This window comes from Pelophylax lessonae (genome assembly GCF_965119305.1).
Source record: "Pelophylax lessonae genome assembly, chromosome: 1".
Classification (NCBI taxonomy): domain Eukaryota; kingdom Metazoa; phylum Chordata; class Amphibia; order Anura; family Ranidae; genus Pelophylax; species Pelophylax lessonae.
In genome coordinates this window covers 368,463,952-368,569,208 of record NC_138768.1, presented here as the reverse complement: position 1 = coordinate 368,569,208, position 105,257 = coordinate 368,463,952, and the positions used below count along the sequence as shown (strand labels likewise).

Below are 105,257 nucleotides of genomic sequence, written 5' to 3'. Positions count from 1 at the left end.
CCCCCCCCCCCCAAAAAAAAATGTAAAAATCAAAATTTTTTTACATTTTTGGCCAATTTGTTTTCTGCTACCTATGTTTGGTAAAAAAAAAAAAATCGCAATAAGCGTATTTTGATTGGTTTGCGCAAAAGTTATTGTGTTTACTAACTAAGGGAAAGATTTTTTTAATTTTTGTTGTTTTTTTTTTTTTTAACGAGTAATGGCGGCGATCTGCGATTTTTTTTGCAGGACTGCGACATTGCGGAGGACAGATCGGACCCTTGACTGACATTTTTAACACTTTTGGGGGTAGCAGTGACATTACTACAGTAATCAGTGCTATAAATATGCACTGTTACTGTAAAAATGACACTGGCAGGGAAGGGGTTAACTTTATTGGGGAAGGAGGGGTTAAGTATGTCCCTAGGGGCGTGTTTCTAACTGTGATTGGACATGGCTACTGGTGTAAGAACAGAGATCAACAGTCCTACATAGTAGAACCGAGTGATCTCCATTTTTACACAGGGGAGAATGACAGGCGGCTTTGTTTACATTAGCCGCCTGCCTTTCTCCCTTCACGGTGAACGATCGCGAGTGACCGGCGGACATCGGGTTTGTGTCGCAATTGATCGCTCAGTTCTCAGTCTTAGAGCCAGAGGGGGACAGATGTTGAATCCATTCTTAAAATGTTTTTTTCCCCCTAAACTTCTCTTTTGAGCAAGATACTACACATAACCCTTATCCGACACCTGCAAGTATTTTGGCTCTCAAACAAAGGGATCCTGTCATTTACCTTTTCCTTCTTTCATCAATTCACAAAATGCCTTGTATTCTTTTCTCAGAGTGGATTGGAACAGGATCTCTCATTGTCAGTTTACAGAATGTCTTGAAATCACTGAACCAAACACACCAATCACAAGTGTAAACACATCATGTAAAACAAAGCCTTTGGCAAACACAGCCAGTGATCCAATGAGAAAAGAGTGGGGGTAGGGCCACGCTCTGTGTCTGAATGGACACAAACCGTGGCAACTGGGAAGCTTGCTATGGGGGTACTTGGGAGGGAGCAGCTAGGGGTGCCATCGGAGGACCCAAGAAGAGGAGGATTGAAGCTGCTCTATGGTGTACTTCCGCAAGCAGGAGATTCCTTCTACGGCTCCCCAATCGCACCGGCGGGCAAGTAGAAGCACTGGAGGGCGATGAAAGGGGGGGGGGGGGTGTCTCCTTCCGCCTGTAAGGACAATCGAGCAGCTGAACAGCCACTGATTGTTCTTCTGGTGAAGGGAATTGCCAGCTGAAGAAAATTATATCTGAATGATGCCTGAAGCTGCAGGCATCATTCAGATATCCCCACTTAAAGCGGAGTTCCACCCTGGGAATACTTTTTTTAATAAAAATACGCCCGGGACAGTCAGGGCTAGTGCATTCCACAATGGATAGCCTCTGATCTGTCCTGGGTTGCACTTACCTGCAAGAAGAAATACTTACCTTTAAAAAGTATTGTCCAGCGCTGCCATCTCAGGTGTGGGCAGCTTGAAGCCAGCGCGATCCTCTTCTGCGTCCTCTTCCGTCTTCTTCGGACCCACGATGCACTGCGCTGGCCCCGCTGTCACTTCTGGTGCCGCAGCGTCATCCCTGCACAGCTTCTGGGCATGCCCAGAAGCGGTTTAGCAAGGTATGATGGCACCTGCACCGGAACTGACGTCGGGGCTGGTGCAGGCGCATGGATTCCTGGGAGCGATGATGTTCAGCTCCCAGGAATCATTGCAAAGCCAGGAAGTGATGAAACGCCGTGGCCGCCAAGGGGAGGAAGAGGAAGTAAGGCAAGTATATTTTCTTCTAAACCAGGTAAGTAAAAAAAAAAAAAAATTGCGATTATCCATTTGTTTTTCAGGTGACCACGGGCATGAAGATGGAGGCAAGTTTTATTTTAGGGTGGAACTCTGCTTTAAAGCCCTGAACCTCAAAGGACGTCCAGCGGTAAGGAAGTGGTTAATTGTGGGATGACTGTGGGCATTTCTGTGGCAGGGGAGAATGTAGTGGGTCTATGGAGTGTCCACGTTCCAATAAAAGGGTCATTGGAGACTTTACATGCCCCCTACTCAATCTGGGTTAGGGACTGAGCAAGTACTAAGCTACAGGCAGCCAGACAACTAGCATTTTCAGAAGTAGGTTACAGATGGCAGACTATTTTACACATCAACAACTGGCTTCCTTAAACAATTAGATTAACACATTTTTTTAAAATATACTTCCATTTTCCCAAAGTCTTCAGGTTGGTCACACAACATGCAGATTTCACAAATCCAACATTAAGTCACTTGCAGCTTAAAAAGCTTCATAAAGACAGAGGATGTCCACCCAATCAGATTGGCGAGTGTTGATAGGTTTTTAGGCCAATCAATGAATCCCAGCTGAATTTGCTCAGGAAGAAGTCGATCGGCCAGGATCGATTTTCCAGGCCAAAAGCTATAGATTCTGTGAAGGCAGACAATGCCTAGAGCAATTCTCCACCCCCTCTCTGTAAGCACAAACACATAATTGTGCTTGATGCACACTTGTATGTATGTAGAACAACCTCTCATTAGAAAAGAGCAGCCCGCCATCATCTAAAGTCTGCATGTAGCCTAATCTGTACCTGTGCTTTGCATATTCACTTTAATCCCCCCCCCCCCCCCTCAGCAGCACACACCCATACTTACAAGGGCCAATAACTCTTTAAATGCAACAGCATGGGTGTTTGTCCTATGTGCTCCTCCATACCTAGGTGTACCAGGTTATTCCTTTACTTCCCAGCAGCAAAACAGTAGTGGAGGAGCAAAGGAAAGGTGCAATTGAAAGCGATTATAAAGGCAGAAGTTTTATCTTAATGCATTCTATGCATTAAGATACAAAAACCTGTGTGCAGCAACCCCCCTAATACTTACCTGAGCCACATCTCCATCTAAGGATATCCAGGAGTGCCTCGGCCGTCTGGGGCTCTCATTCCTGACTGGCTGAGACACAGCAGTGGCGCCACTGGCTCCCGCTGCTGTCAAAGCCAGTTAGCCAATCAGGAGAGAGGGGCGCCCCCCCCTGTCTGAATGGGCACAGGAAGCTGCGACTTGCCTCAGGTGACCCCATAGTAAGCGGTTTGCTGTGGGGGCACTCGATAGGAGCAAGGGGCCAGGAGAGCTGAAGAGCAAACTGAGAAGAGGAGAATTGAGGCTGCTCTGTGCAAAACCAACTGCACAGAGGAGGAAAGTATAACATTTGTAATTTCTATTGAAAAACAAAACAAACAAAAAACAGACTTTACAATCACTTGAAGCAAACTGGTCATGTGACCTTACAAACAAGCACAGGATTTGCTATAAAGCTGAATTCTAGACAGCTACAACTTGCACAATTAACTGTAGCTCTGTAATCATTCACACATCGTTACATTTATTTTAATGCAAGCATTGTAGGTACTTTATTTTGGGGGTGGGTGGGAGAGAACAAGGAGCCAATCAGGCATGTTGCAGTGCAAGTCGCATGCAGATAGAAGGAGAGAGTGGTGATGGAGAGATGCTCTTAGCAGTGTGCCGATTCTCATATCACTGTCTAGGGGCAGGCTGGGGTTGAGGTGGAGACCTGGAAGTTAAAATGAAACTTTTAGCAAACAAAAGGTCAGGACCGCTTCCCTGCCAGACAGAACTACGTATGTCCCAGAATTTAACAATTACAAATCTTTTGAAAGCTAAAACAGCTCTCATATGCATTCCATTTGTGAACTTAGCTGTTTGTTCAACTTTAAAAGCTGAACTGCAGGAAACCTAAAAAGTCTCTGCATTGGGGCTGCACTGACACTACATGTCCTTCTGTCTAGAATCAAAGCTGGAAAAGCAGTTTTACTTACCCGATTCCTCCTCTCCTGCAGGCTCATCTGTGCTACTAGGCTGCGAAGCCTCTTCTCTCCCATGCTCTGGCAGTCTTAGGTCCCCTGATGTCACTGAGACTGATGCAGGGTCAAAAGCACCATACACACGGCAGAACAGACAGTATTGGCCGGTTCAATAGAAACCGGCCAATACTGCCTGTGTGTACGACAGCTGGTCCGGTGGAAGCTGACCAATCATCCGGCTTCTGTCGATAGGGTATGACCGAAAAAGGTCAGCCAGTGGCTGAGAGCGTTGACAAGAGCGCTCTGGTGGGAGGGGGGTTCTGTCCCCCTGTCAGAACACAAAAGCTCAGCAGGGGAGATTGGTGTAATAATATCCTAATTAGTACAGTGGCTCCTCCTGAGCGGTCAGTTTTTTTCCCCTTCAGCCCCTTTGAACGAAAAAAATAAAAATAGTAGTGTGTACTAGGCTTAAAGCAGAGTTCCACCTAAAACAAAAAAAATACATAAAAAACACCCCTGGGACAGTCAGGGCTAGTACATTCCACAATGGCTAGCCTCTGATCTGTCCCGGGTTGCACTTACCTTGAAAACGTATTGTCCAGCGCTGCCATCTCAGGTGTGGGCAGCTGAAGCAAGCGCGATCCTCTTCTGCGTCCTCTTCTGTCCCAAGATGCACTGCACCGGCCCCGCCATCACTTCCGGGGCTGCAGCGTCATCCCTGCACAGCTTCTAGGCATGCCCAGAAGCTGTTTAGCAAGGTATGACGGCGCCTGCACTGGAACGGACGTCATGGCCGGTGCAGGCGCATTGATTCCTGGGAGCGATTACTTTCAGCTCCCAGGAATCATTGCAAGCCAGGAAGTGACGACGGGCCATGGCCGCAGAGGGAGGAAGAGGAAGTAAGGGGAGTATATTTTCTTCTAACAAGGCAAGTACAAAAAAAAATTGCGATTATCCATTTGTTTTTCAGGTGACCCGGAGCGAGAAGATGGACCGAAGTTACATTTTAGGGTGGAACTCCACTTTAAGGCACTGCACTGTGAGGATGCAGGACAGTCCACCAATGCAGCAAGGGGATTGAAGGATTAGGGGACAGTAAAAGCACCTTTGCTTACCCAGACTAAATGTGCAGATAACTCTTGCAGTGCGGCAATAGCCCTACTGCAGGGGAGAATTTTTGGTTTCTTTTAAAAGGTGGTTTGAGAGTGGGAGGGGAGGCATTTGCACCATGCTACACCCCAAATTGGACTAGCCTTTGCTAATTGCCCTCTGCCAACACACTACATCAAGGGAGGAATATCACAAGCTTAAAGACAGCTGCAGATTGGCCCTGCCCCATAAAGTGGTTGTAAACCTTTACCTATACCCAGTGAAGTAAATAACCTTAGTTGATATACAGAGCTGAAACAAGTCATCCTACTCAAGATGTACCTATTTATCTGCAGTCTTCTTCCCTCTACATCTGTTCAAAGTCCAGAACTTGTAAAGCTTGTGTGAGCATTCATAAAAAAAGGGGGGGGGGGAGAGCTGAAGTTACTCTGCAGAGCTCAGTGAGGAGAGCTCTGCGAGCTGATTGGAGGGAAGGCACACTCTTCACAAGGCACACAGGAACAGAGCTGAGGCTGTCAATCAGCCGGAGCTCCCTCCCCTGTCAATTTTCTCTTGGTGTCAGGAAAACTTGTCAGAAGGGATTCATGCAGATAGCAGAGGAATGAAGCAGCAGACAGAAATTACACTTAGTGCTCTTAATTGAGACAAGTACACACACTATGGAGGGATAGGCTTTGTTCATATTTCATGCCTGAGATTTACTATCACTTTAAATGCAACCAAGGATGATGGAAAAGCATAGCCACCAATATAAAAAGGAACACAATTACATATGCTGGAATTCGAGTCGAGAATTAGCACAGAATAATAATTCCAAATATTATAGCTTTATGCCAAGTCATTTCATTTATTTTGGTTTTCCAAGACCTAACATTTAAGCCCCCATTGACACGGCTGCAAATTGTCTTGCAATTCGTCAATTCCAAATTGCATTACAAGGCATGGGAACTGTTCATGTCACAGGGATTATAAAATCGGTTCCTGCACTACTTTTTACCGATTTCATTGCGACTTGCAAAGATTTCTGTTAAATGAAATCGGCAGTGCAAATCACGCTAATTTGCGGCTTTGAAGTAGTGCAATTTCAAAGCCGCACCGGTGTGAAAAGGGGCCAAGATATAACTAAGGTTGTCCGGGTTTTTCAGTTATTTAAAGCTTGCGCAACAACAAAGTTGGTAAAGTTCAATAAAGAGACGGGTCCATCCAGTTCAACCTCTGAGCATTGCTCTTTTAAAGGAAACGAAAGTAGCGAACATGTTTTTAAAGGCTACTTAGTGGTTTATTTGATGTTGAGAAACTGCACTAGAATTTGTCTTTCTTCTATCAGTGTACAGAGGGAAGTAAAGTCGGTGAGTTATACAACCATTAAACTTATATACAAAGGAAAAAGCCCCAAATGATCAGTTTAGAACACTTTTGATGTCAAAGATACTCATGGCTGTGCAGAGGAAGCTGTCATTTGTTACTACCTTTCTGGCAGGATGGATTCACACCATCTGTCTGCATACTATAAATTACTGAATGGCTTAGGTTTTACCAAATCTAAAGCCCAATTCAGTAGGGCTACAATACACCAATGTTTACTGCCCCTTCAAAGAGCTTTTGTTTCCATGTTCTTATTGTAATGGTTAGCTCAACTCAACAGGGCAATATTCTAATGAAGGAGTAAAATTAAGTAGGGACGCAACTACGATTACTTTTATAAATCAATTAGTTGGCCGATTAATTTTTTGAATAATCGGATAATAACCTTAAAATAAATAAATAAATAAATATGGTGTATAAATTTAGTTAATATGTAAAGTTTAAAAAAAGGCAAATTCATTCTTAAATATCTAAATGCAGTGGTAAATACTGTATAAATAACCAACTATGTGGTTAGCGAGCAAAATCTTTTATCCACTCTGAGATTAACAGACAGAAGAGATACACTGTATATACTATTAGGTTGAATTTGGTGATTATCACCAGATTTTTTATTTAAAAAAGAAAAAAAAAAAAAAATTTGACTTTTTTGTCAATTTTCGGACAGAACTGTGATATATTATGTATGACAGACTCCCTGGTCAGGCAGGTGGCTTGATAAAAATGGATTTTTGTAAGATCTTACCGTAAAATCCTTTTCTCTTAAGCTCATTGACAGACGTAGTCCTCCTTGATTAATATCAACTCGGGTTATACTGCCCTCTACAGGAGTAGGACTAGACAGGAAAGAAAACGTTCTGGCAACACCTTAGGGGCAGTCCCAGAGGGTATATCCTCTCACTTCCTGCTACAGGATATCAGTTATGTCACAAAAGCAGTGTCAGAGAATTTAACCCAACCCAACTCAAAAACAGAGGGGCGGGTACTACGTCTGTCAATGAGCTTAAGAGAAAAGGATTTTACGGTAAGATCTTACAAAAATCCATTTTTCTCTGTTGCTCATTGACAGACGTAGTCCTCCTTGATAAATATCAACTCGGGACGTCCCAAAGCAGTGCCACAAATGAGGGGTGGGAAAATGGAAATCAAAATCCAATCTAGAAGGCCCGGCCAGGGCCAACTAGAAGTTTTAAAGGCTCATCACACGATGAGACTCAACTGAAATTCCAACGGAAAAAAACCCTCGAGGTAGACCACCGGTCTCCTCAAATTGCGGCCTGCAAAACCTTGCGGCCAAAAGAGGCATCCGACGATGCCATCACATCAACTTTATAAAATTTTGTAAAGGTATGCACCGACGACCAGGTAGCCGCCTTGCAAACCTGGACCACTGACGCCTGATGGCGGTAGGCCCAGGAAGTACTGAGCGCTCGAGTGGAGTGCGCCTTAACAGGGAACGGAGGATTCCGACCCTTAATAGAATAAGCCTGTACCACCGTCTGTCTAATCCATTTGGAGATAGTCGCGGCAGATGCAGGCAACCCCTTTCTGGGGCCATCCGTGATCACAAAAAGTGAATCCGTTTTACAGAACGATTCCGTAGTCTTCAGGTATACCCTGATTGCCCGAACTACATCCAAGGAATGCAATGCACATTCCCGAGGATGATTGGGCTTAGGACACAAGGAAGGTAGCACAATATCTTCATTCAGATGAAAATCTGAAACCACCTTAGGAAGAAAGGATGGCTTCGGATGAAGAACTACCTTATCCCTATGAACCACTAGATATGGGGAATGGCATGATAATGCAGCCAGTTCTGACACCCTGCGTGCAGAAGTGATAGCCACCAAGGCGGCCACCTTCTGGGATAATGTAAGCAAGGGAATCTCCCTGATATTTTCAAAGGGAGGTTTCTGCAGAACCGACAAAACCAAATTAAGATCCCAGGACGGTAAGGGCGCGCGCACTGGCGGAGCCAAGTGCCGCACCCCCTGGATGAAATTCTGCACCAAGGAATGAGTAGCCAGCGGCTTCTGAAAGAAGATTGCTAACGCTGAAACCTGACCCTTGATGGTGCTCAAGGATAATTTCTGCTCAACCCCCTTTTGCAGAAAAAACAAAATTCGGGTCACCAAATAGGTACGTGGGGGAAATCCCAAAGATTCACACCACGCAATATAAGTCTTCCATGTGCGATAGACTTGCTGGAAGTCGCTTTCCTTGCTTTAATTAGAGTAGGAATAACTGAAGCTGACAATCCTCTGTCCTTCAGTACCTGGGTCTCAATGGCCAGGCCATTAAAAACCAGCGACTGTAAAGCACGATGGAAGATCGGTCCTTGAGACCACAGATCCTCCCTGAGAGGGAGTCTCCAAGGAGCGTCCGCGACTAGCCTGCCCAAGTCGGTGTACCCGGCTTGACGAGGCCAGCCTGGAATTTCCAGGATAACTGGAGTTCCCTCCACCTCTATCCTGCGGAGAAATCTCAGCAGCAACTTGAGAGGGGGGGGGGGGGGAAGACCTATAATAGCTGATACTGCCCCTACGGGGCGCTCAGCGCGTCTGCTGCGTCCGCTAGAGGATCGCGGGCGCGAGCCCTGTTGAGCAGACATGCCAACAGATCCATATCCGGGGTGCCCCAATGAAGGGACAGCTGGTGAAATACCTCTGGATGAAGAGACTATTCCTCTTGATCCAGAATCTGACGGCTGAGATAATCTGCCTGTCCACACCCGGGATGAATATCGCGGAGAGAGCTGGAACAACTGTTCCGCCCAATAAAGAATGTTGGCCACTTCTATGGCCGCCAGGGCACTCTTGGTGCCCCTTGGTGATTGACATAAGTCATGACCGTGGCATAGTCCGATTGGATCCGAACCGGGCTGCCCTGGAGCTGCTCGGTCCAGTAAATCGGACAAAGTCTGATCGCTCTCAGTTCCAACACATTTATCGGTAACCTGAAATTTATCAGAAGAAAATGACTTCCCCTGGCTGAGCATCGGAGACCGAAGCCACCAGACCAGAGCCTCCCCTGGTCCGCTCGCTCAATCGGATCCGATTGTCCAGGGAATCGGGATTCCGATTCCATTTGAGAAGAATCTCCTCTTGGAGAATTCGGGTATGAGACTGGGCAAACGGTACTGCCTCTAAGGAGGCGACCATCAGTCCCAGCCAGTTGACGGACAGCAACATCCGAATCATTGACTGAATCTTCTGGAGTTTCTCCGCATGGAGAAACACTCTTGCCAAGGATGTATCCAAAATTAGGCCCAGATAGGTCAGTGTCCTGGTGGGAACCAGCCTGTGAAGATGGGGATATGAAGATAGGCATCCTAAATGTCTATGGACGCCAGGAGATCCCCCTGATGCAGGGAGGCCACCACTGTTCGGATGGACTCCATCTCTCCCAAGACCAGAATTGGACGCACCTAGCCCTTTTCCCTGGGCATTGTGAACAGGTTCGACTAGAACCCCTGAAACTGTCCAAGGAATGGGAACTACCACTCCCTGTTGCATCAAGCTGTCCCCCGCAAAGCTTTTTAAGCGACCCGGGGATGTCGAATATTGGAAGGGAAGAATCGCACCGGTGGAAGTGATCGAAACTCGATCTTGTATCCCGACCGTATGACCTCGCGAACCCCTTTATCCGGGATTCTGGAAAGCCATGGATCCGGAAACCAGTGAAGACGTCCCCCCTCCCTGGAGATGGGTGGGGGCCCATTCTGTCAATCCAACGGGATAACAGTGGCTTTATTTAGTCTGGAAATCGGTGAGTCCACTATTGGTGGTACCGTCCATCTTATAATGAGGGATACCTCAAACTGATAGCGCCTAGCAATGCGTTTGGAAATAGCAGGGGTTCGTTTTCGGACGACCCCATTTGGGCAAGGGAAACCCTTCGCCATTTTGGTAGGCTTGCTAGTACCAAAAAAGGAATATCAGTCTCAGCTACCTCTGCCAGGGTAATCTCAAGATTTAAGGCTTCCCGGACAGACACAACTAGTGCCTCCACCAACGCTTCTTGTGCTATGGCGGAGGCAGAAGCGTCCTCCTTACTGTCTGAGGAGACCGTACCTGAGACAACAACCCGCTCAGAATCTGTATCTGAAGTATCAGATGAAATAGGGGTAGGCGGGGGTCGCTTTTCTTGACCCCCGTCCGTGACAGGCTACCTCCACCCGGGATACCAAAGACTCCAAACTGCTGATAATGCATCATCACAAGTGGGGTACTGGAGGGTCCTGCGGCCACCTCGAGGGGATCAGGTGGGGATACATGTGTGGCAGGGTTCATGATAAACAAGACACTTGCCAGCAAACACAAAAAATTGCAAGAAGAGAGAGAAGAGAGAGAGAAGAGAGAGAAGAGAGAGAAGAGAGAGAAGAGAGAGAGAAGAGAGAGAAGAGAGAGAAGAGAGAGAAGAGAGAGAAGAGAGAGAAGAGAAGAGAAAAGAGAGAAGAGAGAAGAGAGAAAGAGAGAAGAGAGAAAGAGAGACCCCACCTGATGCACAGAAGTTTCTTATCAACCTGCTTCCAGCACTGTCTGTTACAGACAGGAAGTCTTTGGCTTGCTTTCCCGAGCCAAGGAGGCGGCTCCGCCCCTTTACACGCCTTCCGGCGCCTCCCAATTTCTCCTCGAGGTGTTTGGTCACCTCAAACATGGCCGCCCCCATGCTGGAGACACGAGGCTACGCCAATATAGTGGCCTCGTGCGATCTGCAGGAAAATGGCGGCGGCCTGTGGAGGATAGCTGCGGCTTGAGCAAAGTGGCGGCGGCCTGTGGAGGATAGCTGCGGCTTGAGCAAAGTAGCAGCGGCCTGTGGAGGATAGCGGCGGCTTGAGCAAAGTAGCAGCGGCCTGCGGGAGGTAATCCTCGGCCTGTGCGGCCTGCGGGAGGTAGTCCTCGGCCTGTGCGGCCTGCGGGAGGTAGTCCTCGGCCTGCGGGAGGTAGTCCTCGGCCTGTGCGGCCTGCGGGAGGTAGTCCTCGGCCTGTGCGGCCTGCGGGAGGTAGTCCTCGGCCTGTGCGGCCTGCGGGAGGTAGTCCTCGGCCTGTGTGACCACTGGATCTCAACATCCAGCCCGTCGCCCAGTTTCAGCGTACTTGCTTGAAGATCTCACAGGAACACTGGAGAAGAAAAGCTGCCTAAAAAAGTATTTCTAAAAAAATCTTGCCAGGACCAAAGATCCCAGCAAGGAACTTAGGTCCTTACTCCTAACTAGACAGAAAAAAACAGATATCCTGTAGCAGGAAGTGAGAGGATATACCCTCTGGGACTGCCCCTAAGGTGTGGCCAGAACGTTTTCTTTCCTGTCTAGTCCTACTCCTGTAGAGGGCAGTATAACCCGAGTTGATATTAATCAAGGAGGACTACGTCTGTCAATGAGCGACAGAGAAAAGCTACCTGTGCCTGCTGTCACATACGTTGGCCATACAAAAATAATGTCTTTCACAAAAAAAAAAAAATTTAATTTTAGGGTCATTTGTTGAATTTTCTAATCGTTAGTGGGGTCAAATCAAAGTTTGTTTTCAACCACAGTGACGGGACAATACAAAGGCGCAGAATAGAAAACTTCTTGGTCAAAGGAATTTTCAGACAGTGTATGTGGCTTTCATTTAAAAATTACATTCATTTTAAAACCTCATTCTCATATTCAGGAAATGTACAAAGATTTTTTGTATGAATATTCTCACCTAAAAATCAATACCTCTATGGCCAGCATAGGGTTTGGTTCACACCTATGCAGTTTGCTTTTGATCTGTTTCTGCAGTGCTTTTTGCACACGCGATTTTTAATTTGCATTTATGTTTTTTTTGGCCAATTTGTTGTTGGGCAGAATAAAAAACAAATGCACTACATGCTTTTCTGCAGCTTCTCCATTGAAGTCAACTGAACCAAAAAAAAAAAGCATCGTTTTGCATTGAAAAGAGTCCTTGACCCTTTCCAAATATGCAGCAACTGGAAAAAAGCACAGACATGAATTTGTCCCATAGGAAACCACGTTAAATGAGCTGTAGTGCATTTCTGCAAAAAGCACCAAAAAAATAAAAAAAATGCATAGGTGTGAACCAGGCTTAAGATTTTTAGTAGCAACAGCATGCTTTTTTTTTTTAAATCACCTGTAATAATGGGGGGGGGGGGGGGTACAAAAAGAGCAGATAATCACTACTATAAAAGGGGTTCATTTATACTGTGAAACCAATATAAATTACTTATATCATATATATATATATATATATTAAATACACACAGAAGTAGGATATATGGGCATTTTAACTAGGAGTCAGACATGAAGCTATATGAAGGGTGGAAGGGAGATCTAAATCTTTTATATTAAAGTGGAACCCCACCCAAAAGGGAAGTTCCACTTTAAGGACTCGTCCCCCGCTCCTCTTGCACAATTGGAACTGTTGAGGAGCAGGTACTCAATTTTGACAGCACTCGGCAACAGAAGAACTCCTTCCTTTCACCCCCCTGCAATCTTCTGGGACACACCGACAGGTCCCAGAAAACCACCTGACATTTGACACTTGGGGGAGGGGGCAGTGACATTACAACAGTGCTAAAAATATGTACTGTTACTGTACTGACACTGGCAGGGAAGGGGTTAACACCAGGGGGCGATCAAAGGGTTAAATGTGTCCCTGTGTTTTCTGACATGTATGGACGGTGTACTGAGCTGTATGTGTGCTGCACTGTGTTTTCTAACATGTATGGACGGTGTACTGAGCTGTATGTGTGCTGCACTGTGTTTTCTGACATGTATGGACGGTGTACTGAGCTGTAGGTGTGCTGCACTGTGTTTTCTGACATGTATGGACGGTGTACTGAGCTGTATGTGTGCTGCACTGCGTTTTCTAACATGTATGGACGGTGTACTGAGCTGTATGTGTGCTGCACTGTGTTTTCTGACATGTATGGACGGTGTACTGAGCTGTAGGTGTGCTGCACTGTGTTTTCTGACATGTATGGACGGTGTACTGAGCTGTATGTGTGCTGCACTGTGTTTTCTGACATGTATGGACGGTGTACTGAGCTGTATGTGTGCTGCACTGTGTTTTCTAACATGTATGGACGGTGTACTGAGCTGTATGTGTGCTGCACTGTGTTTTCTAACATGTATAGACAGTGTACTGAGCTGTATGTGTGCTGCACTGTGTTTTCTAACATGTATGGACGGTGTACTGAGCTGTATGTGTGCTGCACTGTGTTTTCTGACATGTATGGACGGTGTACTGAGCTGTATGTGTGCTGCACTGTGTTTTCTAACATGTATAGACAGTGTACTGAGCTGTATGTGTGCTGCACTGTGTTTTCTAACATGTATGGACGGTGTACTGAGCTGTATGTGTGCTGCACTGTGTTTTCTGACATGTATGGACGGTGTACTGAGCTGTATGTGTGCTGCACTGTGTTTTCTGACATGTATGGACGGTGTACTGAGCTGTATGTGTGCTGCACTGTGTTTTCTGACATGTATGGACGGTGTACTGAGCTGTATGTGTGCTGCACTGTGTTTTCTGACATGTATGGACGGTGTACTGAGCTGTATGTGTGCTGCACTGTGTTTTCTGACATGTATGGACGGTGTACTGAGCTGTAGGTGTGCTGCACTGTGTTTTCTGACATGTATGGACGGTGTACTGAGCTGTATGTGTGCTGCACTGTGTTTTCTAACATGTATAGACAGTGTACTGAGCTGTATGTGTGCTGCACTGTGTTTTCTAACATGTATGGACGGTGTACTGAGCTGTATGTGTGCTGGACTGGGTTTCCTGATATGTAAACAAATAATGCATTTGGTATGCAGGTAAACTAATCGATTATAAAAATAGTTGACAACCATTTTCATTATTGATGAATCTATTAGTTGTGTCAGCCCTACAATTAAGCAAACCTGTATAAATGACATTTTGTGTATGGAATCAATGCGCTTAAACAGTTTGTGATTACTTCTATCTTCTGGTGTAAAAAGAAATATATTGATATGTACATTATGTATGGAGGGCATCTCAGGATCCTATTTGAATGCCTGCACTGCATATGATCCAGACATAAGAGGAGAGGGTGGATCAGTCTGTGCCTACCACCTACACTACATCCACCCCCTCATCCCAATCCTTGGATACTAATACCAGACACAGCAGCAGCACCATGGGGGGAGGAGGAACAAGGATACTTTTGTCAGAGCTATTGATGAATGCAAAAACAGCTTGCTAAATCCAAACATTCTAAATTTCACTGCAGTATGATCACAAGGTATTTTTTTTTTATATATAAATCTGTTAATCACTCAGATGGCCCAGAAGTTAAACAATACTTATTGTTAGATGCCAGTCGTTTGTAATCACTGTGTGGAGAACAAGTTGGCGTGACCTGAAGCAACCTCAAAAGGCAAATGCAGAGCTATATTGGACATGTGCCATTGGTCACATGGAGGTAACCCAATTTCAGCATTGCGTTCTACACCATGTGACATTTGTAGATCCTAGAGTACACAGTGTTGGACTTATACTAGGGTACTGTTTAGTTTGTTGAGGGGGAAAGAATTTTTTTTTTTTTTGCACATGACAAAGGCCAGTCGTGAGATCCTGCTATAGCCATCATTCCCAGGATTACTACCGATGGGCAAGGCGGGGGATGGGTGCCAAACAAAGACGAAAAACAGGGATATTAAGATATAGACTGACACAGAAAAGACGACATTTCATGCTTCCTGGCCTAAAGGCACAGTCTTCTCTTTCTATTGCCTGAAGTTATAATGAACCCGATTGTATTTTAGGAAAATGCATAATCAAATGATGTTAAATTTGCTAAAGCACCATCTATCAAAACCGCAATTTTTTTTTTTACATAAAAATAAGGTTTTCCTCATTTACCATGTATTTTACATCTCCAGGCCGCTGATCTCCTGTCTACATGCACTCACTGTGCATCACTGCTCAGAACTGACTTCCCAACAGTGACATTGGATCGTGTCTGAGAAATGGGTCAGCTTAGTCATTTGCACTCTTCATCATTGCCTCTTAGGACAGCATAGGAGAACTCCTGAGGGACCATTGTCACCCAAACCCAGGAAATGTCTGAGCAAAAACCTTTGTGGCAGGATCACCAGATTTTTAATAGAAACTGAAGACTAAAAGGCTCGTACACACTAAGAAAATTGGGTGAACATTTTCGTCCAAAGAATTTTTGTTCGATATTCGTATTCAGAAGGGACAAACTCAAAAATTGAAAACGATTTTCATTGAATGTATCGTTTTCATATGATTTTTGTACAAGGAAAATCAGAAAAAGAAAGACTGCACATAATCAGAAAAACAAACAAAAAAGCCTTGGTGGTACGAGAATTTTCATTCATCGGTTCCGATTTGCTGTGAAACAAGGAAAATCTGATGAAATCTTATAGGGTTGTACCCCACTTTAGGCTCCATTCACACTTAGCATGATAAAATCACATGATTCCCTGTGTGACTTTGGACTCTCTGGATCAAAGTCACATCAAAGTAGTGCAGGCACCTTGACTAACTCGCACCAATTTGAACAGGTGCTATTAAAAAGAACAGGCTGCAACCTGTCATGCGACTGATGCCCAAAGTCACGTGAAAAGTCGCACAAGGTGGAGCCTTAAGGCCAGTACACACGATAAGAAACGACCGCTCTGACAATTTTCAGATCATTAATCGCGTTTGACAGCCAATTACGAATTTTCGGATGACAAACTAAAGGTGCAGGCTATAAAATGTTTATCATACATGAACACAACGTCTGATTTTCGTTTAATTCATACAGTTTGTAAAATAAATAAAAAAAAAAATCAAAGAGCAAGACTACGCATGCATAGAAATGAAAGAATACATACAAATCAATTCAACACATCACTTCTGAAATTGAATTCTGTCGTACGAGCATCTTCATATGAAAGTAACCTCTTTTGATAGGAGACTAGCATGCAACAAAAAAACAGATGAAAATCCATCAGATAATCTGATCATGTGTACAAGGCTTAAGGGTCTATATGCATGGGCAATTAGCATCCTCTGCTTATTCCAACTGCAAGAATCTGCAATTTCTTAAGCCCCGTACACACGTACTGATCGTCGGCCGAACGATCGGCCGTCTTTTGTCCAGGGCTGTCGGTGTCTGTTGAAAAGTGCAAAAGACTGCACAAGAATTTTGTCCGCCGACTGCAGAAGTGATGTCATGTGATGGTTAACTTTCCCTGTGTTTTTTCTTTTCTGAGCATGCCCAGTCTTGCAAATCTGCGGTCTGTCGGCCGAAATCTGTACTGACTGGCGAACAATCGGCCGCTCTGGTGTCGGCATACAAAATTTTTAATGCTTGCATGACAGATTCTTTTCGGCCGAATGTGCGCTGTCGGCTGTCGGAGGCATCATACTAACAAGCCTACAATCGGCAGATTGCTGATAACATCGAGGGCGGTGTGTCTGGTACGACCCAGACCTCTTACCATCATAACAAGCTGTTCAGCCTTAATTTGGGATCCAGTTGATCTGACTTGGTATCCTTCAAATACCATCCACCAAGGAATGGCATACTCCTCTTCTCTTTAATACATTTGTATGGGGTCTCAGCACCTCAACCATACCTTGAACACGGCCACAGTATAAGTTCGGCAGAGCATATACAGCACCTGATTTTAATACATCTTGGCAGGTACATAGTGCCATTCATCACTGCATAGAATACCACCATCCAGGGTTACTCTCCCCCCTGAAGAAGGAGTAATTGTATAACTCCGAAACTAGTCGGGATCTGAGTCTCCTCCCTGAATTGGTGTGGTTATTTCTAATTGCACATGTGATGTATATTACTTTACTTGCCTTTTATATTTTATTGTTATATTGTTTTTTCTAATAAAATATTATATTTTTCAAAATTTGTGTATTTATGAGTGCCTTAAAAGTCCCACCAATAGGGGATTTCTTTTTTTGAGATTACAATCGGCAGATCGGTCGTCGGCCGAAGCTTTTTGGCCGACGATCGGTACGTGTGTACGGGGCTTAACAGGTGGTTCCGAAGAGCTGTATCCATTCAATGCAATGACAGAACAGTCGTGGATAGCTGCAGCCACTGTCATTCTAACAATCAGTAATTATCTGCAGTGATTGTGGCTGGATACAGACTTAAGCCTCGTACACACGATCAGATTATCGGACATATTTTCTTTAGTTTTTTGTTGCATGCTAGTCTCATACGGAAAGTGAAGAGGTTACTTTCATACGAAAATTCTCGTACGACAGAATTCAACTTCAGAAGGGATGTCATGTGTTGAATTGTTTTGTATGTATTTTCGTTTCTGAGCATGCCTAGTCTTGCTCTTATGATTTTTTTCGGACGAAAACTGTACCGATTTAAAAATTGGACGTTGTGATCACGTACGAGAAAAATTTTATAGCCTGCACATCCAGTTTTTGTTAAATCACTATACTTATCTGAAAATCGGCAGATAGCTCGTTGGAGGAAATTTTACTTCCGATTTTCTTATTGTGCCTTTAAATGCAGGTAATGACTGGCTGTGTGAACAGTCAAGGGATAGCTGCAGCCACTGTCAGCCTGTCATTGTACTGTATGGGCTGGTCAGGTGCACACAACCTGTTATTTCAGACAACGGAATTTACAAAGTGCTAATTGCCCTCATAAAAAGGGACTTTTAGCCCATGCTCACATTGGTCCGATTGGACATGCCAAATCGGAGCTAATTGCCGGCAATGGCACCATCTGAATAGGTGCAATGCTGACTTTGCAGCGCCGTACTGATTCCCAAAAAGAGTTACTACTTTAGGCGATTTCCAAAGACATCTGTGCAGGAACCCGCACAGATGTCTGAAATCGCCCCCGAAGTCGGACTGAAATGCCGGTGTAACGTTAAAAAACCATACCCCGTGGAGAAACCATACCCTCGTCACTTCCGGGCTGAAACAGCTGAGCAGCGCAGCAGTGCGCATGCTCAGAGCCCCGGATACGTGATTGAACATTAAAGAATTAGACAAGTGCGCATGCTCGGTGGGCATGAAATTCTCACGGCACTGTGTCTAATGTTATACTTGCGGCGCTTACATTAAAACAGCTCATCTGAAACGTAAATCATCTCCGCTCTTCGCCCTGTCACTGCCCTCATCTCCGGTAATAAATATGAAAGCGGCTCCGTAAATGTGACGGCGATCGCGGCTCCGTGATCCGCTTTTATATTTATTACCGGAGATGAGGGCAGTGACAGGGCGAAGAGCGGAGATGATTTACGTTGCAGATAAGCTGTTTTAATGTAAGCGCCGCAAGTGTAACTACCGTGAGAAATCCATACCCTCCGTAGCGGAACCGGAAGTGACGAGGGTATGGTTTTCTCACGGGTATGGATTTTTCACGGAACACCGGCTTAAAACCGTGCGATTTCAGCTGAACTCGCATGATTTAAAAAAAAAAAAAAAATGAACCTAGGCCTAGAGCCATTTATCACTGATGTGCAGCTTAGAGCCCTTTTACTCCGATGCACTCCCATTGACTTACAATGGAAAGTGCCTTTTTGGTGCCCTTGTGAAAGTGCACCAAAAAGGCTCCTCCCATTGGTCAATGGAGCATGCAGGACTTTTCAAAGCACAGCGCACCTGCACTGTCAGTTACATAGGATTTAATAGGGAATGGTTTCCATGTTGCCTGGGAGAAGCACAAAAGTGTGAAATGGGTCTTAGACATTGAAAATCTTATGAAGCTTACATGAGATTGAAATGACTTAGTTTAGATCTGCTTTCTATTTAGTAGCTGGAAGGGTGCTCCAGATGTTGCTGAAGAAAATACAGAAGACAAAGTTCTTAGTAGCATTTATAAAAAGTCTGTTCTCATTTCCCAGAGTTGTGTAATAAAACCCTTGTGACTCGGCCGATAGAGAAGTCTCACATGACTGTAATCTAGGTGCTACAGACAATCCAAGGCTCTGTATATCTGCTGACAAGATCTACTAGGGTTCACCAGAAACCAGGAGAAGGAATATGTCACGGGATAGCGCACACTGATTCTATTCCATAGGTCATGCCCTATGATCAGGATCCAAACTATCCTAAAGTAGTATTAGGCCCTCACGGTCATTCACACTACTTGGAAACTAAAATGCTCTGTTTTAGCATGCTGACTGGTGCCAATATTGCCCATTACAGTTTTTCTGTAACTTGGAGCATGTACAAAATGAACATTTCATTTGAATCTCCACACAGCAGCATTGTATAATGTGCTGCAGAGACCTACAATGCCATCCGATTTGCTGATGGAAAATGCCCATCCCAGCAGCGTTCTAGTGTGAACAAGGCTTCTAGAGAACTTTGTTTTCCGCTGTTCTGTGCAGAAAAATGTAGATCACTATATAAGTGTGCTATACAACTAGAAGTTATAGCTTAATCTACCTTAGGCAAAAAAACATATTGCCAGCACTATGAGTGGCTAGCAGGTGCAATGCATAGGCTCCTGTAGACTATTCCTCCAGCTCTGTCTGTCCAGAGGTATGGATTTTAGCTACAGAGAAAGTATCAATGGACTGAGTGTGATGATCACTGGACTTGGGTTTCACCGAGAACTACAGGGCAAGTCTGCTGTGGTGGAAGATGTGACTTGTAGTTCATTCATTCACAGATCCCCATGAATGTATTGGCTGTGCAGGAGGAGCCACACACAGCTCCACAAATTTAAAAACGGACAACTGCCGCAGGCGGGAGAGAAGGTTTATCAGCTTGGTGCCATGTTAAGCCCTGAATATGGATGGAGTTCCTCCTTATCGACCGGTTCACAACAGAAAAATGCACTCCAGATCCATTCTAGATGCGCCTACATGCATGTTTTTAATGCGTTCCAGATGCTTTTTTTTCACTGTGCTGGGGCCTGGTTCCTGGAACTGACTGCACTGGTGCCAACTATGCCGTTGGAGGCCATACAACCTACTTTCCAGGTGTTTTTTTTTCTTTCTGCTTAAAAACAAAGGCACTGGATTGCATGTTGTGTGAAATGGCCTTTATACAGCATATTTGCAATTAATGTGCCCTAAAGTCTAACTGTATCTGTAATAATTTCTGTTTTCTCTTCCTCTGCTGGGCTTATCAGAGATCAAATATTAGCCCTACATGCTTCGATAAACTATCAATTTTCCAAACAATCTCATCTCTCCCAATAGGAATGATTGTTCTATAGTTCAGTGGTCCTCAACCCTGGCCCTCAGGGCCCACTAACAGGGCAGGTTTGCAAGATAACTGAAATACATCCCAGGTGATATAATTTGCTGCTCAGTGATTGCAGTACTCTAGTCTGGATCTCTCCAAGGTAATACCTAAAATCTGGCCTGTTAGTGGGCCCTGAGGACCGGAGTTGAGGACCACTGCTATAGTTGACAACCCAGTCAGTATTCCACTTACAGGAAAGTGCAGGATAGAGTCTAAAGCTGGCTATACACTAGTAGATTTTCAAACAAACATTCGTACGAAAATTCACTGAACATTCAATGACTTCATGAATGATGATTGAGAGTGCTTCACAATGTTAACATTTTTTGATTTCGTTATAATGGACTTTCCCAAACGAAAACTGTATTTGCTATCAGAAATTTGTTCATTTGTGAAAAAATTTCCCAAACCTGCTTCTTTGAAGCTTCTCATCACCAAGGTCGAAAGCGATCATCAAACTGGCCCTACTAAGGATTATAAAATCAAAACATTCTTAAAGAGGAGCTCAAAATTGTGCAACCCCCCCCAAGAAAAAAAAATTAAAATTCAGCAGCTGACTTTTAATATTAAGCCATTTACCTGTCCATGAATCCAGTGGTGCCCTCAACCGAGCCTATTTTTTCAATCAGCTATCAGGTGCTGCAATCTCCACTAAGGGAAACTGGCAGTTTAGTCTTGTGGCTTCACAGCTGGTTTCCTAGTGCACATGCGCGAAGCACGCAGCGCTTTGTAAATAGACTGGTTGCAGGGGAAGGGAGGGGCTGAACTGCCGGCTCAATTCGCTGCAGTGAAGTTAGCCGGAAGTCGGAGCGGGTACCTGACAAAACCAGGTACTAGCTCCACTCCAAAAAGGTGCCAAAATGTGGCAGCAGAGCTTCCTCCTTTGGGCGGAGCTCCGCTTTAAAACCAAATTCCACTGGCCAGTGTAAAATGATTGGAAGTGAAGTTTTCCCAATTCAATCAAATAATTAAAATTGAAGCCTGTATAGCCACCATCATCAGGACTACATGTCCTGTGACCCCTTGTTAAAACCGGGAGCACTCAGAATCTGGTGCAGTTGTACATAGTAACCAATCAGCTTCTAACTTCAGCTTGGACAATAAAACCTAGAAGCTGATTGGGCTCTTTGCACAGCTGCACCAGTTTTATTAAATCTCTCCTCTTATGAGCTGCTCATAACGGGGATGCGCCCTTAAGTGAAGCTTGGACAATGAAATCTGGTAGCTAATTGGTTTCTATCCCCAGCTGCACCAGTCTTAGTAAATCTCCCCTTGTGTGCTGCCCAGAACGTGGAGGTGTCCTTCAGTGACGCTTTGACAATAAAACCTAGAAGCTGATTGGTTTCTATCCCCAGCTGCACCAGTCTTATGGCACTTTTCCACTGCAAGTACCGGCTCGGCTCCACTCGGCCCTGCTTGGCCCGGTTTGCTTTTCCACTGCTGGTACCGCATGGTACGGTACGGTTTGATTTTCCACTAAAAAGTTAAGTGGGTGGGATAACAACGGGGTGGGTGGGATTCTCTGACCAATCAGTGGCTAGTAGTGACTGCATACAAAGGATTGTGGGATATGGTACCGGGTATGGCACCTCTTGGAACCACAATCGAGGTAGTATTGTTTTTGAGAGCCGTACCGTTTGGTTCCATGCAGTGGAAAAGCGCCGCCGTACCGTACCTACACCGTACCATGCGGTACCAGCAGTGGAAAAGCACAAAAGCGAGCCGAACCGTTTGGTTCCATGCAGTGGAAAAGCGCCATTAGTAAATCTGCCCTCGTGTGCTGCCCATAACGCGGAGACGTCCTTATGTAAACCTTTGACAATAAAACCTAGAAGCTGTTTGGTTTCTATCCTGTATGCTGCCCATAACGCGGAGGCGCCCTTATGTGAAGCTTTGACAATAAAACCTAAAAGCTGATTGGTTTCTATCCCGTGTGCTGCCCCTAACGCGGAGGCGCCCTTATGTGAAGCTTTGACAATAAAACCTAGAAGCGGATTGGTTTCTATCCCGTATGCTGCCCCTAACGCGGAGGCGCCCTTATGTGAAGCTTTGACAATAAAACCTAGAAGCTGATTGGTTTCTATCCCGTGTGCTGCCCCTAACGCGGAGGCGCCCTTCTGTAAAGCTTTGACAATAAAACCTAGAAGCTGATTGGTTTCTATCCCGTGTGCTGCCCCTAACGCGGAGGCGCCCTTCTGTAAATCTTTGACAATAAAACCTAGAAGCTGATTGGTTTCTATCCCGTATGCTGCCCCTAACGTGGAGGCACCCTTATGTGAAGCTTTGACAATAAAACCTAGAAGCGGATTGGTTTCTATCCCGTATGCTGCCCCTAACGCAGAGACGTCCTTCTGTAAAGCTTTGACAATAAAACCTAAAAGCTGATTGGTTTCTATCCCGTGTGCTGCCCCTAACGCGGAGGCGCCCCCATAGTGTTGCCTCCCAGGAGCACAGTCCTAAGCGCTAGGCAGATTTAGCTGTGACCGGTGAGGGTGGCTCCTGGGAGACCCTACAAGGAGAAGGAGCCACCCTATAGATGGAAAGTCCACACAAGAAAACTTTAAGAGGCTACTAATGCAGCACTCCATGGGGGAGGGAAGTAAGGCTTCCAATCAGTGCCTATAGAGTAGACTGTGAGCACACTGACCTGTAAAGTGCGGTGTCAGATCTGGACGTCTCGGCCTCTGGGATCCAGCAGCAAGGAGAGGAGGGGGGCTTCACGTGACGTCACTCCTTTCACACTCGATGACGTCACTCCCGTGTTCCTTCCAGCCCTCCTCTAGGCGTCATACGCCGGACACCCGTCGCTCCGACATGAACAAAACACAATTCCTACACCCGTCCACAAGGCACTTGGCTGTGTAGTGACGTCACGGCTTATGAGGTGCACCGGCTGCCTTGCGGTGGGTAGGAGAGGTGAGTGAGGCGCTGCGACGCTACACACCGGAGCACCACACAAACACCACCGAGACTCACCGCCGAGTAACCCGGTGGGGGAGGGGGGAGTACGAGGAGGAGGAGTTCCCAGGCACTGCTGTTTGTAGTGGGCGGAACACTAGCGTCTAGGCTGTCCAATCGAAGCGTGAGAAGATAAGTGACATCAAAGAGTTACTGTTAGCGAATGCTAGGCGGAGCGATAGAAAATGCACCAATCGTATCGATGTATTGTTTCATGCGTTCCAATCAGATTAAGCCCTGGCTGAAAGGTCTTGTGTGGGTCGGCGTGCGTAAAGAGGGAACGGAGTCCCGCCTTCTGTTTGATAGGCAGATGTGTTGTCCAATGAGAGAGAGAAAGCGAGTGAGGAAGTTGCTCCCTGATAGGTGAGGAGGTCTTCGGTAAGGGTGCCTCAGTGAATCAAATATAGCAGCATGAGTTCTCAGAGGGGAAACGTACAGCGGTGCAGGCCGCAGAAATATAAAAACGCGACTGTCTATAAGAATGATAAATATGACTGCAGCTCCCGGACTAAGGTGAGAGGGAAATACAATAGTATGCTTATTGTCCGTGACACATGGCTCTCTATACACAGTCTTCCACTATAGCTGAAGTCATTCACGAGGTCCTGGGAAAATAGTAATGGAGGTACATCATTGCAGTACCTCTGGGGTCTCACCTGTGGAGGTGTCTATCTGGCAGAATAATTTAACCACTTCAGCTCCAGAAGGTTTTACCCCCTTAATGACCAGGCCATTTTTTGCAATTCGGCACTACGTTACTTTAACTTAAAATTGTGTGGTCGTGCAACGCTGTACCCAAATAAAATTGATGTCCCTTTTCCCCACATATAGAGCTTTCTTTTGGTGGTATTTGATCACCTCTGCGGTTTTTAGATTTTGCGCTATAAACAAAAAAAGTGACAATTTTGAAAAAAAACACTATTTTTTTCATTTTCTGCTATAAAACATTCCCAATAAAAAAATCAATTTTTATCATTTTAGGCCAATTTGTATTCTGTTACATATTTTTAGTAAAAAAATGATTGGCTCCACCTGTGGTGAAGGGGTGTGCGTACTCCCACTCGCTGTCCCGTGAAGCGACGTACAGTTACGTTGTTTCGCGGGCCAAAGCCAACCTGCCGCAGTATATGTACTGCTAGCGGTCGGCAAGTGGCTAAGGACATAATCAGAGTGCACCTAAAGCGTGTCCAGGGGGTGCATTTCTGGGAGGACATCAGTAGACGACTCCCCATCATTTGGCTATAACGCAGTCAGCAAGTGGTTAACCCATTGACCCCAGACGTAACGCAAATATATGGCCTTCAACTTGAAGGGGTTGTGCCAGGGTGATGCTTGCAGCTGCAGGCACACCCCGGTATTGTTTTTTAGAGCATACGGTCAGCTCTCTTGTAATAACCGATACGGCTAATCAGCCGCTCAGCTGTTATTACAAGCGGGTGGATGGAAGTCCCCTCCCATCGCCATCTGTGGCTCGCCTGGGCTCTCCTGTCCCACCGGGAGGCCAGAAGGACCAGCCGGAATGTCCGCCGGCTGGCCGGAGACCTGAACAAAGCTGGAATCGCCTTTGGTCTGGTCTGCGATCTAGTAACCTGGAAGCGACCTAATGACATCACTTCCAGTTTACTGAAGATTTAAAAGCGCCAGATTTGAAAAAACTGACAGTGATCAAAACAGTCAAGTTTAGCATTTTTTAAAGCTTTTAAGTGCAAAGGAGGAGGGGTTTGGGGTCTTATAGACCCCAGATCCCTCCATAAAGAGTACCTGTCACTGCCTATTAATGTCACAAGGGACGTTTACATTCTTTGTGACAGCAATAAAAGTGATCAAAAAGGTAAAGGGACAGTATAAGGCCTCTTTCACATGGCCGCTCCGTATGTCCGTAAATCACCCCATCCGTTTGCGGATGATATACGGAAATAAGGCATGTCAGAGGGATTGCGGATGTCAGCGGATGACCATCCGCTGACATCCGATTTGCATCCTTTCAGTTCTGTTCCGTTTTTTGGAACGGAACAGAACCCTATTTTTCTTCCATTTAAAGAACGGAAAGGACGCAAAATCGGATGTCAGCGGTGTCATCCGCTGACATCCGCAATCCCCATAGACGTACATTATGTCCGCATATCATCCGCAAACGGATGGGATGATATGCGGACATACGGACCGGATGACACAAGTGTCCAAAAAAAAAGTGCCGGAGCGGATCAAAATACGGTCCGCTCCGTGTGAAAGAGGCCTTAAAAAAAATATAAGAAAAAAAATTGCCCCATCCCTCCATGCTCAATCGCATAAGCGAACATATACAAATGTAAACCGTGTTCAAACCAAACATTTGAGGTATCGACATGATCATTAGAGTGAGAGCAAAGATTCTAGCGCAAACCTCCTCTGTAACTTCAAACAGGCAACCTGTAGAAATTCTAAAACCGTTGCCTATGGGGAGTTGTAGGTACCATAGTTTGCTGCCACTCCACGAGTGTATGCAATTTTAAAGCATGACATGTTGGGTATCTATTTAAGCAGTGTAACATTGTGTAACATTATACAAAAAAATCGGGTTGACTTTACTGTTTTTTTTTTTTTTTTAACTTCATGAAAATGATTTTCTTCACAAAAAATTGCATTTGAAAGACTGCCACGCAAATACAGCGTGACATAAAAAATTGCAACGATCGCCATTTTATTCTCTAGGGCGGGGGTCTCCAAACTACAGCCTAGGCATGATGGGAATTGTCTGCACTAAGATCCAAGTTACATTGTAGGCATGTTTTTTTGGTGTAGTGGCTTCACCCATGTGTCATCACCCACGTGTCATCTATACAGCTTCCCAGATCACCTTTACAAGTGCTGAGCCAGCTTCACTACTGGTGGCTAAATAGAGAAGCTGGGAGAGAAAGAAGGATTAGAATAAAGCTGGGTACACACGGAAGGCATTTGCCGGTTCAAAAAAAATTAAAAACGCCCGACAATCGACCTGTGTGTATGTCGGCCAGCTTCTGTCGGACATGCATGCTGGAAAACCAGCTGCAGATGATTCCGATCAGCGCTTTCAGCCAATGGACAACGTTGAACAGCACGTTATGGTGGTGGGGCCGTCCCCCTGTCAGAACTCAATAGCTCAGTGGGGGAGATCGCTATACTAACTTTGCATAGTTAGTATAGCGGTTCTGACCGGAACGGACAGGTTTTTTTTTTTTTTCCGTTCAAACCAAAACTAATCGTGTGTACCAAGCCTGAAGTGGATGTAAACCCCATTCATGAAATTTTGATCTGGGCACATTTATCTGTAGTGTTTACTTATCTCTCTTCAAAGCCCTAAGTCCGTGTCTTTCTCCTGCTCCATTCCTCTGTTATCAGCATGATAACTTCTGACAAGTTCTCCGTCAACTGAGATAAAACCAGGCTGAATTTTGTGTTGGGGTGGGCGCTATAAATAGATTAGCAGAGAGCTGGTCTATTCACAGCACAGCTCTTCATGTTTCTGTCTATGTGGAGAGGGGGGTGTGTGCCTTTCCTCCAATCAGCTGTCAAACAGTGTATGGCCAAATTTCCCTTTCACAGGGGAATTGGAAAGAGTAAATTCGAACAAGAAGAGCACATTCTAAACCGTGTAGAAAGCTGAAGACAGCACATATACAAAACGTATGTAGGGAGATTTGTCTCATTTCTGTGTACCATCTGAGGCTGTTCACTTCATTGGGTATATGTGAGGGTTTACAAAATTGACATCCACTTTAGGTATGTGTTCTTGGGGAGAGGGTGCATTAAAACACATCTCTTGCTTTGCCCTCCAAGGGAAAAACACATATTTGCTTTATTCTGCAGTTATATTTATTTTAGGATGAACGAGTAAGTATTTGAAGTAGAGATGTCAATAAAACATTAGACATATCTGATATATAGTTGTTAGTTTCTTCATTCTGAATAGTGTGTTACTGGAAATCCTTAACAGCAATTTACATGGTGGAGATCTGAATTAACAGGGACCTGGAACTCCATATCATAGGTATGCATTTAAAAATGTAAATGTATTATTTATTGACTAGTCAGTTAATAACTGAATTAAAATTTCTAGTGGAGAACAAGTTGTAGTAAAGAGTAAAGTGATGATAAAGGATTTTTTTTTTTCATAGGAAACATGTTATACTTATCTGCTCTGTACAATGGTTTTGCTCAGAGCAGCCCCAATCCTCCTCTTGTTGGGTCCCCCGCCAGCGCTCAGGGCCCCTCTTCCTTGCTGAATGCCCCCATAGCCAGCCGCTTTCTATGCGCATTTCTATGGGCACTCATGCATGCTCACTCTCAAGCCCCACTCTGTGTGCCAATGTGCAATGGCTCAGCCCTGCCCCCTGCTCCCTCCTCACTGGCTATGATTGACTGCTGATTGCTGCTGTGTCTAAACCAATGAGGAGGGAGACACCCGGGAGAGCAGTTGCTTTCATAAACATCATTGGATCGAGATCGGCCTCAGGTAAGTATTGGGGCGGGGGGGGGGAGGTTGCTGCACTTCCAAACTGTGTGCACAAAGCCTTATAGTTAGTTTTCTTTTTAAAGCAGACACATCAGGGTTAATTTACTAAAAGTGGAGAGTGCAAAATATGGTGCAGCTGTACATGGCAGCCAATCAGCTTCTAACTTCAGCTGGTTCAATTACGCTTTGAAAAAAAAAAACTGAAAGCTGATTGGTTTCTATGCAGAGCTGCACCAGCTTTTGTGCATGCCAGTTTTCGTAAATCAATCCCATCGTTTTATCAAATATTTGATTTAGTTAGTAAAAGGGCAGTTCCATGTCAACGTAACAATACATACGTTAATCAGTATATCCTAAAACGGTGTACAAAAACTCCCTCATAAGAAGAATTAGGGGTCAACTGATGTAAGGCACTCCATTACCAGTAAGCGATTTACACATGACCAAAGATAACATAGGTCTGACCACAAGGAAACAAACCTCCTATTCTGTCATTTATTATTTTTGCAGAAGAAAATAAAGGAAGAGGAAGAAGGAAGGAAAAGGTAGTAAGAGTGGAGCGAAAGGTAGGGGAGGAAGGGGCGTGGTAGGGAAAAAAAAAGTGTGGGTGGGGGGGTTGAGTACAGAACAACACAAATAAGCTGTTACCGTCCTCCGGTTCGGGTTATTAGACTTATGAAATTCTTGGGATAGTGGAAACGTGTAGGAGAAAAAAGGCCGGGTCCATCGGAACCTCGTAATCTAATTTTCTGGACAATCCTCCAGACTTTTTTCCGGTAATGATCAAGTTTGCAGCAAGACCAGAGGATGTGTAGCATCGTTCCCTATTCCCCCTGGCACCACCAGCAACAATCAGTAGCGTGTGGGAAGAATTTATGCAGAAGAGTAAGTGTATATAATACTTCTGCTTCCCATTTTATTATACAGGGTAGTCTAAAGTCTTCTGGGGGTGTTATCAATAGACTATAGACTTTGTAAGGTACACGGGGTAGTACCCCTTGGTCAAAGCAGTATTACCATAGGGTGGTAAGACGGCGGTTGGAGGAATGGGGGGTTGGCAAGGAATGTAAGTAATGATGAAGCAGGAGGGCTTTCCAGAAGTCCAGGCGGAAAGGGCTGGTAGTACTGCTTAATAAGGACAAAGAAGGCCAGGTGCCGTTGGGGAAATATGTGAGGCTTGGAAGTGCCCAGAGACTCGCAAGGTCTGGTGGAAGGTGTTAAAGGGTGATTTTATTTTTTTTTTTTTCAGGGAGTGCGGTAGTGCTTTGTAGCAACACGGTGCTCCAGATAGTTTCCCAGTGGTGGCACCAATCAATAAGCCTACCCAAGTGAGTCTGGAAAAGATATAACGTAAACATTTCGATATGACATTCATTATTATAATATTACATCGTCCAAACCATGAATGAAGTTCACTTTGCCATGTCTCTAGCCAGGTACGCGTCTTACTTAAAAGAGGGGAAAAATTAAGATCAAAAACACGGGACGTTCGATACGAAGTGTATGTGCCCAGGTATTTCAGTGCCGAGTCTGTCTATTTGACCTTGAAGTTAAGTTGTAGGGTTTGGAGAAGAGGTTGTGGAACTCCCACTCCCATCGCCTCTGATTTTGTTAAGTTTATATTCATGTTAGAGAGTGCTCCGTAGAGATCAAGAAGGAGGTTAGGGAAAGATACCAACATATTAGTCAGGGAGAAGAGCATGTCATCGGAGTATGCGGATACCTTGTGTTGAACCCCTCCCACCTCAAGGCCCCTGATATCTGGATTTAGGCGGATCCTACTGAGAGAGGGTTCAAGTGAAAGTGCAAAGAGGAGAGGGGACAGGGGGCATCCCTGTCTTGTCCCATTGGTGATTGGAAAGGGTTCGGAGAGGACTCCAATGGCCTTGGCCTTTACCTGTGCTGCCGTGTTAGAGTAAATTTTGGAGTTTCAACTGAGCATAATAGTCCCAGGACCTATATGTCTTAAGACCAAAATCATAAACTGACAGTTCACCCGGTCGAACGCTTTCTCTGCATCTGTGCCGAGGAACACACACGGATGTTGTTCTGGGTGGCTACATGGAGTAAGTTTAAAACCTTAGTGGTATTGTCTCTAACCTCGCGTGTCTAAACAAATCCGACTTGGTCTAAGTGGATCAATTGTGGCAGATGTTGTTGAAGTCTGGAGGCCAATATCTTAGTGAACAGCTTGAGATAAACATTCAATAGAGATATCGGTCTATAGCTGCCACAGGCCAGGGGGTCCTTGCCATCTTTAGGGAATACTGTTGTGGGCTTTTAAGGTTTCTGAAGGAAAGGCTATGTCCTCACCCAGGGCATTGAACATTTTAGTCATATATGAGTCAAGGGAGGGCAGAAGAAGTTTGTAACATTGAATTGTGAGCCCCCGGGCTCACCGCTTGTTGGAGTTTCTCAAAGGGGAATGGGACCTTCCAGTTCCTCCAGTATTGTGAGAGGCAATGTAGATAAGCTGGAGAAAGTTAAATAGCCCTCTAGCTGACTCTGCGAGGGGGATGTAACCGGTAAGTTTTGAAGGGATGAATAAAAAGCTCTGTAATCTCTTTAGGAAGATTGACTTTCTGGCCTAGCCACGTGGTAATGTGAGGGATGTAAGTCGCTAATTTTTGCTCCTGAATAGACTTGGCTTGCAGATGACCGCATTGGTCTTCCGACTCGTATGATCGCTTCTGACTTGTTTGTATCACTGCTTTAGCTTTAAAGCACATTAAAGTGACACGCTTATTTAAAGCTAATGGATCCTTTTCTAGCGTCGGAGACGGTGCATGCTTATGGCGGGACTCCAGAGTATGGATGTCTGTCAAGAAGGGCTGTAGTTTATCTTCATACTCCTGCTTGACCCTTGAGCCGTGCCTGAAAAGTATGCCTTGTATAATTGCTTTATGCGCTTTCCACACAATCCCCGGATTGCAGTCAGGTGTATCATTGGTTTGAATGTAAAAGCTTTTTTCCCTGACCACATTGGTCAGTATCTCCAGGTTCTGAAGAAGGCTCTCCTTTAGCTTCCAAGACCTAGTGGGAGAGGAGGACACTGCAAAAATAGCGTATGTCAAGATTACGAGTGCATGATCCGACCATTTAATCGACCCGATGAAGGAGTCTATAACTGCATGAAGTTGGCAATGTGGGATCAAAAAATAATCTTTACGTGTATACAGTTTGTGAGGAGAGGAATAAAAACTATAGTCTCATTCCCCTAAATGAAGTAAACGCCACACGTCTGTCAGTTGTGCCCTATGCATGGCTTGAGGGACCCAGTAGGTACAGAGAACGACCCGAGGAGGTATCTACTGAGGGGTTCGGGGGGAAAATTGAAGTCCCCACCCAATATCACCCACCCTCCGCAAATTCGAGGAGTTTGTCCTGACAACGACTAAGAAAGAAGTCATGTTGGGACAATATTCTCTAGCCACGTGAACGCTGCCAATTGTGCCCTTCACAAACACAAAACGCCTGTCAGGATCAACTAGGGTAATCAGACACGTCAATGGTAATTTACCAGAGAGTACAATGGAAACTCTCTTCGATTTTAGAAACCCTATTAGAGGATTAATATGTCATAGGATAGAACCTGTTTTTAAATGGAGGCAGTTTGTAATCTCTGAAGTAGGTTTTCTGTATAAATGCAATATCTGCATGCAGACGTTTCAAATCATCGAGTAACATATGTCTCTTTTCGAGATATTAAGTCACTTGGCATCTTGGGATACGACACGGATAGCATCCAGTCAACCCCATCTTGAGTAGATATGCCTGTCTGCTGCCAATAATGCAGCAGAGAAGGACCCTTGACCATGGTATGCTCCTCACAATGTTAGATCTAGAGCTCATCAAGCAGCAGGGAGCATAAGCTGTGCTCATTGCAGGTCACAAATGAGTTCCTGTTTTGTTATCCTATGACTGTTCTTATACACCTTAGAAATTTCCAGCTGTGCTTTGGATTGTATGGCTGTACTTGTGACAGTGTGGGGTTGTTGTTCTTTAGTGCAATTTGCTAAAACTTTAGTGTTGATAAATAATCTTCTGATGAGTTGAAATTCATCCGCCTACCATGTCTTATTATACCGTGATTCTTCCCTAACATAATTTTGCTTTTAATGAGCACAACAGTGGGATGTCACTTGCGTAATAGCTTTTGATAATAGAGTAAATTGATCTTTTTTTTTTTTTTTCCTGTAATTTCCTCTCTAGCAGGATCATTAGTCACAACTTTTCTTCTCCAACTTATTGTTTTGCTCTCACCCTCACAACGCCAGGTACTTGAAGGCAACAAACTTTATTGAAGATTGGTTCTAGTGCTTAAAAAACCTCAGTACAAATATTCTTATGTTATAAACCTTTGAATGATGTGCAGATGTACATAGTAAAAAGTCCTGCAATATTTACAAGTAGATTTAAACCCAAACTTCAGGGTATTTAGTTTGCAGGAGCACTGTGTATCATAAACCATTGCCATATGTGGTAAACAAAATACTTACTTCAGTCTTTCTTCATCCTTTGTTGCATTTCAGTGATGCTGATCTTCTACAGCCACTTCTGGCTGCATGGCGTTTCTTACCATTCCCAAATCGCAGCGGGAATCCTGCTGTGAAGTTGCAAGGCTTAAAGCGGTTCTAAAGTCAGATGGTTTTTTATCTTAGCTGCATTCACATGTCAGCGTATTGATCGCGGGCAGAATCGCCACGATTCCACCCGCAATTCGGAAATCATTGCAAATCGCGGGACGCATGTGGGTTTCCCGTGATTTGCAATAGCACCCCAAACGCTGTGCGATGTTGCCGCAATTTCCGCCTGCCGAATCGCGGCAACATCGCGCAAAAAAATCGCGGGACGCATTACGCTCCAAAGAAGCTCTTGTACTTTTTTGGGCGTAATGCGTAGCGCAATTTTTTTGCGCGATGTTGCCGTGATTCGGCAGGCGGAAATTGGAGCAAATGCACCCACCATCTACACGTGATAGCGGGTTCCATTTTAAAGACTACCTTCGTGAACATTCTGGTGGCGCAGACGGCTACTGAATGGGTGAAGTTACTTAAAAGTTGAAGCTGAACTGCTCCCCCATGCGGTGCTGGAACTAATGGACCAGTTGGCTCAAGCCCTGATGTTTATGTGTAATATGTCCCTGGATTCAGCTCCGTTAGTGGCCAGGGTGTCGGCAGTGGGAATTGCTATTAGGCGCATGGTGTGGCTAAAAGGCTGGCCAGACCTCCAAAAAAGGCCTTGGCTGATCTTCCCTTCACAGGAGAGAGGCTGTTTGGATCCTCTCTGGATGAGCTGTTTAAAGGTATCACAGGGGATTAGAGTACAGGCCCTGGGTCTGATGGTATCAACCTTCGAGGTGGTTTAGTTTGCTCAGTTCCATATCAGACCTTTGCAAAGGGAGATTCTTATGAAATGGAACAAGGATCCAAAGTCCTTGGACTCGTTGATTCGGTTGAGCCATAACACAGTCTGCTCTGTTGTGGTGGATTTAGTCTCCAGTACTATGCCGGGGCAAGTCCTTTCTCCCCTTAATTTGGAAGGTGGTAACCACGGACGCCAGCCTGTTGGGCTGGGGCGGGGTGCTGGGGAAGCTCTGTGCCCAGGATACCTGGACAGGGGAAGAGCCAAATCTACCGATAAACGTTTTGGAGCTCAGAACAATAAAGCTTTGCCTGAGCCATTGGACGACTCGTCCTACAAGATTGCCCGGTTTGGATTCAATCGGACAATGCCACAGCTGTGGCTTACATCAATCAGAAGGGGGGCACCAGGAGTGTCTTGACGGTCAAGGAAGTGGCCGAGATTCTGGCCTGGGCGGAAAGGGTTTGTTCCAGCTCTCTCTGCTGTACACATTCCAGGTGTTGAGAACTTTGAGGTGGGTTACCTGAGTCAGGTGTTGGATCAAGGTGAGTGGTCCCTACACCTAGGTGTTTCATCTCTTGTGTTCGGTGGGGGACACCTGAGGTCAATTTGTTTGCTTGTCGCCTCAACAAGAAGGTTCAGCGGTTTGTAGCCAGGTCTCCTAATCCTCTGGCTGATGCCACAGACGCACTGTTGGCTCCTTGAGGTCGGTACCGACTGATTTCTGCCTTCCCTCCATTGAAACTCTAGCCAAGGCTTCTATGCAGGATAGAGGTGGAAGGCATTCTGGTGGCTCCAGACTGGCCTCGTCCATACGCAGACCTGGTAAGGTTGGTCGCCGATGCTTCTTGAAGACTTCCTCTCAGGGAAGATCTGCTGTCTCAGGCCCGATCTTCCATCCTGTTTTACAGTCGCTGGCTTTAACGGCATACCTGTTGAAAGCCAGGTGTTGAGGGATAGAGGTCTTTCTGACTCGGTTTCTTACGCTATTGAAGGCTAGGAAGTCGACCACCAGGAAGATTTATCATCGTATGTGGAAATTGTACATTTCTTGGTGTGAATCGTTGAAGGTGCACCCTCGTTTGTTTTCGATCGCTAAGGTTTTGGCCTTTCTGCAGAATGGAGTTGGACAGCGGTTGGCTTTGGGCACTATCAAAGGCCAAGTGTCGGCTTTGGCTATATATTTCCAACGCCTGTTAGCTACGCATGCCTTTATTTATACCTCCATACAGGGAGTGCTCCATATGGCTCCTCCGAGGCGGTCCCTTCTACCGCCGTGGGACCTTAGTCTGGTATTATCTGTTCTTCTTCAAAAGCCTCCTTTTGAGAACTTTCGAGAGGTTTCTTTGCTTTCATTGTCTCAGAAGGTTGCCTTTTTGGTGGCTATCACTTCTGCCCGCAGAGTATCTAAATTGGCGGCATTGTCATGCTGCTCGCCTTATCTGGTGGTACACAGAGATAAAGTGGTACTTCGACCTAATCCGTTGTTTCTTCCTAAGGTAGTTTCTGACTTTCATCTGAATGAAGACATTGTGCTGCCTTCACTGTATCCTAAACCCAAGCATTCCAAGGAAATTGCCTTGCATTCTTTGGATGTGGTTTGGGCGATCAGGGTTTACCTGGAGGCCACTGAGTCTTTTAAAAAGTCGGACGCTCTTTTTGTCCTTACTGAAGGACCCTGTAAAGGACTGGCTGCGTCTGCTGGGACCATATCCAGTTGGATCAGGCAGATGGTGGTTCGGGCTTATTCACTGAAGGGTCAGGTTCCTCCTTTCCCAGTGAAGGCTCATTCTTCTAGAGCGCTAAATGCTTCTTGGTGCGTTTCGCCATCGGGCGTCAGTGCTGCATACGTTCTCAAAATTCTACATTAGATTTGTTGGCATCTTCGGGTGCTTCCTTTTGCCTGCAAGGTTTTGCAGGCTGCTGTTTAAAGAGAATCCTTTTTTGTTTTCTCTTTTGAGGGTGTATGTTTTTTCAAGGTGAGCTCCAGTTGTTCCTGATTGAGCTCCATGTTACCTGGTTGGCTAGGTTTAGCCTTTGGGGAATTATGTATTTTTGCATTGTCTTCCCACACCTCATGTTCGTACTGCTTTGGGATATCCCATTGGTCTAAAAATGATGGAGCTGCGTCTGTTGATGAACGATAGAGAAAACTGTATTTTTATAAGAACTTACTGTAAAATCCTTTTCTCTGAAGTTAATCGATAGACGCAGCACCCGCCCCTCTACTTCTGAGTGAATAGTTTTTTTTTTTTTTTTTTTGTCTTCTTCTAAACACTGCTTGCAGCGAAACTGATTGCTGATAGCAGTGTGTATGGGATTCCACAGTGATCTGTATATGTATGTAGCACCCCCCAACATCCAGAGACCTGGTGGTGACCCCCAGAGACAGGAAGGGCTAACATTCCTCCTCGGGGTGCTGGTTACTAGGCATGGTGGGTGGTGTAGGTAGAAAGATGGGCGCCAATTACTTTTATGCTTGAACAAAGGGAAGTTTATTTCTCAAAACAGAACAAATGTGGGGGGTAGGGCACAGGACACCTTTAGTCAAAAAACGGCAGCAGATCAGCAGACTCCTTAGACATAAATGTAGAATAGGTAGGCAGCAGTACAGAAAAAGAGCCTTTAAGCTGCAGCATGAGCTGCCTCCTGTAGCAACAATATTCAATTCACAGAAGGTGCAGGAACTCTCTGGATTATTCCATCTTGATGCTTTTCCAGGCTCCCCATGGTTCCACGGCTATGGCAGAGTCACCTCTGGTATTTCATCTCAGGTCTCCATCCTTTCTTTCATGCATCCAGGTAGTGAGCAGGCTCTCCCTTACAGAGCCCTGAGCACATGGCTAGGCCTTAGGCTTTAGGCCTACCCAGCAGCAGCTGTTCCTCCCACAGCCACCTCCTGTCTGGGTGGAAAGGACACAGGTCACCTGACTTCCCCCAAATAAATACCTTCTCCCAGCATGCTCAGCGACCAGTATGATTGGCTGAGAGAAGTATACATATTCATAACCTAGACTTACTGTAATTCATCACACTAATTCCAAAGGTAACAGTGCCACCTAATGACAGAAGGGAGAAACCACTGCTAAACCAGGCTTAGGAGGAAAATCCAATGATCAAAAAGACTACAAATTAGCCAGGCTAGCTACCACCTAGCACAGCTAAATTTATTAGCAACCCTGTTTCGGTAAAGGGTGCTACATGTATATACAGACTGAGTTTACTGTTGTGGGTTTAGTAACACTTTAACCACTTAAGCCCCGGAAGATTTTACCCCCTTCCTTACCAGGGCCTAGTTTGCGATTCAGGACTGCGTGACTTTAACGGACAATTGCGCGGTCGTGCGACGCTGTACCCAAATTAAATTGACGTCCTTTTTTTTCCCCCCACAAACAGAGCTCTCTTTTGGTGGTATTTGATCACCAGTGCGATTTTTTTTTTTTTTTTTTTTGGAATTTCCCCCCGCCCCTCCCCCCCCCCAAAAAAATGTAAAAATCTAAATTTTTTTTACACATTAGGCCAATTTGTTTTCTGCTACATATGTTTGGTAAAAAAAAATCGCAAAAAGCGCATTTGATTTACTAACTAAGGGAAAGATTTTTGTCATTTTTATTGTTGTTTGTTTTGTTTTTTTTTTTTTACACGAGTAATGGCCGCGATCTGCGATTTTTTTTTTTTTTTTTTTTTTTTTATTTGCGGGACTGTGACATTGCGGCGGACAGATCGGACCCTTGACTGACATTTTTGACACTTTTGGGGGTACAAGTGACATTACTACAGTAATCAGTGCTATACATATGCACTGTTACTGTAAAAATGACACTGGGAGGGAAGGGGTTAACTTTATTGGAGCGGGAGGGGTTAAGTGTGTCCCTAGGGGCGTGCTTCTAACTGTGATTGGATGTGGCTGTGTGTGTAACAGCAGAGATCAACAGTCCTACATAGCAGGACCGTATGATCTGTGCTGTTACACAGGGGAGAAAAACAGACGGCTTTGTTTACATTAGCCGCCTGCCTTTCTCCCGCTGTATCCAACGATTGCAAGTGACCGGCGGACATCGGGTCCGCCGGTCACACGCGCGGGCTGCTTAGTGAACGAGCGGGGGCGGGAGCACGCCTCCTGCTGCTCGCGCTCTCCCCCTATTGGCTCACAGGCTAGTGACGTACCTGTATGTCACTTTGCCTGTGAGGGGCTGACCGCCGCCGTATATAGTCGGGCAGCGGTCGGCAAGTGGTTAAAGTACTCTAGTATTGTAAGAACACTCAGAAATCTCTGCTACTGGCCATCAAAAATCCTCAGCCCTTTGTTAGCCTAGCAGCTGTTTTACAGTGCCTGTGCTCAGTAACATGGGCTTCAGGGTGAGAAGAGCTGATCTTTCAGTTCTAGTAGGGCTCTCTGAACCCTATATATGTATGTGGTTTTTAACTATAGATCCCTCACTACTGGGACATTGTATTCCGACAGTGGGTATCTTCGCTTTCAGAATACACTAGTGTCTGCAGCCGATTGGATGCAGTTGGCTAATAAAGAAAAAATTTCCAACAGGCCCTTTCCAATAATCGATTTCTGTTTAACAGGCATAGTCGCGTATGGATCCAAATTTGGCCTATTCCTGCTAAACCAGCCACATTTTGATCACTCTATGGCCAGCTTTAGCCTCAATGCAAGGAAACAGGATCCTTCCTTTTCGACAGTAAAAAAATAACTAAAAAATATATATATTAAAATTAGAGGCTGAACCTGGGACATACAGTGACAAATCGAATTTTGATCCCCTACAGATTTTGTAGGTTTACCCACTTACAAAGAAATGATGGGTCTATAATTATCATAGGTGTATTTTAAATGATAGAGACAAAATATCAACCACAAATCCAGAAAAAACACATGATACAAATGTGACCAATTGAGTTGTAGTTCAGTGAGTAAAATGAGTATTTGATCCCCTACCAACCAACAATAATTCTGGCTCTCACAGACTGGCTACAGTATGTGCTCATGTGGTACACTGATTTACTCCTGTCAATGTAAGAAGGTGCTCCTAATGACAACTCCTTATGTGTATAAAAGACATTTGTCCACAGAATCTCTCTTCCATTAAATCTCACCATCATGGGCAAGAGCAATGCTGTCAAAGGACGTCTGGGACAAAATTGTAGACCTGCACAAGGCTAGAATGGGCTACAAGACGATCAGCAAGAAGCTTGGTGAGAAGGAGACAACTGTTGGAGGGGATTTTTGACAAGTGGAGCAAAAATAACTATCAGTCGCCCTTGGTCTAGAGCTCCATGCAAGATTTCGTCTCCTGGGGTAAGGATGATCATGAGAAAAGTGAGGGATCAGCCCAGAGCTACACAGTAGAATGTCTTTCTTTTGCAGTGTGAAAAAAAAAAAAAAAAAACCAATCAAACGAGTTTACAACCTCTTTAAGCTTTAGAGAAGATCTGTAAAGAAGAGTAGACTAAATTCCATCCTGAGATGCGTGCAAACCTGGTAACCAACTACAAGAAATGTCTTGCCTCTGTGCTTGCCAACAAGGGATTTTTCTTCTGGCACCCTGTTTATGAAGCCGAGAACTTCACTTCTCACAGGGAGAACCGAGGAGACGTTTTTCCTCTGAAAACGGCCGAGATCCATGTAAAACTGGGTGGACTGCCTGTAATCTCACGAGATATTATGAGATTACAGTGGTCCAGTTTAAAAAGTGGAAACCAAAGTTTAAAAAAACATGTAATGACGCACACGATAACTATGTATGTATTTGTGTGTGTGTGTGTGTATATAATATATATATATATATATATATATATATATATAATACACTGTCCCCTCAAAATAACTCCACACACAGCGATTAATGTCTAAACTGAGTGAGTACACCCTTAAATGAACATGCCCAAATTGGGCCCAAAGTGTTAATATTTTGTGTGGCCACCATTATTTTCCAGCACTGCCGTAACCCTCTTGGGCATGGAGTTCACCAGAGCTTCAAAGGGTTGCCATTGGAGTCCTCTTCCCCTCCTCCATGATGACATCACAGAGCTGGTGGATGCTAGAGACCTTGCGCTCCTCCACCTCTTGTTTGAGGGTGCCCCATAGATGCTCAGTAGGGTTTAGGTCTGGAGACATGCTTGGCCAGTCTATCACCTTTCCCCTCTGCTTTAGCAAGGCAGTGGTCGTCTTGGAGGTGTGTTTTGGGGTCATTATCATGTTGGAATACAGCCCTGTGGTCCAGTCTCCGAAGGGAGGGGATCATACTCTGCTTCAGTATGTCACATTACATTTTGGCATTTATCTTGGTCTCATCAGACCACAGAACATGGTTTCAATAATCCATGTCCTTAGTCTGCTTGTCTTCAGCAAACTGTTTGCGGGCTTTCTTGTGCATCTTCTTCATCTTTGGAAGAGGCTTCCTTCTGTGAGAACAGCCATGCAGATCAATTTGATGCAGTGTGCGGCAATGGTCTAAACCCTGACAGGCTGACCCCCCACCCCTTCAACCTCTGCAGCAATGCTGGCAGCACTCATACGTCTATTTCCCAAAGACCACCTCTGGATATGATGCTGAGCATGTGCAGTCAACTTCTTTGGTCAACCATGGCGAAGCCTGTTCTGAGTTGAACCTGTCCTGTTAAACTGGTGTATGGTCTTGGCCACCATGCTACAGCTCAGTTTCAGAGTCTTGGCAATCTTCTTATAGCCTAGGCCTAGGCCATCTTTATGTAGAGCAACAATTGTTTTTTCAAATCCTTTAGAGAGTTCTTTGCCATGAGGGGCTATGTTGAAGTTCCAATGACCAGTATGAGAGAGTGAGAGCAATAACACCAAATTTAACACACCTGCTCCCCATTCACACCCATTTACACCTGAGACCTTGTAACACTAACAAGTCACATGACATTGGGGAGGGAAAAGGGCTAATCAGGCCCAATTTGGACATTTTTACTTAGAGGTGTACTTACTTTTGTTGCCAGCAGTTTAGACATTAATGTCTATGTGTTGAGTTATTTTGAGGGGACAGCAAACTTACACTGTTATACAAGCTGTACACTCACTAATTTACATTGTATTAAAGTGTAATTTCTTGTCACATGAAAAGATATAAAAAAAAATATTTACAAAAATGTGAAGGATGTACTCACTTTTGTAAGATACTGTATTGGGGGCAGGATCTCTGGTGGCTGTAGTTCAAATACATTTCCTTTTTGTTTGCAAATTAATTTTTTATGTGAAATTCGCTATCTGTGACACTGCATTTGATAAACTATTTCTCCATCTATGCGTTGTTTCTAATAGGCCCTCTTTTAGAATCATTTTTTTTTTCTGGAAGTTTCCGTATGATGGTACATTATACAGAACACTTTATCCTTATGTGTTTTATATAGAGACATGGGGGTTCAGTTGTTTCTACTGCATCTCTTTGAATATATTTAGATGGTAATTACATATAAAGAGCCCAAGAGTCTTGGCTGTTGAGACTTCTCTGATGGTTCTGCAGTATACTATGTCTCAATATGTTATTTTGTCTACATTTATGATATTGTTTGGACATTAACTTGGGCATGAACTGAAGTAGACTATTAGGTACTGGACATCTAGTTGCGAATGTTCAACTAGGTTCTCCTTGTTGTAGCTCGGTGCTTCCATGACCAGTGGGGGAGAAGAGAAGTAAAAGCAGCGGGAAATCAGCTGAGCGGCGCTGTACTGAAGGTATTTCACACAATTATAATATAATGCTGGGCACTATTGTGACCCACTCTGCTCACTGCAGAGGGGAGGGGCTGAGATCCCCTGCTGACAGCTATGAGATGAGAAGGAGAGCTTGAGATTAGCTGAGTGCTGCTGTACAGGAGGTATTTCACGCTATTAGATTAACCAGTTCCCGCCCGCGCTATAGCCGAAAGACGGCTACAGCGCGGGCTCTAATTTCCGGGAGGCCGTCTTTAAACGGCCTCCCAGTAACAGGCTCCCCGCGTGCATCGGGGAAAATCTGTGTCGGCTGTGTCCCTTGGACACAGCCAATCACAGATCGTGGTGAATGGCCAATCACAGCGGCCATTTACCACGTGATCGGAACATCCAATGAGAGATGATCTCAAATGTAAACATATGAGATCATCGCTCATTGCCAGCTCTCCTTCCTCTCACAGAGACTGCGTGTGAGGAAGAGGAGAGCCGATCAGCGGTAAGGGGACACAGTGGTCACCAGTGCCCTGATTACACAAGAGAGAAATAAAATGCCATAACTGCCCACAGTGCCCGCCAGCAGTGCCCATAGTGCTGCCAGTCAGTGCCTGCTCATCTAGGCACTGATAGGCACTGACTAGCAGCACTATGGGCACTGAGTTTGTGCACTGATGGTGCCCAGCAGTGTCGCCTCTCAGTGCCCAGCAGTGTCGCCTCTCAGTGCCCAGCAGTGCCACCTATCAGTGCTCATCAGTGCGGCATATTAGTACCTCCTAATCAGTGCCACCTGATCAGTGCCCATCAGTGCCGCCTTATCAGCGCACATCAGTGAAGGAGAAAAATTTATTTTCAAAATTTACTCACAGAAAATAAAACTTTTTTTTTTCAAAATTTTCTGTCTTTTTTTTCTTTTTTTTTTGTAAGAAATAAATAACCCAGATGTGATTAAATACCACCAAAAGAAATCTTTATTTGTGTGAAAAAAATGATAAAAATGTCATATGGGTGCAGTGTAGCATGACCGCGCAATTGTCATTCAAAGCGTGAGAGCGCTGAAAGCTGAAAATTGGCCTAGGCCTGGAAGGGGATGAAAGTGCACTGTAGGCAAGTGGTTGAAAAAACCCACTGGACATGATATTAAACCGTAATAGTGGATTCTAGGATTTTACAAACACTTTTACTAGGTTCACACAGGGGATTCCTGACAGGCAGGGAGGGCGAGAAGACAGCACATTACACATAAGACCTACCCCGAAAATAAGCCCTACTGTATCTTTTGGTGCCAAAATTAATATAAGACCCGGACTTATTTTCAGGGAAACGCGGTAGTATGTCCCGATCCTGGGCTGCAGAGGCAGCCAGGTCATTCACATGATAATCTGCAGCACCTTTTATGTGCAGTGTTTATGGGTGTTTCAGCCTATCATTATTTGCTATCACTTGGACCTTATACCTGACTTGGATTTTTATGGCACTATATTCAAATATAGTCAATATGTATCTTTTTATATGGCCCCTTTCACACTTGTGTGACTTGTCCTGCGACTTGGGACTGCAAGTCATATGACAAGTTGTACTTGATGATTTACAAGGAGTACCGGACATATTTCTGCGACTTCAAAGTAGTCCCTGCACCACTTTGGTCCAACTTTAATGCATTTTTTTTTAAGTCTATAGACCTCAAGATTAGACAGGCATTGCTTCAGTCCAGTCAAAATTGCGGTACTTTTAGGCTGCACAAGTGCTAATGGGGCCTAATGCAGAACAAATCCCATCGATTTGTGGTCTCTAAAAAGTTACATTCCTGGAATTCCTGGATTGCTAACTGTCCAAACTGTTAAACTATCAAATGGCTGGTGTCATAACTCGCATTGTATGTGCAGCACCCTGATGGTTACAGATCTGACAGAAGCAGCTTCCTTGGCGGTAAAGGATAGTAGGGTTTAATTCTACTTTTAAGGCTGTCAGCAGATCGGTCTACAATCTCGGCAGTGCCTAAAAATGCCTGAAATGGGGAGCAACTGAGCATGTTCAAAGCAGGATGAGTCAGTGTATTACTGAATTTTACACAGTAGAGACTCTTATTTTTAGCGTTTTACATAGCTATACCTGCAGAAAGGGCCAGCTTGAGGTGATATAGCAGGACTTAGTTTTCTGACAGTCCTCCTTAACAGAACGTGGTGTAACAATCAACATGAACGGGTTATCCTGTTACTGCTACAGTCTCTTCAAACCGGGATCTACCCAACTCTACTCATAGCAGTATCACAACTAGCGCCAGAGTCCTTGGGGGGACTCAGAATTATAACCCAGGAAAAACACCTGACATTTGCATTCAGATAAGGGGACCGTTATATTGCGTATGCAAGAATGTACTGTTTGATTGTTCTTACATTTTGCTCATATGAGTAGTAACTGATTGGCAGTCTAGCAGTTTCTGTGTATTCCTTTTTGTGGTCCGAGCGCTTTTCTTGTCACCCCTTTCTACACTGATTGTCAAGTGCGTTGTTTGTTAGTCCCATGCTTTAAGTAGCTATTTGGACAAATCAGGAGTTTCAGTGGTAATTATGGGCTAGGTATCGTGGAATTCTGCTATACTGTTTTATGCTCCAGTCTCTATAGTCTTTACAGTAGTTCACGCCGATTCCGGTATGGGTGATCTCTTCGCTTTTTTCAGACCCGACCAGGGATGGAAAGCAGTGTCTCCATGTTTACAGTGCCTGATTGGCTACTCATTGGATGGTGACTGGGGGGTCCCGGGGCCAATGACACTTGGCAAACCAAATGGCATCATAGCAATGGTTTTTTGTGGCCATCTTTTAGGGTGGCATTCTGATCACTGTTGGGGGTTTTTGGTCCCTATTGTCCCCAGTGGGTGGAGCATTATTCCAATGGCCCACAGAGTAATCAATTTCATTATGAATCCTAAAACTGATTTAATTAGGGGTTCCCTGCTACTCTTCATAGTAATCGGTAGAACTTCTCGGTGGAGTCAGCAGTCATTTCCCAAATCTTTTACATCACAATGGACAGAAAGGAGAAAGGAAAAGAGTTTGCCTCAATAGTTCCACAGAGCTGGCAGTTACATCAGGCTAGCAACTCTTACATCTACCAATCTCAACTAGTTACCACCCAAGGGGATCACAGCCCATTCTGCCAGGGCCTGACCATCTTTATATGTGGCGAAAGCTGGGGTTACGCCAGACAAGATCTACCATGTGGCAACCTGGTTGAACTTCAGTACCTTTACAAAATATTGCAGGATAGATTTCCTGTCCAGCCAAGTCCAATCTTTCAGTGGAAAGGTCCTTCAGGCTGTAGTATTTGCTAAATCCTCTCAGTTGCTGCCCTGGAAGACGACTTGAGAAAAACAGAGTTGGGTACCTGGTAACTCCTTTTCAAGGAAGTCTTCTAGGGCAGGACTCGTACCCGTTCCTATATATTTAGGCCAAAGTTTTATGGAAGGGTAGTCTATATTTTCCTGTTGTTCCTCCGGTACTTGTATATTAGCGAGGCACTGAGGTATGTGACAGCCTTTTAAAATGGTGGATGATGTGTTTCCTGTTTTAGGTGGGAAGAGACCTATGTCTCAGATGCTTCCCTGGAAGACTTCCTAGAAAAGGAGTTACCAGGTACCTAACTCTGTGTGTTTTTCTGGATTTTTGGTTGATATTCTGTCTCGATCATTTAAAAAAAAAAACCTATGATAAAAATTAAAGACCCTTCATTTCTTTGTAAGTGGGCAAACTTAAATCTGCAATCTGCAGGGGATCAATGTTTCATAATGCGTTCAAAGGAGCTGTGCATGCAAGTGAAACAGGGAATTGTAAGGCTTCAAAAATAAACCAATCCATCAGAGAGATTGCAGCAACATTAGGAGTGGCCAAATCAACAGTTTGGTACATTCTGAAGAAATAAGATCGCACTGGTGAGCTCAGCAAAGTAAAAAGCCCTGGACGTCCAGGGAAGACCACAGTGGTGGAAGATCGCATGATCCTCTCTGGTAAAGGAAAAAAAAAAACAATTCACAGCATCCAGACAAGTGAAGGACACTCTCCAGAAGGTGGGCGTATCATTGTCGAAGACTTCACAAGAGCAAATACAGAGGGTTCACCACAAGGTACAAACCATTTATAAGCCTGAACAATAGAAAAGCCAGAATAGACTTTGCCAAAAATCATCTAAAAAAGCCAGACCTGTTCTGGAAAAGCATTCTTTGGATGGATGAAAGTAAGATTAATCTGTACCAAAATGACAGAAATAAAAAAGTGTGAAGAAGGCTAGGAACAGCTCATGATTCAAAGCACACAACGTCATCTGTAAAACATGGTGGAGGCAGTGTGATGGCATGGGCATTGCATGGCTTCCAGTGGCACTGGGTTATTGATGTTTATCAATGATGTGACTGATGACAGAAGCAGCCGGATGAATTCTGTAGTGTTTAGAAAGATACTGTCAGCCCATGTTCAGCCAAATGCAGCAAAGTTAGTATGACGGCGCTTCACAGTACAGATGGACAATGATCCAAAACACACTGCAAAAGCAACCTGGGAGCTTTTGAAGGAAAAGAAGTGTAATATTCTGCAATGGCCGTGTCCGTCACCTGATCTCAACCCAATTGAGTTTACGTTTCACTTGCTGAAGGCAAAGCTAAAGGCAGAAAGACCCACAAACAAACAACTAAAGACAGCTGCCGTTAGAGCCTGGCAATTATCAGAAAGGAGGAAAGCCAGTCTTTGGTAATGTCCATGGGTTCCAGACTTCAGGCAGTCATTGCCAGTAAGGGATTATCAACAAAATATTAAAAATGAACATTTTAATATATGATTATATATATTCGTCCAATTACATTTGAGCCTCTGAAAATGGGGGTGGGGGCTGTGTATATAAATGGTTGCAGTTCCTAAAACTTGTGTTTTGATAGTTATGTTCAACCCCTTCAATTAAAGTTGTAAGTGTGCACTTCAAATTCATTTGGATGGTTTCATTTAAATTTTTTTCATCTGATGGCATACAGAGCCAAAAGTATAAAAATGGGGCCTGCGTCCAAATATATTATTTGGAAGTTAGACATAAGGCTACATAAAGGGTGGATGGGGGGGGGGGGGGGTGATATAAACAATTTATATTAAAGTAATACTAAAGGCTGAGACTTTTTTGTATGGATATAATCATTTTAAATATAATGCACAATACTAGTAAACTTTTTCCTTTTATATGTAATTGTAATGCCTTAACCGCTTGCCGACTGTGCATAGTATATTTACTGCGGCAGTCAGCCCCTGCCAGGCAGAGTGACGTAGATCTACGTCGCTAGCCTGGGACCGGCTTTTGAGCCAATAGCGGGCGAGTGTGCGCCCGCCCCGGCTCGTTCACAGAGGAGTCAGCGCGTGTGACCGGCGGACCCGATGTCTGCCGGTCACACTACGATCGTCGGTAGAGCGGGAGAAAGGCGGGTGGCTTATGTAAACAAGCCGCCTGTCATTCTCCCCTGTGTAAAAATGGAGATCAGACGGTTCTACTATGTAGAACCGTTGATCTGTTTTTACAATAGGAGACCTGTCCCATCACAGTTAGAAACTCACCCCTAGGACACACTTAACCCCTCCCTCTCCAATACAGTTAACCCCTTCCCTGCCAGTGTCATTTTTACAGTAACAGTGCATATGTATAGCACTGATTACTGCAGTAATGTCACTGGTAACCCCAAAAGTGTCAAAAATGTCAGTCAAGGGTCCGATCTGTCCGCCGCAATGTCGCAGTACTGCAAAAAAAATCGCAGATCGCCGCCATTACTCGTTAAAATAAACAAACACCAAAAATGACAAAAATCTTTCCCTTTGTTAGTAAACGCGATAACTTTTGCGCAAACCAATCAAAATACGCTTTTTTTTTTTTTTTTCTTTTACCAAACATATGTAGCATAAAACAAATTGGCCGAAAATGTTAAAAAATTTTGATTTTTACATTTTTTTTTGGGGGGGGGGGGATTTCATATAAAAAAAAAAAGTGAAAAATATTGTTATTTTTGCAAAATTTACGCTCTTTTTTTTGTTTATAGCGCATGATCAAAAAATCGCACAGGTGATCAAATACCACCAAAAGAAAGCTCTGTTTGTGGGAAAAAAAGGACGTGAAATTCGTTTAGGTACAGCGTCACAGGACTGCGCAATTGTCCGTTAAAGTCACACAGTAAAAAATCGCAAAAAACCCCCTGGTCAGGAAGGGGGTAAAATCTTCTGGGACTTAAGTGGTTAAATTACCTCCAGTCTATCAACCTCTAGCTTCTCTGGGTTCAGATGCTGAACTTCTCTGCAAAGAGCTCTTAAAGTGATTTGTAAATGTGAACTTTTTTCTTTTAAACAACAAACCTGTGAGACTTACCTGCTCTGTGGAATAGGTTTGCACAGGGCAGCCCCTATCCTCCTCTCCTGGGATCCCCCATTGGTGCTTCTGGCTCCTCCTACCTTCAGAGTGCCCCTATAGCAAGCCGCTTGCTATGGGGGTACTTGTGCAGGCTTACTCCCTAGCAGCACTGTGTGCTTTTGTTGACACAAACAGTGCGTCTCGGCTCTGCCCCTGCTCCCTCCTCACAGGCCACGATTGACAGCTGCAGGGGCCAATAACTTCACCGGTTCATCTGAGTCCTGTGAGTAGGGGTTGAGAGAGCTGTGCTGCTGCTCTTAGGTACAGTGGTAGATCAAGATCGGGATCAGTCAAGTATACAGCAAAGAGGGAGGGATTGGGTGGGCACAGAACGTCTGGAGCTGGTCATAGAATGCATTAACATAAAAAAAACTTCTGCCTTTACAATCGCTTTAAATCACTTCCTTCTCCTGCCCAGGACTACATATCCCATGAGGCATTGCTGCTCACACATTCACAGTCTCTCAAACACTTACTGACGTGTGGATGGTGTACTGAGGTGTATGTGTGCTGCACTGTATTTTCTGATATGTAAACAAATTATGCAGGCTAACTAATTGGCTGACCAACTAATAGACTATGAAAATAGTTGCCAACTATTTTTATAATCAATTATGTTGATTCCTTGTTTCAGCCCCAATCATGCTAGAAAATCCCATTAAACCATAGAAAAATACATGTGCTATACTATTTTGTCAGTTGCCTGATTTTTTTTTTAGAGTAGGTTTCATAGTTGTCTGTATTTTTTACTGCGTTTCCTTGGCATCATAGTAACTATAGTGTGTCTGTTTTTACCATACATGATTATACCAGGAACATTTTGCTTTTTCAGAAGCTTTGAAGGCTTAGTACACAGTATACATTTTTGATGTGTTTTTATTGAGCCTCAGATGTGTGATTAAGTAGCTTCAAAGTCATTTAGGTGTGTTAAAGTTAGGATGCCATCCTTGTTAATCCATGCATTGTTTTGTTTTTATTGAAGTAATGCTTAAAATATGAAATTATCTATTATTTTCCAGTGATAGTTAAAATATTGTGCAAAAAATACACCTTTTTTAAAATTCTTTATTAATTTTGAAATTGGCAATACAAAGGAAAACAAAAAGATCCGGTATGGAAGATACCAGTAAAGACAAACTTTACATCATCTGTAAATAAAGAATAATAGCCTTTAAAAAAAAAAAAACATAATCCAGCTTTTTTCAACCAGGGTGCTTTCAGGTTTCTTGTATGCAAGCCAGTGGGTGGACCAAGCCTGCCATTTAGTTACTCACTTGGGTGTATTTACTAAAGGCAAATAGACGATGCACTTTCCAAGTGCATTTGCATTTTTCTCTGAGCTTTGTAAATGCGGTAAAGCTTTGCTGGTTTCCATCATCCAATCGGGTGCAAGCAGAATTGCTATTTTTTTTTTTTTTTCTTTTCCTTGCACCCAAGTAAAGCTTTACCACATTGGTGCACATTTTCTTTGTGCACTAATTTAACCTGCCAGCGTGGTAACACGCAATGACATCATTGATTGCTAAGGAGGATGTAGGGCCCCTGCACAGCATTCTTGTTTGCCCCTCCCCTGCTTCTGTCAGAACTGGGGTCACATTAGTGGAGTGAGGGAGAGAAAGTGAGGGAGAAGAGGAACATTGGAATACGCGAACATGGATGTTGCTGGGTTATGTAAAACTATTTAGTTTTTAGAATGGGGTGCCTCAACATTGTGCAGAATTTTAAAGGGTGCCTTGGCTGAAAAAAGGTTGAGAAACACTGCAATAATCCATTTTTGTCAGTGGGCTATGAGAGCAAACCAAGCTCGTGGTTGTTCAAGTTTAGGGCTATCTTCGATGGCGAAAGTTTGGCTAGAGCTCACCCTCCTTAGACTAACTTGTTTATTATTTTGAGCTGCATGGATTAGATCCTGGATGAATAGGTCAAGAAGAAAATAGGAAATGTGAAACAGCAACACCTGGCTAATTTATGATTTACTAAGCCTACAGTAAAATGACTGGTTTTACACTTAGAAGTGTTATATAACATTAAAGCTTTAGGTTACCCAGGGAAATGGTCAAATTGGCTTTTGCATACCACTCTACATTGAAATGAGGTCATCAGAGAAGTTCTTTCCAAAGCAGATAATATATGTTCCATGGGGGATTGCCATCTAGTGAAAAACGCTTGGTAGGCCCATAACTCTATACTACGTTGTCTAATTGTTCATTATAAATCAGATTTCAGCTCTAGTTGATGTCCAGGATTTAAGGATTGTTCTGCGGGCAGTCAGAAGGCAAAGATGAATACACCTAAAAAACTGACAGGCGGACCTGATCGGAATAAGGTCCTAGGCGAAAACATTTTGGCTATTCTTTAACTGGCATACATGATCATGCAGATTACTCCGAAAGCATTCATCATTGTGTTTACTATAATCTGTGTGTCATAACTGCAGATGTTAATAAGAGAAAATTTCGGACGTAAATTCTCCTTCCCCCTGACCTTGGATCAGTAGTGTTTTAACACTGGTAGAGTGACACTTCAGCATGGTACTAATAGCCTTGAGCACAGTAGTTTCAAGTACTGGATAATGTATATTTCAGGGATTAGTTTAGTGTCATGGATTAGATTAGGAGTAAGATTAGTTTATACTGAAGGTGAAGTGTTAAATCGTCAATATAGCGGTTAAGCATTAGGATTTGCTTGACAGCTAGGGATAGGTCATAGGCTAGGAACAGTTGAGGGAAGTTTGTTTTTATTTTTTGTACCAAATACAAACACTAGATCACACAGTTCTTCTGTAACCAGTTTAAGTGCCGGTTCACATTTGTGCGATCACAAAGATCGCATGTAATTCGGAGCGCACTGCTCCTAAAATTACATGCGATCTCTGTGCGGTGCAAATTCAGCCATACAGTTTGTATGGTTGAATTTGCACCGCAATCACACTAAAACACGCACAGGACCCTTTTTTTGGTCCACAGCAGAATCGGATCGCATGGTGGTTCACAGTAGTGCGATCCGATTCTGTGCGAACTTTCAGATCGCACTGCGATATGCGATCTGATCTGGGGGTGTCATTAATTATTAATTGACACCCCCAGCGTATCGCATATGGCAGTGTGAACTGCCAGGGGTGCGGATGCGATGCGGGAACACGCTGTATATTCGCAGCGTTCCCGCATCACACAAATGTGAACCGGCACTAAGATTCTATATTTATTTTCTGTTTATTACCAGACAATAATTGGAATATAAGAAAAAAAAAAATTGATTTGCAGTCTGCATAATTAGACATGACCTTTTACAGATTAAGCACATGCTTCTGAATTATTACCACACGATGATGGTGCTTATGAAGTAACCAGCCCTAGCACAACAACTAGAAGTGACTCATTTTATTAAGTTCTAATGAACTAAGTGCTTTGTCGCATTTGCTTTTTAATACGACCAAATCCCTGGCATAAATATAGATTCACGAAAGCTCCTAAAACAAGGATTCTTGGCAGAGATTTGAAAGTCTTCTATTTGTCATCGATGTGCTAATCCTTAACATTTGCATCTCTGAATTAATAACCAGTCTGTCAGCTCACCGACATTTTAAAGCTGTACTCACTTTTCTTGTACCTAAGCATTTTATTGTTTGAATGTAGTAACACACCCTGCCTGTTTTGAGCAAAATAAGGTGGCTGGCTACCTTTGCTGATTTTCTTTTTAAAATGTTATATGCTTGAATATTATGTTTACTCTCCTGCTTCTTCTTTGATAATTTTATTTCAACTTTTTCAAAATTGCTGGCCATACATTATACAATTTTCCTTTTAGATTTACCAAAACTATATAATATGAGGTCAAACCCAAACCCTTTCAATTTGTATGCAATCAGGTAGGCCTTGCACTACAAAGCTGAAGGTAAATCTAAAGGAAATTCAATAAGAATTGTGTAATGTATAGCCAGCTTAACCACTTAAGCCCCGGAGGATTTGGCTGCTAAACGACCAGGGGGTATTTTGCGATTCGGCACTGCGTGACTTTAACGGACAATTGCGCGGTCGTGCGACGCTGTACCTAAACGAATTTGGCGTCCTTTTTTTCCCACAAACAGAGCTTTCCTTTGGCGGTATTTGATCACCTGTGCGATTTTTGATCACGCGCTATAAACAAAAAAAGAGCGTAAATTTTGCAAAAATAGCAATATTTTCCCCTTTTTTTTTATATGAAATTCCCCCCCAAAAAAATGTAAAAATCAAAATTTTTTAACATTTTCGGCCAATTTGTTTTATGCTACCTATGTTTGGTAAAAAAAATCGCAAAAAGCGTATTTTGATTGGTTTGCGCAAAAGTTATTGCGTTTACTAACTAAGGGAAAGATTTTTGTCATTTTTGTTGTTTTTTTTTTTTTTAACGTGTAATGGCGGTGATCTGCGATTTTTTTTTTTTTTTTTTTTTTTTTTTTTTGCGGTACTGCGACATTGCGGCGGACAGATCGGACCCTTGACTGACATTTTTGACACTTTTGGGGTTACCAGTGACATTTCTACAGTAATCAGTGCTATACATATGCACTGTTACTGTAAAAATACACTGGTAGTGAAGGGGTTAACTTTATTTGAGAGGGAGGGGCTGTGTGTGTCCCTAGGGGCGTGATTCTAACTGTGATTGGCTGTGGCTTCAGCTGTATGCAGAGTGATCAACGGATCTACATAGTAGATCCATATGATCATCTCTCATACAGAGGGGAGAATGACAGGCAGCTTGTTTACACAAGCTGCCTGACTTTCTCCCTCTCCCCCGCCGATCGCAGAGTGGCCGGCGGACATCGGGTCCGCCGGTCACACGCGCGGGGGGGTCCGTGACCACGCGGGAGCGGGAGCGCCGCGCGCGCTCGCTCCCTAGACCCTCACAAGCTAGTGACGTAGCCCTACGTCACTTTGCCTGTGAGGGGCTGACCGCCGACGTAGATAGTCGTGCGGCGGTCGGCAAGTGGTTAAGTATAAGCATACAGGTCAGAGGGCACTCCCTGAGCCTGATCTACACAGTGCGTTTTTTTGTGTTCAACCCAAAACTTAGGCGCTCGTGAGGAGCTCGCTGTACTAACTATGCGGCATTCCCCCAACTGAGCTACTGTGTTCTGACAGGACGACTGCCCCCTGCCAGATCACACCAATTGGATGCTGGTTTTCCAGCGTTCCCGTTCCACTGGCATTTGTCAGATTGGCTGATGTACATACAGGCTGAATGTTGGACAGTTTCTATTGAACCGTCCGATATTCGGCCCGTGTGTACTAGGTTTTATCTCCACACTTAGCAGGAATTCAAAGGAGGGGAGATTTACTAAAACTGGTGCACACAGAATCTGGTACAACTGTACACAGTAACCAATTAACTTCTAACTTCAGCTTGTTCACTTAAAGTGGTACTAAAGCCTTAAGGTTTTTCACCTTAATGCATTCTATGCATTAAATCGGTGTTCGGCCTCCCCCTCAAAGCATTAAAAGTCAGCAGCTACACATACTGTAGCTGCTGACTTTTAATATTAGGACACTTACCTGTCCTGGAATACAGCGATGTCAGCAACGCAGCTGATGTTTTCATCGGCTGCTGCTGCCGCCATTCCCGTTAAGGGAACCTGGCAATAAAGCCTTGCGGCTTCACGGCCGGGCCTCTACTGCGCATGCGCGAAGCGCTCGGTTACTGGCCTGGAAGCAGAGGGAGGAGGAAGGAGCCCGAACTTGTGAGGTACCTCGCCGTGGACCCCAAGAGGGTTTTTGAAGCACCTTTCCACTGTGTGGAGCACCCCAAGCACCTTCCTTTTGATTACAGCACCTTTTTATTGAAGTTGTATTTTGAGTGGACTGTTAACCCAATCTTGGACATTTTTTGCACCTTAGCACTGGTTATTTTGTATCCAGCACTTTTGCACTTTATGTACAAAATTATAGTTTTGGCACTATTGCACTTTAATTATTCTGTTAATTAATGGTAGTTGTCATTATTGACGTAGCACAATTGCACCTTACATGATTTAATTAATTGTTGTTTCTCTAGCGCTCATCGACAGACGTAGTCCTCGGTGATACACCACCTTCGGGTTATGTTACCTCCGCAGGAGCAGGACTAGACAGGAAATTAAAAGCTCTGGCCACACCCTAGGGGCAGTCCCAGAGGGTATATCCTCTCTCTCTCTGCCTCAGCAAATCAGTTATTTTCTGTCTAGTTAGGAGTAAGGACCTAGACACCTTGCTGGGATCTTAGGTCCTGGCAAGAATTTTTTCTTAAAGGATTTTTTTTGACAGCTTTTTTCTCCAGTGTTCCTGTGAGATCTTCAAGCAAGAAAGCTGAACTGGGCGACGGGCTGGATGTTGAGATACGGTGGTCACCCCAGTTCAGCCTACGAGCGCGTGCAGGCCATAGCTCCGCGCTGGGTCGGCCGCGACAAAGTCCCATTAAAGGACTGTCCACGCGAGTTAAACGTCTCGCCGAAACGCCAAAGACCATGAGTCACGGCGTCCGTATCGGTCGACAGCCCTCCCGCCCCGGTGGAGAGGGGTACTGTCAGGAGTTGGTGCCCGCCTGGTTCCGGTATGGTGAGTAGTATGTTCCCCCTTTCCCCCTGACGGGTTTTGTGGTGAACGCGGGCCCCTCTCTGTATGGTAAGATAGAGTCCCTTTCTATCCTACAACATGACACAGATCCTCCTACTTTGAGTGTGATTTTATGTGTGCAAAAAGCCAGGAGGCTTGGTTTGGGAGCTAACAATCTAATTGTATACATGTTTTAAAGATGTAATCTGTGGCATTCTGGGAATCTTATGGGTTAAGAATAAGCTACCTACCAGTCAGAAGCCACGGACATGTAGACTGCCTTCCTAATCAGATCTCCAGCTATTAGCAGGCCTCCCGAACGGCCATGCGGTCCGCCAGGGCCGGTACCGCCAACCACGCCATATCCCCATGCAGTGAGAGTGTTGTGTGCCCTGCAGCACACCGCTATTCAGTACGGGCCGCCGCCATTTTTTTTTGCTGGATCGCACGAGCCGCCATTTTGGCGTAGCCTCGTGTCTCCAGCATGGGGGCGGCCATGTTTGAGGTGATCCAAACACCTCGTGGAGCTTGGGGGAGGCGCCGGAAGGCGTACAGAGGGGCGGAGCCGCCTCCTTTCTTCCTGGGCAGCCAGCCAAAAGACTTCCTGTTTGTTAAGACAGCGCTGTAACCTGTTGCAGTTAAACTCTGAGCATCAAGTGGTGAGCCTGGGGGTCTATCTCTCTCTCTCTCTCGATCGATAGGGATCCCTAGCAGGTAACACTAAGGGGCTTTTGTGGCGCTGGGGGTCGAAAAAAAAAAAAAAAAAAAAAAAGTTTTATTTTTGAATTATATTATCCAGGAAGTAACTGGAGTTATCATGGACCCTGCCACACATATTCCCCCACCTGTTTCCCTCGAGGGGGCCACGGGACCCGCCGGTGCACAGAGTATAGAGTCATTTACAGCAATTTTGGAGTCTATGGTGGCTCGGGTGGAGGCGGCCTGTCAGGGACGGGGGTCAAGGAAGCGACCCCCGCCTACCCCTATACCATCTGACACCTCTGACTCAGATTCAGAGGTGGTCACGGCAGTTGCAGGTTCCTCTGCAAGGGCTGTTATCCCAGGTAAAGCCCCCTCAGACAGTGAGGAGGACGCTTCTTCTCCTGCTATTATTCAGGAAGAAGCATTGGTGGACGCACTAGTTGTGGCAGTGCAGGAAACCTTAAAACTTGAGGCTTTACCGGCAGAGGCAACTGAAACAGAGATTCCTTTTGGTACTAATAAGCCCATCAAGACGATGAAGGCTTTTCCTGTACCTAAATGTTTCGGTAATCAGATTAAAGGAGAATGGGAGCATTCTAAACGTACCTTTACTATTTCCAAGCGTATTGCTAGACGCTATCCGTTTGAGGAATCCATCATTAAGAAATGGACGGTACCACCAGTCGTGGATCCGCCTATTTCCAGGCTGAATAAAGCCACGGTTATTCCAGTGGAGGACACTTCGTCCTTTAAGGATCCGGTGGATCGAAAGATGGAAGCAGAGTCCCGCACCATCTTCTCTCTGATAGGGTCAGCATTTAGACCAGTAATTGTTATTGGTCTAGTTTCCCAGACACTTACGGAATGGGCGAAGATGGTACGCCAAGATCTTAGGGGAAAAGATATTCCCCAGGAGACATCTGATTTGATGGAACAGATTATACAAGGGCTACAGTTTATCTGTGACGCAGCCTTGGACACTACTCCCTTATTAGGGCATGCATCCAAGACAGCGGTGATCCTCAGACGTGTGCTGTGGTTAAAATGCTGGTCAGCTGACCTAGGTTCCAAGAAGACCTTGACAAATCTCCCCTTTCAGGGGAATCGTCTATTTGGGGCCAACCTAGATGAAATCATTAAGGATGCCACTGGGGGCAAGAGCACTTTTTTGCCACAGGCTGCTAAAGCTAAGGGACCTCGCAACAAGCGAGGACCTTTCTTTACCGCCCATAAAGGGCGCCCGGCTGGTACTAGCGGGAAAGGCAAGATTCCTCCAGGAGGGTTCAAGAAGGGTTGGTCGGACAAGCAAAGGACCAACCCAGCCAAACCCGAAGCAAAGGAGTACACAGCCTGAAGGTGCGCCCCCACCCGGTTTCAGGGTGGGGGGACGTTTTCACCGGTATTCAGGACATTAGATCGAGCATCAACCACTACTACCGGTGCGATTCTTCCCTTCCAACATTTAAGTACTACAGGAAGCGGTAATTACCGTTCCCTGAATAGATCCTTTCCTTTACCTTTTCCTAAGATTAGTCCCGATACCTCACAGGAATCGGATCTGGTTGACCAGATAGGCCAAGTAGCCTCTAGTCGGGTGACTTCGGTCCCTGAGGTTCAACCAGAAAAGATCACCTTTCCTGATAACTATCAGGTATCTGATAAATGTGTGGGAACAGAAAACGACCAGACTTTCTCGGATGGTCGGGGCCAGATACCTCTAGGGACGCCTGGTTCAGATCCAATCAGCGCCAGTGGTCCTAGAAATTCTAGGCTGGCCTCCTCAAGCTGGCCTGGCCGACTTGGACATGTTAGTTGTAGACGTTCCGTGGGAACTTCGTCTCAGGGAGTGTCTGTGGTCTCAAGGACCAATTTACCATCATGCTTTACAGTCGCTGGGTTTAATGGCCTGGCCATTGAGACCCAAGTACTGAAGGACAGAGGTTTGTCAGCTTCAGTCATTCCTACCCTTATTAAAGCAAGGAAAGCGACTTCCAGCAAAGTCTATTATCACACATGGAAGACTTATATTGCGTGGTGCGAATCTTTAGGATTTCCTCCACGTACCTATTCGGTGACTCGAATATTGGCCTTTTTGCAACAAGGGGTTGAGCAGAAGCTAGCCTTGAGCACCATCAAGGGTCAAGTTTCAGCATTAGCAATCTTCTTTCAGAAGCCTTTAGCTACCAAGTCCTTGGTGCGGAATTTCATCCAGGGCGTGCGGCACCTGGCTCCTCCAGTCCGCGCGCCCTTACCGCCCTGGGATCTTAATTTGGTTTTGTCGGTTCTACAGAAACCTCCCTTTGAAAACATCAGGGAGATTCCCTTGCTTACTTTATCCCAGAAGGTGGCCTTCTTGGTGGCTATTACTTCTGCTCGCAGGGTGTCAGAACTGGCTGCATTATCATGCCAGTCACCATACCTAGTGATTCATAGGGATAAGGTAGTACTTCATCCTAAGCCATCTTTTCTTCCCAAGGTGGTTTCAGATTTTCATCTGAATGAAGATATTGTACTACCTTCCTTGTGTCCTCAGCCCAAGCATCATCGGGAACATGCGTTGCATTCCTTAGATGTGGTTCGGGCAATCAGGGTATACCTGAAAGCTACGGAATCATTCCGTAAGACGGATTCACTTTTTGTGATCACGGATGGCCCCAGAAAGGGTTTGCCTGCATCTGCCGCGACCATTGCCAAATGGATTAGACAAACGGTGGTACAGGCTTATTCTATTAAGGGTCAGAGTCCTCCGTTCCCTGTTAGGGCGCACTCCACTCGAGCGCTCAGTACTTCCTGGGCCTTTCGCCATCAGGCGTCAGTGGTCCAGGTATGTAAGGCGGGCCACCTGGTCGTCGGTACATACCTTTACAAAATTCTATAAAATTGATGTGACGGCATCGGCGGATGCCTCATTTGGCCGCAAGGTTTTGCAGGCCGCAATTTGAGGAGACCGGTGGTCTACCTCGAGGGTTTTTTTCTGTTTGAAAAAAAAAAAAAAAAAATTGTTTTCTCTTTTTTTGTTGAGTCTCATCAGTAAGGATGAGCATTGTAAACTTCTAGTTGGCACCGGTTGGGCCTTCTAGATTGGGATTTGATTTCCATTTTCCCACCCCTCAGTTGTGATACTGCTCTGGGACGTCCCGAAGGTGGTGTATCACCGAGGACTACGTCTGTCGATGAGCGCTAGAGAAAAATGGATTTTTGTAAAATCTTACCGTAAAATCCTTTTCTCTTAGCTCATCGACAGACGTAGTCCCCGCCCCTCTGTTTTGGAGTTGGGTTGGGTTAAATTCTCTAAGCACTGCTTTTTCACATAACTGATTTGCTGAGGCAGAGAGAGAGAGGATATACCCTCTGGGACTGCCCCTAGGGTGTGGCCAGAGCTTTTAATTTCCTGTCTAGTCCTGCTCCTGCGGAGGTAACATAACCCGAAGGTGGTGTATCACCGAGGACTACGTCTGTCGATGAGCTAAGAGAAAAGGATTTTACGGTAAGATTTTACAAAAATCCATTTTTCCTATATTTATTTATCATTTTTTTTGGATATGCACATTTTTGCAAGCGCTGTCTTTCTGGCACTTTATTGATTATCTTGGTTTTTACCTAGTGAACAGCAGCTGCAATAGCACTTTTCATTGATAGTTCTAAGCGCGGGTTATAATTTAAATTTTTTTACAAATATCTAAGAGCAGCTAACATATCAGATAGATAGATAGATAGATAGATATATCTATCTAACTGATAAAATAAACTCTTCAGTCTTACTGTAAGGGCTCATGCAGACCGGACGTTTAAAAAATGCTAGCGCTGCTGCCAGGAAAAAAGTTACACGCTTAGCCACGTTTTTGAATAGCGTTTATAGGCAGTATTAGGCGTTTTTTCCGTGTTTTTTGGCATTAGCATTTTTCAGTATAAATTTTTTTCAGTATAATGTAAAAACACCAAATGCGGCTAAAAACTTGTTGCAGTGTTTTTTTTTTGCCATTTTGCATTTTTATAGCTGAACAGCCTCTTCTCTTCCTCTTCTCTTAGTTGAGCAGACTGTTCCTTTTTTCTACTGCCCCTAAATGCTTATGCCCCTGAAAGTTTGTGTGCATGGACACATAGGATAACATGAAAGGGCATTTAGAGGCAGTAAAAAAAATGTCAGATGCCCCTAACAGCAGCTGTAAAAACATTCTGTGTGCATGAGGCCTAACAACCCCTGGACATTATATAGATAAGATTGAGGTCTCATAGAAAATTCATATTTTAATATAGCTGCAGGGTAGTCCTGAGTAATACCAATCCCAGATGACAAGACCTGGCATGTTCACAACATATGAGGAGCCAGTGTGAAGTGAAGGGAGCATGTGGAATAAGCTTAAAGTGGAACGTTACTCCCCCAATCAGCATTGATTTCTTTTTAATCCCCTTCCTTTTTTTTTTTTTTTTTTTACATTTCTTGTTACTTTTTTGTTTCCAGGCCTAGGCAAATAATGCTAATGCCCTGGAGTCTTCAGGAGGGGGAAGAGAGGTTTTCTCAGCTGAGCATATTCTCCTGCATGCATGCTTGAACTAAGGGCAGATGGATTCCAGAAAGTAAGAGCTACATGAATGATTTGCCCTTACTCCAGCTGGCAACGGCTAGAAATACTGGGTGTGTTTTTCAAAGTTTGGAGTCATGGATGGATGGGGGAGTTTACTTTGAATATTAAAAAGGATTGAAATAGTGTTTTCGATTTGTGGTGCTCAGATGCAATTAGGATCCGCTTTAATTTGACAGGATCATTGAGGAATATTGTGAGAGAAGGAAGGGGAGTGTGTTGACTGGTGAAAACCACTCTTAGCATGTTTGTAACATTACAAGATCAGGATTCTCGGATGTTGTATATGGCTGATCTATAGGCATCTGTGTTGCTGTGGAATCCTAGCAGTCTAGAAACCATCTTTGTTCAACAAGTTGCAGATTTTTTAACAAATGATAACAATGCAAATTTTTTTTTTTTTCTTTTGTTTTATCCAAGGGGGTCCATGGAACACCCGCTCCCTGTAAGTTATTGACACCCGCATCCTGACAGATCAACCGTTTCATAACCACTATGTAGTGTTAGAGCTCACAGTACACTGTTGATGGGAAAAGTATGTTGTTTTTGTTAATCTAATCTCAAACTGAACAACTAAAAGTTTAGAATTTAGTAGTGTAGACTTGTAAACATGTTGTTTCATGTCTCCATGTTGAATATAGAACACATCTGAAAGTTTGTATATGCATGTACTCTCTCTCTATCTCTCGCTCTATAGATATATAATTTTTATTTATTTTTTTAAAATTTCAGAAGATAAATTCCAAGTTGCATGATGGAGTTTGCCAGCGCTGCAAGGATGTACTGGAGTGGAAGGTGAAGTTCAGCAAGTATAAGCCACTGTCTCAGCCTAAAAAATGGTAAGTGACAGCAGTGTTGTAATTAGCAACCAGCCCTACGGAGTTGGATCATTTACTCAAGGTTTCGCCAAGCTTCCAGTTAATGCCTTTGGGAAAAACATGAATGAGTTGGGAAAACAATAAAGCTTTTATCTGAAATCTGAAACCTCTTCCATAAAGCGCGTGGCTGGATCAGTAACTGTGTATTTAAAGTCTCTCTTGAAAGAGATCCATTATTAAAGCAGATTACATGGTAACTTTAAACATAACCTAAAATGGAAATACACCTGACAGACACATTAGGGTAACCTTGGAGCAGCAATACAGATCAGATATTGTAATTATACAGTATATGCTATACAGAATATTTGTTTTATGAAGGTTTCCAGTGTTTTACTATTAGAATAAATGTAAATTAAATGACAGCACACTAATATATTATCTAGATTGTTCACTTCACTAGAAAGGGCATTCATAACTTGTTACATTTAGCCTTTCCGCTGTCATTGTTCATAGAGGCGGTCCTTCATAATATACTGCGCGCATTTCATTAAAAAAGATTTGATCGTGTTTATATCTACAAAGATGAGCTTTTACTGCTCATGTAAGAAATAAAGTGCTCCTGTGGCCCATATTCCTCACCAGGACTCCCCAGCTCCCATAGCCAAATTTCTGTTCACATATTGCATGGAGATTAGAGGGAATAATCACCCATTACTGTACTACTAAATGACGAATTTAAAAAATTTCCAAGTGTATCGTTCCCAGGTTAAAGTGTTTGTAAAGTCCTTTTTATTTTTATTTTAAAACTTACCTGCTCTGTTCAGTGCCCCTGCTGGCGCTCCTGATCCTCCTCTTTACGGTGTGCAACCATAGGAAGCCACTTTCTATCATGGCACATCTGCGGGCTTGAGCCCAAGCCTTGCTGCCTGTGTCTATAGACAGACAGCCTGGCTCAGCCCCCCCCCCCCCCCCCCCCATTCTCTCGTAACAGGATTTGACTGACAGCATGGCTATTGGCTCCCTCTGCTCTAAGCAAAGCCTAGTAGAGCAGGGAGAAAAGGAGAGAGCTGCTACAGGGTATGCATTAAGGTAACAAATGTATAGGCTTTACAACCACTTAAAATTGAAGGCAAAATTTTTTTTTTTTTTTTCAATTTTGGGTAACGTACGTGAGCGTTATAACCTCTTAATCTTGATTTTTTTTTTTTTTCTGCCACTTGTATCCCATTGCTGGGATTTTCCTTTCATTTCTGCTCCAACAGGAACTTAGAGTAAATGCCTCCAAAGTGGGTGAAATTCACCAGGACCCCACTAATTCTGGATTTCCTCCTATTCTTTTTCTGATAATCACTGAAAATTTGAGGGGGGTTCTTTCATTTTCAGTGATAATGGTAACCAGGACAAATCAAGAACGTTAATCTTCCTAATGTGAGCATAGACCACAAAAAAGCAGGAAAAAAAGGTGTTCTAATCACTCACTGCTTCATCCAAAATAAAATAAAAAAGTTTTGCCTTTAATTATACTTTAAAGCTAAATTCTATGCGGATATTAAGGTTGGCATTTAATCCAGTTATGTATTTAACTATAGTTAGTATAGGTACCTGAATCTGCCGTTTATATTAGGTTGATGTAATCCTAATGCAGTATAAGCTAGTTGGCCTCCACCAGAGCTTGACAAAATCCAGGCGCCGGGTTGCAATGATGACTGGAAGTTGCGTCCTGGCGCCTAGGCTACACCACAGCAGTGGTTTTGGATTCCTCCCATGTGCCCACCCCCCCCCCCCTCGCAGGTGCGCAGATTAAGATTTGGCTGGCCAATAATTGAGGCTGCAGCTTTGTAGCCTGCTAGAGCGGGTTACACGCTCCTTTGTGTGAACCAGCGCCCTCCTTTGGTGTGTAGTGCTGTGATGAGCGTGGCTTGCTCCCACTGCCTGCCCACCTCTTACATCATCTTCCCAGTTTGACAGCTGGGGTTGAGGTTGCGGGCTTCATTGGTCGCCCTTTTCTTAGCGCCGCTGAGTAAACAGGGCATGCCACCTCTTTAGGGCTGCCCATCAATGGGCTGCCCATAATGGAATTTTAAAATGGCAATTTCCAGGCCTGTGCCACTGGACAGGGACTGGCCCCGCGAGTTAAATGTTTTGCCAGTATGCACACGACAGGGTCTAGGCTTATGTCGCAGCGTTCCTATTTGGCCGACAGCCCACCTATTCCTGTGGCGTGGAGTCCTGTCATGAGATGGCATCCGCCTGTGTTCCCAGTATGGTGAGTAATCCTTCCCCCCCCCCCCCCCCTGGCAGATTTTCGGGTGGACGCAGGCCCTCACACTCCTTCGTTTCCCTCTGTCCTGTTGTGACCCCCTCCTCTGGGGGTTCTTTTTGGCATGCTTGCTGCTCGGGCTGCCATTTTGTTGTAGCCTTGCCTGCAGTTATGGCGGTGGCAATCTTGGGGGGGGGGTTGAAGGCACTGAATGTGTTAGTGCGCGCTCAAAAGTTCAAGATGGAAACTATTCGGATGGTGGTGGCCTCCCTACATCAAGGGGACTTCCTGGCTTCCATGGACATCAAGGATGCCTACCTTCACATTCCAATCTGTGCCGCTCACCAACGTTTCCTCCATTTTGCCGTGGGAGTGGATCACTATCAGTTTGTGCCGTTACCCTTTGGTCTCGCCTCCGTTCCTCGGGTCTTCAAAAAGGTGTTGGCCCCGGTCCTGGCACTGGTACTGGTGCTGGGGATATCCGTCCTGGGTTACCTGGATAATCTGATTCTCCATGCGGAGTCCCCAGCATTACTGACGGAATACTTGGGGGTCACCATGAGAACTCTGGAGGAGTTTGGTTGGATTGTGAATCTTCAGAAGTAGTCTCTGACCCCTTCCATGAGACTGGTCTATCTGGGCCTGACTTTGGACTCCTTCTCAGCCAGGGTGTTTCTTTCTCCGGAAAAACTCCAGAAGCTCCAGTCAGCGGTTCATTTGTTGATGTCCAACGAACGGCCGTCCCTTCGGACCTGTATGAGAGTGCTGGGACTGTTGGTTTCCTCCTTCGAGGCAGTCCCATTTGCTCAGTTTCACATGAGGGTTCTTCAAAAGGAAAATTCTTCTCAAGTGGAGCAAACACCCGAATTCTCTGAATTCTTGGATTCGGTTGAGCCACAGTACCAGGGAGTCCCTGGTCTGGTGGCTTCAGTCCCCAATGCTTCAGTCGGGGAAGTCCTTTCTCCCCATATACTGGACATTTGTCACCACGGATGCGAGTCTATCCGGGTGGGGGGGGGGGGGGGGGGGAGTCCTCAATCAGGACTCGGTGCAGGGAGTCTGGTCCCTGGAGGAATCTTGATTGCCGATCAATGTCTTGGAGCTGAGTGTGATCCGGCTTTGCCTGGCACACTGGACCGTCCGTCTGGAGGGTTGTCCAGTGCGCATTCATTTGGACAATGCTACGGCCGTGGCCTAGGTGGATCATCGAGGGGGCACCAAGAGTGTCCTTGCAGCCCTGGAAGTGGCAGGCATTCTACGTTGGACGGAGTGCCATGTTCCAGCTCTCTCCGCTGTCCACATTCTGGAAGTGGAAAATTGGCAGACGGCTTACCTCTGCCGTCAGGCCTTAGACACAGGGGAGTGGTCTCTGCTCCTGGAGATGTTTCAGCAGTTGTGCCTTCGCTGGGGCACTCCGGACGGGGATCTGTTGGCATCTCGCATCAACAGGAAGGTGCAGAGTTTGTGGCCCGCTCTTGGGAACCTCTGGCAGACACAGCGAATGCTCTGGTGGCCACCTGGGGCCAGTACCGGCTGCTGTATGCCTTTTCTCCTCTCACGTTTCTGACAAGACTTCTTCGCAGGATAGAGGTGGAAGGGATTCCGGTCATTCTTGTGGCCCTGGACTGGCCTAGTCGCGCTTGGTACGCCGACCTGGTCAGGCTTGTCGCAGATGCCCGTGGAGACTTTCTCTCAGGGAGGATCTACTGTCTCAGGGGCCAATCTTCCATCCTGCTTTACAGTCGCTGGCTTTGACGGCTTGGCTGTTGAATGCCAGGTGCTGAAGGACAGGGGTTTGTCTGCTTCAGTGATTCCCACTCTGCTAAAAGCGAGGAAGGCGACTTCCAGGAAGATTTATCATCGTATGTAGAAGTCGTACATTGCGTGGTGTGAGTCCCTTGGGACCCACCCTTGCTCCTATTCGGTGGCTCGGATCTCGGCTTTCCTTCAACGTTGAGTTGATCAAAAGTTGGCCTTAAGTACGATCAAGGGTCAGGTCTCGGCTATTTTCTTCCAAAGGCCGTTAGCCGCCCGTTCCCTGGTGCGTAACTTCTTCCAGGGGGTGTGACATTTAGTTCTTCCGGTGCGACCTTTCGTTACCAACTGGGGTCCTTGATTTGGTGCAGTCGTTTCTTCAAGGCCCTCCTTTTGCGATTATCGAGGGTATCCCCTGCCTACCTTATTACAGAAGGTGGCCTTCTTGGTTGCTGTCACTCTGCATGCAGGGTGTCTGCACTGGCAACATTATCCTGTCGTTCTCCCTATATGTTGGTTCTTGGGGCCAGGTGGTACTTCGTCCTGATCTGTCCTTCCCTCCGAAAGTGGTTTCTAGTGTTCACTTGCATGAGGACATTGTATTGCCATCTTGTGTACTAATCCCCCTCATCCTAGAGAATGTGTGCTGCATACTTTGGATAGAGTTCGGGCACTCGAGGTGTACTTGGCGACTGAGTCTTCCCGTGAGTCAGGTTCGCTCTCTGTGCTCATGGATGGCCCAAGAACAGGGCTGCCGGCGTCTGCTGCGACTATTTCCAGGTGGATCGGACAGTCGTGGTGCAGGCTTCTTCAATTAAGGGTCAGGTCCTACCTTTCTCTGTTTTGGTGCTTTCTACTTGGGCGCCTAGTGCTTCCTGGGCTCTTCGCCATACAGGCATCTGTGTTTCAGGCTGCAAGTTGACTACCTGGTTGTTTGTGCATACCTTTACCACGTTTTAGAAGGTGGATGTGCTAGCATCTGCAGGTGCCTCTTTTTGGCTCAAGGTTTTTTGCTGGCTGTGTGTTTGGATGGCTTTTGGCCTTCCTTGAGGGTGTTTACTGTTTGTTTCAGGTGGGCCTCCTACTTTGTTGTGATGAGTCCTATGTTGCCTGGTTGCTATGTTTTAGCTTTGGGGACTTGTTCTTTTCTGCTGTTCCCTCCCCTCATTTTATGGCACTGCTTTGGGACGTCCCTAAAGATATGAATCAGAGAGAACTGCGTCTGTCAATGAACGATAGAGCACTGGATTTTTGACTTACCGTGAAATCCTTTTCTCTTAAGCTCATTGACGGATGCAGTACCCGCCCCTCTATTTTGAGTTGGTTTGGTGTTACTTTCTGACACTGCTTTGATACAAAACTGACATCCTATGCAGGAAGAGAGAGGGTGTACCCTCCGGGACTGCCCATAGGCGTAGCCAGAACTTTTTTCTGCCTAGTGTCCTACTCCTGTAGGGGGCAGTATAACCTTACTGATATGAATCAGAGAGAACTGCGTCCGTCAATGAACTTAAGAGAAAATCATTTTATGGTAAGTCAAAAATCCAGTTTTTTTCTTTGTTTCTGTTAAAAAAATTAGCAAATAAGAAATGTTTCTTTTTCAATGATGTGCACTGATGAGGGCTGCGCTGATGATGACTGCACTGATTATCAGTGTAAAAGTGTGCTGTCACAGGATAGCAGGTTATCGGCTTTAATTTTTTCACACCGTAATCGTGCTGAGTAAAGGAATGCCGATAACTGCCATTTTTTTTACATGGGACCAGCTATGGTTGGACACAGTTGAACACATAGTGATTGGCCCTTTTACCTCCATCACAGAGTGCATCCCGAGGGCGCGCAGCGGGCCGTGGATATGGGAGGACGTCAATAGACCTCCTCCCAGAACTTGACGACCACACTATAGCTGTCTTTTGGCTATAGCACGGTGAGCAAGAGGTTAAAGAAGTATATGTAAAAGTACATTTTAAGTTATTGGTTAATACACTATAAAACAGAAAAGTCCTCCTTTTTGTAACAAATACATTGTGGGGTTTAAACAACAACTAAATGAGGCACTGAATATGCTCTCTCAAAGTTATGCTTTGATCACTGTATAATCAAACTAGTAAAAACCAGCAGTACCTATCAGAAACAGTAGATTTTATGAATGCAAGGCTGTCAAAAACTGTATAAAATTGGAATTTGAATAAAGAACCACAAAAAATAGAGTGCAAATGTTCTTCACGTTTATGTTACTAAAAAAGGAGAAAACAAAATCTCAATTTATAACTAGCCCACAGTGGGATTTGAATCGGCAGTAAGACCACAAGAAAGATGTTCTGCCAGGCAGAACATCACGTGTGTGCGAATCATAGGCCTCCAAAAAGACATCAAGCATCAAAACATAGAATATTACTTTAACTAGGATTTGGAGTAGAAATGTTTCCTTTAGAACCTTTTTTTTTATATTTTTTATTCTTTTGCCATTTTGTATGTACGTGGTAAGTTTTCCTCTGCAGTAGGCTGTTGGACAGTAAAATCTCAGAAATACAATACAAAATGGAGCGCCAGACCAAAATCGAATAAGAGTCTAAGATCATTTTAATTTTTGATTAAAAAAAAAAAAAGTTGTCTAGAAACAGCTAATGCATTTCAGGGGCAACATCTCTCCTAGTTCATCAGGACTCAACACAGAATAAAACTTAGATGGATTTAGAGGAAACTGACTACACAGATCTATATTAGATCAGTATTGGACTCTCATCACAGAGAAGCAAACCTGACAGCAGTTGCTGAGCAACTCCATTTCTGTCTTTCCACGTTTTATTCTGTGTTGAGCCCTGATAAACTAGGAGTGGTGTTGCACCTGAAATGCATTGGCTGTTTTTATTACTTTGGACTTATGTTGGACTACACTGCTCAAAAATATTAAAGGAACACTTTGAAAACACATCAGATCTCGATGGGGAAAAATCTCATCCTGGATATCTATACTGATATGGACTCAGTAATGTGTTAGGAACAAAAAGATGCCACATCGTTTGCTGGAAATGAAAATTATCAACCTACAGAGGGCTGAATTCAAAGACACCCCGAAAATCAAAGTGAAAAAATGATGCAGCAGGCTAGTCCATTTTGCTGAACTTCCATTGCATCTCAAAATGGTACTCAGTCGTTTGTATGCCCCCCATGTGCTTGTATGCATGCCCAAAAATGTCGGGGCATGCTCCTGATGAGATGATGGATTGTGTCCTGGGGTATTTCCTCCCAGATCTGGACTAGGGCATCACTGAGCTCCTAAACAGACTGAGGTGCAACCTGGCGGTGTCGGACGGACTGAAACATAATGTCCTTGAGGTGTTCTATTGGATTTAGGTCAGGAGAGCAGGGAGGGCATTCAATGGTATACTTTTCTTCATCCTCCAGGAACTGGCTGCATACTCTCACCAAATGAGGCCGGCATTGTCATGCACCTGGAGGAACCCAGGACCCACTGCACCAGAGTAGGATCTGACAAAGGGTCCAAGGATTTCATCCCATTACCTAATGGCAGTCAGAGTGCCATTGTCTAGCCTGTAGAGGTCTATGTGTTCCTCCATGGATATGGCTCCCCAGACCAAACCGGTCATGCTGAAGGATGTTACAGGCAGCATAACGTTCTCCACATCTTCTCCAGACCCTTTCACTTCTGTCACATGTGCTCAGGAGGAATCTGCTCTCATCTGTGAAAAGTACAGGATGCCAGTGGCAGACCTGCCAATTCTGGTGTTCAGTGCCAAATGCCAATCAAGCTCCACGGTGCCAGGCAGTGAGCACAAGGCCCACTAGAGGACGTTGGGTCCTCAGTCTGTTTCTGATTGTTTGGTCAGAGACATTCACACCAGTGGCCTGCTAGAGGTCATTTTGTAGGGCTCTGGCAGTGCTCATCCTGTTCCTCCTTGCACAAAGGAGCAGATTCCGGTCCTACTGATGGGTTAAGGACCTTGTATGGCCCTGTCCAGCATGGCCCTCTCAAGCTCTCCTAGAACAAATGCCTGTCTCCTGGAATCTCCTCAGTGCTCTTGAGACTGTGCTGGGGAACACAGCAACCTTCTGGCAATGGCACATATTGATGTACCATCCTAGAGGAGTTCAACTGCGTGTGCAACCTCTACAAGGTCCAGGTATCGCCTCATGCTACCATTAGTGACACTGACCCTAGCCAAATGCAAAACTAGTGAAAATCAGTCAGAAAAGATGAGTAAGAAAAAAAAACGACAATGGCCTCTATCTGTAAAACCATTCCTGTTTTGAAGGTTGTCTTATTGTTGCCCATCTAGTGCACCTGTTGTTAATTTCTTTAAAACCAAAGCAGCTGAAACTGATTAACAGTCCCCTCTGCTACTTAACTGACCAGATCAATATACCAGGAGTTTTATTGACTTGGTGCCATACTCTGATTAAAAAGTGTTCCTTTAATTTTTTAGCAGTGTATTTTATACAATATTTGGTCTGGCACGCCTTTCTGTAAATTTATGGATTGAGCTACTGTTGGGTACATATCGAGGGAAGCCCTGCCTCACCAGAGCTACCTAGCTTGTTTGAAGTTTTCCTTTATCTGACTACACTTGTAAATCTAAGTTTCCAGCACCTCTTTGAGTATGTTGTTCTGCGACACCTACATCCTGGGTTTCTCCAGACTTTCCAGCTTGTATCTACATAAGAAAGAAGAATGATTTATTGTGCATTCAAAAAAAAAATCCATCTTTGAAAATCCAGTATATCTATGGTGGCTGTTTCAAAAACTAGTACAAAACTGGAGTTGAACAGAAAATGTGTTTTTTATGCTAGGTTTATTCTACTTGCCTTCTTCAGTTTCCACAATACTATTTCCTAACAACTGTAGTCGAGCTCCACTTTTTGGACAGCTTCACTATGCTGCATAATAGACTTTTATAAAGAAGCAAGACAGTATAGATTTTGTAGCACCTGGTTTTCATACATTCATCTGTCTTTTTTAGCTGCTGGTTATAGAAGTAGGCAGTTTTAAGAGTGCTTGTTCTTTTATCCACCTTTGTTTTGGTACTACATATACTGTAATTTATTGTAAGCCTAGAGTTTTTATCCTTAGCAGTATTGAAGATGTTCCTTTTAAAGGCACTTCCCACTACTACCTCACTTTTGTCTGAAATACTTATAATGCTGTTGCATTATCTTGTCACCAGAAGCTGCTATTTCATGGATTCACATGGTGTACTCCATGTCTTTTTGTTTACTTGAGAGTAAATTAAAACATTACTGTACGCAAGTACAAAAAAAGTAGAAAAAGGTATAGAGCCAATTGAAAAGGCTCTCTACTATGTGATTGCTGTGACTAATCACTAGTCGGTGAACAAGTAGTGATGGATCACAAGTAGAAAGTACCTAGCTAATCAAAGTTGCTCAGTACCTTGTGACTGGTCAAACACTGTTAAGGGGCATTGTGACCAGGCAAAAAGTGTCCTGTCCGCAAGCCAGTTTGTGTACAAGCTAAGGGCAAGCCTGTGGTGATGTTATCAAAATATTAAAAAGGTAAAGTCATGTTTTTTACATAACTTTTCACAAAAAGTGCTGCATTTATGTTATGTGGGTCAATAGGGGAACACAACAATACAAATACTTGTATCTGGAGTTCATCTTTAAAATCCTCATTCACTTTCCTGCAACCAGCAATAAAAAGTTTATAACCTCATTTACGCAGGCATTTCTTGGCCCCCATGAATATGCCTAGATTAACCTGTTTTTAAATAAATTCCATAGTCTCGTCTGTGGTCTGAAACCATTCAGTCAACAGAGCAGAAACCTCCTGCCCCAGAGTTACCCGATTTCTAATTTATTTGTTACCATATCAACTGATAGTAAAGAAAAGATTAGGTCTTCAAGAAACCACATTTTTTTTTCTTCTTCATTTGTGTAATGTGATTACAAATTTTAATCTCCATCTAATTTCAGTGCTATTTTTGTGATGTTTAACTGCATATGTAGTTTAGTTAATCTGTCTTCTGGCACTGTGAGATTGTGCATCAAAGCATTATTCAAAACCTTTTGCTTTGTCATATTTTTTGAAAAATTCTCTCAGCTTCCAATTTAGTCATACTATTGCATTATTCCAATTTTAAAGATAAATGCAATTGTCTTTGCAAGTTCACATATTTTATAAGCTCCACATAACATATCTTAGAATTGGGTTGAGGATTGATGTAGATGTGTGTGTATGTGTATATGTATATGTGTGTGTGTGTGTATATATATATATATATATATATATATATATATATATATATATATATATATATATATATATATAAAGTCCTGTGTCTAAATTTAGAAATAATACAATTTTAATTGAGCATTGTTCACAGGCTTTTCTGTCTTCAACGCTCCATTCTTGCTTTGGTTCTGCATGTCTTTAACTACCTTTGCCATACATGCTATACATTTCAGATATCGAAGTATTCCAATGTGTATAGATTTGTCTTATGTTTGTTATCAAGATTAAATAAGTGCAAGTTCTTTTAACCAACGTTTTTTTTCTTATTTACATACAAACTGTACATACAGTATCTCACAAAAGTGAGTACACCCCTCACATTTTTGTAAACATTTTATTAGGTATATCTTTTCATGTGACAACACTGAAGAAATGACACTTTGCTGCAATGTAAAGTAGTGAGTGTACAGCTTGAATAACAGTGTAAATTTGCTGTCCCCCCCAAAATAACTCAACACACAGCCATTAATGTCTAAACCGCTAGCAACAAAAGTTGAGTGCACCCGTAAGTGAAAATGTCCCAATTGGTCCCAATTGGCCATTTTTACTCCCCGGTGTCATGTGACTCGTTAGTGGTACAAGGTCTTAGGTGTGAATGGGGAGCAGGTCTATTAAATGTGGTGTTATTGCTCTCACTCTCATACTGGTCACTGGAAGTTCAACATGGCACCTCATGGCAAAGAACTCTCTGAGGATCTGAAAAAAAGAATTGTTGCTCTACATAAAGATGGCCTAGGCTATAAGATTGCCAAGACCCTGAAACTGAGCTGCAGCACAGTGGCCAAGACCATACAGCGGTTTAACAGGACAGGTTCCACTCAGAACAGGCCTCGCCATGGTGGACCAATGAAAATGAGTGCACGAGCTTAGCGTCATATCCAGAGGTTGTCTTTAGGAAATAGACATATGAGTGCTGCTAGCATTGCTGCAGAGGTTGAAGGGTTGGGTGGTCAGCCTGTCCGTGCTCAGACCCTGCACACTGCATCAAATTGGTCCGCATGGCTGTCGTCCCAGAAGGAAGCCTCTTCTAAAGATGTAGCACAAGAAAGCCTGCAAACAGTTTGCTGAAGACAAGCAGACTAAGCACATGGTTATGTGGAACCATGTCCTGTGGTCTGATGAGACCAAGATACATTTATTTGGTTCAGATGGTGTCAAGCCTGTGTGGTGGCAACCAGGTGAGGAGTACAAAGACGAGTGTGTCTTGCCTACAGTCAAGTATGGTGGTGGGACTGTCATGGTCTTGTGCTGCATGAGTGCTGCCGGAACTGGGGAGCTACAGTTCACCGAGGGAACCATGAATGCCAACATGTACTGTGACATACTGAAGCAGAGCATGATCCCCTCTCTTCGGAGACTGGGCCGCAGGGCAGTTTTCCAACATAACAACCCCAAACTCACCTCCAAGACGACCAATGCTTTGCTAAAGAAGCTGAGGGTAAAGGTGATGGGACTGGCCAAGCATGTCTCCAGACCTAAACCCTATTGAGCATCTTGGGGGCATCCTCAAACAGAAGGTGGAGGAGCGCAAGGTCTCTAACATCCACCAGCTCAGTGATGTCATCATGGAGGAGTGGAAGAGGACTCCAGTGGCAACCTGTGAAGCTCTGGTGAACTCCATGCCCAAGAGGGTTAAGGTAGTGCTGGAAAATAATGGTGGCCACACAAAATACTGACACTTTGGGCCCAATTTGGACATCTTCTTTTAGGGGTGTATTCACTTTTATTGCTAGCGCTTTAGACATTAAGAGTTATTTTGTGGGTACAGCAAATTTACAGTTATACAAGCTGTACACTCACTACTTTACATTGTAGCAAAGTGTCATTTCTTCAGTGTTGTCACATTAAAAGATATAATAAAATATTTACGAAAATGTAAGGGGTGTACACACTTTTGAGATACTGTACATATGATGTTACATTTGCATTTTTAAAGTAAATCTAAACCCAGTCACAAAACTTTCAAGCATGTGGATGTCATTTTTAAAGTTGTTTTCTGAAGTCCTCTTCAAGGGCAGCATTGAGAGAAGGCTCCTCCCACCTAGAAACAGGAAACGCAACATCAATTGTAATAAAAACAAAAAAGCAATTTAACCCCGAGCCATCACTAGTTTATTTTATCTATGTTTTAGGCCGGCGTGCTAGTTGCAAGAGCCTCCCAGTATGTGCTCACCTGTGATTCCAGGGACAATGGGCTTGAAGGGGTTGCATTCTGCTGTTTTTTTTTTTTTTCTAGGCTACTTTTTTTTTTTTTTCCCTATAAAGCTTTGTTTGAAAGAGTACATGTACAATTATAGCTTAAAAAAAGAACCACTCAAGGTTATAGAAATACAAGTAAAGACAGGTGAGGCACCACAAAATATCCAAACATCCATCAGTAACTAGGTGGATATCAAGAGTATCACCAACAAGCTAACTTAATAAAGGTGTTTCCATGATATAAAAAATGAAGATTATCATAAAGTAGGACTTAAGTTAAGCTCTGTGCATGGTTAGGATGAACCTCTGGTTGTAGGCGTGTGCTGGTTGTCTCTTTGGGTGGTTGAGAAGAGAGCCTAACGTTGATATATGTTAAAAGGCTTTCTATTGTTCCAAGCTAATTTTGTTTTGGGCCTCCATTCGACTACTCTGATGAGCAATATCGGAGGGAGTATTATATGGCCTTCTATTATGTGGGTGGGAGGTATGTATTTTAAGGGTATATCTGGGGCAAATACTAGTGTTTGGGTTAAGAGACAAGAATCATATGTTGTATAGTACCAATTCTGATTCAGGTAAGGATGTGAGAAATAGATAGATAAATGTAGGAGGGTTTAATATATGGAAGGCGGATTGGAAGGGGTGAGGCTCTTTAGCGTAGTAATATGCAAGAAGGATGAAGAAGGGAAGAGGGAAAGGAATCGAGCACAGAATTATTCCTCTCTCCCGCCAGGGGTCAGAAAAACGTGAAATTGATTAAGATCCGTAAAAAATCTGGTTGTCGTGAAGTGCTGCTTGGCGCTCCAAGTCTTCCTGAACTTGACAGGGGTATTTCTCGCTTGATGAACAGTGTCTGCAGTTTTTTTAATTCATTTAAACCAATCCGATATTGTCTGTGCAGTTGTGGAGCGCCATTTGCAAGGAATGCATAACTTGGCTGCATTCGTGAGGTGCATTGCCAGCGAGTGTAAGAATATGGCTTTTGGGAATTTGTTATGATGTAGCAAGAATTGTGCTGGTTTGTAGTCTAGGGTGGAGGTAGCGATTTGATTTATGAGTCGGTGGACCTCTGTCCAGAATTGTTGGATTGTGGGGCAGGACCACCAAATGTGTAGAAGCGATCCCGTCTCTTCCTTGCAACGCTAAGGGGAAATCTTGTGTAAATTGTCAGGGGTTTTGTACCATCTTGAAAAGATTTTAAATCCATTTTCCTGTGTATTAACATTGACTGAACCTTTGAGGCAGCGTTAATTTCGTCGACTAAAACGTTTTCATCGACTAACACAATTCAGATGACTAAAATACGACTAAAACTAAAATGGCATTTTAGTCTTAAAACTAAAATGGCATTTTAGTCTTAAGACTAAAATACGACTAAAACTAAAATGGCATTTTAGTCAAAAGACTATAACTAAAACTAAATCGAAATTTGCTGCCAAAAATTAACACTGGTGCATGCTCAAAGCATAAATAATAACATATTAGATTTTTCACTCCAGGACCAGCAGTAGTATATAATGAGTTTGGAAATTGTAGAGAAATGCTTAAATAATGCATTACAAATTACAATTGAACTACACCCATTTCATTATAGATGACTAAAATTAGTTTTAGTCGACTAAAATGTAGGGAGTTTTAGTCGACTAAAATATACTGGAGTTTTAGTCGACTAAATACGACTAAAACTAAAACACTTGCAGAAGACTAAAATGGGACTAAAAAACTAAAATGCCATTTTAGTCCTAAGACTAAGACTAAAACTAAATTGAACTTTGCTGCCAAAATTAACACTGCTTTGAGGATATATGTGAGGATGTTTTCCCACTCTTTTTCTGAAAATTCGATATTAAGGTCGTGTTCCCATTTACGGCAGGCTAGATTGGACTTACGTTTATAATCAGTAAATGGTATTGAGTAGGTCGCAGAGATGAGGTGTCTCTGAGGTTCAATCTTAAGACAAAGGAGCTCAAAGGGTGTTTGGTTGTGGGGACCAGTTTGGAAGGTCATGATTTTTGCCTAGAAAGTGGCGGATATGGGCATAGGACCAGAATGGGAATGTTTGTTGATTTGTTGTTTTGGATGCAATGGAAGACCATGAAAGGAAACGGCTGTTTTCAAAGAACTGACCTGCTCGAACAATTGTGTGCTTCCATCCTTCTGGGCGGAAGGACTCTATCAAGCCTGGAGGGAAGTCTGGATTTAGACAGAAGGGAGTGAGGGGTCCTGGGGAGGACGATATTTTAGGTTTACAACATGTCTTGTGAAACTAAGCTAATGTGCTGCTCATTAGAGGGTGGATTTTGCATGGTAGGGGGGAATTTTGAGGGGGTGAGCCAGGGAGATTGGTGGAGAGGTAAAGGGGACATAAAGTGTTCTAAATGGACCCATGCTTTGACTTGGGCGAGGACATTCCAGACTATAATTCTTATTTGGCATGCTTGGTAATATTTGTAGACATCTGGTAAGCCTAAGCCCCCAGTTAGTTTAGGGGATGTGAGTGTGCTGAAGCTCAATCTTGGGCAAGAGCAGCCCCATAGGAAAGTTGTGCCACGAAACCACGAAAAGAGACCCTCCCCCCCCCCCCCAGACCATGTCTTTAGGTCTCCCTGTATATTGCGGAGTAGGGGGACATAGTTTGTGGCCATTAGGTCAGATAATTTGGATGCTCATTGAATTTCGATGTATGTGATTGAGTCTTGGGTCCATTTGAAGGGGAAGTTGGCTTTGAATTGTTGCAGTGAGTCTTGGGCCATGGTGATATTGAGTGCATGGGACTTGCTTGGCTTTAATCCATCTGTAGATTGGATAAGCGTTTAAAGTGAGAAAAGTCTTTAAGCAAGTTTGGCAGTGTAGTAATCCGGCTCTGATAAAAGTAAGAAGATATCATCCGCAAATGCTGCTAGTTTGTAAGTTTGATTTGCAATCGTGATACCTTTTGATGTCTGGGTTGGAATTGAGGCATTGAAGTATTGGTTCTAGAGTAAGTATAAAGATTAGGGGGGGGGGGGGGAAGAGGGCATCCCTGGCGGGTTCCATTCTAAATTGAGAAGGCGCTCGATAGGTGACCGTTCACTCGGACTCTTGCCGTGGGATTATTGTTATGGTGCGAATATGAAGTGCAACATTAGTTCTTGGATTCCCACCGCTTTGAGAACTTTAGCTTTGTAGTTCCAGGCCACTCTATCGAAAGCTTTCTCAGCATCGAGCTCAAGAGATCGTGATCAAGGGAAATTAGTTTGGGCAGTATCGGAGAAGGCGGTTAGCTATGATTTTTGCATTTAATTTGAGGTCTATGTTTAGAAGGGAAATTGGGCCATAGTTGGTAACTAGAGCTTGGTCTTTTCCTGGTTTGGGGATCACTGTTGTGTGCTTCCTGGAGGTTTCTGGAAGGTGACAGGCCTTCAGCAAAGGAATTGAAGGCAAGCAGGAAATGAGGCAGGAGTTCATCTGTGAAGGTTTTATAATATCCTGTGGTTAATCCATCTGGTCCAGGGCTTTTGCCCGGGTTCACAGGTTTAAGAGCCAGTTTGGCTTCCATCTCGGACAATGGACTTTCTAGAATTTTGTGCATCTGCATTCAATATTGGTTTAGAGCTATGTGATTTTAGAAAGTCTTTGATTAATGTAAGTCTAGCGGGGTCTTTTCCGCACGGCTCAGAGGAGGAAAGGTTATATAGTTTAGAATAATAGTGGACAAACTGATTAGCAATATCATTGTTCGGGAACAAGGTTGCGGCCTAGGGGGTCGTTTATCGAGTGCATGCTAGAGGCTGCTTTTTTAGATTGTAACGCTCTAGCTAAGAGTTTGCCCGATTTTTATTTCCATATTCATTGAATAGTTTTTGGGCAAGGATGTAGTTCTGTTTTCGTTTTTTTTACCTAATTCCGCAAGAAGATCTGATCTAGCTTGTGTGAGGTTTGCTAGGGTAGTCGTAGCTAGCGAGTGTTTGTGTGATCGTTCAAGTGGTTGGATTCAAGAAGTCAGGTCTGATATGCGCCGTTGTCTTTCCCAGTTGCGTTTAGCGGTCGCTGCTATAAAAATCCCCCGTATCAAACATTTGTGTGCTTCCCATCTGGTCGTCGGAAGAATCTCAGGAGAAGCATTGTCAATAAAATATTGTTTGAGCTTTTTTGTATTGTCTGCGGTGAGTACTGGTTTCTGTGAGTAAGGATGGGTTGAGCCGCCAAGTGCGATGTGGTGTGGCCGTAGGTGAGAAGGTGCAAAATTCAGCATACCAGTTAGGTACTTCCACAAAAGGTATGCCCAGCTTCTCAAAGAATAGATGGAGGTCTTCTGGGACTCTTAAACTGGCCGTGCGGCCTTTAGATGTTGCAGATAAACAAAATGGGAACTTTCACTTGCAGTCTATCCCTCTTGTACATAGAACCTCCAGTAGGGGCCGGAGGTCCTTGCGATGTTGTAGCATGGTAGCCGGCAGATCTTGGAAGATTTGAATGTTATGACCTCTATGCGTAATTTGTATCCTGTTGCGGGCCTTGGGAAGGATTACTTCCTTTAACTTGAAGTCCGACAGGCAACAGATTATATCCCGCGGTGGATCTGTATCCCTTCCTCATGGTCGAAGGGCCCTGTGGATGCGTTCCATCTTGATCTGTGTAGTCGGAGGTCTGTCCAGGAGGTCATTGAACAGTCCTATCACTGTCGGTGACAATTGATCCTTTTCAATAGATTCGGGGAGGCTTCGGACCCTCAGGTTGTGCCTTCTCCCCTTGTTGTCCCGTTCTTCCATGTGGAGGTGCATGTCACGGAGTTGGAGGGTATGGCTGTCCACCGTCTGGTGTATGCAGCATATGGTGTTGTGTTGTACTGCGGCTCGCTCCACGTCCTGCACCCTGTCCGACAGGGACTGGATATCAAGGCGGAGATCGGAAATTGCCACTGTTAATGTGTCCTTAATGTCTGATGCTATATTGCGGAGATCATTCAGGCTGGGCTGTTGTAGGAGTGGAGGTTCTTCTCCGTCAGATGGCGGCATGCACACTGGAGGCAGGACGATGGAGTTGGGGTCTGCTGTAGGAGGCTGTCTCTGTGAGAACACCGCCACATTGCTTGCCTGTGTCCTGAAGATGTCTGGGATATTTTGGCTCAGCCGCCCGCTCGTGTCTCGGGCAGAGCGTGATCTTGTAGCTGAATTGCCCTGGGAATAGGTCCCCATGGTGGGTTTCATCAACGCTCGTCTGGGGTCTCCTAAAGATAAAGTCAGCAGGAGCTCGGAAGCTAAGCCGCCATCTTCTTCAACGGCCAAGCCAAGCTACGCCCCCTCTAGGCTACTTTTTTAGTATGCTGGTTGTGAGACCTTCCCTCCCAATCACCTTTTTGGTGGTCCCCAAAGTTCATTCTCCGCTGGTGGAGAAGCAGCAAGCCCTGTGGTCGTAGAGGCTACCACATTTGGTCAGGCTCAGAGTCCTCCTCTGCGTTGCCTCAGGTGGAATGCAGTCTGCTTCGCTGCTAGTATAAGGAGGCACAGTGTGGGGTACCCTTGGGAGAAGGTCCTCTCTTTGGGTGTTGGTTGCTATGGGTGTTTCCATGCCTCTTACAAGCACAGGATGAATGTGCTTTCTGTTCCTGTCCACCATTGGTGTGGCGAGTTGGAGGCAGAAGCTGCAAAGAAGAATGCCAGCAGCTGAGAGTTAAGCAGAGCCTGCACCCTGTTACCTGTTTCTTACATTTATGTTGCACTTGTGCAGTCGCAAGGCTACTGGGGTCTGCTTACTGGATTTTTATCATTGATTACACCCTCCCCTTTTTTTTTTTTTTCTTTTTTGCAGCAAGGCAAGGTGACGCTCTAGAGGGGGCTACTGGGATTTAATCAGTTTTCTATGCTTGATTTTGGGCAATAGCCCACCCCTAGGCTAAACTAGAAACCTAAAATGTGGGTCCTGCAACATTTAATTGACAGGCTCCTGGTCTAAAACCATTTGCAAGGGCTGCATAGACAAACCTGTATTTAATGATTGCTCCTTACTGCAAAGGAAACCTTTTGGAGGCGTAACGCATATAGGAATGGAGTCAAGTCAGCACATTTAATGCCACCACTAAGCGGTGTTGATGCCTGTGTTGAGAAGGCGGTTTACTTTTATACTATGCGCAGAACATGGAACGGAGAGTGAATTTGTTTGTAAAAGACCCAGTTCAGATTTTAGGAAATTGCTTTTTAGACGTATGGAGAGCACTAATGTTTTTATTTCTTTTGCATGAGTACATTTTGCACGGAGAGGAGGAGGCTGAACATAAGCTCCAGTCCATATGTCAGTGCCTTATGATTGCTACTGGGAACCAGGAGCTAGCTGGAGTATAGCCCAAGCGGGGTAAAAGTGCCATTGACCTTGATTTTCGATTAAGGTCCAATCCATGTGGTGCGTGCATATGGTACACTGGGTGTTATGTATGCAAAACGTGGGTAATTCTTTTAAGTTAAGATTTTGACATTTGGATTTTACTGGCGATTGGCCACATATACATATCTATGGACTTTTTTTGTTTTATCATTTGGGTCTTCTCTAATAAGGAGACACTGTTTAGTTGCGCTGCATCATTATTTATATTCTATCTCTAAAGCGTTGAGTGAAAACTCCTAACGATGCTGAGCAGCAACTAAGAATTTACAGATTGTGAGCACTTTTATTTTCTAGTAAATTAATGTGTATTAGGTTTCATATGTTATAGCTTATGATATTTTAAATTTCTACTGACTGCGCCGATTGTCTTTCACCTTTTTATAGTTTAGGGATAAAACCTCTGGGCAGAGGCCCAACCAGGGTATCTTTATAAGATGTCTCAAGCCTTATATAGGAAAGTCACAACCTATTACTCTATACATGTGATACTTACAATAGCCTTCTTTAAGAAATAGGCTTTGTTCCAGAAGGTTCTACATAATTTTGTGCATTATACAGAACACCTTAATTTTATTTATTTTATATCAATGACCTTGTAGTCAGTTCTTTATACATGTATCAATTTGAATATATTTAGGTTGCATTTGTATTTGTACCTAGATGGCCCAGGATGCCTGGCTGCTGAGGCTTCTCTGATGCTTCTGCAGTATGCTAGTGTGCTATGTCATAATACATTTGTTTGTCTATATTTAATATTGCATTGTTTGATCGTGAATATAACACATCAAGTAGATAAATTGGAAACAGGAAATCTAGTTGCTGAAGTTCAACTAGGTTTTCTGTTTGTTGCAAATCAATGGGATTCAGACTTCATACACTGGGCAGGGTACATACAAGCATACAAAGGGCTGTGGACGTGTGGATCCGGCCAATTCAAATAACGCCTGGGATCATGTATGCCGAACAAATCTCTTTATATACTACAATGTCCCCTGATCCATATGGTTCTCAACCAGTTGAGAGACTAGGCTGAAGACTTGAGCCTACGAGGGCTGGCCTGGTGCACTGAGATAGTCCACCGATAGAAATGATGGGAATATATCCCAGTATAAAGTGGAACGACTACCATGGCCTTGGAATAGAGATGGTCTGGTGGATCCAAGGCAGAGGTGCATAGGAGACAACCAAAGGGATTGAAGGCAAAGGGATTATTTGCCCTACGTTTAAAAAATAGAAGAGGGGACATTGACACGGTGCTCTTAGAGAAGGAAAAATGTTGGACTTTTAGGCTGGGTACTTTAGCACCTAGGGGACTCAATAACCAAATGAGTTAAAAAGTGTTTTTGGAACCCTAATTGAGAGCTACCGGGCCATAGGATTGACCTAAAATAACCTGCATGTAAGGGTGAGTGGAAACCTATGAGTTTTCATCTGTGTAATAATCTCTTTCTTTATCAAGCTTAGCTATGTAGTGTTGACAATGTACCACTAGATGGCCTTAAATGGATGTACTGATTGATAGCACTTTATCCCCTTTAAATAGCTGGAAATTTGGAACGTCCATACGTACGTATGTGAGACGCATTAACTTAGGCAGTGTAGCTGGGCCTAGCATCTCACGATGCATTCCTCTTACTCCATGGCAGAAGTTCAGATGTGCTCATGAACCAGCACGGACACACGCCTAGGTCTCTGAGAGAGCCCCGCTGCAGCAGGCAGTAAACTACCAGTGGTCTACTGATTTCTAACCCTGAATAGCTGTATACAGGTTGCTGGCTTAGTGGAGGCATCCACACGTCGGTACGTAGAGGGAGGAACAAGGAAGAGTTTGGTGCTACGGAGTGATGAGAGCCTCCGGTCACCCTTTCATCTCCAGTGTTGCATTTAGACACGTACAGTATATCTATGTGACTGTGACTCCAAGTAGGAACCTAAACCCACTGTTTTCTCTTGCTGTTGTGGATGGAACTTTACAAATGACCACCCTAGTCACCTATTTGGAGTAAGCATACGATTACTACAGTGGGGTTACAACGGAGCCGCCAGACCAAGGCTGAAACTACCCATGGTAGTCGTTCCACTTTATATGATGATATATTCCCGTAAATTCGATCAGTGCAGCAGGCCAGCCTTCAGAGGCTCGTCTTCAGCCTAGTCTCTCAATTGATTAATGACCATATGGATCAGGGGACATTATAATATATAAAGAGATTTGTTCTCCATACATGATTCCTGCGTTAGTCATTAATAGATAAAAACACCGGTCCTCCTGCAGGTTTAACCAATTAATGACTTTACTATTGCTTTAGGCCTGGTTCACATGTATGCGGGTTGGGGGCCCACATTTGCACAGGCATAGCAGCCCATTGATGTGAATGGGCTTGAGCTGCTATGCCTGCGTTTTCAGCTGAAAAAAGGTGCATGCTGAATTTAAAAAAAATGCAGTGGCCATGAAATCCATCCTTCTTTTGTACCATGCGACTTACCTGCCGTTGCTGCACACACAAACTGTTTTTAAATGCCGTGCCCACGTATACAAAAAAATGCAGAAAGCTTGCCAGAGCAGGAACTGCAGGTTAGTCGCATGGTGCAAAAGCAGGATGGATTTCAAGGCCACTGAATTTTAAAAAAATGCTGCATGCACCTTTTTTCTGCGGAAAATGAGGGCATAGCAGCCCGTTCAAATCAATGGGCTGCTATGCCTGTGCAAATGTGGGCCGCCAACCCGCATACATGTGAACCACCAACCCGTATACATGTGAACCAGGCCTAAAGCAATAGTAAAGTAATTTATAAACAACATCTCCTTCAGGTTTAACCACTTCTTGACCACAAGGATTTGCCCTCTTAATGACCAGGCCATCGGATCGGAGCCGAGCGCCAGGACCAGTTATCACCAGTTAGGCCAGACACTGCTTGATGACCAATTTTAGGCCTGGTTCACAGAGTCTGTACTGACTGACTATATAATAATGTGCATAAGTGAACCAAAGCCCCTAAATTCAGCAATTAAATTCAAGTGAGGTAGAAATGTAATAATTTAAATTTAATAATAGAATACCGTGATAATACCGTATACCGTGGCAAAACCTTAATCAATTAATCGCAGCATGAAAATCTGATACCGTCACAAGCCTAGTTACATAGTGTTTTTATTAAGACGTATACCTGACCTTTGCCTTCAGAAGAAGCTAGCATTTCCTTACAGTAATTTATATTCACGAGCCCTTTGGGATTGTCATGCTGCACAGACAGTGCAAGACTCCTCGTGGGATACTTCCAGTCCACAGGGATCTATTATACCAGGACCCAATCCTACACCCCCAAGAACCATTGCATGGGTTAGTGAATGATTAGCAGTCTAGCCATTTCTCAGTATTTTTTTTTTCTATAGTGACCAGAGGTCTCATCTTTTCACCCGTTTGTACACTGATGAACAGAGTTATTGTTTTAGACCATGCACCAAGTAGCTATTTGGGCACATCAGGAGTTGCAGTAGAAGTCATGGTTTAGCTATCGTGGAATCCTATGATGCTGTCTTTTCCTGGTCTCGTAGCTCTTACAGTAGTTCACCTCAAGTCAAGGCTTAGGAATTGGTGAATTCTTCCCTATTCTCAAGCCCATCCAAGGATAGAAAGCAATGTCCACATGCATGCTGTGGCTGATTGGCCTCCTGTTTGATTGTGCCTTGCATGGTCCCAGGGACAATGACACTTGGTGAGGCAAGTGGGGTTACAGCACAGATCTTTTTCAGCCATTTTTTTAAAGGTGGTTTCCTGACCACCACTGTAGGGGTTTTACCGTTCCTACTGTCTTCCTGTGTGTGAGGCCTTTTTCCTATTTCCTGTAAATGAATTGACTCCAGTAAATAATTCCCAAGTTGACATTGAGAAAGGTGCTATAGATAGATTGTTTTAAAAAGTAGAACCTCGCAGTGGATTTTGAGATCATTTCATAGTTTTTGGCCTCAATATGCACAGAGGAAGGGGGTTCGCCTCAACAGCTCTACAGAGCTGCCACCTTGTCTAATATTGGGATAGGTCCTGCAAAAGCAGTACAACCCTACCCCAAGATGTTATTTTTTTGCTTATCCTCCCAATGCTTCCCTTGAAGATGACTTGAGAAAACCAGTTAGATGCCTGGTAGCTCATTTTCTAGGAATCTTTCGGGGCAGCACAGCTTCCCTTCCCTATGCTTATATTTATTTTAGAGGTTTTTATTTAGCATTTTGTGTTTCTGTGAATGTTTACCTGTTGTTCCTTTGATACTGTTCTATTACTGAGGCTCAGGGGTATGTTGCTCTTTTTTTTTTATAATGGTGGATGAAGTGTTTCCTGTCTCTAGATGGGAGGACCCTTCTCAGGTGCTTCCCTGGAAGATTCCTAGAAAATTAGTTAACAGGTACCTAACTCTTTTCAATCTTTTAAAGTATACTAATTACAACTTATATTCTACATTTTCTCTGTACCCCAGGCAAGTCTTATGATCACCTGTCCCTGAACCAGGGAGATCCCCAAAGAGGTTGCAGTGTCGTGTGTGTCGAAGTTTTCTGATCTGAACTGTGCACATGTGCTGTGCACGCTCCATTTAGACCTATGGATTGTTCTTACTCCACTCTAGCACTTGAGTGGAAACTCTTCACAGAACTAAATGGAAAGTGCACAGCACACATGTGGGCCTGTCTCAGAAGATGTTAATACCTGGCTAATCATCCTCCTCAGATACTGTATATCTCATTGGATCAGTAACGGATGACTATAGGACTGGCAGGAAAAACGACATATCGCTTCAAATATGCATCTTTCATTAAAGAGTACCTGATGAATATGCCATGAATTTTCTTGTCTAGACGCTTCTGTTATGATGTTATAGCTCTGTCACAGTTGCTCCTGCATTGTCACTTAGTCACATGTCTAAGCTGCTCCAGAGCAATGCTGTACAACTGACAACAAAGTGAGGGTATGTAGACAAGAAGTTGCTGAATATAACGCTGGAGAATAGTTGTAGTACTGAGATGCTAATAAAGATGACAAAAGCAGTATTTTGTAGAAAATTGGAAAATGGCACACCCATTGATGTTTAGATCTAATTTCAAACCTTTGACTGCTAAAGGAATTTCCTCTGATTGGCTAAGGTGAAGTTTTTGACGTCATCTCTACCTCTCTACCTCAGCCATTCAGAGGAAGCCTTGTATTCATTCATTAAAATACAAGGCTTCCTGTGAATGACTGGGAAGCACTCAACTTGACTTGATTTTGTTCCAGCTGCAGATGAGAAGTCCTTGTACCACTGCCAGAAAACAGTGCTGTACACTGTATGTAGCTAATGCTACATACAGTTTATACAGCACTGATGGCAGCCACAACAATTTGTTTTGGCTATCTTGGCTTAAACTATTTTAAAGTGAAAGTAATCCTGAAGTTGGGCTTGAAGCCTAACTTAACATCCTTCAAGCTCTTGCACACGTGGTAGCTAAGTCCATTCAACAATTGCCTCTGTATTTCCTCCTCCCAGGCTGCCCATGTGCAGTGTACAGTCTGCCATTGACATAAATGGCTGTGCACTACTGTACTCTCATATAAACATGAGTACAGTGTATGGGCATATGCAAAAATTTTTTGCATATGCTGGTATGTTGCGCTTGCCTTTACATAAGCACTGGCTTAGTATATACGCAAGTAAAGCAGCCCTCAGCCTTTACTTTGCACTTGGACTGCCTGGGCAGAGGAAATATTCCAATGAACAGGTTTAGCCGGCCAGTATGCAAGAGCCCTTAATGGGTGCTAAATACATCTGTGTGTTCAGCTTAGCCAATGCTCTGTAAATTACATTTCTGCTGTGCTACTTTTAATTGAATACAGAAATTAGAAGTTATTCTATAGTACTACAGTTGTGTTTTGTGGTTGACATGCTAATTTGTGCAGCAGATTCCTTTCTTTTTTCTTTTTTTTTTTAGTGTTAAATGCTTGCAAAAAACGGTGAAGGACTCTTATCACATCATATGCAAACCATGTGCTACTCAGCTTGACCTTTGTGCCAAATGTGGGAAAAATGAAGACATTGTTGTGCCGTAAGTAGTAGATTGTGATTCAATGAAATATCATCATTCTGTTCTCTTGTAGTTGTGGTGCAGCTTGGAATAAATACTTTGCGGTGTAAAAATACTGCATGTTTGGATTACAGCATTCACAGAAGATTGTCTTACTTTGAGAATGCTTAGAAAACCCAGATCATCACACAATTTAAAGCTGAGCTTCAGGCAAACCTTTTTTATTATTTTGGATAAAGCAGAGAAAGAAAGCTTCTGTCAGGTTTTTTTTTTTTTTTTCTGCTGTCTGTTACCTTTGGGAGTTGCAAACTGTTTTAAACCACTTGACCTCCAGAAGATTTATCCCCTTTCATGACCGAGCCATTTTGTGCTATACGGCACTGTGTTCCTTTTGAGTGTAACTTCACTTTTGTTGAGAAAGAAAACATTCCCTTCTGATCTATGTACATTGCAAGGATTTTAACAAACTTTGTTGCAGATTCCTACCTTTTATTATTCTGAAGAAATCATTGTTTGTTTCTCTGTGCCCCTGTGCTAAGTGAGTCTAATAGGAGTGGTTTCATAATTATTTAGCTGTGCACCTGCAGGGCGCTAATGTGAAAAGTTGCTGGGCCCGCATTCCTTTAGGGCTCTTTTACACGGGCTTTCCGTATGTCCGCAAATCATCCTATTTTTTTGCGGATGATTTGCGGACATAATGTAAGTCTATGGCATTGCGGATGTCAGCGGAATACCATCCGCTGACATCCGATTTCCTTCCTTTCAGTTCTGTTCCGTTTTTTCGAACGGAACAGAACCCTATTTTTCCTCCGTTCAAAAAACGGAAAGGAAGGAAAATCGGATGTCAGTGGTGTCATCCGCTGACATCCGCAATCCCCATAGACTTACATTAGGTCCGCATATCATCCACAAACGGATGGGATGATATGCGGACCTACGGAGCGGATGACAGAAATGTCATCCGCTCCGTGAAAAAAAAAAAGGACTGCAGCGGAGCTCTCACACGGAAAGCCCGTGTGAAAGAGCCCTTAGAAGTGTTCCTTATTGGGAGTATCTCACCAAAAATTTAATTTTTGTTGCAGGGGATTCCTGAAATCTGACTTGTATCTTAGTTCAGACTTCTGGGAAAATCAGTGAGCCAATCACACAAGCAGGAAATGATGTCTCTGGGGAGCGTTCTGTACACATTCTGTGTACAGAACACCTCCACGTAGCCATATTGTATTGCATTTTCAGAAAATGACAGAGCTGGAGATTGAAAAGGAAGTGTTTTTTTAACCACTTCAGCTCCGGAAGGTTTTACCCCTCCGGAAGGTTCTACTCCCGGCACTGCGTTACTTTAACAATTGCGCCGTCGTGCAACGCTGTACCCAAAGGCACAGAGAGATCAGTGTTTCAGCTTGGGTTTTTTTTCTGCCTAGTCAGAAGTAAGGACCTAGTTCCTTGCTGGGATCTCTCATCCCAGCATTTTTTCCCTTTTAAATGGAATTTGTTTCCTCTTTTATTATTTCTTCTCCTGTGAGAACTACAGTTAACTGCTGGATTGGATATTCTAGATCCTTAAGGTCTCCCTAGCCCGGCCAGCCTGCGCACGCAGGTCTCAGCTCCGCGCTAGGGTCTGCCACGACCTAGCACCACTGGACGGAGGCTGGCCTGTGAGGTAAACCTCTCGCAAGGACACGTATGACCTGGTCGCAGCGTTCCTCCTGGCCGATGGCACCCCCATTCCGGTGGAGAGGTGATCTGTCCAGAGCGGTGCCCACCCGGTTCCACGGTATGGTAAGTAGTTGTTCCCCCTTCAGGGTTTTGGGGTGGATGTGGGCCCCTTCTTGGGATGGCAGGACCCCCAGGTCCTCCTCCTTCTCCCTAGCCCCTTTAGGGTCACCGTGGGTCTTCCATACCCCCCTCCCTGGAGGTTATGAGCTGGCTTTTGCCATGTGCTCTGAAGGGGGGCTTCCTCTGGGGCTGCTGCTGACCGGGTTTCTCCGGGCGCACACTGGGGGGTTTCAGCAGGGTCCTTCGTCACCCTGGGGGTAATTGACTTGGGCAGGGGGGTCCTAAGAGCTCGTGTTGGGCTGAAAATTTGTGCAGCAGCTTTGCGGCTGGGAGGCCCCAGTAAGGGTGGCTGAAGCCACCACCCTCTGTTTGGGCATCCTGTTGTTCCTGGGCGGACGGCTCTCGCAGCCTACTGGGCCTTGCAGTTGTGTTGGCGCCTCCGTGGGGGCAGCCCCCTGTGAGTGTCCTGTAGCCACCCCCTTCCCTTGGATGGGATCTGTGTGGCTGGGCCTCCACCAAAATTTAGCCCCGCGGCCAGCTTGCCACCTTCCCTGGAAGGGGGGGGGGGCGCTGTGGGGGTGGTCACCTTTGTTTGATAACAGCATGCAGCCATTATTGCATAGGGCACCCTCTCTATAGCGCTGCAGCGACGAGCGGCCCCCTTTAAGTGGGCCATTTATTTTCATGCGGGACCTTTATGGAGGGGCTCGGAGGGCGACACCCTTTTTTTGTTCTTTTTCGTGGGGTCCATTTGTGGGCCCTGGGTCGGCATCCCCCTGCGGGATGGCAGTCGGCGACCCTCACCTGCCTGTTTTGTGTCTATGTAACAATCCTGATTGTTATGTTTCGGGGGTGAGCTTAGTATGTAGCGACTACTGGGTCTGCGTCCACGCACTATAAGTGCTTTGATAATGAGGATGATTCCTCTTCTAGTGCAGCCGCGCATGAAACTGCGCTGGTGGATGCACTGATTGTATCGGTGCGGGCAAGCTCCCAAGAAGCGGCAAAAGGTATCCCCTTTTTCCGCCTACTTTGACAAAATTGCCAGTGACCTAAACGCAATATGTCAGGGCCTAAGTGTTCTCGCTAGATGGTATCCCTTTTGAAGAGTCCCTGTTTAAAAAAAAAAAAGTGGACAGTCCCACCTGTAGTGGTTTCTCAGGCTTCCAAGCTGAATAACTCCACTCTAATTCCGGTGGAGGAGTCCCTGGTTATTAAAGACCCCTTTGGCAGGAGAACCGAGACTTTGGTCCGCCACATGTTTAGCCTGGTTCGGTCCCTAGGCCAGTGTTCACCATAGTTTTGGTTACCGGAGTGGGCAAAGCTTTTGTGCTAGGATCTGGAGGAGGAACAGCTTTTTCCTGCCCTTGCGAGCAGGAAAAAGCTATGGGCAGTCCCAGGGGATATACCCTCTCTCTCCCTGTCAGTTTTTTTCTGCCTAGTCAGGAGTAAGGACCCAAGTTCCTTGCTGGGATCTGTGGTCCTGGCAAGTTTTTTTAGATAAATCTTTTTTTAGTTAGCTTTTTCTCCAGTTGTTCCTGTGAGATCTTCAAGCAATTATACCGGATCTGGGTAACGGGCTGGATGCTGAGATCCAGTGGTCACCCCAGCCGGCCTACGAGCGCATGCAGGCCCAGCTCCGCGCTGGGTCGGCCGCGACATAGTCCCGCTGGACAGGGACTGGCCCGTCCGCGGGTTAAACATCCCGCCGAGTCGCATACGACCGGTCGACGGCCGAGTCGCAGCATCTCCTTTGGCAGACATTCAATCCCCCCCCCCCCGGGCGGCGAGGGGTTTTGTCTGGAGTGGCGCCCGCTCTGTTCCGGTATGGTGAGTAAATGCTTCCCCCCTTTCTCCTCATGGCTGACTCTGGGGTGGACCCGGGCCCCTCCCTGGGACGGTCGGACCCCCACTAATCTGGGTTCCCCTTTGTTCCCCTGTGCACCCCCCTCCTGTGGTGTCCCTCTCCCCCCTCCACCCCCCCAATGGGGGGAGTGTTTGTGTGTGTGTGTGGGGTGGCTGGCTGTTCGTGGCGGACGGCTTTTGTGCGGGGGGCTTCCTCCCTGGCTTCCCAGGGCCTACCTGCCGATCGATCGTCTGTTAGTGATGTGGGGTCCCGCCACAGCGCGCGGGGCCGCCATTTTCTTGTAGTCCCTCGTGATGGCGGCCATCTTGGTACACCCAGCTCGTTTGTTTGCAGAGCTGGGCAGCTGTGGGAGTTAATGAGGGCGTGTGAGGGGGCGGAGCCCCTCCCTAGACCTGGGAAGATCGCTCCACAGGACTTCCTTGTCATGTAGACAGCGCTGAGAGCAGTCCTTTTGAACTCTGGTGCATCGTGTGGTGAGCCTTTTGGGGGTCTCTCTTCTCTCTCTGCGGGGGTCTCGAGGCACGCTGTCCGACCACTGAGGGGCGCTGTAGCGCTGGGTGACATTTTGCAAAAAAAAAAAAATGTTTTTTCAATTTTGTCATATTTTGCTGACGGGTTCCCCTGGTTTTGCCATGGACCCTGCTGCACGTGTCCCCGCCTGATCCCCTCGAGGTGGCCTCGGGGCCCTCCGATTCTCAGCTCAACATTGATGCGCTTTAGGCGGTCCTGGAGTCATTTGTGTCCCGGGTGGAGGTGGCCTGTCAGGGATGGGGGGCTAAAAAGCGACCGCTGCCTACCCCTGTCTCGTCTGATGCCTCAGATTCTGATTCTGAGCCAGTCGCTGCTGCTGCAGGTTCCTCCTGGGGCTGCTGTCTCGCGCCCCGTCTCCTCTGATAGTGAGGATGACCTTTCTGCCTCCGCCATAGCGCACAAGGCGCTGGTGGACGCACTGATTGTGTCTGTCCAGGACACCCTAAAACTGGAGGTTGCACCTGCGGATGCAGCTGATACGGAAGTTGCCTTTGGCCCTCGCAAGCCCTCCTGGTTTCGCAGACGTTGACAGAATAGGCCAAGCTGTTACGCCATGACCTGGAGGGGAGAAGTCTCCCCCCTGCCGTGGCAGATTTGCTGGAGCAGATGGTGCAGGGGCTACAGTTTGTTTGTGACGCCGCGCTGGATGCTGCTCCATTACTGGGGCGTGTGTCGATCTCGGCGGTGGTCCTCCGGTACATTCTCTGGTTGAAGTGCTGGTCGGCGGATCAGGCCTCCAAGAAAGCCTTGACTGATCTCCCTTTTCAGGGGGATCGCCTGTTTGGTGCTACCTTGGATGAGATTATCAAGGGTCTCACTGGGGGCAAGAGCACCTTTCTACCACAGGCTACAAAGGGTAAGGAACTTTGTCGCAGACGAGGACCTTCATTTTCAGCTCACAAGAAGTTTTTTCGCTCCTCCGGGTCGGGTGACAAGGCGAAGCCCTCCAAAGCCCCCCCGGGGGGTTTCAAGAGACCCTGGTCTGGTAAGCAAAAATCCGGTCCTTCCAGACCTGAGGATAAGACCACTTCAGCCTGAAGGTGCACCCCCACCCATATCAGGGGTGGGGGGGCGTCTTCGCCGGTTCCCGGACCCGTAGCTCTCCAGGATGCCAGACAAATGGGTTCACGAGGTCATATGGTCGGGATACAAGATCGAGTTTCAATCGCTTCCACCGGTGCGATTCTTCCCTTCGAATATGCGACTGTCCCCGGAGCGCCTAAAGGCCACCAGCGGTTTCTGCGCTTTACTGTGGGAGAGGACCATTATCAGTTTGTGGCGTTACCCTTTGGTCTCGCCTCTGCTCCTCGGGTCTTCACAAAGGTTTTGGCCCCAGTTCTGGCGCTGTTGCGGCAGCGGGGCATATCGGTTCTGGGCTACCTGGACGACCTCCTCCTCTGTGCGGAGTCTCCGCAGGTTCTGTTGTCAAACTTGGAGATCACCATGACCTCTTTGGAAGAGTTCGGGTGGCTGGTGAACCTGCAGAAGTCATCCCTGGTTCCCTCCAGGAGGCTGGACTATCTGGGCCTGACTTTGGATGCGTCCTTGGCCAAAGTGTTTCTCCCTGCGGAGAAACTCCAGAAGATTCGGTCGACGACTCAGTTGTTACTGTCCGCCAACTGGCCGTCTCTTCGGACTTGCATGAGGGTTCTGGGGCTGATGGTGGCGTCTTTCGAGGCAGTACCTTTTGCTCAGTTTCATACGCGGACTCTCCAAAAGGAGATTCTTCTCAAATGGAACCGGAATCCCGATTCCCTGGACAATCGGATCCGGCTGAGCGAGCGGACCAGGGAGTCTCTGGTTTGGTGGCTTCGGTCTCTGATGCTCAGTCAGGGGAAGTCCTTTCTTCCGATCTATTGGACGATTGTCACCACGGATACCAGTCTATCCGGGTAGGGAGGGGTTCTCGGCAGGCTGTCTGCTCAGGGGCTCTGGTCCCTGGAAGAATCCAGGTTGCCGATAAATGTGTTGGAACTGAGAGCGATCAGGTTTTGCCTGGTTCACTGGACCGAGCATCTTTGGGGCTGCACGGTTCGGATTCAGTCGGACAATGCCACGGCCGTGGCTTATGTCAATCACCAGGGGGGAAAACCACCACCAGAAAGCACTCCAACACCAGTACTTCTTACCAAAAGTGATTGATCTCCATCACAGAGATCAAAAGTAGCGCATAACTGGAAATCATGAAGGCTTCTCCAATGCAGTCTTAGTAAGCTTGAACTGGACAGAAAATTATCAGCGGTTATGTTCAATCAGCTCCACCTTTTACAACAGCTGAAATATAGGAGGAGATCACTTCCCAGCGTGCAGGCTCCGATAATCCGCACAGTCCCCGGACACTGACCCCAGGACCTGGGGTCAGTGTCCGGGGACTGTGCGGATTATCGGAGCCTGCACGCTGGGAAGTGATCTCCTCCTATATTTCAGCTGTTGTAAAAGGTGGAGCTGATTGAACATAACCGCTGATAATTTTCTGTCCAGTTCAAGCTTACTAAGACTGCATTGGAGAAGCCTTCATGATTTCCAGTTATGCGCTACTTTTGATCTCTGTGATGGAGATCAATCACTTTTGGTAAGAAGTACTGGTGTTGGAGTGCTTTCTGGTGGTGGTTTTCTGCTCGAGAATTACTTCTTTATGTGGAGACGGACACACATGGACTGCTTTTTTATTGCTTTTTACACATCCTCAAGTGGGACTGTCATTCATTAAGGGTCTTAGCGCCACAGTTTTGTCTTTTATTTCTTTTAATCTGCTACATTTCAGATTAGTGTGGCTACTGTACCCACTACTGTATATTTGCTGTTTTTACAGTTTTTTACCTTAATGCGCAGCAATTTCATGTTTTTTTTTTTTTTTTTTAATCACCATTTTCTTCGTTGGGCGGAACGGTTTGTTCCAGCTCTTTCCGCAGTTCACATTCCGGGCGTGGAAAATTGGCAGGCGGACTTTCTCAGCCGTCAGACCTTGGATCAAGGGGAATGGTCTCTTCATCCAGAGGTGTTTCACCAGTTGTGCCTTCGTTGGGGCACCCCGGACGTGGATCTGTTGGCATCTCGTCTCAACAGGAAGGTGCAGAGGTTTGTAGCCCGCACCCGCGATCTTCTGGCTGACGCCGCAGACGCACTGGTTGCTCCGTGTGGGCAGTATCAGCTGCTGTATGCCTTTCCTCCTCTCAAGTTGCTGCCGAAAAGGATAGAGGAGGAGGGATCGTCATCCTTGTGGCTCCGGACTGGCCTCGTCATGCCTGGTACGCTGACTTGGTCAGGCTGGTCACTGACGCTCCTTGGCGACTTCCTCTCAGGGAGGATCTGCTGTCTCAGGGACCGATCTTCCATCCTGCTTTACGATCGCTGGCTTTTGACGGCTTGGCTGTTGAGAGCCAGGTGCTGAAGGACAGGGGTTTGTCTGCTTCAGTTATTCCTACTCTGATTAAAGTGAGGAAAGCGACTTCCAGAAAGATCTATCATTGCGTGGTGTGAGTCCCTCTGGGTTCCTCCACGTTCTTACTCGGTGGCTCGGATATTGGCCTTCCTGCAACAGGTTGTTGAGCGGAAGCTGGCCTTGAGCACTATCAAGGGTCAGGTTTCAGCATTGGCGATCTTCTTCCAGAGGCCACTGGCTACTCATTCTTTGGTGCGGAATTTCATCCAGGGGGTGCTTGCCTCCCTGGGATCTTAATTTGGTGTTGTCGGTTCTCCAGAAATCTCCCTTTGAAAATATTAGGGAGATTCCCTTGCTTACCTTATCCCAGAAGGTGGCCTTTTTGGTGGCTATCACTTCTGCACGCAGGGTGTCGGAACTGGCTGCGTTTTCCTGTCGTTCCCCATATCTGGTGGTTCATAAGGATAAGGTGATTCTTCGCCCGAATCCGTCCTTCCTTCCTAAGGTGGTTTCCGACTTTCACTTGAATGAGGATATTGTGTTACCTTCCCTGTGTCCTAAGTTTGTGTTACACTCCTTGGATGTTGTTCGGGCGATCAGGGTGTACTTGCCTACTACTGACTCTTTTCGTAAGGCTGATTCACTTTTTGTGATCACGGATGGCCCTAGAAAGGGGTTGCCTGCATCTGCCGCGACTATCTTCAGATGGATCAGAAAGACGGTGGTGCAGACTTATTCTATTAAGGGTCAGGTTCCTCCGTTCCCTGTTAAGGCGCACTCTACTCGGGCTCTTAGTGCTTCCTGGGCCTTCCGCCATCAGGCGTCTGTGCTTCAGGTTTGCAAGGCGGCTACCTGGTCGTCGGTACATACCTTTACAAAATTTTATAAGGTTGATGTGCTGGCATCGGCGGATGCCTCTTTTGGCCTCAAGATTTTGCAGGCTGCTGTTTGAGGGAACCTTTGGTCTACCTCGGGGGTTCTGTTTTTTTTCAGGTGGATCTCATCTTCTTGTTTCGATGAGTCCTCTGTTCTTCTGGTTGGCTCTGTTTTGGCCTTCTGGATTGGATTTTTTTTCTGTTATCCCACCCCTCATTTATGGCACTGCTTTGGGACGTCCCTATGGATATCAAGATATGGATTCTGCGTCTGTCAATGAGCGACAGAGAAAACTGGATTTTTGACTTACCGTAAAATCCTTTTCTCTTAAGCTCATTGACAGACGCAGTACCCGCCCCTCTATTTTGAGTTGGGTTGGTATGAGTCTCTGACACTGCTTTGTTACATAACTGACATCCTATAGCAGGGAGAGAGAGGGTATACCCCCTGGGACTGCCCATAGGTGTGGCCAGAACTTTTTTTATGCCTAGTGGCAGTATAACCCTATGGATATCAAGATATGGATTCTGCGTCTGTCAATGAGCTTAAGAGAAAAGGATTTTACGGCAAGTCAAAAATCCCCCACAAATAGTATTTTTTTGTGCTATAAACAAGAAAATACCAACAATTTTGAAAAAATAGATTAAAGCAATATGTTGTTTGCACTACCCCTCCCCTAAAAACAAGGATTAGTGAGCATTTTTTGCTATTCAGTTAATCCCAATGCTAAACTCTAATGCTTCTCGGCATTTTAAAGAGCTGTTTTGTACCAGCATTTTGTTATGACGAAGACCCAGCGTAGGGTTAAAACGCGTCAAACTTGCTGTGACATGCATTCTTTTAACCCCTTAGAGCCGTTGCCTCCCGCCCTTCAAAGGCTTTCAGATGCTGGGTGGGGTTTGCGAAAGCCAATCACGGCGGTCACATGATTGGAAAGCTCCTGATCGCAAGAAGCATATTTGTGTGCCATCGGCGCCTAGGGTTTAACCACTTCCTGACCGCCAGCAGTACATATACTGTGGCAGGTTGGCTCTGTCCCGCGAAACGAAGTAACTGTACGTCGCTTCGCAGGACCGCGCGCGCCCATTCACCCCAGGGAAATCTGATCTGCGAGTCTGGGAGGCGCGATTGCTGCAGGGCACCCGTGATCGCTCCCCGTGGACACAGAATGGTGGTTTGCCATTGTAAACACTGCAGACCGCTGTTCTGTCAGCAGTGAATACAGGGCCTCCTGTGTTCCTCCTATTTAGGAACACCGGTCCCTGTGTTCATTCCATAAGTACATCCCCCACACAGTTAACCACTTTACGACCTCCGCAAGTACATATACTGCGGCAGTCAGCACCGTGCAGGCAAAGTGATGTATGGGTACGTCACTCGCCTGCGAGCCAATAGGGGGCGAGCGCGCGCCGCCGGAGGCACGCTCCCGCCCCCGCTCGTTCACTGTGATCCCCGCACGTGTGACCGGTGGACCCGATGTCCACCGGTCACTCACGATCGTCCGGTACAACAAAGCCGCCTGTCATTCTCCCTTGTGTAAGTGCAGAGATCATACGGTCCTGCTATGTAGGATTGTATATCTCTGTAGTTACACAAACAGCCACATACCATAACAGTTAGAAGCACGCCCCTAGGGAAACATTTAACCCCTCCTTCTCTAATAAAGTTAACCCCTTCCCTGTCAGTGTCATTTTTACAGTAACAGTGCATATGTATAGCACTGATTACTGTAGTAATGTCACTGGTACCCCCAAAAGTGTCAATAATGTCAGTCAAGGGTCCGATTTGTCTGCCGCAATGTTGCAGTCCCGCAAAAAAAAAATCGCAGATCGCCGCCATTACTCGTTAAAAAAAAAACAATAAAAATGACAAAAATCTTTCCCTTGGTAAACGCAATAACTTTTGCGCAAACCAATCAAAATACGTTTATTGCGATTTTTTTTTTTTTTTTTTCTACCAAACATATGTAGCAGAAAACACATTGGCCTAAAATGTAAAAAAATTTTGATTTTTACATTTTTTTGGGGGGGAATTTCATATAAAAAAATTTGAAAAATATTGTTATTTTTGCAAAATTGTCGTTCTTTTTTGCATGATCAAAAAATCGCACAGGGGGGGGGCGTGGCTGGCGCGCACGGCGGATGGAAGCCTAGTCTGAGAGCTCCTGAACACCGCGGGTTTTAACAGCTCCAAGCTATGGATCAAGACACCGGATTGCTCCAATTTTCACCTCGGCTGCACCCCCAGTTACCAGGGCACCATGTCCCGGCGTAGGAAGGACAGTACCCGCCCGCAGAAGTTGACAGACTTCTTCTTCCAGACGGCCGGCGAGGACAGGCAAGATGGCGCCGGTCCTTCCCGCTCGCACGGAACGAACCACAACAGCTCCGATCCCCCTGGAGGGAGAGGAACACCTCTGGGCTCCCCTGCACCATCTCCTCAGCCGGAAACTTCCACGCCTCTGAGCGGGAGCCCGGTAAAATCAAAGCCGAGGCTGGATGTACTGACACCTCCTCATGGTGAGTCTTATTCAAGTACAGACTCCCTAAACATTACCAGAGAGCTGCCTGCATCCATACTTGCGTTCCCTGCTACTGACCAGCCATTGCTTGGGACCACTATGAAGGATATGCTTGTGTCCCTTCACAGCACCATACACTCCGATATCATGCATTTGACCAGGCAATTCAGGGAGGAAGTTCACTCATTGGGAAACAGGGTTGATCATATTGAAAACAAGATGGGGGACTTTGCAGGGACTATCAACGATCTAGTGGATGCGCATGAGCAGAAATCGGACGATCTGATTTGGATAAAGGCAAAATTGGCAGACCTGGAGGACCGCTCCAGGCGCAATAATCTGAAGATCAGAGGCGTCCCTGAAAGCGTTCAACCAGCTGACCTGCGTAAGTACACCTTAGATCTCTTTGCAGCACTTCTACCTGAGGCCCCTGTGGCCGACCTGGCCATAGATAGGATTCATCGTATTCCCAAGCCCTCCTTCTTACCGGAGAAGGTCCCAAGGGATGTTCTTATGAGAATACATTTCTTTCATACGAAAGAACAGTTGATGAATGTTTCTAGGAACCAACATACCTTGCCTGCTCCGTATGCCAATCTTCAATTCTATGCAGACTTCTCGCAATATACAATGCAACTGCGCAGGCAGTTGAACACCGTAACCAAGGCTCTGCGTAACCATGCTATAGTTTACAAGTGGGGCAACCCGACCAAATTGGTGATAACTCACGATGGCAGGCAGCATGTTGTATCCACTTTAGAGTCTGGTCTACAGCTTCTGAAAAAATGGGGCATTATACCGGACCCCCGAGGGGCGCTGCTCCGAGCAACACCTGAACTTGACATACCTGCCTGTAGTGGGCTTTATTCTAACCCCACCGCTACGGGTGCCTTGATCCTACATCATATCTCACATTGGAACCCGGGTCTAGTGCCTTACTTTTATGCTGTTGTTCAGTGAACTGTTACCCCCCTACACTGATGCAGAGATTTGTGATTCTGCTCCTGGATGTCATATCCACTCTTTTGTTTCGTCCTACCCGAAGTTCACCCTTCCCTTTCTTTTCCTGTTAGAGTTTGTCGAGTCTGGGGGCCTGCCTGCACACCTGAGGACATTTTTACCGAACACCAACTTACGCTTGATGGGCCGCTCGCCTGGGGGTCCTCCCCGCAGGCATCCAGCATTCTGTAACACTATCCAGTGGCAGCTAAACGACACCACGCTTCTTCACCATACTTACCATGGCCATTAATGTACTGTCCTACAATGTGAAAGGCCTAAACCACCCGGCGAAACGCCTCTCACTCTGGCGAGATGCTCTGAAGTTTCAGGCAGATGTGGTCTGCGTGCAGGAAACGCATTTCGCGGATCTGCAGGATACAAGGTGTTCCCATCCTAAATTCCCGCAAATTTTTACGGCATCATTCACCAAAAAACAGCGCGGAGTGCTGGTGGCAATCAGGGACTCCTTGGCATTCCAACTCATTCAGGAAATTGCAGATCCTGCGGGCAGGTTTTTGATTCTTATCTGTGATATCAACTCAACTAGATACAGACTGGTTAATGTCTACGCACCAAATTACCACCAGATCCGTTTCCTTCACAAACTGGCCAAGAGACTGGAAGCCCTTAAACAAGGCATGCTTTTAATTTGTGGGGATTTCAATCTGATTCCGGACCTCAACATGGACTCTACGTCTACTCACCACAAATCCTCACCATCCTTGCAACCTTTCTTGCACGCAAATCGTCTGTTTGATTCTTGGAGGTGCCTCCACCCCTCGGAGAGGGACTATACCTTTTTCTCCGCTCCCCATGGTTCGTATACAAGAATTGATCTGTTCCTTTCTGACCAATGGCTCTTGCAAAAAATTCAAGCTGTGATTATCAAGGACATTACTTGATCGGATCATGCCCCTGTGCTTTTGTCTATTGCGGACTCTCTGGCTCCCCGATCATCTTACATTTGGAGGTCCAACGCAGCCTTACTGCAAAATCCGGAGACTAAACTTACTCTGGAGAAACACCTGCAGGACTTCTTTGAGTTGAATGCCGGCTCAGTGTCAGATCCGCACATTCTTTGGAATGCACATAAGTCTTTTATTAGGGGTATTTTTATTCAGCAGGGGGCCGGGGTCAAGAAGAGAAGGCAGCAGCGCATAGACAACCTGATATCCGAGATTCATACACTTGAAATTGTAAACAAGTCAAACCCGTCCCCCTCTCTGGGCACCAAATTACTATCTCTCAGGGCAGACTTGCGAACTTTGCTCTTGGAGATACATGAAAGGGCCCTTAGAAGAACTAAAATGCACTACTATACTAGTGGTAATAAGGCGGGGAAGCTCCTCGCCAGTAGGCTGAAGGGTCCTAGAATTAAATCTAAAATTCCCCATATTCTACATCCCCATACGGGCGAAAAGCTCTTCAACCCGCAGGATATAGCCGATGCTTTTAGCTCCTACTATGGTGCATTATATAACTTAAGGGATGACCCGTCCACGGTACAACCTTCCCCAAGTGTCATTACGAAGTTTTTAGATGCAGTTTCCTTACCTAAGCTATCTGGAGACCAACTTGCCTCTCTCAACTCCCCGTTTTCCATACCTGAAATTCAATCGGTCATCAGATCCCTTCCCCACAATAAGGCACCTGGCCCTGATGGCTTCTGCGGGGAATATTATAGGCAATTTAGTGATGTACTCGCACCCTTTATGCTGGATGTTTTTAGTGCTGCGGCTGCCTCCTCTTCTTTCCCTCAAGAAATGTTGAATGCTTTGGTTATCACTCTCCCAAAACCGGGGAAGTCCCCGGATGCCCCGCAAAACTTTCGGCCGATTTCCCTGCTTAATATCGACCTGAAGATATATGCCAAATTGCTGGCTATGCGGCTAGTAGATATATTGCCTACATTGCTTCACCCGGACCAGTCAGGATTTACAAAAGGCAGGCAGACCTCTGATGCAACCAGGCGGGTACTGAACGTCATGCACCATGCGGCCCGGTCGAGCCAACCTTCTCTGCTTCTGGCTTTAGATGCGGAGAAGGCCTTTGACCGGGTGCACTGGGGTTATCTGTCTGAGGTGCTTCGGAGGTTTGGCTTCCAAGGTAGCATATTATCTGCAATCATGGCCCTGTACTCTGGTCCCTCAGCTAGGGTGTATGTGGACGGCATGCTTTCGCAACCATTCCAGATTACGAATGGCACCAGACAGGGGTGTCCTTTATCCCCACTGATATTTAATCTGGCGGTGGAACCGTTAGCCGCATCCATCCGCATGCACCCAGCCATAACAGGGATAGAGGTGGCTGGCTCCCAACATGTTATTAGTCTTACGCGTGATGCCCTGGGTTTATATAAAGCAAATTTTGCCCCGTTTCTGCAATCCCTACCTTCTGCCCTGGCGGCACTAAATAAAACTGAGTTCTCATGGTTGGGAAGGCTGGCAGCCTTAAATGGTAGTCCTCCCGAAGCTGCTATACCTGTTCAGAACCCTTCCGATCCCTATTCCTGCTCAGTTTTTCCGCAAAACCCAATCCATGGTTAACACGTTCTTATGGAAAAACAAGAGATCCCGGTGTGCTTTTACTAAACTAGTCAAATACAGGAAAGCAGGTGGCCTAGGACACGTTGTCCTACAGGACTATTATTTTGCCTCAATACTAGCACAGGTCAGGCACTGGTTCCTCCCACTGCGGTCCCACCGCTGGCCATCTTTGGAGGCGGCGGCCATTCCAGGGAGGGACTTATTGGCTCTCCTTGCATCGCAGGCTCTGCCAACGGCAGTGCTGGGGAACGTCCCCATCACTGTCAGGGCCACCTTGGACGCGTGGACACATGTACTCCAACGCGGGCAGGGGGGTCCTCTGAGTGAAATTCCCATACCTCTGGCAGTTTGTAATGTCCTTACCCCAGACTTATCATTACTTCATTGGAATGTAAGGGGAGTCCACTGGTTGCAGCAAGTGTTCTCCAATGGTCGTCTTAAATCCTTCATCACCCTCCAGGCTGAGTTTGGTCTGCCTGATGGGGAATTCTTTGCCTATATGCGTTTAACTTCCCTCCTGCGACCCTTCACGCCCACGACATACAAAATCCCATCCAAACTCTGGCATTACCTCCAGCGCTCGGACATGGTGAAGGGGGGTATCTCCCTTGCCTACTCGCTACTGGGTGGTAAATTGGATTTTACCAAGTCCAACACCATGCATGCGTGGGAGGTGGATTTAGGGGTGATCTATTCTAAGGAACAGTGGGGGGAGGCAGCTTCTTCCATTTACAAATATACAAGAAACGCTAACCATTGGGAATTGATGTATAAAATTACCCATAGGTGGTACCTAACCCCATACAGACTATCCACATTCTACCCTCACACCTCTGGTTTGTGTTGGAGGGGATGTGGTCAGGTGGGGACTCTTCATCACATCCTTTGGACATGCAGAAAGATCTCTCATTACTGGAGTACATTATTTCATCTACTGAGTCAAATTATGTCTACCCCTATGACCCCAGACCCAAGCTTGGCCTTGCTAAACTTGGGGATAGACAAAATCCCCCACCCCCTAAGAAACATGGCGACTAACCTCCTTCTGGCAGCTAGATTATCGGTTATGAGGAAATGGAGATCTCCCCTTGTCCCGTCTATAGATGATGCGATACACCTGATGGGCCAATATTGTTCTTATGAGAGAATGTTTGCCTCGGCCAATAATAGATTGGAGGCAGCCGACAGGTTGTGGGCCCCATGGGTGGAATGGCTTTCAGGGTGAAGAGGCGTAGCTGAGCTCATTTGATTGACATTGCTGGTATTGCTCCCCAGACTCTACCCTTCCCCAGTTTCCCTTATGTTCCCAGTTATGATTAAAATAAGCTGATTGTTAGTTTCGACTATGGTACTATATATCTTCTTATACGATGTATGTACAACCTTGTTTATCAGCAGTATCAGGTGCGGGCTAAAAGCCCCTTTGTGTGGATGCCTGATGTCTGTATTTTAGTTTCTCTCAACTGTTGAATGTATTTGTACATGCGACTAACATGCTTTAATAAAAAGTATTGAAAGTAAAAAATTGCACAGGTGATCAAATACCACCAAAAGAAAGCTCTGTTTGGGGGGGGAAAAAAAGACGTCAAATTCGTTTAGGTACAGCGTTGCACGACCGCGCAATTGTCCGTTAAAGTCACGCAGTGCCAAATCACAAAATAGGGCCTGGTCAGGAAGGGGGTAAAATCTTCCAGGGCTTAAGTGGTTAAAGTGTCATCATAGGAGAGGGTCCCACCATCTTTCACTCTCCACTTTATCCTGGATCTGTAGACCTAATTGGTATTTAATAGATCAATCAGCTTCTTTCCCCTTTACCAAAAAACTGCAGTTCCCACCAGCCACTTGCTGAGCAGACTCCTTAGGATTAATCCTCCAGCTTCCCATATAGTAAAGGATGCAACCAGGCCAATTTACTCAAGGCAACGAGAAAACTCCACATAGTGTATTATAGTCACAATAGGCTAACAATTTTTTAAAAACATGAGATAATACCACTCACAGGTTAAGTGCACAAGGAATCAGTGCACAACGTTAAACGCTTAATGGAAATTAATCACAGGTCCCTTTTTAAAAGCCTCCGACTCCCACCTCCATACTCCAGCTGCGCGGCTATGCTTCCTGACAATTGTGACGTCATTATGCTTCGCCTTGATGCATTTCGCTACGCCCATGCGGCTTTTTCAGAAACAGATATTGAAGCAGCCACCTGGGCGTGGTGAAATGCATATGGGCGAAGCATAGTTCTCACGATTGTCAGGAAGCATGGCCGCTCAGCTGATAAGTTGCCTTTACAACATGGTTTTGCTTTCAGTGAGTAATCCTGTTTAAATTAAAAGTTATCTTTTCTCAGACTTTAAGGAGATAATATACAAATGTCACAAATATTGTATTAGTTTCTATGTTAAAGGTATGCAAATCCCTTTAATATTTTAGGGCAGTTTTATTGACCGTAGCCTCTTAGGGGTCAAATAATGTACTTTTATGATTCTATCATCTGTGCTGTCAATGGAACCTACTTAAGCCATTAGGTTGACAGATACATAGGTTCACCCACCCACACATGTTGCAAATGGGTGTTCTCTTTATTGTATAATTAGCACATGTACATAAGCATTCATATCGTGATGTCTAAATTCCTTGCGGTTTGTAAGTTTTGCTTCAGATTTGCATCGCTTGAAGTCTCCCTCTTTTACTTAGCACTTCTGTGAAATCTGTTCACTTTGTGGGCAAAACTGCTAATGAGACTCAGGAGGCTCAAACACTACTGTCATCAGTTGATTGTTCAGAGCCTATTAAGAGAGCCTTTTTGGTTTAAAGCCCAGAAGGCTTGTAACAGTGGCATTCACCCTGAAGTAACTTTTCTTTCTGGAGAGTCCTCTGTGTCTTTATTTCATAAAGAGTGTCAAACTTTTAAGAAGTATTTCTCAGTACGCAGGGAAATAAGGACACACATGTTTAATAATATCTATAAAAAGTATATAGTAAAATTAAACAAACATACTAATGTTAAAGGGGTTGTAAAGGCAGAAGGTTTTTTATCTTAATGCATTTCATGCATTAAGATAAAGAGCCTTCTGTGTGTAGCAGCCCCCGAATACTTACCTTAGCCCCATCTCTAACCAGCGATGTACACAAGTGCCTTTGCCATCTGGGACTCTCCCTCCTGATTAGCTGAGACGCTGCTGTCAAAGTCAGCCAATCAGAAGAGAACGGCAGCTTGGCTCTGAGCCCCCATAGCAAGCAGCTTGCTGTGTGGGGGCACTCGACAGGAGGGAGAGGCCAAGAGCACCGAAAAGGGACCCAAGAAGAGGAGTATCCGGGCTGCCCTGTGAAAAACCACTTCACTGAACAGATAAGTTACTTAACATGTTTGGTATTTTTAAAGAGAAAAAAAACTATCACGTTAAACGGTAATAGATGATGAAAATAAAATAGTTGTTTTTGCAGTTACTCACTATTATGTTTCTTCAGGGTGAACAGAACACTATAGCGTGTCCTTTTGTTTGACGGTATGTCAATTTGAAATGATGATCTTGCTGGCAGTCATGCATAGTTGGATATGCAGATCTGACACTGAAATAGACAGCAGCTTCAAATGGCCCCTTGTTTTTCAAGTGATTGTATTCTATCGTTGTGTCCTGGGCAAAGTCAGCATCTTGACTTGTATATTCTAGTTCTGTCTCCCTTTGGCATGTTTTTAAAGCCTTTTGAGTCGTGCATCAAGGTTTTAAAAAAAAAAAAAAAAACCCTGTACGTCCGACCACAGAGCTCTCTTACACAAAGTAATCTGGAGTTTGAAGACATTTTGGGTAGTGTAAGAGACGGTTATAACCCCTATCGTTTTTTGTTTTTTTTGTCATCGATTTACCATTGGTATATTTCCCTTCACTTCCTGTCCCATAGCCAAAACAGGAAGTGAGATAAAATCTCTCCAAAGTCAGGGAATCCCAGTGTGTCACGAGGGTCACCTGAATTATTGTCCCCATTGGAATATTTCCCCTCTATTCCTGTTTTGAGGTCAACCCCAAATTTGGGATTTTCTTTTACTTTCAGTGATGATGGTAAACGGGACCAATCGAGAGGGTGAGTCTCCCGGGAACGGGAACACAGACCGCAATAAAAAAATTAAAGGTATTTTAATCCGCCTCTACTTTATCCAAACCCAAAACAATTGCCTTTAGTGGCACTTTAAGCTTCCAAAGTCTTCTCTAGGGGTAAGATAATCTGTTCTGTCTGATGTGTTGTAATGATGATTAGTTGCATCTTAAATTAAACATGTATGATCATTTTTATTCGATTGTAGAATCCACAGCGAATCACAAAAAGACGCATCTGCAGCTGGTGAAAAAGCAGACCAAGACAGCAATACAGACAGTGACTTGGACGTTAATATAGACTTGGATGCTTCAGATGAGGAGTTGCCTGAGAGAGGGGACAAAGAAAAATGTGAATCTGTGTATAAAAATACAACTGATGTTAAAAGTTAATGGAAGTCTTCTGTTATACAATATTTCTAACAACGTTCACATTCTCTTTCATCGGTTCAGCAATACTGCACATCAACTGTTCGATTGTATTTCATGGCATCTGAAGTTGTATTGTATCACATTTCCTACATTTTCAATGTACATAAATGTGGCCGAGGCCAAAACCAAAGTCTTCATGTAGAAAAAAAATACTACTCTAATTTATGGATACATATATTTAAAGTATGCTCTGTTAAAGAACCATTATGACTCCAACATGTGGCCTTACATCTATGGTTATGTATTGTTTCTTAGTGTATTCAGAATGTTTACCTTATGACCTACCTTTATTGTCTTAATCTGCCAGTTCTGTACAGTTCTTGATATTCTCTATTGTCTACATTAAGCAAACTAGTAGTTGGCAGAGTGACTTGCTGCCTTATATCTTGTGTAATATGTGTTGCTAAGCTTGTGTCCTTCATTTTCAAATGAAGGCCAAATGAAACCACAGTTTGATTTATTTGGGTAATCATAGTTTTCATGAACGTAATCATACTGTATTGTTTGAAGCATAGACTGAAAACCTACAAGCCCAGTTGCATTGTTTTAAGAAACCATAAAATATTAGCAGTGTGCTTATACCACCTACCAGGGTAATGCACAGCTGCACTACAATTGTATTTACACTGTGGAAATATTTCCTACTGTGTGCTAAAATTATTAAAGTCTGCTATGACTTGACCGTGTTCTGTCACAGTCTGAGAAGGGTTAGGTGGCACCCAGAGTTCTCACTCATACAGGCTGAGGGGCTCTAGGATGTCCTGAATAGAAAAAAAACTTGTCTTTTGTGTTTTTTATTCTCCAGGGTTGGCAAATTTTGGTATTTGTCCTGGACCCCCGAGGCTTTGGTGGGGATGAAGCCTCCAACCCTGAGTACACGTTCTTTCAGTAACCAGTACACTGATTGTTAAAATGTTCATAGGGTCTTTGTTAGGAAGCAGACTGTAGCTTAGGCTTCCCCCTGTGCTTCAAAAGGCAGATTGGGTCCTGCTGGCAACAGCAGTTCTGTACAGAGACAGGCTTTCTGTATTGTGTCCTTTAAAGTGTTACTTTGAGGTAATCTTTCCATACTACAGTGCCTTGAGAAAGTATTCATACCCCTTGAAATGTTTCACATTGTCATATTACAACCAAAAAATAAATTCATTTTATGTGATAGACCAACACAAAGTGGCACTAAATTGTGAAGTGGAAAGAAAATGATAAATGGTTTCCGA

General features: G+C 44.9%; 1 protein-coding gene across 1 annotated transcript; it reads left to right on the top strand.

The window, feature by feature from the left end:
• Positions 1 to 23,863: 23,863 nt before the first annotated feature.
• On the top strand, positions 23,864 to 104,001 carry LOC309544785 (uncharacterized protein C9orf85 homolog; the record flags this gene model as incomplete). Its single annotated transcript, XM_082243752.1, has 4 exons — positions 23,864 to 24,012; positions 60,031 to 60,137; positions 84,921 to 85,034; positions 103,818 to 104,001. Exons 1-4 carry the CDS (start codon positions 23,911 to 23,913, stop codon positions 103,999 to 104,001), a joined length of 507 nt encoding a protein of 168 aa, XP_082099878.1. The 5' UTR covers positions 23,864 to 23,910.
• Between the last annotated feature and the right edge of the window lie 1,256 nt (positions 104,002 to 105,257).